This window comes from Pristiophorus japonicus, chromosome 7 (genome assembly GCF_044704955.1).
Source record: "Pristiophorus japonicus isolate sPriJap1 chromosome 7, sPriJap1.hap1, whole genome shotgun sequence".
Taxonomy (NCBI): domain Eukaryota; kingdom Metazoa; phylum Chordata; class Chondrichthyes; family Pristiophoridae; genus Pristiophorus; species Pristiophorus japonicus.
In genome coordinates, this window is record NC_091983.1 from 188,120,789 (window position 1) to 188,264,967 (window position 144,179).

The 144,179-nt window shown below is 44.0% G+C and overlaps 2 protein-coding genes across 4 annotated transcripts in view; both read right to left on the reverse strand.

Annotated features, from left to right (window-relative positions):
- Positions 1 to 12,249: 12,249 nt before the first annotated feature.
- On the reverse strand, positions 12,250 to 104,182 carry popdc1 (popeye domain cAMP effector 1). The gene is made up of 11 exons (XM_070884243.1): positions 103,428 to 104,182; positions 102,639 to 102,747; positions 101,263 to 101,522; positions 91,707 to 91,710; positions 74,305 to 74,560; positions 70,757 to 70,881; positions 45,338 to 45,525; positions 41,227 to 41,335; positions 39,330 to 39,497; positions 25,307 to 25,448; positions 12,250 to 20,908 (listed from the first exon to the last, which is right to left on the reverse strand). The coding sequence occupies exons 1-11, from the start codon at positions 103,913 to 103,915 to the stop codon at positions 20,793 to 20,795; spliced, it is 1,965 nt and encodes a 654-aa protein (XP_070740344.1). The 5' UTR covers positions 103,916 to 104,182; the 3' UTR covers positions 12,250 to 20,792.
- A 16,919-nt stretch (positions 104,183 to 121,101) lies between these two features.
- The window catches only part of LOC139266917 (prolyl endopeptidase-like), a 166,713-nt gene continuing 143,635 nt past the window's right edge, over positions 121,102 to 144,179 (reverse strand). For 2 of the 3 annotated variants that reach the window (XM_070884543.1, XM_070884544.1), the window contains 3 exons: positions 135,808 to 135,939; positions 126,127 to 126,283; positions 121,102 to 122,822 (listed from right to left, as the gene is read on the reverse strand). In XM_070884543.1, coding sequence (XP_070740644.1) covers positions 122,528 to 122,822; positions 126,127 to 126,283; positions 135,808 to 135,939 — 584 coding nt within the window. In that variant the 3' untranslated portion in view covers positions 121,102 to 122,527. Of the gene's footprint in view, positions 122,823 to 125,165; positions 125,337 to 126,126; positions 126,284 to 135,807; positions 135,940 to 144,179 lie in introns of all 3 variants that reach the window. The other variant, XR_011593804.1, reaches the window with a different exon arrangement.

A 144,179-nucleotide genomic window follows, 5' to 3' on the forward strand; every position in this document is an offset into this window, starting at 1 on the left:
TATAGCAGAAACTCAGCATACATGTCAGTTCAAAGCTGACTGAACAAAAGGTTTTCCCAATCACATTCAAAGATACAAAAGTTCATTTTCTGCATAGAATCACTTAACTACATTAGTGGTGGTCATCTTGTCGAAACCTCACATGTCGGTTAATATGTACACCACATATAATTACATTTGCATCAAGAATTTAAAGGTTTTCTTCATTATCCACGATCTTCTGGCCCACTGTAAAGCTGCAAATAAAATGGAGGGAGGCATAACGCTGAGCCCAAGTCAGGTAAGTACTTCAGAAATAGGTGGTTTCCAGCGCAGCGATAATGGGCAATAGCGGGCCTTAAAAAAACTTTTTATTGGAATTTAGTGCTGGGAGTGAATTTTCCGACATTTCTGAGTGTCCAAAGTGGGCGGACGATTTGCAGCAACACCGGCGCTAATGGTCGGCCCAAATTACCTCTGGCACTGATCGGGAGCGGTAACAGGTGGTATCGGGCGGGTATTTTACATTTTTCTCCAAAACAGGTGATAACTGGGCGGTAAATGGGTGATGTACATAAGAACATAAGAATTAGGAACAGGAGTAGGCCATCTAGCCCCTCGAGCCTGCTCCGCCATTCAACAAGATCATGGCTGATCTGGCCGTGGACTCAGCTCCACTTACCCGCCCGCTCCCCGTAACCCTTAACCCTTAGTCCAGAACCAGGGGTCACAGTCTAAGGATAAGGGGTAAGCCATTTAGGACCGAGATGAGGAGAAACTTCTTCACCCAGAGAGTGGTGAACCTGTGGAATTCTCTACCACAGAAAGTTGTTGAGGCCAATTCACTAAATATATTCAAAAAGGAGTTAGATGTAGTCCTTACTACTAGGGGAATCAAGGGGTATGGCGAGAAAGCAGGAATGGGGTACTGAAGTTGCATGTTCAGCCATGAACTTATTGAATGGCGGTGCAGGCTAGAAGGGCCAAATGGCCTACTCCTGCACCTATTTTCTATGTTTCTTTGTTTCTATGTTAATTCCCTTATTGGTTAAAAGAATGTGAGGGGAAATTCTAGCCCTTAGATTTATATAGCGCCTTTCACGACTACCGGACGCCTTAAAGCACTTTACAGCCAATTAAGTACTTTTGGAGTGCAATCTCTGTTCTAATGTGGGAAAGCAAGGGGGGGGGGGAAATCATTTTATTTCTACTAGCGCATTCTTTCAACAGAAATCGATTCTTCTGGGATGAACCGCCATTTGCCTTCTGCAATGGAGGCACCAAGGAAGACCCAGAACAGAACTGAGGCAGGTAAGAGCAGCGGATGAGGCAGAATTCCCAAGGCACCCTGGATCGACCCTCAGTAACACCTACCCCTTCCACCTTCCAGCTGCTGCCAGGAGCCAGAAGCGCAGCCAGACGCCACCCCCGGTCGGAAATTCAGGTTAATTAAACTGAGCAGAAACCCGACTGAATTGGTTCTACCCCAAATTCCAACTTGCCCCATGCCGCAATCCTCTTGAATTGCAATCCCTTGCTGGTGGCTCCTGCATTTATTTGTGCAAAGCATTGTTTTGTTTCCCCGAATTCCATTTGTAAAGCGCCCGCAGGACATGTTTTATTTGTTGTTATTTACATGTGCAAAGAGATAGCATCGTAATGCTATTGTACAGAACACCCAGTGTTTGTGTGGACAATGGATGAGGATAGGGTCGAACTTTGTAATGAATCCCCTCTCACTGCAGGTCAGTTTGACACTGTCCCCTACCAGTACCCTCAGGATAAAAGTAGACGGCGGCAAAAAAAAAACTCTCACCAAAAACAGTTCAGTTCCTCTTAAAAGCTTTAAAATATTTGATGAATATACTGCAGCAATAGAAATTTACAGCACAGAAGGAGGCCATTTGGCCCACAGCGCTGTGCCGGCCCACAAAGAGTTATCCAGCCTAATCCCACTTTCCAGCTCTTGATCCGTAGCCTCGAAGGTTACAGCATTTCAAGTGCATATCCAAGTACTTTTTAAATGCTACATACTTCAAACTGAACTCAGCAGCAGCAGGAGACAAGAAATGTTTTACTTTTAAAAGTAAAATTTTCAGGAAACAGCTAATTAAAAAGGAACCTTCTTCAAATCTGGCATTTGGCAGCTGTGAAAAGATTCTGATATCAAATTCTAAAAGCTAATGTGTGTCTCTTTGTTCTTGTTCAAAAGGGTGGCGGCCACTGTAACACCCATAACCGCACGCTCTGTCATAATTAAATAAAACATTGTGCCCCTGCTATTTTGCCCAGGCAACACAACATCAATCGGAGATCACTGAAACACATCTTCCTTTCTTCAGATCTGCTGACTGCCAGAGTACTTGCATGCTGCCATTAAATGTCTATATCTACATAGAGAAGAAGCTTCAATATTTCAGGATTACACCCATTTCTCTCTTATTCACACGTACTGTGATGTTTATTAACATTTCTCCAATAAAGACGGAGTTTTAGCTGAGTTTCCTAATGCATTGTTGATTACATTTTTGTTTTGACTAATATAATCTGACATGGTTTGCAGGGGAACTCTATGCATCGCATCAATGAAACGGAGAAGAGCAGCAATCTGTGTCAAAATACAATAAAGACAATAAAGTGCAATAAAGTGTCCAAAATATCCAGCTTATATTTCATTGCAATTTAGATCATTTGGTGGTGGGGGCGGGGGTGAAGGAGTGTAAATTGTGGCTTGATCGGTGTTAGAAATAAAAAGCATGCGAAGGAACAGAACACTTTTTCCACCAAGTATCAGCATTGAGCACAAACCTAATCGTCTTCCTGCCTCCACCAGCCCGAGCAAGTAAATCGAGATAAACATTTTGAACTCAGACCGGTGGTTGCTGAGCAACACAACATGCAACCAAGGAAACCGAGGCCGTGTATTCCCTTTGTTGACGACGCAAGGCTCCGGAACTTGCGATAACAACCATCACTCCCTATTGACGAGAAGCCACATCACCACTCATTAAGGGTTATAATGATATCGCCTAGATCACAGAACTTTGGGTTTTTTGTGTGTAGGAATACAGAACATAGGAAACCAATGCGTAAAAGATTTGATGCAATATTGGGCTTAAAAAAAATTAAATGTAATTTAACAATGAAAAATGGGCTTTGAACATAAGCACCCAACAGCTGGTGTTGTAGGAAGAGCTTTTTGATCAACGTAAACACCAAAAGGGGATTAAAAAGACTCAGATTTGAATATCTGTGTTGCAAATGTTATTCAACACAAAAGTGTGACAAGGACCTTTTCATAGTTTTTGTGTTTGAATATGTTCATTGAATGGATTATAATCAAAATCAGTATTATTTCATACGTGCAATTTTTGTGTACACATATTCACACGTATTGAATAATCTTTTATTTGCATCTTTCCTCCCCTCCTGAAAGCATTGACTAATTCTGGGGTACAATTCACCCTCTGGTAACAAATCTAAGTGACTACTTTTTGCACGTGAGATTAGCTAATGCTTGTTGGCAGCCTATGTGATCGTGTTGGCATGATAACCAAGCCTGATGTGTCCTTATTTCCATCCAATAGGTGCTTTTTTCTGCAACAATCACCAGATGTCAGTCAAGAGCAGGAAACTCGGCTTATTTTTCCTCCTCCAAGTCCAAGGGTGTTGAGGTAATTTATAATGTACGGAAGAATGCATAACGCCAGACAGATAGGGAGTCAAATTTGGGACTGCCCTGATCTATAGTAGGGATAATGGGCAGGTACTGTAATTGGCAGGATGTGACTAGTGGTGTCCCACAGGGATCTGTTTTGGGGCCTCAACTATTCACTGTATTTATTAATGACTTAGATGACGGGATAGAGAGCCACATATCCAGGTTTGTCGAAGGCACAAAGATAGGCACCATTGTAATTAGTATAGATGGAAGCATACAATTGCAAAGAGATATTAATAGATTAATTGAATGGGCAAAACTGTGGCAAATGGATTTCAATATAGGCAAGTGTGAGATCATTCACTTTGGACCTAAAAAGGATAGATAAGAGTACTTTCTAAATGGTGGAAAGCTAGAAGCAGTGGAGGTCTAAAGAGACTTAGGGGGCCCTGTACAAAGATCATTAAAATGTCATGGACAAATATAAACGGTAATCAAAAAGACTAACGGAATGCTAGCCTTTATATCTAGCGGACTAGAATACAAGGGAGTAGACGTTATTGAACGGCGGAACAGGCTCGAGGGGCTAAACAGCCTACTCCTGTTCCTTTGTTCCTATATAGTTCAGTTTCCTACTGGACAGTGCATTTAGCAATTGAGTTGTCAGGAGAATTGAAATAAAATTTAGGTGGAGAAAAAAATCTGACTCTGACTGCATCAAAGACACTGCAGGTACTTGCATTTACTGCATCATACCAGCAGAGGGTGCCAGTAGTATGCACAGGTTCTGGAAGTTAATTTAACCATCTTTCCTGATGCCACTACACAGCATTTGAAAATTCAATTCACAATTACCTGTACTATTCTCCCATTCAGACCTTTATTTTTGTCCCTCAATTAAGAACCCATTTTTTTTTTTTACATTATTTGAAAATTCTTAAATGTTAGGACTACATTCTGTTTAATTCACAGATGTTAAGAGGAATTCTACCAACAATAATGATTTAACTTTCCACCTGGCAGGAGCACTCGGATTGGGCTTCCTGAAGCTTTCTCATCTCCTTCCATTGCCTTTCCTTGTCGATAAATAGGGGGATTCAACCAAGTCTAAGAGCAAAAAGCAGCCTAGAGTCCCTACCGACCCAATCCTAATTTTGGTCTGTTGATAACACGAATCGAGGTCAAATCACATCAATTATTTCTGCCACCATCAAAGAGACATCTGGGACTGGAATCTTTCCCTTACCCAGAACAAAACTGGAGCATTTGGAATGTTTTTTTAAAAAACTAAATCAAAAGCTGGCTCAGCTACATTATTGTGAATTGCTGGGCTTGGCTCCCAGCTTTCCAGAAACCTGAAACCCATTCACAGAAGAGGATGACTTTGACATTTCCGAGAACCCATTTCTCACTGATGCTGGCAACAACATCGCAATTCCAGGCTCAGGCAAGGACGCATAGTCAGCCAATATTCACTGCCAAGGCTGACAGAGGATAATGGGGCCAATTTTACTCTCAGTGAGTGGGAGGTAGACACAGTGGCACTGGCACTGGCACCTGCCCACGTCTCAGAGGCTGAACCTGCCCGAGTTTGCAGGTTAACATATTGTAGGTGGGGTGCAGGCAGAAATCCCATCTCCGATTAACAGCTGGCCTATTAGTGGGCAAGACATCGTGCACTGCTGTAGTTCTTAGAAGACCCATAGCAGTTCAAAGGGATGTTGTTTCAGGAGTGCAGGAAGGTCAAGAAGAAGCCATTGTCACCCAGCGCTTGTGGGAGCAGCAGAGCACCCCTGGTTTCTGATGGGGCTGTGAGAATGTCATTAGATCAAGTGCAGCAGGAGAGGGAGGCCCTTTTGCTGTGGATGGTCGCTGTATGCCATGCCAAGTGGATTCGGATTCCTGGCAGGAGGTTGCAGTCTACAGAAGTGGATGTAGGAGCTCAGGTTCCAACTCAAGGTTTGTGCCCAGCTTAGTCTACTCATTCATTGCCTCATCACTGGAACCACGGCAGACAGTGGTGAACACTTCCAGGACAGTCACTCTACAGAAAGCGACGTGTGACCTGGTATCATCGTGTGGAAACTAGTTTCCCTTCTCTTTCTTTAGGTATGGCAAACTGGTGGAAGTACCTCTGAAGCAGCGATGTCACTCACTAATCCTGTAAAACATGACCTCAGGAATAGCCAGCCGCTGGGTTTTGGCACTGAACTGAAGGAGATTGCCCTGGGCGATACACAGAGCACGAGGTAGCAGGAGCAGGTGGAAGTCCCTTAGGAGGAGGGATAACCCGGCTAGAGGGTGAGCTCACATCCACTCTCAGCTGAAGAAGACACAATAGATGTGGAGCTATTGGCCCTGCCCTTAAAAGAGCTTGCCTTTCTGAGCATGAACGATCGCTGCCGTAATTGGCCATGTGCCTTGAAGCTTAGAGCACACAACAGCTCGTGTGGAGGATTCCACAACCCAGGTGTGTGAGTTTCCAACACACTGGATAGAAACTGTAACCCAACATGGAATACATCATAACTCCAGGGCCATGTGCAGTGGAGGCCCCCGCATGATAGAATCCCTAATGCCAAGTCTTTTATTGCAGGTTTCCAGAGTGCCTCTCCAACCTGTGAAGCCTCCTTAAATACCTGTGCTCCCAAGGGATTATGGGATCCCTTGGGACTCCAGGGGATTAGCCCTCTGGTGGCTGTACAGAGTAAATACAAGTCCACATATATAACAACACTCCCCCCCCCCCCACCCCCCCAAAGTCAATAGTGTAACTATTTACAATGTGAGTCGATCTGGGGCCCTTCTTGCCCTGGTTGATCGTCTTGGTGTGAAAGCTGGTGTTGTTGAATCATTTGTTGGGCCCTCGCTGGGCTGCTGTGCAGCTGGCCTTGCTGGGCTGCCTGGTGTGTTGGGCCCTGCAGGGCCGCTGTGGATGATGGGTACAGCTTCGTGGTCAACCGTGGTGCCGGTTGCCACTGTGTGTATGTTGGGGGATCAAAAAAGGTAGGGTCCAAGGTGGTTTGCTCAGGATAGTCCGTGAATCTGAGTTTGATTTGGTCCAAGTGTTTCCGGTGAATGAGTCCATTTGAAAGTTTGACCCAAAATTCCCTGCTCCCCTCTTTGGCCACAACAGTGCCGGGAAGCCACTTGGGACCTTGTCCATAATTTAATACAAATACAGGATCATTGATTTCAATCTCGCGTGACACATTTGCGCTATCATGGTATGCACTTTGTTGAAGCCGCCTGCTCTCTTCCTGTTTCTGTAGATCAGGGTGAACTAACGAGAGCCTTGTCTTAAGTGCGCTTTTCATGAGCAGTTCAGCAGGTGGGATCCCAGTGAGTGAGTGGGGTCTCATGCGGTAGCTAAGCAGGACTCGGGATAGGCGAGTCTGCAGTGAGCCATCAGTTACCCTCTTCGAGCCTTGCTTGATGGTTTGCACTGCTCTCTCTGTCTAACCATTGGACACTGGTTTAAACTTGGCAGATGTGATATGTTAAATCCCGTTACGGCTCATGAATTCTTTGAACTCAGCACTGGTAAAACATGGCACGTTGTCACTCACCAGGACATCGGGTAAGCCATGTGTGGCAAACATGGCCCGCAGGCTTTCAGTAGTGGCAGCGGACGTGCTAGCTGACATTATCTCACATTCAATCCACTTGGAGTATGCATCTACAACCACAAGGAACGTTTTACCCAAGAACGGGCCTGCATAGTCGACGTGTACCTAGAACACGGTTTGGAGGGCAAGACCATTAACTTAGCGGCGCCTCCCTGGGTACATTGTTTAACTGTGAGCATGTATTACACCTGTGAATGCAAGACTCTAAGTCCGCATCGATACCGGGACAGGTGGGAACTGGCTATCACTTTCATCATTACAATGCATAGGTGGGTACTGTGGATGTCATTGTGAAGGTGTCTCTGCTCTTCTTGGGGACCACTACTCGATTGCCCCACAGAAGGCAGTTTGCCTGTGTAGACATTTCATCTTTGCGCCGCTGGAACGGCTTTATCTCTTCCTGCATTTCCACTGGGACACTGGACCAGCTCCCGTGAAGCACACAGCTTTTGACAAGAGATAATAAGGGGTCCTGGCTTGTCCAGGTTTTGATCTGCCGGTTAGTGACAGGTGATTGCTCACTCTCAAATGCTTCCATAACCATGGCGAGATCTGCGGGCCACGCCATTTCCACCCCTGTGGTGGGCAACGGCAGTCTACTGAGAGCATCGGCGCAGTTTTCTGTGCCTGGCCTGTGGCGGATGGCGTAGTTGTATGCAGACAATGTGAGCGCCCATCATTGCGGGCCGATGCATTGGTATTTATCCCTTTACTCTCGGAAAACAGGGATATAAGTGGCTTATGGTCAGTTTCCAATTCGAATTTTAGCCCAAACAGGTAATGATGCATTTTCTTTATCCCATAGACACACATTAATGCTTCTTTTTCAATCATGCTGTAGGCTCTCTCGGCCTTAGACAGACGCCTGGATGCATAAGCAACCGGTTGCAGTTTCCCGAAATCAGTAGCTTGTTGCAATACACACCCGACGCCATATGACGACGCATCACATGCCAGTACCAAACGCTAACATGGATCATACAACACAAGCAATTTGTTTGAGCATAACAATTTTCTCGCTTTTACAAAGGCATTTTCTTGGCCTTTGCCCCAAACCCATTCGCCCCCTTTTCGTAGTAAGACATGTAGTGGTTCTAACAGTGTGCTGTGACCCAGTAAGAAGTTACCAAAGTAGTTCAAGAGTCTCAGAAACAACCGCAGCTCCGTCATGTTCTGTGGCCTAAGTGCGTTCTCGATTGCCTCAGTCTTCGCGTTGGATGGCCTGATGCCGTCTGCCGCAATCCTCCTCCCCAAAAAGTCCACTTCAGGCACCAGGAAAACGCACTTCGAGCGTTTTAACCTGAACCCCACGCGGTTGAGTCGATTAAGAACCTCCTCCAGGTTCTGCAGATGCTCGACTGTATTCTGACCTGTGACCAAGATGTCATCCTGGAAGACCACGGTGTGCGGGACCGACTTCAGTAAACTTTCCATGTTTCTCTGGAATATCGCCACCGTTGATCGGATTCCAAACGAGCATCTGTTATAAACAAAAAGACCTTTGTGTGTGTTGATGCAGGTGAGGGCCTTCGATGATTCCTCCAGTTCCTGCGTCATGTAGGCTGACGTCAGATCCAGCTTCATGAATGTCTTTTCTCCCGCCAGCGTTGCAAAGAGGTCGTTGGCCTTTGGTAGTGAATATTGGTTCTGCAGGGAGAAACGATTGATAGTTGCTTTGTAATTGCCATAGATTCTGACGGTGCCGTCTCCCTTGAGGACTGGGACAATAGGACTGGCCCACTCGCTGAACTCGATCGGTGAAATGATACCCTCTCTTTGCAGCCGTGGTCGAGCTCGATCTCTACCCTTTCTCTCATCATGTACGATACTGCTCTCGTCTTGTGATGGATGGTTCACACCCCCGGAATTAGGTGGATCTGCACTTTTGCTCCTTGGAATTACCTGATGCATGGTTCGAACAGCGAAGGAAATTTGTTTAAGACCTAGGCACACGAAGTATCGTCAGCGGGCGATAGTGCTCGGACGTCGTCCCAGTTCCTGCGTATCTTTCCCAGCCAGCTCCTGCCGAGCAGCGTGGGACCATTGCCCGGTACCACCCTGAGTGGTAGCTTGTGCACCGCTCCATCATAGGAGACCTTTACGGTAGCACTGCTGATTACAGGAATCAGTTCTTTCGTGTAAGTTCTTAGCTTCATGCGAACGGGAGTTAAGACTGGCCTTGAGGCCTTGTTGCACCACAACCTTTCGAAAGTCTTTTTGCCCATGATGGACTGGCTCGCACCTGTGTCCAGCTCCATTGACACCGGGACTCCATTTAGTTCAACATTCAGCATTATCTGGGGACAATTTGTGGTGAATGTGTGCACTCCATATACCTCTGCCTCCTCGATCTGAGGCTCTGGTTCATCATGATCCTCCGTGGATCTGTCCTCCTCTGCAACATGATGGTTTGCAGGTTTAACAGGCTTAGCAGCTCACCTGCACATTTGTTGGAGGTGTCCCATTGTTCCACAGCCTTTGCAAACGTACTCTTTGAATCGGCATGAATGGAAATGATGATCACCCCCGCAGCGCCAACAAGGTGTTAATGGCCTTGCATTCATCACCCTTGATGGTGGACTCTGAGTCGTCTGCGGGTGTGCAGCTGCAGGCATGTGTGACCTGCCCTGTACGTTACAATTCGAAAACAACATCACTTTGTTCACAGTACTTGTAGCAGCACTTGTGTGCTGAGAGATTTGCTTTGTCTTGTCACTGGTGGCAATGAACGCCTAGGCTATCGCTATGGCTTACTCAAGGTTGGGGTCTCTACAGTCAAAAGTTTGCGAAGTATGGTTTCGTGGCCAATGCCAAGCACAAAAAAGTCTCTGAGCATGTGCTCCAAATGTCCTTCAAATTTGCAATGTCCTGCAAGGTGTCTTAGCTCGGCGACATAACTCACCACTTCCTGGCCTTTAGACCTTTTGTAGGTTTAGAACTGGTACCTCGCCATCAGAACGCTTTCCTTCAGGTTCAAATGCTCTCGGACCAGTGTGCACAAATCATCGTATAATTTCTCCGTGGGTTTCGCTGAAGTGACCAGATTCTTCATGAGGCCATAAGTTGGTGCCCCACAGACGGTGAGGAGGATCGCCCTCCGTTTGGCAGCGCTCTCTTCCCCATCGAGCTCGTTGGCCACGAAGTATTGGTCAAGTCGCTCCGCAAAAGTTTCCCAATCATCTTCCTCTGAAAATTTCTCCAGCATGCCCACTGTTCTCTGCATCTATGGGTTCGCTATCTGTATCTCATCGGCAGTTGTTGTGTATTGAGAAAGAGTCAGACTGAACACTGTGAGCTCAAAGTAAAGTGTGACCGTAGTCTTTTATTGCAAGTCTCCAGAGTGCCTCTCCAGGCTGTGAAGCCTCCTTAAATACCTGTGTTCCCAAGGGATTATGGGATCCCTTGGGAGTCCAGGGGATGAGCCCTCTGGTGGCTGTACAGAGTAAATACAAGTCCACATATATAACATTACCAACTCTAATTCTCCTGGGGCAGGATTAGCAATCACATTGAAACAATCATTGATAGGAACGATCATGGGGTATGCTCATCCACGTCAATGGATGTGTTGACACAAAGTCCGGCAGCAAAGACAGACGTGGACTGAGCATGGATGATGTTGCTGCCTTTCTGGAATGCAACACATTTGCACCATCTAATGACTGCAGGTTTGTCAGAAAGCATACAGACACAAGCTGCCCCCACAGCTGCCGAAATGGGGCCATCTCAGCCTCCTGCGCACACAGGTCATTTCAACAGCTTTGGACAGACATTCAGCAGCCACCACTTCCCATGCTGCAGCTACTGGAGGAGCACGCAGAGGCACTAGATGAGGCAGTAGAGCATGTTAGGTGCACTTGGGCGTCATGCACTAACAAGGAATGGACTTGCATTTATATAGCGCCTTTCATAACTCAGCATGTTCCAAAGCACTTCACAGCCAATTCTCCCAGTCATGTTCAATTCCCAGAGGAAGCCCTATCTGGAAGCAACTTCTTTCAGCACAAGATGTTAAATGACAAAACAGTATCGCAAAACCAGCCAGACCACTCCCTGTAGAGTACTGAAACTTCAGCCAAGTGTAGGAAACCTACAAAAACATGTTCAATTGCACCAGCAGCCAGAAGAAATAATTCAGCAACTAACCTGCAAGTACTGGCGCTGCTCCGGGAGGTTTAATGTTGTGTTCAGCGATGTGAGGTTAAGCAAGGCATTGGCTGAGTGTGGAGTTCCAAACTGGCAGCAGCAGCTTCCAGCATTGCACACTGAATCGTGCCATGATCTACCTGGTCACCGCACAAACACCTTTGCCTAGATGAGGTTCGCCGCATTTCCCGTCCGAAATGTGCACACGGGCGCATCTTGAAAACCATTTTGAAACCTCAGGTGGAAGCGCACACGGCCCAATTTAACCCCCTAAGAGTTTTAACAGGTTATCCTGTGCCGTGAATGTGTTCAGATGTGAGTTTACACTGTGATTCTCCAAAGAACAATGATCTTAACTCTACCATTCCATCAATGAGGAAAGAAGACAAACACACGCAAATAATCTAATTACACAGCGATATTATCAGAGGCCCAAGAACAGATCCTCACCTGTTGTGACACAGGAAAGAAAAATAGTAAATTATGCAAAGTTCCAATTGAACAGGAGAAAGAGGGACACGAATAAAAGACATTAGAGAAGGCAATTCACTCGTTCCCCAAAATGCTTTTTAAGTTGTGCCATTCATGGTTAAAGCATTTTATGCCATATTGAAATGGTATCACTGAAAGCCAAGTAAAGAGTTGAGGTTAAGCCATCAGTTATTTTAATAAATACAACTGTGGTTGAAACCGGATTGGAGGATGACAGCCACTGGCTCTTGACTTCTCGGTGTGTTATTTTCAAAAGGCACAACTATTTATCTCAGATGTAAACTCCACCTTTTGAATTATATAGTAAAAATTATCGAAGAAAATGTGAAAGCGAAGCGATGTAATAGTGTGTTTATTGTGAAAAATGTGAACAATACAAAGGTTTGAAATTCGAAATCAATGAATTCATCAGTTTTTTTTCATTCTGATTTTATACGTAAGAGAAAAATGTATGCAAACATTAGCCTACAGAAATTTAATGTATTAAAAACAGGTTAAATGGCAGTCAAAGGAATTGTCCATCTTTGTGCGTATCTGTACACTAATAGTCACACAGTTTCATTACAGGGCGAACTATAGGGTGAACTACCATTGTGATGCAAGTGCAGCTCCAGTGGAATCCTCACATTAAATTCAGTTAATAAAACATAAATCTGTAACTGTTACAGTTGTATTAAAGATCTATGTTCATCTCAATTCGCACACAAATATGTTTCTTTGCTCCCCTATGTTTTTGTAGGATACATTAATCTACTCAGTTGATCTAACAGTTTGATTCCCTGGTTGGCTTTTCCTCCTGTTTCTCAGATTTCTCCCCTGACTATTCCTCAATCCAGGCCATTCTTCAGCCAGCTACTGAGAGACACACAAGACCAACCTAGGGCCACTGTCCTTTATTATAGAAAATGTCTGGATTCACGCAATAGCACTTCCCTTCCTACACCCCTCTATCAAGTGATGTTGGGATTGTGAATCTCCTCCAAGGGAAATTATGTTGGGAAATTTATCCTCTTAAAGCGTTGTGCACAACAAATACTCTATCCAACCATGTCATCCTGAATGTCCACTTCAAATTCAATTATATTTATTGTAGGTACTTTTTTTAAGTGAAGAATTCCGTTAGATTTCCCACATATGAAAGTGATTTCCCCTTGCACTTATTAAACCCTACAGGTTTGCCAATCCTGTTAGAGGAACAGCAAATACACATATTGTTAACATTTCCAATAAATATTGTGTTTTATTTCCTCCTTGAGGGACAACATGAATGAGAACAGTGGGTAATGTCTGTTTTAGGCTTTGTCTGAACAGTATTTTAACTCACGGGCCATCATCATTTTTCAATGAACTATGGGAACAAAGTAAGACAAAGATAGTAGTAAGAATACAGGCATCTCCCTTCATAACCTTCAGGATTATGTTGCAATCCATCTGAACACTGTGCCCCTTTAAGTAACATTGTCTAAATTATTTGTGCACCAATTTGAATTACATCCAAAGTTGAGGGAACATCAATGGGATAGAAATTCCGATATCCCTGGCCCGTACGGGAAGGCATCGGAAAAGCCGGTTTTCAGTACGCAATGCACATGCGCTGAAAATCGGCTTTTCCGCTCCGCTTGACAGACCGTAGACATCTCTGGAGCGAGGACAGTTGTACGAGCAAGATTGCGGGATTTACTCATAACTTGCCCGGCAAATGTCCTCAAAAATCTTGCGCCTGAAAAAGCAGGCACATAGCCTACTTTTACAGGTGTAAGAGTTTAAAAATCTATAAACCTATAAAAAACATAATTAAAGTAAAAATTAAAAAAACATATTTATGTTAAAACCCTGCCCACTCATGTAATGTTATTTTAAACCCTAACATTTTTTAAAAATCGACAATTTTTTTCTTTAAAAAACATATCTAACAACTTTAATTTCTATTAGTATATTGTGTGAGGTGTTTTTTTAAATGTTTTATGTAGTGTTTCTGCATTTTGGGGTTTTTCTCATTCATTGTAATAGGAGCTTCATAATAGGAGCTTCGTAACTTACGAAACTCCTATTACAATGAATGAGAAAATACTTACCTGTGATTGGGTGTCCAGGCACACATGACTCCTGCACACGTCCCTACGAGCACGCGCTGCGACGTGCAGGGAGAGGAGGCCTGTGGATCGGGATTTCGAGCGGGCGCAGCAGCTTCAGGTAAGTGCGCATTTTATGTCTATTATTTAGTGCTTTGTCCGCGCGGGAAGTCCTCGAGAGGAATTTCTGCCCCATTATGTCAAAATCTACTTCAATACAGTCACCCTCCAAATACGAACAAAAACGTTCAAAAATCCCTATGGTAAATTTGAAAATATGTTCAATTTGAAAGAAAGGAAAAGAAAGACTTGCATTTATACAGCGCCTTTCATGACCACCGGACATCTTAAGGTATTTTATAGCCAATGAAGTACTTTTGGAGTGTAGTCACTGTTGTAATGTAGGAAACGTGGCAGCCAATTTGTGCACAAACTCCCACAACCAGCAATATGATAATGACCAGATAATCTGTTTTTGTTATGTTGATTGAGGGATAAATATTGGCCAGGACACTGCAGGTAACTCCCCTGCTCTTCTTCGAAATAGTGCCATAGGATCGTTTATGTTCACCTGAGAGCGCAGACGGGGCCTCAGTTTAATGTCTCATCTGGAAGACGGCACCTCCGACAGTGCAGCATACCCTCAGTACTGCACTTGAGTGTCAGCCTAGATTTTTGTGTTCAAGTCCCTGGAATGGGGCTTGAACCTACAACCTTCTAAGTCAGAAGCGAGAGTGCTAGCCACTGAACCACTTGAGAGATAAATTCAAAGCGAGACAACTGAAGGGGAAATATCAGTGAGCAGGAGTAAGTGGATATTTCTCAGATGAGCAAGGTGTTGCTAATGGTGAGCTCAGGGGTTGGCATTGGAACCTCTCCACAAATATACGATTTGAACATGATTATACAAAATTTGAAGAAAATGTCAAATTAGGATGCATGAATACTGGATACTGCAGGAGGATATAGGCAGCTTATAGGATGGGACAGTATGCAAGAAATGCAGCTCACTGTTGCAAAATATTTTTTTCTTACTCATTTTTGTGATGTGGGTGTCTCTGGCAAGTCTGCATTTATTGCCTGTCCCTAGTTACACTGATGCTAGGGCTTCTTCTTCAACTGCTACAGTTTATGCCACGTAGCGGTTTGATACAACTGAGGGGCTTGTTAGACCACTTTAGAGGGCAGTTGCGAGTCAACCATGTTACTGTGGATCTGGAGTCACACATAGGTCAGACCGGGTAAGGACGGCAGATTTCCTTTCCTAAAAGGACATTGGTGAACCAATTGGGGTTTTTACGACAGGTTCATGGTCACTTTTATTTCCAGGTATTTTAAATTGAATTCAAATTCTCAAACTGCCATGCCGACATTTCAGCTTGTGTTCTCTGGATTATGAGTCCAGTAATATAAGTAGTACATTACCATACCCTTGTTAAAGTTATGAAGTTGTACATTTTGAGGAAAAGGACAGTGAATGAGCTGGGGCTGTACATACAGCTTTTTTAAAAAAGGTGATTCAAGGGTGCAAAAAGCCAAACAGAATTCTGAGTTAGGGCACTGTATACAAAAGCAGGAAGGCGATGGTGAATTGGGATAAAACGTTGTTTAGGCTACAGCTGGAGTACACAATGCAGTTTTTGGTGCCCTATTATAGAAGATAGTGAAACCATGAGAAAAGGTCCTTCGGAGATGAGGGGGTTGACTTATGAGGAAAGGTTGAGTAGGTTGGGCCTCTACTCATTGGAATTCAGAAGAATGAGAGGTGATCTTATCGAAATGTATAAGATTATGAGGGGGCTTGACAAGGTGGATGCAAAGAGGATGTTTCCACTGATAGGGGAGACTAGAACTAGAGGGCATAATCTTAGAATAAGGGGCCGCCCATTTAAAACTGAGATGAGGAGAAATTTCTTCTCTGAGAGTTATAAATCTGTGGAATTCGCTGCCTCAGAGAGTTGTGGAAGCTGGGTCATTGAATAAATTTAAGACAGCAATAGACAGTTTCTTAACTGATAAGGGAATAAGGGGTTATGAGAAGCGGGCGGAGAAGATGACCTGCGTCCATGATCGGATCAGCCATGATCGTAATAAATGGCGGAGCAGGCTCGAGGGGCCGTATGGCCTACTCCTGCTCCTATTTCTTACGTTAAAAGAGATTCATTATGATACCCGGTACGAGCAGATAGAGTTATAATAAAGACTTGAAAAGTAGGATTGTATTCACTTCAGCAGAGAAGGTTAAGGAGTGACTAGTTGTGTACTGAGTTTTGAGATGGTTTGAGGGGGGAAAACACTGGAAGATTATTTCTAAAGGTCAGTACCCAGAAGCTATAAATTTACATTTCGTACTGGAAGCATAATGGTGGTTAAAAGAATTTGTGTCACCCAAAGGCTTATTATGGAATATATTACCATAAGTGCCTAATTGAAAACTTCATTTAAGAGAGAATTAAATGAACATAAATAATAAAAATAATGGGTAAAAATACAGAAATGGGAATCGAGTAATTGGTCTGTTGTGGCTCCATCATTGGCCCAGACAGTGGGGCGATTGCCCCCTTCTGTGCTGAAATTTCTATGATGCTATGAAAAGATCATAGTCCAGGAAGGGGGAAAGAAAAGGATAATTACAGGATACTTTGCCTTTACAACTGATTTGATTATCCACACTCCATATAAGTCTCAATCTGGATTTTCTCCTCAGTTCTTTAATGGCACCATCAGCAGAAAAGGTGGAGTTCACAAAATGACAACAGGGTAGGAGGGCGGAATCTTTTCCTGTAAAGTGAATTTAATTTGTGTTTAACTTTGGTCCCAAATTGACACCTCCTGTTGTCAGTTATATTCCTAATATTAATACACAGTACACAGTCAACTAAAGACTACATCAAGGTAGCAAGCCGCTATAGAATTTTAAAAAAAAATACAGAACCTCTGACTTCACTTGTTTTGGGGTGAACTAAGAGGTGAGAGGTGGTAGAATCTGTAAAGAAAGTTAGAGCAGAACGCTTTCCTGGACATAATGAATTTCTCAACAAGTTGAGTTATTTTATTACCCGCCGAATTCTTGTAAATTCAATAAAAGAAAAGTGACTTGAAGAGGATATCCAAAAGCTCTGAAAGTTTTGTGGCAGATTCAAGAAGAGTGAAAGAGAGAGGTGGTGAAGGGTCATTTGACATCATGAAAGAGAATTTTTGAGAAATTTGTGGAAATACAGTCCATATCTGCAGCGATAAGAGGTTGCGACATTTCAGGTGTGTACCCTTCATCACATACAATGAAAGATATACACCCAAAACATCATAACCTGTACAGATACTAACCAATCTGCCAGGTCATTCCAGAAATTGTACCTTTCCTTTTTATTCTTGTAAACTTGTTTAAGACCACTATCATTGCTGAGCATGGATGGGAAAATCTTTTTTTGGTGTGCTGATAGTTTCCATTGAATATTGGCTACATCAATACTTTTATGCAGAAAGCAGGGTGGCTGGAACATACTCAAGTAATCCGAGAGACCACTGGCTGAGTAAAGAAAGGAAGGATATTGATGTGTGGTTGGATGTAGCTAATCTTTACAGCTCAATCCTACACAATGTGACTAAGATTGCATTGAGGTGCTTCCGTGTACTAAAACACGTTGAGCAGGTAAAATGAACATTTTGAGATGAGCTTGCCTCTGAAAAAGCACATGGTAGAATGATAAAAGCTTAAAGTGAGGTTGTCAAGTGGAGGTACTGTCTCACCATTGTCACCTGTGGCAGCAAACTGTGATGAGATGGTGAACACAGATAGGTGTGGAAACTGACAATGTTGAGAATGCTCATGGATGACCTGACAGAATTATCGAAGGAAACATTAGAAAGGTTGAAGAGTTCATGAAGTGGACAATGATGACGTTCAAGCTGAGGAAAAGCAGATATTTGTTATTGACAAAAGGGGTCATGAAGCATGGTGGGAGGGAATGCATCCCTATAGTACCTAGAGCCTGTAAACGGTCTGGGAAGATAGTATGAAATACAAGTGACAAAGATAAAAGAAAGCTGCTAAAAAGCACAATGGGCTGATGATTTGAGGCTCACAGATAAGAAAGGTTTACGACAAAAATACAAAGTATGGTGCTATCAGTTTTGCTCGATTGTTGCGGTCACTAACCTTCTATGAAGTGGGATTATCATAGGTTGAGAAGAGAGGAAAAATCAAATCAGTAGTTGAGCCGCAACACATGGGAAGAGTGTGGCAGATATCCTTCACATCATTGGTAGAGAACTTAAGTAACAATGTACGCCTGGCAACATGATGAGCTACCAGACCCTGTTATACTTACAAGTCTGGTTGCATTAGAAAGTGTAAAGCTGAGGGCGGGGGGGGCAGACATATAGATCTAGAAAGTAAAATTCAGAGAGGAAGTGAGAAGAGAAAAACAGAGGATTGGTTATAGGCCAAAATAGATAGTGGGTGATGTAAATCTAAGGCATGTTAGGGCCTGGATACCATCCTCCCCCTCCGCTATGTTTTAGTGGTCTGTGCATAATGTTCAAAGTCTGACCAGGGTACTGCATAGGATCTTCAGCCTGACCTCTGGGGATTTAAATGTAGCTAGCATCCTATTTGGTTTGTTTATTTTCATCTCTCAGCTTAGACATTCTGACAAATCAACTACCCAAGGCCTCTTTCATCTTTGGCAAATTCTATTCCACCAATCGACTACACATACCTATTTTTATTTTCCAATATATGCATTATCTTATAGTTGTCCACATTGAATTTCATGTGTCGTTCATCAGCCCTGGTGCAAATCCTGTCAAGCTGTTTGTAAGATTTTAGCTGCCCCCTCTAACACTGCACTAGCTTGGCGTCATCTGCAAATTTAACTAACTTATATTGAGACTGCAATTGCAGATCTTTATGTGTACGAGAAATAAGGGTCCCAGCAAATATCCCTGCTCCACAAAATACACATCCCATTGCATTGTAGCTCCCTTTACATCTATGCTCTGCTTCCTCCCCTTTAATCAATTACTGAACCACATCCCTGATTCAGCTTTGATATCCATCGGGTCTTCAATGTGCTACTTTATTGAAAACTTTTTGTAAAGCAAAATACGGTATTGCTTTCGCCTGTTAACTTTGGATGGACCCGCTTCAAAAAAGTCAATAGGTTGGGTTAGGCAAGATTTACCTCTTCTAAAACCATATTGCCTGCATTATTAGATTGCTTTCTTATAGATACTCTTCCATATTACCTCGGATCTGCAGCACATAAATAGGCTATTCAGCCCAATGCTGGAGTTTATGCTCCATTCGAGCCTCCTCCGATCTTTCCTCATCTTAGTCTATCGACACAACCCTCTATTCCTTTCTCCCTCAAATACGTATTTAGCTTCCCCTTAAATGCATCTATACTATTAGTCATTGAAAGTTGGCATGCAGGTGCAGCAGGCGGTGAAGAAGGCAAATGGCATGTTGGCCTTCATAGCTAGGAGATTTGAGTATAGCAGCAGGGAGGTCTTACTGCAATTGTACAGGGCCTTGGTGAGGCCTCACCTGGAATATTGTGTTCAGTTTTGGTCTCCTAATCTGAAGAAGGACGTTCTTGCTATAGAGGGAGTGCAGCAAACGTTCACCAGACTGATTCCAGGGATGGCTGGACTGACATATGAGGAGAGACTGGATCAACTGGGCCTTTATACACTGGAGTTTAGAAGAATGAGAGGGGATCTCGTAGAAACGTATAAGATTCTGACGGGACGGGACAGGTTAGATGCGGGAAGAAGGTTCCCGATGTTGGGGAAGTCCAGAACCAGGGGACACAGTCTTAGGCTAAGGGATAGGCCATTTAGGACTGAGATGAGGAGAAACTTCTTCACGCAGAGAGTTGTTAACCTGTGGACTTCCATGCCGCAGAGAGTTGTTGATGCCTGTTCATTGGATATATTCAAGAGGGAGTTAGATATGGCCCTTACGGCTAAAGGGATCAAGGGGTATGGAGAGAAAGCAGGAAAGGGGTACTGAGGTGAATAATCAGCCATGATCTTATTGAATGGTGGTGCAGGCTCGAGGAGCCAAATGGCCTACTCCTGCACCTATTTTCTATGTTTCTATGTTAAACCACTCTCTGTGGTAGCGAGTTCCACATTCTCAACACACTCTGGGTAAAGAAGTTTCTTCTGAATTCCCCATTTGATTTCTTGCCTTCTAATTATTTATTCTGTTAGTTTTAGAATTATTGAGATCAGGTTAATGGATCTGTAGTTGCCAGGAGTAGCTGAATCCTAACAAATAACTTTCAACTTGACTTGGGTAAGAGCACGGGCATGTAACCAAATCTTTGTTAAAATATCTCCCTGGGTTCTTTAATTGAGAACTAACAACTCTCCCACTGGCCTTCATCCATTAATTCCAATCATTAACCTTATTATGCAACGTAAGTGAGACTGAACTAATCTGCTTTAATAAGATTACATATTTTGAACAAAAATGTGAATGGTGGAAAAAAATATCAGATGGTGCTTCAATTAAATGGTTGATGTGTTCATGTGCAATTAGTTATCCATAAAGGCTCAAGCTTGAGTGCAGTGTTTCAAACTTCATAGTCAATAACAAAGTTAGGAAAAGAACAGAAAAATGACGGGGTGATTAAGCAAATGGACACACACCAAATCCTGGACCTTCGTGTATTTTACACAGTTGCCACAGCTGGCAGTGTATTGGTGGTTCAGTGGTTCAAAGCAACAGAGTTGTAAGATGCTTGTACTCCCCAGCAGACAAGAGCTCTTCTCTGCTAGGAACATTCCATTTTGTTTTGCTCAGGACCAGTTGGGAGCCGTATGGGCAACTGGTGAAGGCGGCTCAAAGACGTCATCCTCAATAGTCTCCTCAATGGGTCTCATTTTTCCTGAAGTCTTAGTAAATGGGGACCTCTCTGTTGTATTTAAAAGAAAACAAAACAAAAATAAAAATCTCTGCAATCAAATGTTCTCATCCAAGTTAATTGGCAATAATGCGCACAGATTATTATTATTTTTTTACAAACTTAATTAGCCTCCTCTTGGGATAGAGGCTCCAACAAAATGGAAACTAATGGCCCATAATTTGATGTTCAAAATAATAGTGAGACTAATGGTGCTCACTGTTATTTACGTGCAAATGCTACAGCAACTTCAGGCGAGGGCAGATGCGCAGTTAAATGCAGAAATCCAAAAATTGCTGTCTGTACTAAATTGGATGGCTCTTTCACAAAGAGCTGGCGCAGGCATGGCGGGCTGAATGACCTCCTTCTGTGCTGTAAGATTCTACGAAATGTGCCGCTCCTCCTTTAGCTTTGCAAAAATGGCTTCTCGCTATCTGGCTCACCACTGAAATGCATTGAACAGTATGAAGTTGCTGTATTTGCGCGGTAGATACAAACTAAACTCACTACAGAACGTGAAGGCCAAGTACATTTTTTATGACATAAGTGTTAATTGCTGCCAATCAACCTCTCTGGCACTGAAAATTAACTATTACAAGTGTGGAGTCTCAGTCCTTCAGGTTTTGATTGTTCTTGGAGATTTAAAAAAATGTCAAATTCCAATTTTTAAAAAAACTTTTCCTTTCAGTATCTTTTTTTCTTCCTTTCTTAATCCAATCTTTCTTTCCCTCTCTTTCTATACCTGATTTGACATTGAATTCAGCCACTCTAATTTACGCTTCATTGGTTCAGACTTTGCGTTGTTTATTTCACAATCCTTCAATCTGATTGGTTAAGAACATAAGGAGATACCCTGTTGATTGCCCTGTTCACTCACGTCCCAGATGCCTTGTTTTCCTTATTGTGATGTTATCAGCTCGCACTTTCAGCAACTTGTCATGCAAAAAAACTTAAAAACCTAAATGTGTACGGGCAAGTCTTGGCCCAATGTATCCCTACTTGAATTCATCCCTATTTATATTTCAAAAGTTGAGCAATAATAAATGAGAAAATGTTAATTTACATGGCTGTGTATATTTGCATTCATTCTAGCAAAGGGCTAACTTGCTATTTAGATTCTGCATAGCTTCTCAATTACATATTTTCCTTGTTTTGGGAAAATAAAAGCCACTCAATTACTCTGTCATTAGCATAATATTTGATTACAATCATTACATCAAACAGCATAAAAGTTAATTTATTGAGCAAATCCGAAGAAATTATTCTCAATATTAAAACTCCTTTAGGCAAATAAATCTGACAAAATGTTGTATTAAAAAAATAAGAATTTTCTGCAAATTAAAATGGAGTGTAACAGAAATAAACAGTATTATAATTATAATTGTGAAAATCGATGATAAAATGTGTTTATCCCCTCCTTAGAAACGGTTAGTTGCCCAGCTCCATAGGCCTACTTGAAAGCTTAAGGCATCTTTGTAGATAAAAATTTTCTATCTATCCATCCATCGATGTCAATCATTGAAAATCTACTTATGATCAGTTGCCTAAATGGAGCTGGACTTATCTGATTGAAAACATAAGAATAAATTACTTCTCAAAGATACTAGCTATCGCGCAGTTGACCTGAAATCTTGGGGAACAAAGAAAAAGTCTTGCATTAGTAAGCCTTGTTTTATTCAAATGTACGTGGTTAATACCAGCCAATATTAAAGTATTGCAGTAAGTTTTAACACTGGTGCAACAGCATTTGTGCAGTGAAGGGATACACTAACTGTAGTTACATGCACAACCTTCAACTGCTAGAGATGAGCAAACATTTGTGTTTTGAAAATGATCCAAACTGAAGAGATAACATGGGAACAAAATCTACAAATTTAAATCAATCTGAAGTTGAAAGGGCCACTAGCAAAGATTTGGTGATAGAAAATTCAATGCGATTCATTACCACCTTAAGAAACGTATCTCATTGTACACAGAGGGTCCCATTTTGCCAGCTGTTTCCCAGTCTATCATGTGCAATACTATCATGACAGTTGTGTGCATGTGTAAATAGTCAGATAGTATTTATGCCTCATTGGGGGGGCTTCCTGTGTTTGTTGTTGGAAGGAACAACAAACCATCCATGATCTTATTGAATGGCGGGGCAAGCTCAAGGGGCCAAATGGCCGACTCCTGCTCCTATTTCTTATGTTCTAATGAACAGAAAGATGCGGGCATCTTTTTCGTGCTTAAAAAATAAACACTATTTCAGATCATCACAATTTCAGATATCAAATGCGCATTTTCAAAACAATTTGGATGCTCATCGCTAATTACACAACAAACATCCCTGATTAATAATTACAACAGACTGACAACTCTTAAGGTCACACAAGAAGGTTTTTCCAAGCTCATGCAAAAATGCGTTTTTTTAAAACCTACATATATTTGTCACTGCTACTGTAACATTGTGGGATTTTCTCCCTTCACCCCTTCTCTACTGAAGGCCGAGAGAGCAATGGCAACATCTGCATTGAAATCACTCAGACCAACGATCAACGTGGCTACGGCTTAGTACCGCATGGTACAGAACATTTATCGTCTGAGCCATGAGCATTACAGTGTTGGTTATTCTGCCTATTTCGCTGCAGTACAGAATTTTGTAATTTAGACATTCGTATAAAAACATTAAATCAGAGAATAGCAAGGGAATGGTTACACATTCTCCAAACAGGTAGATATACATAATACCAAATTTACCACTTCTTCAAAAGGTAAAGTACAACAGTCTAGTCAAGAATTGAAAGAAAAAGAAACTGATCACAAAGTAGGCAGATTTGAGTGACAAGCAACCACTGAAATCTGGCTAGAAACAATAGGCTGCCTTAACACTTGCGGGAGATTAGGATTTGGCATCGTCCTCTGTTGAAGGGAAAATACAGAAAAGCAACCAATAACTCAAATAAGTTTACACTCAATTCCGCTGCATGGCCGCCGCAAAACAGAGGTAACAGCCCTGAATTTCAGCCCCAGTAAGTTCTATTATCCAGTGCATTAACAACAATATTATTCTGTTCTTTAAGTAGTGCCATGGGATCTTTTATGTCCTCCCCAAAAAGACACCAATTCTGACAATGCAGCACTCCATCAGTACTGCACTGAAATGACTAGATTATGTGCCCAAGTCCTGGAGCAGTGCTTCAACTCACAACCTTTTGGTACAATGCCTTCCATGGGCATTCTATTAGCATGAGTCATGACAACATCTTTGATAAATGAATTTTCCCTCCAAGACCTAGTGATTTAATCAAGGTTTCTCTGTAATTAGAACAATTCACATTGTGGGTTTATAATAATGCAGAGACCTTTTGTTCCAGTACCTGGGACTATGTAGTTAGTCACAATTGGACCGAGCATGAACAAAGTGCAGCAGTTGACTCCACTCAGACAAATTAGAGCAGTCTTGCAGGTTAGTTCCTTTTTACAAAATGAGAACAACATAAAGTGTTAACTTCAAGCACAAAAAATCCACAGACACACACAAGGGAGCACACAGCTACTATAACAACCTTGAATTTGTACAGATGGCCACGGAATTAGGTCAGAAGACAGAACCAACTGAGGGGCCATGTCAAAAAGGATGAATCTGCTTTGAAAGTTTTAAAATCAGGTTTCACTTTTTTGAGGAACAAAAAGAGCGAATGTTTATTTGTTGTTGTACTACTTCAGGCTGGAAATGTAGAAAAATATTCTTTAGCTTTGCTCGATTTACCTTAAGGGACAGGGAAAAAACTTTTCAGAACCTTTCCTCAGAAGATTTCATGGGTGGTTTAGATTCTGTGATACAGATTATTCTATATGATCTGTGGAAGGAATGGGTTTGATGGACTGAAAAGTATTTTAACACTCTAAACTTTCTTATATTCTTAAAAATGCAAGTGGCCAAAGTGGTTTGTTGGTCGGGCATCATGGTCAGTTTGAAGTGCATGTGGCTAGGGCCTGCAATAACTCATAACTGGATGCAGGATATAATTATTTGGGAAGCACGGAGTACCAGGTTGATGACTGGTGTCAAAGGGGAAATAGAATATGAGCTGGACTCTGTGTAGAGCATGTGTCATGAGTGGCACGCATTAGATGTCAGCTTTAGGGACTGCAGTGTACGTTACATTCCTTTTATAGATCATATTAAGGTATCAATAAGGATTTTAGGACATGTTAGCAGCAAAGGTGGTGGAGGAAGGGTTCTGAAAGCTCTGTTTGATGATTATGAGTCGGTTTGGTCTGAATGAAACAAACCTCCTGGTTAAGCCTGATTCATACTTTGGGCAACAGTTAATTTGACTGTGTGCGATCGTATGCTGAAAATCATCACAATTTCTTATTACGTGCAAGAAAGGTGAAGAAAAGTGCCATTTATTTGGTGCTCACGGATTGACGAAGCAGTAGAACCTCCATGTAGAAAATGAGAGAGCCCATCTTCTGTATCGCTTGTACTGGCCATACTGTTTCTCACTTTCATCATTGAAAGTTGGGAACATAGACTTGGCTGTCGCTCAAACTTTTTGGCGGTCTGTAACGGAAAGGATACTGGATTTTCAGATAAAAGATAAACAGAACAACATTATTTCTCACTACGGTTTACTTACTATTGAATACCTGGACGATAATCTATTTATGGCACCTTACTCACCCCTCACATTTCTGGGACAGTCTTGTGATTATGGATTTTGGCCTATGCCTCGAAAATGAAGAGAGGTACATTTCCAGCTGCCACACAAGACCACTCAAGACAATATTTTCAACTTTGAACTGGAAGGGTTGGGCACCCTGCTCTATATATTTTTAGATTGTGGGGCAACTGAAATAATAGAAAAAGTTATTTTCCTTCCTCCAAAATTACCTCCAGTTAAGAGAATCTACTCCCCTCAACACCTCTCCAACCCCCACTCCAATATTGGGCGATTCAAGCTTAATACTAGATCCCTGGGGCAAGGTTAGATTGTTCCTTTATGTTCTTATGATTGCCAGAACCATTCTTGGAAACTGGAAGTCGTACACAGATCCAACTGCAGATACATGGTACAGGAGGGCAACTCAGGTGGCCTTTCGGTCGAGGGTAAATATCTGAGATAACTCGCTATTAAAAGGTTCTGGGCTACAAGGCAACAGTTTAACAAAAGACCCCTCTTCAACAGAAACTTTTGGGCTGCTCAGCTCCTCCCCATTTCGCAGACCTGCAATAGTTGGGTCCCTGCTGACTCGGTTCTGCTCCTGGTCAAGAAAAAATTCAAAATACAACAGGCCCCAATTATCGATTCCAGTTCAAACATAGATGTTAGATTCCACCCTTAAGTGGTGTACTTCCCACTCTATTTATTTACCTTTTTCCATTGTTGAACACTGTATACAAGTTTTTATGTTGTTTGTGTAGACCCGTTTGTTTTTATTAATGTTTGATTGGGACTTATTGATAATAGATACATTGTCTACAAAGTCTTCCCTATGTTTAGCTCCCTGTTTTGTTGGAAAAAAATTAGTTGTAGTGTACATCAAGTCTGCACTGGATACTGGCACCAAGTCAGCCTCACTTGGATCCATCTCCTGCTAAATTATTATTGGACAACATAATAGGGAAACAATCACAAGGTGCTAAAATATCTTACAGCTATTCTCAGGGATACAAAATTCAAGTGAAGCATATTAATAGCACTAGCAACATGTACTGTGACCTACATATGGTGTGCTTTACAATAAGGGAACTAACCTTCCAGGGGGGTCAGTAGACTCGTCTGTAACTAGAAAGTCCAATTTAAATCTCAAAGTGTGGATTGAAGCATTCCTTTAAAATAACATGTGGGGAGAAGAGGGTGGGGAAGATGAGGGGTCCAAAACACATAATATCCAGTGAATAAAACATGTTAAACCAGTAACTGTGTGTTAACAAAACTGTAGAAGGTGCATACTTTATCTGAAATATCCACCCGGAATTTCCTCGGAGTTGCGACCACTCTCTCGCCATAACTTCGCCCAAAGTATGGCAGTAACATGGAAACAGAGCTTCCGCTGCACTTCTGAGGAAATTCCGGGTCACAACTTCTGAAATAAACTCACTATTGATTCATAACAGGATGCACAAAAATAATACTTGCAGTTTAAAAAAAAAAAATCATGTTGCAGTATTAGAATAGTTATTCTTTATCCTCAGCCTCTACATTCTCATGGTCTTTAAACACTCGCTTCATTCAGTAATCTACTGACTGGGACCTAGTGCTTGCTGGCTCTCTGCCTCCCATTCACCCCCAGTGGGGTACAGTTCTACCCGTGTCATCAGCTCTCCAGTGGCCATTCTCCATGTGTGAACCTGGATCGTGAATGACAGCAGGCTATTCCACTACAAGGGAATCAAAGCCAAGTCCGATCCTGTCCTTACCCATTGTTGTTTACACACACACACACACACTTTCCAGCAAGAGTTGGCAAATAGTGCTTACCAATGGGAATCTTTATCAATTTTTCCACTCTCAAGCCCAGGAACTCGGACCAGTTACAGTACTCTGCTGCCCTGGATGACACCAAGTAATTTAACACAGACCAGGGATCAAAAAATTGGGACTGTCTGGTCTGTATGGCTTAGTAATGGCAATACAATACTGTGGAGGTGGGTGAACACAGGGATTAAAAAATACATACTTTTCCCTCCCCTTCAATTTTATGTAAGGTTCTTAGCCTTTGTAGCTTTTCTATCAATCTTTGGGCTGGAAAACACATACTACATAATACAGGGTTATTAACTTTGCTTCATAAAGGTTTAGGACTTGTATTTCCATGACTCTGATCGGACTGCTACAGAATCAACAGCAATTTAACTGAATCCAAACACTGTTTCTTTGCTGGGTCTTATCAACTAGCTGCAGAATGAAGGATGCAGCAAGGAAATTAATTTGATCATTGAAGACTTGCTTGTTAAGATTGCAGGGGCTAATGCAAATAATAAATGATAATCTGGGCAGTAGTGGATAATGAAGTACTGCCTGCAATGCTCTAATATTTCCCATTACATTCGGCTAATTACATTTCAACAAAAACAAAGCCTTGTCAGAATAACTTAATCACCATTCATTACTGAGATACAGATCCAACCATCATAACATTTAGCGGAGTCTTACTTCCTTCACAAATCGTATCTCTGCACTGTAAAATAATACACCGACATCCTCCTCATCAATCGTGACAGGATTCTGTAATTATGCCACAGTGTCTTAGAATCATAGAAATTTAGGGCACGGAAGGAGACCATTTCAGCCCATCATTTCCACGCCGGCTGACCTAGAGCTATCCAGCCTAATCCCATTTTCCAGCCCTTAGTCCGTAGCCCTGTAGGATATGGCACTTTAAGTGCACATCCAAATATTTGTTAAATGTGGTGAGGGTTCCTGCCTCTTCCACCCTTGCAGGCACTGAGTTCCACACCCCCACCACCCTCTGGGTGAAGAAATTTCCCTTCATATCTCCTCTATACCACCCCCCAAATACTTTAAATTTATGTCGAATGGTTGTTGATCCCTTTGCCAAGGGAAACAGGTCCTTCCTAGACACTCTATCCAGGCCACTCATAAATTTATACACCTCAATCAGGTCTCCCCCAAGCCTCCTCTGTCCCAAATAAAACAGACCCAGCATCTCCAACCTTTCCTCATAGTCAAAATTCTCCAGTCCAGGCAACATTCTTGTAAATCTCCTCTGCACCCTTTCCAGTGCAATCATATCTTCCTTGTAATGTTGTGAACAGAACTGCACGCAGTACTCCAGCTGCAAACTAACCAGTGTTTTGTAAAGTTCAAGCATAACCTCCTTGCTCTTGTATTCCATGCCTCGACTAATAAAGATAAGTATTCCATGTGCCTTCTTAACCACCTTATCTACCTGGCCTGCTACCTTCAGGGATCTGTGGAACTTGCCTTGTTAGACCTCCCGAAATGCATTACCTCACACTTATCCGGATTGAATTCCATTTGCCATTGTTCTGCCCATCTGACCAGTGCATTGATATCTTCCTGCAGACCGCAGCTTTCTTCTGCATTATCAACCACACAGCCTATTTTAGTATCATCTGCAAACTTCTTAATCATACCCCCAACATTTAAGTCCAAGTCATTGATATATACCACAAAAAGCAGGGGACCCAGCACTGAGCCCTGCGGAACCCCACTGGATATAGCCTTCCAGTCACAAAAACACCCATCAACCATTACCCTTTGCTTCCTGCCTCTGAGCCAATTTTGGATCCAACTCGCCACTTTGCCCTGGATCCCATGGGTTTTTACTTTCGTGACCAGTTTGCCATTTGGGACCTTATCAAAAGCTTTGCTAAAATGCATATACACTACATCATATGCACTGCCCTCATCGACCTGCCAGGTTAAAATTCAATCAATTTAGTCAGACACGACCTTCCCTTGACAAATCCATGCTGACTGTCCTTGATTAATCCATGTCTTTCCAAATGAAGATTTATCCTATCCCTCAAGATTTTTTCCAGTAATTTTCCCACCACTGAGGTTAGGCTGACTGGCCTGTAATTACTCGGTCTATCCCTGTCTTCCTTTTTAAACAAAAGTACAACTTTAGTGGTCCTCCAGTCCTCTGGCTCCACGCCTGTAGCCAGAGAGGATTGGAAAATGATGGTCAGAGCCTCTACTATTTCCTTTTTTGCTTCTCTTAACAGCCTGGGATACATTTTATACATTTATCCACTTTCAAAGCTGCTACGCCCCTTAATACTTTTTCTCTCACTATGTTTATCTCGTCTAATTTTACAACTTGCCCTCCTTCATTGCAAAGTCTGCATTGCCCCTCTCTTTTGTGAAAACAGATACAAAGTATTTATTAAGAATCCTATCCATATCTTCCGCCTCCACACAGATTTCCTTTATGGTCTCTAAAGGGCCCCACTCTTACTCTAGTTATAAGAACATAAAAAATAGGTGCAGGAATAGGCCACTGGGCCCCTCGAGCCTGCTCCGCCATTTAATAAGATCATGGCTGATCTGATCATGGACTCAGCTCCAGTTCCCTGCCCGGTCTCATGTTTTATTCCTGTTATGTCCGAGGATGCTCTGATAATGACTCCACGAGGCAATGTGTTGTACTTGAACTGTAGTGACCTTAGTCCTTTATTGAGTGAGGATCACATCTGGTGGCCTGCCTTTTATACTAGGCCAGGCACACCTGTACAGCTAACCTACAAGTCTCCCATTGCAGTGCCCTCTGGTGGCACACCGTGTGATAGTACAAACAGTACCCATGTAAGATACATGACATCACTCTCCCCCAAGTCTTTAGTGCAAATCGCCTCTGCATTGACTGTGCTCTGGGCTTAGCTCTATCTGACTGACCCTTGGCGGGTCGTTTCAATCTTGGGTGAGTGGTTGGTATTTCATTGGCAGTAGAGTGCTGGTGGTGCTGTTTGTGTGTGTCCCTGACCACTCCATTATCTCCCCCCCCCCCCCCCACACCCTCCACATATAGATTATGCCGGAGGCTCATTGCATTCATATACATTCAAGTCCAGAAAAACAAGTTTGCATTACATTTGTGGTTCAGTTGTGAGACAAGTACATTAGACTGGTGAGATACATTATCGATACGTACCGGGGATCGGTAACCAGTGCGTAAGGACAAGCTAGTTCCAGAACTGCTGGATGGTGTCCAGACAGTCTGGTGGTGGCGCGGAGCCCAGTGCTGGCAGTGGGAACCCAGTTGGCTCAAGTTGCCTGCTCCTAGCGTCGGGCAGGTTCATAGATGCCTGTGACCTCCCTGTCCTTCTTTGCACCCTGGAACACTGCTGCTCCCTCAGGAGCTGTCGTCCAGCAGTGCACAGGGAACTGCTGACTCGCTAGCCTGGGCATTGTTTGGTTTGGGATCCTGGCTGGTCCCAGTCCCCTTTGGGAGAACTCTTGCGGGTGACTCTTCGTTCCCGGATATGGGCTTGGTGGCGATGGGGTCTGGGGGCTGCGCCTTAGCACAGTTTGCTCTTTCAGGCTCATGGCGGTTGGTGCCATCGAGTGCCTGAGAGGCGGAGCCAATCGGGGGCACGGTATCGTTACCGGTCCCATTGCCCTCCTGAGATCGCTTGCTCTGCAGCTTGTATGTATTGGCTGCTTGTGGCCAAACTCCATGGTGCATAACTCTGGTCCCAAGGACGCAGGCCACAGTGTTGGGTAGCTCGCTGGACCTGTGTGCTCCCGATGGATGTTTGCCCGCTGCATTGGCTGTGTGCAGTTGAAATCTTACCTCGCACAACGTTTCATTACTTATTGTGAATACCCTGTAGCTCCGATTGCGATCGCGCGACTTTTTCTTGCTCGTTGCATGTACACAACTCTGATCATCAGTTACACATTTTATCTCTAACTCACAATTGTTATTACATCGCTTGAGTGTGTGGAACTGTCCCTTTAAGTGTGATGGGTTGCAGGCCTCCTTTAAGAGAGCCTTGCTTTCTTTACCCCAATCTTCTTCTCCGTTTGGTACCACTTGTTGCTCCATCAGCGCTGCACCTCGTGGTCTGGCCGCCACCATCTTTTTCTTCAGCGCATCACCTCGTGGTTCAGGCGCCATCTTTTCTTTGTTCACGATGTCGACTACGGCGATCCTCTTCTCCCCGGGTTCTGCCACCAAAGCTGAGGAGTCGCCTTTGGATCCGATTTTCTTCCTCCGGAGTCCTGCCACTGGAGCCTGGAAGGTGAGGTCGGGTTGTCTCAGCTGGATCATCTCCATACAGTTGTGCTGGGCGGTCTGTGCCTCGGGTGCTGTGCTGGTCTGCTCTTTGGTGCTGGATCCAACCTCAGGTGAGGGCTTGCTTTGCCTCGGAGCATGGAGGACATCGATCGCTGGAGGGGTGAAGTCTTCCCACTTCCAATGGATCTTCTCCATCCAAGTAGCGTTGGTCCATTACCTGCACTTGCAACAATCCACAGAAGTAACTTGTGCACCGCGCCATCATGGAGTACCTTTACATCCGCACTACCAACGACTGGGAGTTCATCGGTGTAGGTGCGCAGCTTTGCCTGAACCGGGACCAACTCGGGTCGTTCAGTTTGATTGTCCCATAGCCTCTCAAAGGCTGCATGATTTATTACTGACTGGCTCGCCCCCGTGTCCACTTCCATGAAGACTGGAACGCCATCTATCTCGACTTCCATCCTCAATGGACAACATCCGGAGGTGCAGGTAAACATGCTGTATACCTCATCGTGGGGCTGAGCTGCCTCTCTGCCTATCATTTCATAATTCGCGCTGGATTCATGGCCATTTGCAGACTTCATCGACACAGTAAGTCATATTTCTCTTACACATTCGTTGGAGGTGGCCCTTTGTGCTGCAGCCTTTACATACATAGTCTTTAAAACGGCACTGGTGAGCCCCGTGATTCCCTCCACAACGCCAGCATGGGGCTACTTGGTTAGCCCCCCTCAGCAGACTCTGAGTTAAGGGACTCAGGGGCCTGTTCTCTCTATCCTGAGAAGGTTCGCGTTCTACTGTCCAGCCTCTAAAAGGCACCACTCTGTGCACAGTACTTGCCGGGTTTGAGTCCTGGGGATGAGTCATCTGCCTAGTGCCGCAGGTCGAGGTCATGAATGCCTGGCTCACTGAGACGACCTTCTGCAGTGTGACTGTGGTATCCGTCTTGGTTGTTGTCTTTTCTGGTGCCATCAAGTTCCTGACAAGGCCATAGACGGTGGGCCCACAACTGGTTAGCAGGATAGCTCTGCGCTTGCCAGCCAGTGTGGCCGGGTTGTCTCCTGCCAGGTCGTTTGCTGTGAAGAAATGGTCGAGTCTCTCCACAAAGGCATCCCAATCATCACCATGGGCGAACTGCTGCAACGTACCAAGGGTAGCCGTTTTCGCGTGAAAGTCTGTAATCTCATCGCCAACTGTTATGTCCTAGGATGCTCTGATAATGACTCCACGAGGCAATGTGTTGTACTTGAACTGTAATGACCGTAGTCCTTTATTTGATAATTCCAGCGTGAGGATCACACCTGGTGGCCTGCCTTTTATACTAGACCAAGCACACCTGTACAGGTAACCTACGAGTCTCCCACTGCTGTGCCCTCTAGTGGCACACCTTGTGAGAGTACAAACAGTAGCCACGTGGGATACATGACAATTCCGTTATTGCTCAAAAATTTGTCTACTGGGGCAGAGAATTGTGTAGATTTACAACCCTCTGAGAGAAGAAATTCCTCATCTCAGTTTTAAATGGGCGGCCCCTTATTCTGAGACTATGTCCCCTAGTTTTAGTTTTCCCTATGAGTGGAAATATCTTCTCTGCATTCGCCTTGTCGAGCCCCCTCATTATCTTATGTTTCGATAAGATCACCTCTCATTCTTCTGAACTCCAATGTGTATAGACCCAACCTACTCAACCTATCTTCATAAGTCAACCCCCTCATCTCTGGAATCAACCTAGTGAACCTTCTCTGAACAGTCTCCAATGCAAGTATATCTTTCCTTAAATACGGAGACCAAAACTGTACACAGTACTCTAGGTGTTGCCTCACCAATACAGTTGTAGCAGGATTTATCTGCTTTTATACCCTATCCCCCTTGCAATAAAGGTTAACATTCCATTTGTCTTCCCGATTACTTGCTGTACCTGCATACTAATTTTTTGTGTTTCATGCACAAGGATCCCCAGGTCCCTCTGTACTGCAGCACTTTGCAGTATTTCTCCATTTAAATTATAATTTACTTTTCTATTTTTTCTGCCAAAGTGGATAACCTCATATTTTCCCACATTATATTCCATCTGCCAAATTTTTGCCAACTCATTTAGCCTGTCTATATCCCTTTGCAGATTTTTTGGGATCTCCTCACAATTTGCTTTCCCACCCATCTTTGCATCATCAGCAAACTTGGCTACATTACACTCGGTCCCTTCATCCAAGTCATTAATATAGATTGTAAATAGTTGAGGACCCAGCACCAATCCCTGCGGCACCTCACTAGTCACTGTTTGCCAACCAGAAATGCCCCATTTATCCCGACTCTCTGTTTTCTGTTAGCCAATCCTCTATCCATGCTAATATATTATCTCCAACCCCTTGTGCAGTAACCTTTTATGTGGCACCTTATCGAATGCCTTCTGGAAATCCAAATACACTACATCCACTGGTTCCTCCTTACCCACCCTGCTCGTTACATCCTCAAAAACTCCAGCAAATTTGTCAAACATGAGTTCCCTTCTATAAAACCATGCTGGCTCTGCTTGACTGAATGATGCTTTTCCAAATGACCTGCTACTGCTACCTTAATAATGGTCTCCAGCATTTTCCCAACGACAGATGTTAGGCTAACTGGTCTATAGTTTCCTGCTTTTTGTCTGCCTCCTTTTTTAAATAGGGGCGTTACATTTGGGAGTTGCCAATCCGCTGGGACCGCCCCAGAATCCAGGGAATTTTGGTAGATTACAACCAATGTATCCATTATCTCGGCAGCCACTTCTTTTAAGACCCTAGGATGTAAGCCATCAGGTCCAGGGGACTTGTCCGCCTTTAGTCCCATTATTTTACCGAGTACTACTTCATGAGGAGAAACTTCTTCACCCAGAGAGTGGTGAACCTGTGGAATTCTCTACCACAGAAAGTAGTTGAGGCCAATTCACTAAATATATTCAAAAGGGAGTTAGATGAAGTCCTTACTACTCGGGGGATCAAGGGTTATGGCGAGAAAGCAGGAAGGGGGTACTGAAGTTTCATGTTCAGCTATGAACTCATTGAATGGCGGTGCAGGCTAGAAGGGCTGAATGGCCTGCTCCTGCACCTATTTTCTATGTTTCTATGTTTCTATTAGTGATAGTGATTGTATTAAGTTCCTCCCTTCCTATAGTCCCTTGATTATCCACCATTGGGATGTTTTTAGTGTCTTCTACCATAAAGACCGATAGAAAATATTTGTTCAATGTCTCTGCCATTTCCCTCTTCTCCCTTATTAATTCCCCAGTCTCATCTTCTAGGGGACCAACATTTACTTTAGCCACTCTTTTCCTTTTTATGTACCTGTAGAAACTCTTACTATCTGTTTTTATATTTCTTGCTTGTTTACTTTTATATCAGTTATCAGATTTTTGGTCGTTCTTTGCTGGCTTTTAAAGGTTTCCCAATCCTCTGGCCTCCCACTAGTCTTGGCCTCATTGTATGCCCTTGTTTTCAATTTGATACCATCCCTTATTTCCTTAGTTAGCCATGGAGGTTATCCCTTCTCTTACAGTCTTTCCTTCTCATTGGGGTATATTTTTGTTGCGAGTTATGAAATAGCTCCTTAAATGTCTGCCACTGCTCATCAACCGTCCCATACTTTAATCTATTTTTCCAGTCCACTTTAGCCAACTCTGCCCTCATACCTTTGTAGTCTCCTTTATTTAAGTTTAGGACATTGGTTTGTGATCCAACTTTCTCACCCTCCAACTGAATTTAAAATTCAACCATGTTATGCTCACTCATTCCTAGAGGTACCTTTACTGTGAGATCATTTATTAATCCTGTCTCATTACACAATATCAGATCTAAGATAGCCTGCTTTCTGGTTGACTCCACAGCATACTGTTCAAGGAACTCTATGAACTCTTTCTCAAGGCTACCCTGGCGTATTTGCTTTGTCCAATCAATATGAATGTTAAAATCGCCCTTGATTATTGCTGTTCCTTTATTACAAGCCTCCATTATTTCTTGATTTATGCTCTGTCCAACAATGTAGCTATTGTTATGGGGCCTATAGACTACTCCCACCAGCGACTTTTTCCCCTTATTATTCTTTATCTCCACCCAAACTGATTCAACATCTTGATCTTTTGAGCCAATATAGTTTCTCACTAACGCACTGATCTCATCCTTTATTAACAGAGATACCCCACCTCCTTTTCCTTTCTGTCTGTCCTTCTGAATTGTCAAATACTCCTGAATATTTAGTTCCCAGTCCTGGTCACCTTGCAACCACGTCTCTGTAAGGCTATCAGATCATACCCATTTGAATCTATCTGTGCTGTCAATTCATCTATTTTGTTAGGAATGCTACGTACATTCAGATAAAGAGCTTTGAAATTTGTTTTTTTACCATTTTTTTCCTGCTTTGACCCCACTTTCTGAATCACTTTTATGTTTATACATTCTGTCCCTTCCTGGCACGCTCCGGTTTTTATTTCCCCCCAGTGCTACCCTGATCCACTGCCTTCTCCTTATTCTTTGACTTTTTACATTTATGCTCACCTGAATCCGCCCCCCGCCCCACACTAATTATCCTCTTGCTTTTAATGTATTTATAAAACATCTTTGGGCTTTCCCTGATTTTACTTGCCAACATTCTTTCATGCTCCCTACTTGCTTTCCTGATATATTTTTAAATTTCACCCCTGCACTTATACTTCTCTGGAGTTTCTGCAGTATTGAGTTCTCGTAATCTGTCATAAGCTTCCCCTTTTTTCTTTATCTTACCCTGCATATCCCTTGACATCCAGGGGGCTCTAGATTTGTTAGCACCACACTTTTTTTTTTTAAAAGGGAACATACTTGCTCTGTACCCTCAGGATCTCCTCCTTGAATGCCTCCCACTGTTCTACCTTCAAGTAGGTAGTTTCCAGTCCACTTTAGCTAAATTACATCTCAGCTTAGTAAAATTAGCTTTTCCCCAATTGAGAACTTTCATTCCTGGTCTATCTCTGTCCTTTTCCATAACTACCCTAAATCTTATTGAATTATGATCACTAGCACCAAAATGCTCTCCCACTGATACCCCTTCCACCTGCCCCTCTTCATTCCCCAAAACCAAGTCCAGCACCGCCCCCTCCCTTGTTGGGCTTGTTACATACTGGCTAAAGAAGTTCTCCTGAATACATTTTAGGAATTCCGCACCCTCTGTACCATTCACACTACCCTTTTCCCCAGTTAATATTAGGGTAGTTGAAATCCCCCACTATTACAGCTCTATAGTTTTGGCACTGCTCAGCAATTTGCCTACATATTTGTTCTTCTATCTCCCTCTCACTGCTTGGAGTCTATAGTACATGGCCCAGCAGTGTGATCGCCCCTTTTTTGTTCTTTAATTCAACCTATATGGCCTCATTTGATGACCCCTCTAATATATCATCCCTTCTCACAGCTGTAATTGTTTCTTTCATCAATACTACCCCCCCCCCTCCTTTTTTACCCTCTCTATCCTGTCTGAAGACCCTGTAACCAGGAATGTTGAGCTATCATACCTGCCCTTCTTTCAGCCATGTGTCAGTAATGGCTATAATATTGTACTCCTAAATGTCAATCTGTGCTCTCAGCTCATCTGCCTTATTTCCTATACTCCTTGCATTGAAGTATATAACATTTAGTATTGCCAAACTTCCCTGTTGTCTATTTTCCAGCCCTTGTTTCCTCTGTCTTCCGAATTCATTTTCTACTTCTACTTCTCTGCTGCCCAATTCTAGCTTTGCTTCTCTCCCCACTGAATCTATTCTCCAGTTCCCATCCCCCGACAAGCTAGTTTAAACCCTCCCCAACAGCAATCGCAAAACCCCCCACGAGGATACTGCTCCTGGCTTTGTTGAGATGCAGATGTACAGGTCCCACCTCCCCCAGAAACGGTCCCAGTGACTCAGGAATCAAAAGCCCTCCCACCTGCACCATCTCTCTAGCCACACATTCATCTTCTCTATCCTCCTATTTCTGTACTCATTAGTACGTGGCACTGGCAGTAATCCAAAGAGGTCCAGCTTTTTAATCTCTCTCCTAGCTCCTGTCTTCTGTGTCAATTCAGTGCTACTTGTAACTGAAATAGCATAGAGGTATGCAAGGCTAAACAGGTCCTCTTGTTGTTCACCTAACATCCTTAAACCTTTTTTTAAGGCTGATGTGTTACCTGAATCCTTCAAATTAAGGATTTATTTAGTGCCTTTCACGACCACTGGACGTCTCAAAGTGCTTTACAGCCAATTCAGTCCTTTTGGAGTGTAGTCCCTGTTGTAATGTGGGAATTAATTACAGCCTTATTACCCACTCACCAAATTCATAGTTGTCACTGGAAATCTTTTTCCTAAACGTGCTGTACATGTGAAATGCACGGGTGACATGATGTCACCAAATACCCAACAGTGTGCATCATGTTCGCGTGTGCAAAGCAGCTAAAGACCACGATAAGCAACTACAAATATGTGACTCAACAGCAACTGTACACGGTAGCTAATTGAACATAATGTAATATTAATGCCAAACAAATTAACCAGAAACATTTCAATTTGCCAATAATTTTCTTTGCAGGATTAATTGCCTGCTAAAATGTTCAGTCAGTCTCACTAATGAATGGCCTTTGAAAGTTGTGTTCTATCAGTTTACAGTCCCTCAGAATTGTACCCAGTCTGTTGTGATTTTCTTAAGTCTGTCCTCTCAGTTTGCAGTGTATACATGGGTTAGTCAAACATTAAAGCTTTAAATGCAACCACTTTCCTGACCAAGCATAACTGCACAGAAACTCATCACCCGCACTGAATTTTGAGAGTTGTGATGTGTTTGCATTCAATGTTGCTGGGGTGAAAGCATCCATTTTGTGATTTATCTTTCTAACACATTTCATATACATGCACGTGAAATGCGTTGTTAGAAGATAACAAGTGAAAATATACTGCAGGTACACTTCAACAAAAGGGCTATTCATAAACCTGGGTTAGGTTAATAGAGCTCCTGAATTAGTTCATGAACCACTCATACAGTCAACCCATACAGTCCACTGGGTCCCACGTTTGGTCCCTGGCTTATGCGGAGTTCTCAGCCAGGAAAGTAGTTAGAGTGTTACAATAACCCGAGTTAGGGAGGGGAAAAAAATAATTAGCTAGGATTCCTATTCCCAACTGCTGTCTGTAGACATGTGCTAGAATGTGTGGACATTGGGTGAGAACAGGACCTTGCAATAGTGCAGTAGATTAGGCTGCTACCACTTAATATTTAGGCTCGCACATTAAGAATAGGTGAGATACCAGACAGGATCTGGCACCCATGGGTCCATCAGCAAGCAAGGTTTGCTACTCGAGAGGCAAAAAATTTAGAAACCAAAAACATAAAAACCTGGGTTAGTGAAAAGGTTAAAAACTACCACACAATAAAACCCACCACATTTTTCTTTTTGTCACATCACAACCTGTTCATTATATGTTCTATATATTATACATAGTTTCTTTTATGTACTTAAGACTTAATAATGACTCATTATGTGCACCACTATGGGAGATCAATTAATGTCATTATATTAGATATTTTTAAATGTCTGTTCTTAAAAAGGAACTTTTTATTCTCAAGTTACATTTTACATGCAAAATATTTTAGAACTCGCCAACTTTAATGCGTCATCAAATTTCCACCTCTCAGGAAATGTATATATTAAACTTCAAGCGTACAAGTCTAATACCTACTTTGTCACTTATCGTTGGGTCATTCAAAGAATACAGCTTGTTTGTGATATCTTTGCCTATCAGATACTTAAACACTTCATGAAGAAACGATTCAGTCTCCAGGAAGAAAGTCAACCTCTCTCGAGACCAGCACAAAAGCTTGCAATTATCTTCAGCCACAATAGTTACCTGAAGAGAGAGTACATCAGTGTAAGGAATCATAACGGTTCATGACACTGCAAAGAGTAAAAACTACCTTGATCTCAAACGAAAATGCTAATGGCATAATAAGCACACATGGGTTCAGTCCCAGTGGTTGGCAATAATTGAATCCACCATACATGAGGCATCATGGGTTACCCCTCCGCTAATGATCGTTTAATGCATAGGTCTTCGACTGGAGGTGTGAGAGGAAATCCCAGGGGGCACACGAGGTGATTTCTGTTCTTCTAAAACTATGGGGATGCCATGTGACCCGACCAGCATCTTGAAAATTCTACATTTTACTCTACCGTGGAGAGGCCGAGCTATGAGTTTTTTAACTCATTTTTCTCCACAGTTACTGATCTCACTTGTTCTGCTGTGGGAGGAGTCAGGTGGAGGCCAGATTCACCCCCATAGGAACAAAGGAAAAATCAAACCGTAAATCACCACAAGCTGCTCTCCCTCTCCAACTGGCATCCGATTTCATAGCAATGGAGTTCTGGGATCCGGTTACTTGGTTGCAACATTCAAAAAATATCTTTTGAAGACAATCTGACAGATGTCTGCAAAGGATGGGAGCAATAATTTTGCCTAAACACTTAAAATTAGGAATTGTAATTTAACTTCAAAATTTCAAGACTAAACTATATAGATTCAAGTTATGTTAGAGAAAAAATCTATTTTGTAACCACAGAAGAACTGGGTTAAGCATCCATATGTTTATATTACTTAAAGGGTGGCGAAAACAGCAAAAGTCACCTTTAAAACGGATGCATATTTCACCACATAAAATTAAAGCAGTTTAGTAATGAAGAACAAAGCAAGATCATATAAAACTACACACATTTTAAGCATGGAAACAAAGTTGTTAATCCTGGGTGTCCCGAACATTCAAAATTTTAAATCGAGTAAAATGATTTTGAGCATGCATAAATAGAACTAGGACACATCTCTCTCTTTCCAGTGTTCTCGAAATATACTACAAATTATGAAGTCAGTCAAACACTGAATGCATTACAGCTTCACTGGTCCCCAGAGAGCTAGAAAATAATCCTATAACTCGACAGACATGCTGGTTTAATGCTGCAGGTTGATTATCCACTCATTGTGGGTGGGCCAGTGGAAGCAAAGAATGGTACAATCCATCTCACCTGGGATTTCAGGACTGAGTGGGAGCCATGTGACTCCACGCAGGGAAGGGAAAAAAGGCTGCTTCTAGGTAGTCACTGGTCAACAGCAGAGTTAGACCGACAGAGGGCTTGGATCGTATGTCGCTCCCTTGATTAAGGGTTGGGTGTAGGAGCGAGAGAGAGAAAAGGGCGGGGGTGGGGAGGGAAGAGAGACATTTTAAAATATTTTTTAGAACATGTATTCGGGAAATCATAGATGTAGGTGACAGCTAGTCACTGGAATTACTAACATCTTGTATTCTTGTAACGGGTAGCTTTATTCGAGAAAACAAAGACTAAAGGGAAAATAGGAAAAATAAGTGGTTACAAAGCATGCATAACTCCCTAGTATAGTACGCACATACCCAAAGCATGTTGGCACTGTGCTTTAGAGGTCCTTAAACACTTTAATGTCAAGCTCCAATTCTCCATTCCTCAGCACTGACTCACTCTTATTGCACTCATGATTTTATACACACAATAGTTTCACATGCACCGTCTGTGTACACTCCCAAACTGGTAAAATGTACTCCTATTAGCTCTACCTGAAATTTTTCTCCTTTGTTCATCTGAGTTGATCGGAATTCAGGAGAGTCGATGAAAGCAGTGGGGTAAATGTTGTGCAAGAAGTGCCCACGATAAGAGACTTTCATCCTGTCGAGTAAAAAAAATGACTGTAGGTACGTTACACAAGAACAATCGATACCGGAGTGTAATCACATCATAGTTCAGATAAATGATCTCAGTCCTGAAATTATATTTCTGTCTGTCAGTCACTCTGAGGAAGCTCTTATTTATAATGTATCAGGAGAATTATTTTGGTAAAAATGGCCCTCAGACCTATTCGCTGGACTACATGTACTGTTAGGAAAAAAAATAGCAGGACTATGCCATGCCACACCGAACTGGCCATTAGAAGATACGAGAACAGCCTGGTGCTGACACTTATTCAGAATTCCCCTTCCCTATGGAGAGCCCCACAGTGATTTGGCTAAGATCAGGGACTCATTGTAGTGGGGAATCACAGGCATGAATGTACATGCCAATATTCACTGGGGCCCTGCATTAGTGATCAAAGATGTAGGAACAGGAGGAGGCCATTTGGCACCTTGAGCTTGTTCCACCATTCAGTTAGATCTTGGCTGATCTGTACCTCACCTCCATTAACTCCATGGGACTGAAATTCACTCCCGCCAGAAATGGGTTGCAACTACTGTTTTTCTTGTGATTTGGCCACCGCAATGGATGTGGCGGCCCATCTTGCAAAATTCAGCTCTTTGTCGTTTTTTTTCCCCGAGTGGGGCGGAAGTCAGTCATAATGAGGGCAGAAGTGGGGGCTGGAATGGATTGTCTGTCATAAGAGGGGCGGAGTTGGGAGAGGGCGGAGTATCCGTCGCTGTCAGTCATCAGCGCCGGGTTGGTGACATCATCGCACTGGCGCGTCAACAGGTCTCTCCCCTTCAGTTAAAGGGAAGAGCCACTGCGAGCTCTGCAGCTTTTTAAGTTAGGTCCACTGCACCACCAGGGAGGGTTTCGGCCGGGTCAGCGGCCTAGCACCCAAGAGTGGGTGACAGGCTGCCTGTTGGTGGACCGGCCAAACTCAGGGGCATAATTGTCGGGCCGTACCTGGCAGTCAGTTGACAAAACAAAAAAAGATGGCGACCGCGGCAGTGCACACTCCCTGCTAATGGAGGCCGCACCGCCATTTTACCTACAGTGCAAACACAGTGCACCGACAGAAAAAACCGTCGGGGGCACCGAGCGGCGTCTGGAAGGTCTTCCAAGGTGAATTTTGCTTGCGGGGCAGGACATCAGCGGTGCGTGATTTGATGACAGTTCGGCAGCAGCAGGGCGGAAGTGGGGACCGCCAGAAAAACCACCGGGGAGAAATTTTGTGAGCGGCAGCTATTCGACTACAAATCGGTGACCATTCGACACCGCCGCATAGCTGCCGCTTTCTGGTGGTAACAGACCTTACTGGGAGGCTGAATTTTGGCCTCTATATCCATTGATACGCTTACTTAACAAAATTTGGCGATCTCAGTTTGCAAAATTTCAATTACCCCAGGCTTTTTGGTGGGGGGGGGGGGGCAGGGGGCAGTGGTGGTGGGGGATATTTCCAGTTTTCTACTAACCTATGAAAAAGTGCTTTCTGATTTCACTCCTAAATGGCCTAGCTCTAATTTTATGACGACTCCATGTTCTGGAATCACCCACCAGAGGAAATCGTTTCTCTGCACATACCACATCAAATTTCTTTATCATTTTAAAGACCTCAATTAGACCATCCCCCAACCTTCTGAAAGCAAGGGAGTACAAACTAGGTTTATGCAAACTGTCCTCATAATGTAAACTTTTCAGGCCCGTCATCATTCTGATGAATCTGCACTGTATCCCCTCCAAGGCCAATATCACTGTCCTGAGGTTGGATACCCAAATCTGGACACTACTCCAGATGGCATCTGAACATGTCTCAAACAACCAGCATTCAGAAGCAACCAATGAACTGCTTGGTCTTTTGAAAATACAGTTCTATGTTTTATGTAACTGAAGCATCACTTCTTCACTTTTGTATTCCAACACCCTTGTGATAAAGGCCAACATTCCATTAGATTTGTTGACTACTTTTTCAGTACCTGTGCACGAGCTTTTAGTGATCTGTGCAGATGAACACCCAAACTCCTTTGCTCCTCCACAACTCCTTGTGTTTCATCATTTAGAAAATATTCCGATTTTTCTTTTTGGCATACAAAGTGGATGGCCTCACACATCCCCACATTGAACTTAATCTGCCATAGTTCTGCCCATTCCTTTGTGTGCCCTTATAGCTGAAGGTGCATGGTCTGACAGGGAGGGGCAAAACTTATCAGGTGTAGTATATAAGATTTACAGTTATAAGTTAGCCCTCTGACAAGCTGTGAATATTTCACCAGCATTAAACTTCATATTTCATCCCATTACTCCTTAGGTAGACAGTGGCGGTGATGTAGTTCAGACTTTCCATATTTCTGCTACGATGGAGATGAGCATGGTGCATTCAGTGGAGATGCATGTGAGGGGTATTCACCACTTCGGACATTGTTGCCTCTGGGTGCATCTCTGAGATGGCATGAGAAATGGAAGTAAAATATTTCACATGGTGCAGTGCGGAATTTATCAACCAGCTGCTGAAAGGTCCCAATCTGATCCTTGCGGAGGCGTAGCTATTATTTATAATTTTTTTGGCTTTATACCAGCTCCTCACTTTACATGTCCCACATTACAACAGTGAATACACTCCAAAAGTACTTAATTACCTGTAAAGCGCTTTGAGATATCCGGTGGTCAGAAAGGCTCTATAAAAATACAAATCTTTTTTTGGGGCAAAAAGCAAGTGGCAGAAGCGATTAAGGGGAAAACTACTGAAAACACACTTAAGAATGAGAGAAATGGACAGTATTTCTCATATATAATAGGGAACTATATTTTCAAAGGAACAACCAGTTCATTTGTTGCTGCTAATTTGGGACAAGATCTGTACAAAGTGACTCTATGAAGCACTATGGGACATTTTCTACAGTACAAGTACTTTTTTTAAATCAAGTTATTGCAGCACTTGCTATACTACATACATTTTGAAGTGGATAGCCTGAACAGTTTTTAAATTTTGCAGCATAAACTGAATAAATTAGAATGATTCAAAAACTGCACTAGATGAAAAACAATTAGTAGGTTGAGACACAGAGTAAAATGTCAGTTTGGTTCAGTCAATAGCACTCTTGCCCATCAGTCAGAAGGTTCAAGCCCCACTCCAATAATTTGAGAGCATAATCAAGGCTGACACTTCAGTACAGTACTAAAGGATTGCTGCACTATTGAAGATGCTGTCTTCTGGATGAGATGTTCAACTGTCTCTGTGTTCAGTTGGATGTAAAAGATCTCACTACTTGATGAAGAGCAGGCAGTTCATCTCATGTCCTGGTCAATAGTTCCCCCTTAACCAACACCACCAAACAGATTATCTGGTCATTCTATGCTTTTGCAGGATCTTGCTGCACACACATTGGCTGCAGCTTTTGTCTACACAGTTCAGAGAAGGTTCACTAGGTTGATTCCGGAGATGAGGGAGTTGACTTATGAAGATGGGTTGAGTAGGTTGGGCCTATACACAGTGGAGTTCAGAGGGATGAGAGGTGATCTTATCGAAATATATAAGATAATGAGGGGTCTTGACAAGGTGGATGCAGAGAGGATATTTCCACTCATAGGGGAAACTAAAACTAGGGGACATAATCTCAGAATAAGGGGCCGACAATTTAAAATAAGATGAGGAGGAATTTCTTCTCTGAGAGGCTTGTAAATCTGTGGAATTCTCTGCCCCAGAGAACTGTGGTGGCTGGGTCATTGAATATATTTAAGGCAGATTTTTGAGCGATAAGGGAATAAAGGATTATGGAGAGCGGGCAGGGAAGTGGAGCTGAGTCCATGATCAGATCAGCCAAATGGTCTACTCCAGCTCCTATTTTTTATGTCCTTATGTTCTAACAGTGACTGTACTTCAAAAAATAATTCATTGGATGTAAAGTGCTACAAGATGTCCTGAGGATATCATAGGGCACTGAATAAATTCAAGTTGCTTTTTTTAAATACAGAAACAAGAATTTGTTATTGACTTACTTTCCCTTTAGTAGGACACTAAGTCGATCGTCAACAGATGTTTTATCTTCTGCAGCATAAGTCTGATCCTTTTTAAGAGTCATAATGCTGCAGAACTGTCCAGTCAGTCTTTGGAACAAATCTGGAGGGACATGAAGTGGCTCAAACATTCTCCTGTAAAGAACCTTCAGCTCCTTATCAAGCTTAATCTGTAATGTAATAATAGGTTAGGGTCAATGCAATTTACTGATTTCAGTACAGCACATGGGCAAGTCTAGATATATGTACACAACTAAAAAATTCAAACTTTTCTATTTAACAGTTACTCTTTTGGTATATTTATGCTCAAAGTGATGGATGATTGTATTGGGCAATATAAATCTTTTCCTTCTTTAGAACTAAAGTCAAGAAGAGGCACTTGCTGTAAAAGCCTAGAAAAAGTATTTGTTTTTAAATGGGAAGACGTGTGATGAGCTTTTTAAATCTTGCTATCAAAAGGCTCTCAGGGTTATAGCCCCCATGATCCCGGAAAGTATTAGTGGCTGTATTGAAGTTGTTATCGCTTTTACAAATCTAGCTGGTATAATATTGATGTAAATTATCCCAGAGGACCAGATTTGGCTTCTTTGGGATAAATCACGAACAGTGATATAAAGGTAAGGGGCTCCTAAAGGGGGCTCTTAATGCTTTGAAAATTGTAGAAGTTATTTCCACCTCCACAATTATGGTCCAAATAGGAAGTGAATACTTCTTCCAGGAAAGTTGAAGATCGGCAGGAATAAATTTGGTCTCGGACTTGTATCTTATTGGCTATATGTGCAATGGTTTAGTTGACAAGCAGATTATGAATTAATAACCAGATTAGATTGGTATTGCTTAAAGTATTGATAAGTATTGTGTCTGTAAGCACTCTAGTAATGACTCCACGAGGTAAGGTATTGTACTTGAACTGTTGTGACCTTAGCCCATTTATTGCAGCTCCTGAATGAGGGTACAGTATGGTTAGCTCCCTTTTATACTTGGTTACCTGCAGTGTACAGGTGACCCCCTAGGTCTCCACCAGTTGCACCCTCTGGTGGTACAGGCATAGTGTATTCAGTGTGAAGATACATTCAGTGGTCTTATGTAACTGTACATTGAGTGTACAGGGTATATACATATTTTATACATACATAACATCACTCCCCCCTCATTCTTGTGCCACTGGTCTTTGCACTGTGTGCTCTGGCCTTAGACTTAAGTGCCCAAAGCCTTGTCTGTGCTTTGGCATGGCTCTCTCCCTGTAGACCCCCAAGTCCTTATTGCCACAGCAGTGGACGGTTGGAGGTTGCAATGGGGGTTGAGTGGGTTCTGGGTGTGATCCATGTGCGTCCATGGCTACATACATCCATTTCCCCCCCCCCCCCATACATAGACCATGTGTGTGGCTCAACACCTGCATGTGCATACATGTACAGAGAAAAAAAAGGAAATAGGATTAGTTACATCACTGTTTGGGTCTTGCAGAAGTGGAATAAGTACATTTTACAGGTAAGGTACATACGTGGTATCACAGTTTTGCCCCTGGGGTGTAGGTGCAGTTGGGTGATGACGCTAGTTCCAGAGTAACCAGACTGTGTCCAGGTTGTCTGATGGCGGCGCTGTGCCCCCTGCCAGCTGGGTGGGCCCGGATCGCTCACCTGGCTGAATCTCAGGGGTTTGCCGTTGCCTAGTGGAGGGCAAAGCCACAGGAACGTGTGGACTCCCGGTCCTCCTTTGAGGGCTGCAGTGTCTCCCTGCTGCCCTTCAGCGGTAGTGGGAGCCTGGTCATCCCAGGTCCCGTTGGGAGGGCTGGAGGGTGCTAGCCTCTTGCTCCCGGTACTGGCCCTGGTGACCAGAGAGGTAGGGCCGATCTGGGGCAGGGTGCCAGTAGTGGTGCCTTTGCTATCTGCTGATCGCTGGCCCTGCAGTGGGTATGCTCTCTCTGTGTGTGGCCACACTCCCTGAGGCATCACCTTGGTCCCGGAGGCGCAATCTCGCAGTTGGGTTGAGCGGTCTGTGTTGTCGCCACGCAGTAGAGTTGGACGGTTGGATTTTCAGGTGCTGCGATGGATCCAAATTTGGGGCCGCATAGGACAGCGATCGCCGGGCCTTGGAGGTTTTCCCAGCTCCAACAGATTTGGATTTGTTTCATTCATCTTCTTCCTGGCAATGTTGGACCATCTCCAGCAACGATCCACAAAGGTAACTTGTGCATCGCGCCGCCGTGGGACACCTGGACATCCACGCTGCCAACGACTGGGATGGTGTAGTTTGCGTAAGTGAGCAGCTTCACTTGGATCAGGATAATTTTAGGTCGTTTGATTGGATTGTCCCAGAGTTTCTCAAAGGTCGCCAGATTCATCAGCGATTGGCTCGCCTCTGTGTCGACCTCCATCGAGACTGGAACACCGTTGATTTCAACTTCCATTCTCAATGGGGAACTCTCAGTGGAGCAGGGGCTGAGCTGCCTCACGGATTCTCTCTTCAACGTCGCTGGAGCCCAGATGATCGGCCAACTCTTCAGTGACTCGGTGAGTAAAATTTCTCTTGCACATTCGCTGGAGATGGCCTTTCGCATTACAGCCTTTGCAAGTATAGTCTTTGTAGCGGCACTGGTGGGGCTTGTGATTCCCTCCACAGCGTCAGCATGGGGCTGGCCGTTTGGCCCCATGTGGCGGATTCAGGGTTGTAGGATTCGGGGTAGCAGCCTCGCGTCTAAAAGGCGCCAGTCAGTTCACGGTACTTGCCGGCTTACGGGTGAGTCATCATCCGCTTGGAATCACAGGCTGAGGCCATGAACCCCTGGCTGACATTAATTGCCTTCTGCAGGGTGACCGTGATGTCCGCAGAAAGCAGCCTGCGGAGGAGGCCCTCGTGGTTGATTCCAATAACTAAGATGTCTCTCAGTGCTTCTGTGAGGTGGTCGCCAAAATCACACGGTGCAGCCAATCTGAGGTCTGCAGCATATTTTGCGATTTCTTGGCCTTTGGGCTGCCGGTGTGTGAGAAACAAAGAAACATAGAAAATAGGTGCAGGAGTAGGCCATTTAGCCCTTCGAGCCTGCACCACCATTCAATAAGATCATGACTGATCATTCACCTCAGTACCCGTTTCCTGCTTTCTCTCCATACCCCTTGATCCCTTTAGCCATAAGGGCCATATCTAACTCCCTCTTGAATATATCCAATGAACTGGCATCAACAACTCTCTGCGGTAGGGAATTTGACAGGTTAACAACTCTCGGAGTGAAGAAGTTTCTCCTCATCTCAGTCCTAAATGGCTTACCCCTTATCCTTAGACTATGTCCCCTGGATCTGGACTTCCCCAACATCGGGAACATTTTTCCTGCATCTAACCTGTCCAGTCCCGTCAGAATTTTATATGTTTCTATGAGATCCCCTCTCATCCTTCTAAACTTCAGTGAATACAGGCCCAGTCGATCCAGTTTCTTCTCATAGGTCAGTCCTGCCATCCTGGGAATCAGCCTCAATATCAAGAACGTCCTTCCTCAGATTAGGGACCAAAACTGAACACAATATTCCAGGTGAAGCCTCAATAAGGCCCTGTACAACTGCAGTAAGACCTCCCTGCTCCTATACTCAAATCTCCTAGCTATGAAGGCCAACATACCATTTGCCTTCTTCACCGCCTGCTGTACCTGCATGCCAACTTTCAAATGACTGATGTACCATGACACCCAGGTGTCGTTGCACCTCCCCTTTTCCTAATCTGCCACCACACAGATAATATTCTGCCTTCGTGTTTTTGCCACCAAAGTAGATAACCTCACATTTATCCACATTATACTGCATCTGCCACGCGTTTGCCCACTCACCTAACCTGTCCAAGTCACCCTGTAGCTTTTTAGCGTCCTCCTCACAGCTCACACCGCCACCCAGTTTAGAGTCATCTGCAAACTTGGAGATATTACACTCAATTCCCTCATCCAAATCATTATTGTATATTGTAAATAGCTGGGGTCCCAGCACTGAGTCCTGCGGCACCCCACTAGTCACTGTCTGCCATTTTGAAAAGGACCTGTTTATCCCGACTCTCTGCTCCCTGTCTGCCAACCAGTTCTCTTTAATAAATCCATGCTGATTTGGACCGATCCTGTCACTGCTTTCCAAATGTGCTGCTATTTCATCTTTAATAATTGATTCCAACATTTTCCCCACTACCGATGTCAGGTTAAACGGTCTATAATTACCCGTTTTCTCTCTTCCTCTTTTCTTAAAAAGTGGTGTTACATTAGCTACCCTGCAGTCCATAGGAACCGATCCAGAGTCGATAGACTGTTGGAAAATGATCACCAATGCATCCACTATGTACTCTGGGATACAGACTATCAGGCCCCGGGGATTTATCGGCCCTCAATCCCATCAATTTCCCTAACACAATTTCCTGCCTAATAAGTATTTCCTTCAGTTCCTTCTTCTCACTAGATCCTCGGTCCCCTAGTATTTCCGGAAGGGTATTTGTGTCTTCCTTCGTGAAAACAGAACCAAAGCATTTGTTTAACTGGTCCGCCATTTCTTTGTTCCCCATTATAAATTCACCTGAATCTGACTGCAAGGGACCTACATTTGTTTTCACTAATCTTTTTCGCTTCACATATCTATAGAAGCTTTTGCAGTCAGTTTTTATGTTCCCAGCAAGCTTCCTCTCATACTCTTTTTCCCCATCTAATTAAACCCTTTGTCTTCCTCTGCTGTATTACAAAATTCTCCAAGTCCTCAGGTTTGCTGCTTTTTCTGTCCAATTTACATGCCTTAATTTCCCTTGTTAACCACGGAGGATGCGCTCTTTAGGTTTGAGCTGTTCCTGTATCAATGTTACGAGCTCCGCATATGTTTTGGTTGTTGTCTTCTCTGGGGCTAGCAAGTCCCTGACGAGGCCATAGACGGTGGATCCACAACTGCTGAGCAGGATAGCTCTGCGCTCATCAGCCAGCGAGGTCGGTGTGTCTCCAGCCAGGTCGTTCGCAATGAAGAAGTGTTCGAGCCTTTCCACAAAGGCCTGCCAAATTTCCCCATCGGCGAATTGTTGAAAGTTGCCAAGGTTAGCCATTTTTCGCGTGGTAATTCATAATCTCGTCGCCAGTTATTGTGTCTGTAAGCACTCTAGTAATGACTCCACGAGGTAAGGTATTGTACTTGAACTGTGGTGACCGTAGTCCATTTATTGCAGCTCCTGAATGATGGCACAGTATGGTGAGCTCCCTTTTATACCTAGTAACCTGCAGTATACAGATGACCCCTAGGTCTCCACCAGTTGCACCCTCTGGCGGTACAGGCATAGTGTATACAGTGTGAAGATACATTCAGTGTCTTATGTAACTGTACATTAAGTGTACAGAGTATATACTTATTTTATACATACACAACAATAAGTGTGTCCCTAATTTACTTTAATTGAATGAATGATACGAAGGGCCACAGTTCATTGTGCTGGAAGCCACCAAGGTTGGAAACGGGAAAAGAGATGGGGGTAAATAAGGATACAGTGTTTACATGAAACCAATCTTTAAAACCCTCAAGATTGTAGGAAGAATGGATGACAGAGAAATTACAAGTTCCACAACTTAGAAATCCTGGGGAATATTTTTTTTTAATTTGTTCATGGGATGTGGGCGTCACTTGCAAGGCCAGCATTTATTGCCCATCTCCAATTCCCCTTGAGAAGGTGGTGGCGAGACGTCTTCTTGAGCTGCTGCAGTCCGTGTGGCGAAAGTACTCCCACTGTACTGTTGTGTCCCTCAAGGACCTATCCTTGGCACCCTCTTATTTCTCATCTATATACTGCCCCTTGGCGATATCATCCGAAAACACAAGAGTCAGTTCCAAATGTACGCAGACGACACCCAGCTCTACCTTGCCACCACTAGTCAGATTTCTTGTCTGACATCCAGTACTGGAAGAGCAGAAATTTTCTCCAATTAAATATTGGGAAGACCGAAGCCATTATCTTTGGTCCCTGCCACAAACTGCGTTCCCTAACCACTGACTCCATGCTTCTCCCTAGCATTCATCTGAGGGTGAACAAGACTGTTCGTAACCTAGGTATCATATTTGACCCTGAAATGAGTTTTCAGCCACATATCTGCGGCATAACTAAAACTGCCTTTTTCCACCTTCGTAACATTGCCCGCCTCCGCCCCTGCCTCAGCTCTTCTGCTGCTGAAACCCTCATCCATGCCTTTGTTACCTCTAGACTTGACTACTCCAACTCACTCCTGGCTGGCCTTCCACATTCTACATTATGTAAACTTTTCCAACGCACACCAAGACACGATCACCCATCACCCCTGTGCTTTCTGACCTACATTGGCTCCCGGTTAAACGACGCCTCAATTTCAAAATTCTCATCCTTGTTTACAAATCAGTCCACGTCCCTATCTCTGTAATCTTTTTCAGCCTCACAATCCTACAAGATGTCTGCGCTCCTCAAATTCTGCCCTCTTGAACATCCCTCATTATAACTGTTCAACCATCGGTGGACGTGCCTTCAGCTTTTTGGGCCCTAAGCTCTGGAACTCCCTCCCTAAACCTCCCGCCTCTCTTTCCTCCTTTAAGACACTCGTTAAAACCTACCTCTTTAAACAAGCTTTTGATCATCTGCCTTAATTTCTTCTGTGGCTCGGTGTCAAATTTATCTGTTTATCTGTAACAGGCGCTATATAAATAAAAGTTGTTATCATTATTAGGGATGAGAGTTTCACGATTTTGACCCAGTGACAATGAAGGTACGGTGATATATTTCCAAGTCATCATGGTGTGTAACTTGTAGAGAACTTGCAGGTGCTGGTGTTCCCATGTGCCTGCTGCCCTTCTCCTTCTAGGAGGTAGAGGTAACGGGTTTGGGAGGTGCAATGAAGAAACCGTGGCAAGTTGCAGTAGTGCATCTTGTAGATCGAACACACTGCAGCCACGGAATGCCAGTGGTGGAAGGAGTGATTGTTTAAGGTGGTGGATGGGGTGCCAATCAAGCGGGCTGCTTTGTCCTGGATGGTGTTAAGCTTCTTGAGTGTTGCTGGAGCTGCACTCATCCAGGCAAGTGGAGAGTATTCCATCACACTCCTGACTTGTGCCTTGTAGATGGTGGAAAGATTTTGGGGAGTCAGGATGTGAGACACTCACTGCAGAATACCTAGCCTCGGACCTGCTCTTGTTGCCACAGTATTTCTGTGCCTTGTTCAGTTCCTGATCAATGGTGACCCCCAAGATGTTGATGGTGGGTTATTCGGCGATGGTAATGCCATTGAATGGCAAGGGACGGTGGTTGGACTCTCGCTTGTTGGAGATGGTCATTGCCTGGCACTTGTGCGGCACACATGTTATTTGCCACTTATCAGCCCAAGCCTGAATGTCGTCCAGATCTTGCTGCATGTGGACATGAAGTGCTTCATTATCTGAGGAGTTGCGAATGGCACTGAACACTGTGCAGTATCAGCAAACATCCCCACTTCTGACTTTATGCTGGAGGGAAGGTCATTGATGAAGCTGCTGAAGATGGCTGGGCTTAGGTCATTGAGATTAGTACACGATGCAAAGCGTCTTCATTTCAATAGTAGGAACGGAGGAGGAGCAAGAGTGTGCAGGACGATGTATTTGGAGCCTGGAAGGAATAATGACCATAATAGTAGCTACAAAATGGAAGAGAGACAAGAAAGGGTGTGACAGGGAGTGAATGAATACGAGAAGTGACATTTTTTTGTATATCCTGTCTCTCAATTTTGAGATTGGTATTAAAGCAATTCCACGGATAGGTCAATAAAAGAAGACAGTTGATAAATGAAGAAGGGCTAAAAATGAAGTCACTGAAGATCAGGAATGGTGGACATTTGCCAATTTTCCAAGGGATGTAAAGAGAATTGAAAGAAACAAGTGGCAGTAATTTCTAGTGGGTTCTCCAATCTCCACCCATAATTTCAGTAGAAACTCCAGATAAACGGCATAAACAGCCAATTACATTGTTTCTCCAGCATTTCCACCAGTCTTCTATAAGATCAGAGAACACCACCCCCGGCCCCAATCTCCCATGGAAATTCTACCCCCAAATTTTCGATGCCCAAGTGAAGGGGAAAGAAAAATCAAGTAATGATGTGGCCACTGCACTGCATTGAACTGGAGGTGCAAGTATTAAGGGTATGATATCAAAAGAAAGTTACTGTAGAGTGGAATCATCATAAACAAGTGGATAGAGTTTCTGACGAGTGGATGAAGTCGCTGATCATAAGAACATAAGAATTAGGAACAGGAGTAGACCATCTAGCCCCCCGAGCCTGCTCCGCCATTCAAAAAGATCATGGCTGATCTGGCCGTGGACTCAGCTCCACTTACCCGCCCTCTCCCCATAACCCTTAATTCCCTTATTGGTTAAACATCCACCTATCTGTGATTTGAATACATTCAATGAGCTAGCCTCAACTGCTTCCTTGGTCAGAGATTTCCACAGATTCACAACCCTCTGGGAGAAGAAATTCCTTTTCAACTCGGTTTTAAATTGGCTCCCCCATATTTTGAGGCTGTGCCCCCTAGCTCTAGTCTCCCCGACCAGTGGAAACAAGCTCTCTGCCTCTATCTTGTCTATCCCTTTCATTATTTTAAATATTTCTATAAGATCACCCCTCATCCTTTTGAACTCCAACGAGTAAAGACCCAGTCTACTCAATCTATCATCATAAGGTAACCCCCTCATCTCCGGAATCAGCTCTGTACCCCCTCCAAAGCTAGTATATCCTTCCTTAAGTAAGGTGACCAAAACTGCACGCAGTACTCCAGGTGCGGCCTCACCAATAACCTGTATAGTTGCAGCAGGACCTCCCTGCTTTTGTACTCCATCCCTCTCGCAATGAAGGCCAACATTCCATTCACCTTCCTGATTACCTGCTGCACCTGCTAACTAACTTTTTGGGATTCATGCACAAGGAACCCCAGGTCCCTCTGCACCGCAGCATGTTGTCATTTCTCCCCATTCAAATAATATTCCCTTTTACTGTTTTTTTTTCCCCCAAGGTGGATGACCTCACATTTTCCGACATTGTATTCCATCTGCCAAACCTTAGCCCATTCGCTTAACCTATCTAAATCTCTTTGCAGCGTCTCTGTGTCCTCGACACAACCCGCTTTCCCACTAATCTTTGTGTCATCTGCAAATTTTGTTACACTACACTCTGTCCCCTCTTCCAGGTCATCTATGTATATTGTAAACAGTTGTGGTCCCAGCACCGATCCCTGTGGCACACCACTAACCACCGATTTCCAACCCGAAAAGGACCCATTTATCCCGACTCTCTGCTTTCTGTTAGCCAGCCAATTCTCGATCCATGCTAATACATTTCCTCGGACTCCGCGTACCTTTATCTTCTGCAGTAACCTTTTGTGTGGCACCTTATCGAATGCCTTTTGGAAATCTAAATACACCACATCCATCGGTACACCTCTATTCACCATGCTCGTTATATCCTCAAAGAATTCCAGTAAATTAGTTAAACATGATTTCCCCTTCATGAATCCATGTTGCGTCTGCTTGATTGCACTATTCCTATCTAGATGTTCCGCTATTTCTTCCTTAATGATAGCTTCAAGCATTTTCCCCACTACAGATGTTAAACTAACCGGCCTATAGTTACCTGCCTTTTGTCTGCCCCCCTTTTTTAAATAAAGGCGTTACATTAGCTGCTTTCCAATCCGATGGTATCCCCAGAGTCCAGAGAATTTTGGTAGATTAAAACGAATGAATCTGCTATAACTTCCGCCATCTCTTTTAATACCCTGGGATGCATTTCATCAGGACCAGGGGACTTGTCTACCTTGAGTCACATTGGCCTGTCCAGCACTACCCCCTAATGATAGTGATTGTCTCAAGGTCCTCCCTTCCCACATTCCCGTGACCAGCAATTTTTGGCATGGTTTTGTGTCTTCCACTGTGAAGACCGAAGCAAAATAATTGTTTAAGGTCTCAGCCATTTCCACATTTCCAATTATTACATCCCCCTTCTCATCTAAGGGACCAACATTTACTTTAGTCACTCTCTTCTGTTTTATATATCGGTAAAAGCTTTAACTATCTATTTTATGTTCTGCGCAAGTTTACTTTCGTAATCTATCTTGTCTTTCTTTATTGCTTTCTTAGTCATTCTTTGTTGTCGTTTAAAATTTTCCCAATCTTCTAGTTTCGCACTAACCTTGGCCACCTTATACGCATTGGTTTTTAATTTGATACTCTCCTTTATTTCCTTGGTTATCCACTGCTGGTTATCCCTTCTCTTACCGCCCTTCTTTTTCACTGGAATATATTTTTGTTGAGCACTATGAAAGAGCTCCTTAAAAGTCCTCCACTGTTCCTCAATTGTGCCACCGTTTAGTCTGTGTTCCCAGTCTACTTTAGCCAACTCTGCCCTCATCCCACTGTAGTCCCCTTTGTTTAAGCATAGTACGCTCATTTGAGACACTACTTCCTCACCCTCAATCTGTATTACAAATTCAACCATACTGTGATCACTTATTCCGAGAGGATCTTTTACGAGGAGATCGTTTATTATTCCTGACTCATTACACAATACCAGATCTAAGATAGCTTGCTCCCATGTAGGTTCTGTAATATACTGTTCTAAGAAACAATCCCGTATGCATTCTATGAATTCCTCCTCCAGGGTACCTCGTGCGATTTGATTTGACCAATCGATATGTAGATTAAAATCCCCCATGATTACTGCCGTTCCTTTTTCACATGCCTCCATTATTCCCTTGATTATTGTCCGCCCCACCGTGAAGTTATTATTTGGGGGCCTATAAACCACGCCCACCAGTGACTTTTTCCCCTTACTATCTCTAATCGCCACCCACAATGATTCAACCATTTGTTCATTAGAGCCAATATCATCTCTCACAACTGCCCTGATATCATCCTTTATTAACAGAGCTACCCCACCTCCTTTCCCTTCTTGTCTATCCTTCCGAATTGTCAGATACCCCTGTATGTTTAATTCCCAGTCTTGGCCACCCTGCAACCACGTTTCTGTAATGGCCACCAAATCATACCTATTTGTAATGATTTGTGCCGTCAACTCATTTACTTTATTTCGAATGCTGCGTGCGTTTAGGTAGAGTGTTTTAATACTAGTTTTTAAACCAAATGATTTCTAAATATGAAGGAATTAACTGGAAAAGATGACGCGATTTGGGGAAACATAGAAAATAGGTGCAGGAGTAGGCCATTCGGCCATTCGAGCCTGCACCACCATTCAATATGATCATGGCTGATCATGCAACTTCAGAATCCCATTCCTGCTTTACCTCCATACCCCTTGATCCCTTTAGCTCTAAGGGCCACATCGAACTCCCTTTTGAATATATCTAGCGAACTGGCCTGAACAACTTTCTGAATGAAGAAGTTTCTCCTTATCTCGGTCCTAAATGGCTTACCCCTTATCCTTGGACTGTGACCCCTGGTTCTGGACTTCCACAACATCGGGAACATTCTTCCTGCATCTAACCTGTCCAGTCTCGTCAGAATTTTATATGTTTCTGCGAGATCCCCTCTCATTCTTTTAAATTCCAGTGAATATAAGCCTAGTCGATCCAGTCTTTCTTCAGATGTCAGTCCTGCCATCCTGGGAATCAGTCTGGTGAACCTGCGCTGCACTCACTCAATAGCAAGAATCTTCTTCCTCAGATTAGGAGACCAAAACTGTACACAATATTCAAGGTGTGGCCTCACCAAGGCCCTGTACAACTGCAGTAAGACCTCCCTGCTCCTATACTCAAATGCTCTCGCTATGAAGGCCAACATGCCATTTGCCTTCTTCACCGCCTGCTGTACCTGCATGCCAACTTTCAATGACTGATGTACCATGACACTCTGGTTTCATTGCACCTCCCCTTTTCCTAATCTGCTGCCATTCAGATAATATTCTGCCTTCGTGTTTTTGCCACCAAAGTGGATAACCTCACATTTATCAACATTATACTGCATCTGCCATGCATTTGCCCACTCACCTAACCTGTCCAAGTCACCCTACAGCCTCTTAGCATTGTAGGGGAGGACGAAAATCCCCTCATTTTACCCAGAAGGAAAAGGGCTGTGGGATCAGTCTGTGCTGTGAATTGAAACCGATAACAGTTTGACCTTGGCAGAGCAGTGATTGGACGGGGGAGGACACCGGGGGGGGGGGGGGGGGGGGGACCAATGGTGAGACAGAGTCAGCCCGAAGCATGGGGCTTTCAAGCCAATGGGAGAGCACTTGCTCGAAAACTGGGACTGTCTCACAGCCATTATCGGACTATTGTCTTCCCCATGTTTACACTATGGAAGGAAATGGCTACAGGAGGCCAACCCAATTAACACCTACTCAAACCTTGAGTAGGTTAGGAAAACTGAATTGAAGGATAATTATGCAGACATTTCGAAACCAGGGAACCCAAAACAACCCAAGGGCCTATACAATGGCTACAGGAAGCCAATGCAATCAACACCTACTCAAACCTTGAGTAGGTTAATATCAGTGGAAAAACCCGCAATAATCTAAAGCTGCTGCATTTTTCAAAATCACAAAGTCCACCAATGAGAAGAATCGACTTCAGCAGGAGAGGCGGACTGGATCTGGCTATAAAAAAAGGGTTTCTGACGTAGGAGGGGGGGGGGGGGGGGGGCGGAGAAGGGAGTGGATTTTCCCTGCCCTCGTCATCCAACAACCACAACCAGCAAGATTCTCGACACTGAAGGAAAACCAGTGTCCGAAGACACCGAAGATAGAAGAAACAAACCACCAGACTGCAGAAGGCATAGTAGTGAGTATAACCTCTGGTCCCCGCAACTCCCAACTCAGTTAGGCCAGGAAAGGTGGGAGGTTGGGCATTGTACTGCTAAACTTGTGTAAAGATTTTCATTGTGTCCGTTTAGTGGGATTTAGGGGGATTGTTTTGTTGGTGTATTGCTGTTTGTTGAGATACACCTTGTCAAATAAATTGGAAGCCTAAAGTTCCTCTTGGAATCACCTTGTCTCAGTTTTATTGTATTACATCTCCTGATCGTGAGTCTTATGTCAGAACCGTGTAAGGGAAGCTAGGAGCGCCTCGAAAACGATCAACTGTGTGTCACAGGCTAGGGAAGAAGGGGTTAGGAGTGTTTGACACTCATAGGTGCCTCACAGGCTAGGCATAAGCTGTGGGGACGCACGAGTCTCCAAACCCCCCTTCATAAGCTGTGGACACAGTCTCTCCAGGGGTGCTCTTGCAGCACTCAGGGTACCTCACAGGCCAGGCATAAGCTGTGAGGGCAGAAGCCCAGAGAGAGACACCCAAGGCACAACAACACTCCCTGAGAAAACCCCTTACAGCATCCTCCTCACAGCTCACACTGCCACCCAGCTTAGTGTCATCTGCAAACTTGGAGATATTACATTCAATTCCTTCATCTAAATCATTAATGTATGCTGTAAATAGCTGGGGTCCCAGCACTGAACCTCACGGTACCACACTAGCCACTGCCTGCCATTGTGAAAAGGACTCGTTGCTTCCTGTCTGCCAACCAGTTCTCTATCCATGTCAATACATTACCCCCAATACCATGTGCTTTAATTTTGCACACTAATCTCTTGTGTGGGACGTTGTCAAAAGCCTTTTGAAAGTCCAAATAGACTACATCCACTGGTTCTCCCTTGTCCACTTTACTAATTACATCCTCAAAAAATTCGAGCAGATTTGTCAAGCATGATTTCCCTTTCATAAATTCATGCTGACTTGGACCAATCCTGTCACTGCTTTCCAAATACGCTGCTATTACATCTTTAATAATTGATTCCAACATTTTTCCCACTACCGAATCACAGAGTTAATGAAAAAGAGGTAGAGGAGGTCTCAATTACAGCACAAATAAAGTAATTTGAGAGGAAACCAGATAGCCATGAACCCATCTTTGGTGGGAGGCCATATCATCGCGATCTGCTTAGAAATATATTTAATACAGACAGAAACTGGTTTGTGCATACACTGGCTTTTCATCTATCTGACCTGGGTCCAAATCCAGCCCAGCTTGATGAGATGATAGTGTTGTGTTCCGAACACAGATGAGACTGCACACAGGGAGGGTAAAGTAACAGTGACCTTAGTCTTTATTAAGACACTCCAGAGTGAGTAACAGGCCTTGGGGGCTGGCTTATATACAGTGCTCCCAAGGGATGCAGGGATCCCTTGGGACTTCAGGGGATGCGCTCCCTGGTGGCAGAACATGGGAGTGCATGCTTTACAGATACATATCACTCCCCGCCCAAAGTCAAAGTGAAAACTATTTACAAGGTGAGGCGGTTGGGAGCCTTTCTTTCCTTGGTGGACCGCCTCGGTACAAATGTCTGTTCTGGTATGTTGGCTTTGCCCTCGCTGGGCTGGTGTGTTGGTAGCCCTGCAGGGCTGCTGGGTGAGCCTGGCCTTGCTGGGCTGTTGAGCGTGATGGGTTCAATTTCCTGGTCCGGCGTGGTATCGTTGATCCTTTGGGTGTGTGTTGTGGGCTCGAAAAAGGTGGTGTCTGCTGTGGGTTGTTCAGGGCAGTCTGTGAACCGCAGCCTCATTTGGTCCAGGTGCTTTCTGCAAATTTGTCCATTGTCTAGTTTGACGACAAACACCCTATTCCCTTCTTTAGCTATCACCATGCCCTCGATCCACTTGGGACCATGTCCATAGTTTAACATACACAGGGTCATTCAGGTCAATTTCCCGTTACACAGTGGCGCGGCCATCGTTTACATTTTGTTGCTGCCGCCTGCTCTCTATCTGATCATGCAGGTTGGGGTGAACCAGCGAGAGTCTGGTTTTAAGTGTCCTTTTCATGAGTAGCTCAGCCGGGGGCACCCCTGTGAGCGAGTGGGGTCTCGTGCGGTAGCTGAGCAGTACTCGGGACAGGCGGGCTTGGAGAGAGCCTTCTGTGACTCGTTTGAGGCTCTGTTTGATTGTTTGTACTGCCCGCTCTGCCTGCCCATTGTAGACTGGTTTAAACGGGGCCGAGGTGACATGTTCGATCCCATTGCGGGACATGAATTCTTTAAATTCGGCACTGGTGAAACATGGCCAGTTGTCACTGACCAGTATATCAGGCAGGCCATGGGTGGCAAACATGGCCCTCAAGATTTTAATGGTGACGGTGGCCGTGCTTCCCGACATTATTTCACATTCAATCCATTTTGAAAAAGCATCCACCACCACCAGGAACATTTTACCGAGAAACGGGCCCGCATAGTCGACATGGATCCTCGACCATGGTCTGGAGGGCCAGGACCACAAACTTAGTGGTGCCTCTCTGGGCACGTTGCTCAACTGAGCACATACGCTGCATTGCCGTGCACAGGACTCTAAGTCAGAGTCGATACCGGGCCACCACACGTGGGATCTGGCTATCGCTTTCATCATTACTATAACCGGGTGTGTGCTGTGGAGATCCGAGATGAACGTCTCCCTGTCCTTTTTGGGTAGCACTACGTGGTTACCCCACAACAGGCAGTCTCTGCCTGAATGGACAGCTCGTCCTTTCGCCGCTGGAACGGCTTGATTAGCTCTTGCATTTCAACAGGGATGCTGGCCCAGCTCCCATGCAGTACACAGTTTTTTACTAGGGACAGCAGAGGATCTTGGCTGGTCCAAGTCCTAAACTGGCGGGCCGTGACAGATGATTTATCATTTTCAAACGCTTCCATGACCATCAACAAGTCTGCAGGCTGCGCCACCATCAACAAGTTTGCAGGCTGCGCCATTTCCACCCCCGTGGTGGGCAATGGTAGCCGACTGAGAGCATCCGCACAGTTCTCGGTGCCTGGCCTGTGGCGGATGGTATAGTTATACGCTGATAGCGCGAGTGCCCACCTTTGTATGTGGGCTGAGGCATTAGTATTTATCCCCTTGTTTTCAGCGAACAGGGATATGAGGGGCTTGTGATCGGTTTCCAGCTCAAATTTGAGGCCAAACAGGTACTGATGCATTTTCTTTACCCCGAACACACACGCTAATGCCTCTTTCTCAATCATGCTGTAGGCCCTCTCGGCCTTAGACAAGCTCCTGGCAGCATAGGCGACAGGTTGCAACTTCCCCGCAATATTAGCTTGTTGTAATACACACCCGACTCCGTACGACGATGCGTCACATGCTAGCACAAGTCTTTTGCACGGGTTATACAATACAAGCAGCTTGTTGGAGCATAAAATGTTTTTGGCTTTCTCAAAAGCAATTACTTGTTTTTTTCCCGATACCCAGTTCTGACCTTTACGCAATGACACATGTAGGGGCTCTAAGAGGGTGCTTAACCCCAGTAGGAAGTTACCAAAATAGTTCAGGAGTCCCAAGAACGACCGCAGCTCCATGACGTTCTGTGGCCTGGGCGCGTTCCTGATAGCCTCTGTCTTGGCGTCTGTGGGCCGAATGCCATCCGCCACGATCTTTCTCCCCAAAGCTCCACTTCTGATGCCATGAAGACGCATTTCGACCTCTTCAGCCGCAGCCCTACGCGATCCAGTCGCTGGAGGATCTCCTCCAGGTTTTGTAGGTGCTCGACGGTGTCCCGATACGTGACCAATATGTCGTCCTGAAAGACCACCGTGTGTGGTACCGACTTGAGTAGGCTCTCCATGTTTCTCTGAAAGATCGCTGCAGCCGACCGAATTCGCAGAAATAGCAGCGAACCCGGAGACTGGGAGAAATTTAGAACTCAGCAGAGGAGGACAAAGGGTTTGATTAGGGCAGGGAAAATGGAGTACGAGAAGAAGCTTGCAGGGAACATTAAGACGGATTGCAAAAGTTTCTCTCGATATGTAAAGAGAAAAAGGTTAGTAAAGACAAATGTAGGTCCCCTGCAGTCAGAATCAGGGGAAGTCATAACAGGAAACAAAGAAATGGCGGACCAATTGAACAAGTACTTTGGTTTGGTATTCACTAAGGAGGACACTAACAAAATTCCGGATATAAGAAGGGTCAGAGGGTCTAGTAAGGAGGAGGAACTGAGGGAAATCCTTATTAGTCGGGAAATTGTGTTGGGGAAATTGATGGGATTGAAGGCCGATAAATCTCCAGGGCCTAATGGACTGCATCCCAGAGTACTTAAGGAGGTGGCCTTGGAAATAGCGGATGCATTGACAGTCATTTTCCAACATTCCATTGACTCTGGATCAGTTCCTATCGAGTGGAGGGTAGCCAATGTAACCCCACTTTTTAAAAAAGGAGGGAGAGAAAACAGGGAATTATAGACCGGTCAGCCTGACATCGGTAGTGGGTAAGATGATGGAATCAATTATTAAGGATGTCATAGCAGCGCATTTGGAAAGAGGTGACATGATAAGTCCAAGTCAGCATGGATTTGTGAAAGGGAAATCATGCTTGACAAATCTTCTGGAATTTTTTGAGGATGTTTCCAGTAGAGTGGACAAGGGAGAACCAGTTGATGTGGTATATTTGGACTTTCAGAAGGCTTTCGACAAGGTTCCACACAAGAGATTAATGTGCAAGGTTAAAGCACATGGGATTGGGGGTAGTGTGCTGACATGGATTGAGAAATGGTTGTCAGACAGGAAGCAAAGAGTAGGAGTAAATGGGTACTTTTCAGAATGGCAGGCGGTGACTAGTGGGGTACCGCAAGGTTCTATGCTGGGGCCCCAGCTGTTTACACTGTATATTAATGATTTAGACGAGGGGATTAAATGTAGTATCTCCAAATTTGCGGATGACACTAAGTTAGGTGACAGTGTGAGCTGCGAGGAGGATGCTATGAGGCTGCAGAGCGACTTGGATAGGTTAGGTGAGTGGGCAAATGCATGGCAGATGAAGTATAATGTGGATAAATGTGAGGTTGTCCACTTTGGTGGTAAAAACAGAGAGACAGACTATTATCTGAATGGTGACAGATTAGGAAAAGGGGAGGTGCAATGAGATCTGGGTGTCATGGTACATCAGTCATTGAAAGTTGGCATGCAGGTACAGCAGGCGGTTAAGAAAGCAAATGTCATGTTGGCCTTCATAGCGAGGGGATTTGAATACAGGGGCAGGGAGGTGTTGCTCCAGTTGTACAGGGCCTTGGTGAGGCCACACCTGGAGTATTGTGTACAGTTTTGGTTTCCTAACCTGAGGAAGGACATTCTTGTTATTGAGGGAGTGCAGCGAAGGTTCACCAGACTGATTCCCGGGATGGCGGGACTGACCTATCAAGAAAGACTGGATCAACTGGGCTTGTATTCACTAGAGTTCAGAAGAATGAGAGGGGACCTTATAGAAACATTTAAAATTCTGATGGGTTTAGTCAGGTTAGATGCAGGAAGAATGTTCACAATGTTGGGGAAGTCCAGAACCAGGGGTCACAGTCGAAGGATAAGGGGTAAGCCATTTAGGACCGAGATGAGGAGAAACTTCTTCACCCAGAGAGTGGTGAACCTGTGAAATTCTCTACCACAGAAAGTTGTTGAGGCCAATTCACTAAATATATTCAAAAAGGAGTTAGATGTAGTCCTTACTACTAAGGGGATCAAGGTGTATGACAAGAAAGCAGGAATGGGGTACTGAAGTTGCATGTTCAGCCATGAACTCATTGAATGGCGGTGCAGGCTAGAAGGGCCGAATGGCCTACTCTTGCAACTATTTTCTATGTTTCTATAATTCCAAATGGGCATCTGTTGTAGATGAACAGTCCCTTATGCGCGTTGATGCAGGTGAGGCCCTTCGAAGACTCCTCCAGCTCCTGCATCATGTAGGCCGAAGTCAGGTCGAGCTTGGTGAACATCGTGCCTCCTGCCAGCGATGCAAATAGGTCGTCTGCCTTCGGTAGTGAGTATTGGTCCTGTAGCGAGAAACGATTAATAGTTACTTTATAATCGCCGCTAATCATGAACGTGCCATCGCTTTTGAGTACTGGAACAATCGGGCTGGCCCACTCGCTGAATTCCACTGGGGAGATGATGTCCTCGCATTGCAGCCTGTCCAGCTCGATTTCCACTCTCTTCCTCATCATGTGAGGTACCGCTCGCGCCTTGTAGTGAATGGGTCATGCCTCTGGGACCAAGTGGATCCGCACCTTCGCCCTGGAAAAGTTTCCAATGCCTGGCTCAAAAAGGGAAGGAAATTTGTTAAGAACCTGGGTAAATGAGGCCTCATTGACATGTGATAGCGCTCGGATGTCATCCCAGTTCCAGCGGATTTTGCCCAGCCAGCTCCTTCCAAGCAGTGTGGGGCCATCGCCCAGGACAATCCAGAGTCTCAGTTTGTGCACCGTGCCCTCGTAGGTGACCTTGACCATGGCGCTGCCTAGGACAGTGATAAGCTCTTTGGTGTACATAGAAACATAGAATATAGGTGCAGGAGTAGGCCATTCGGCCCTTCAAGCCTGCACCACCATTCAATGAGTTCATGGCTGAACATGCAACATAAGTGGACATTTTGTCGAAAATGTGTGCACCCCGTGTACTTCAGCATCTGCCTCCTCTCTCTGAGGCTCGAAATTGCTTTGGTCCACCATGGACCGATCTTCCTCTGCCATGTGGTGGTTAGTAGGTTTTGCAGAGCTTGTAGCTCGTCTGCAAGCTCGTTGGAGGTGCCCCATTGTTCCACAGCTCTTGCAAACATACTCTTTGAAGCGACATGAATAGGCTGAATGGAAGGCTCCACAACGCCAACAAGTTGTGAATTGCCTTGCATTCATCCTTTGTTGCGGACTCTGAGTCATCTAGGTCACCTGAGGCCTGCTGGCAGTTGCAGACTCGTTTCTGCCCTGTACATTTCTGCTCGCAAACACAGTTCCAGTTAATTTATGAACATTGCTAGCACTTGTGTGCTGAGAGATTTCTTTGGCGTCATCACTGGTGGACATAAATGCCTGTGCTATCGCAATGGCCTTACTGAGGGTCGGTGTCTCTGCAGTCAAAAGTTTTTGTAGGATGGTCTCATGGCCAATGCCCAGTACAAAAAAGTCTCTGAGCATTTGCTCCAGGTAGCCATCAAACTCACATTGTCCTGCAGGTCGCCTTAGCTCGGCGACGTAGCTCACCACTTCCTGACCTTCAGATCGCTGGTACGTATAGAACTGATACCTCGCCATCAGCACGCTCTCCCTCGGGTTAAGATGCTCCCGAACCAGTGTACACAGCTCTTCATGCGACTTATCTGTGGATTTCACCGGAGCCAGAAGATTCTTCATGAGCCTGTAGGTCAGTGCCCCGCAGACCATGAGGAGGACCGCTCTCCTTTTTGCAGCGCTTCCTTCTCCGTCCAGCTCATTGGCTACAAAATACTGGTCTAGCCGTTCAACATAGGCTTCCCAGTCCTCACCCTCCGAGAACTTCTCCAGGATGCCCACAGTTTGCTGCATCTTTGCGTTGGATTCGTATACTCGTCGCCAGTTGTTGAGTTCCTAACACAGATGAGACTGCACACAGGGAGGTTAAAGCAACAGTGACCTCAGTCTTTATTGAGACATTCCAGAGTGAGTAACAGGCCTTAGGGGCCGGCTTATATATAGTGCTCCCAAGGGATGCTGGGATCCCTTGGGACTTCAGGGGATGCGCTCTCTGGTGGCAGAACATGGGAGTGAATGCTTTACAGATACACAACAGATCGCTTCCTCTGTCTGCTAGCAAGGACCTATGTATATGGTCCACGTCTCTGAGCCATACAGGAGGGTGGGTATCATTACAACCCTGTAGTCCATAAGCTTGGTGCCAGATTTGAGGGCCTGATCTTCGAACACTCTCCTCCTCAGGCGGCCGAACACTGGAGGCGGTGTTGAACTTCGTCGTCGATGTCTGCCCTTGCTGATAATAGGCTCCCGAGGTATCGACGACGAGGTTCAACACCGCCTCCAATGCAGCTTAAACTATAAGTCAATATAATGACAGTTTTTAATTTATTCAGGTAACATGATAACCCAGAATGTGATTTATGATCAAAAATTCTTACAAAATATATTTTTTTGTACATTAAGCTTACTGAAAAGTATAGTTGGTACATGATAATGCCAAATAGTTTAGTAGTTGGCAGTGGTTCTAGTAATTTTAGCATCGTGAATTTTGCCAACATTTAGCTGGAGATCTTGAAAATCAGATAAGCAGTTGTAAAGAGTTGCAACAGCATCCACCCCACTACCTCCCCCTCTGCCACCTCTAAACTTATCTTTATTATGAAGCCCACCGCCTGCTTCTTGAAGCCCCTTTTCTCCCAATTCCTGAATATCCAGTTCCTCAGTCCTATACTCTGTTCCTTTGACACTAGCATACATTTATTTCCAGATTCACAAACTCCACCTTCAGCAATCCATCTTTAGCAATCATGCTACAGCCCTCAGGAACTCTTGACTCTCTATGGAGGCTGAATGATAGAGCTGATTTATTGGTATACAAATGAAACTCCACTTATGTTTCCAGAGGATGTCACTGGGGATTAGTGTGTAAATAATGAAAAGCACATGGTCAAAGATGGAACCGGGTTACACAAGAAGTGACCATGCACCCATGACATAAGAAGCCATTGGAGACGATGTAGTGTCCATGATGTGATGGGTAGAATTGAAACCATAAGTGAGCTGTGTCATGAATGTGATTTTGTTGGTCGTTTTCTTTGGTGCCCATGCACTCTCTTCTGGGTAGCTCTGGGTTTCATTCTGGATCGTGTCCGCTTCATCATTTACATGCTATCCCTTTGGGACATCATCCAGAAACATAACTTTCACATGTGTATTGGCACCTGCGGAAGAGCCTGGTCTCCAGTTGTCTTGCACCCCCTTGCCACTGGACCAAGACCTTGCTCCGTCAAGCCAGTGTGGTGGCTGGTGTGCAACGGCCACCCCAAGTTAAAAGAATTCACGCACAGGCATCTTCCATCGTTTAAAATGAGTTCACCAGTCACCAGAGTACTCATTTTAAGTGTGGAAGCAAGTCATCCTCGACCCCGAGGGACTGCCTATGATGATGTGAAATGGGTTCAGGCAGTCTCAATCCAGTGGGCTTATAGCACACAGTCAATTCGCTAACGACTGACAACGTTACCCAGGCAAGCCCAAGGACAGTTGATGAGAGAAATGGAAAAATGCCACACTAATGCTCTCCTGATGCTGTAACTGAGCCACTGTAACTGTGGTATACCTGACCTGGGAGTGCTTAATGCTGTCATTGAATGCCTGAAGTGGAAAGCATTGCATTACGCAGCATGAGCATCCCTACATCGATGAGCTTAAAAAAAAGTGGATCTGATGCCAGATCCCAATTAAGACTTTAGTGATATCTAAGGCAATGACAGATGTTTCATTCAACTGTTCAAGAACAGAGAGTTACGGAGATGCATTACATAAACACCATGATGACCAGTGGAATGATTATGCTGGAACTTTCAAAGTGAAGAATAATTTGACAGTAACAGTAGCTTTCAACAGTTTAGAAAGTACCGATGTAAAGCAGCAGAGCCATATTTAGAAGGGCGAGTGGAGCAACGTTGTTATTGGACAAAAGTGAACAAGAATTTCCTTTAATAAAACGCATTTAGCAGTTCTAATAGTGGATTTACAGAAATTACAAGCAGAAGATAATGTTGGCTTGAGATGCCTCAGACTGATCAAGACAGGTAAAAAAGGCAACATTTTTAAAGAGCCAACAGAACAGGCATGAACCAAGATATAGAGGAGAGAGAGAAATAAAAGCTGCAATGCAAACTGGAATGATGTATTTGCTTGACTGCCACAGATGTCGCTAACTGGTGAAAATTATTTTATAAATTACAGAAGTAAATAGCTGTATTTTTATTTTAAAAAGGCATTTTTTCCAAAAATGGACAACAAGAAATCTCCTCCCAACCCTCCAGCCCAAAGTGACTACCCTCCCCTGAAGTATAGCATCTGGCCATTCAGCATGATCAAGATGACAAGCACGAGCACAGAATTTCACCACATGGAGAATCAAGCTTGTTTCTTGTCATTCTATATCACAAATTCGTTAGAAAAAGGTGTAGTGCCAGAGGACTGGCGGATAGCGAACGTAATAACTATATTTAAGAAGGGGGATAGAACATGTCCAAGGAATTATGGACCAGTCAGCTTAACATCGGTGGTGGGAAAAATAATGGAATCCCTGCTGAAGGAGAAAATAGGAAAACATCTAGAAGCTAATAATGAATATAATAATGAATAGTCAGCATGGATTTCAAAAGGGGAAAGTCTTGCTTGACCAACCTCATTGAATGTTTTGAAGAGGTAACAGAGAGAGTAGACAATGGCAATGCAGATGATGTCATTTATCTAGATTTTCAAAAGGCCTTCGATAAGGTACCCCATAATAGACTGCTGAATAAGGTCAGAGAATGTGGAGTCAGGGGACAAGTAGCAGAATGAATAACTAACTGGCTCCAACACAGAAAGCAGAGAGTGGGGTAAAGGGTAGCTATTCACATTGGCAGAAAGTGGGTAGTGGTGTTCCACAAGGATCAGTGCTGGGACCACTGTGGTTCACAACTTACATTAACGGTTTAGACTTTGGAATCAAAAACATAATTTCTAAATTTGTGAATTACACCGAGTCAAAACTGAGGAGGACTACAACAAATTACAGTAGAACATTAATAAACTTGCAGAATAGGCATATAATTGGAAAATTATGTTCAACACAGATAAATGTGAGGTATTACATTTTGGTAGGAAGAATAGGAGATCAGATTTTACATGGAGGGTGTAAGTCTAGCTGGGTTAGAGGAACAAAGGGATCTGGGAATACAGATACACAAATCACTAAAAGTTGTGACACAGGTTCGCAAGGCCATAAAAAAAGCAAACCAAGCACTAGGGTTTATTTGTAGAGGTATAGAAGCAAAAAGATGGGAAGTTATGCCAAACCTGTATCGTACCTTGGTTAGACCACACTTAAAATTCTGCATAGAGTTCTGGTCCCTATATTATAAAAAGGATATAGAGGCACTGGAGAGGGTGCAGAGAAGATTTACAAGGAGGGTGTACGTATCTCGCAAGGATGAACAGGCTGGGTCTCTTTTCTCTTGGTAAAATTAGGCTGAGGGGTGACCTAAAAGAAGTCTTTAAAATTATGAAAGGTTTTGATAGAGTGGATAGAGAGAGAATGTTTCCACTTGTGGGGACGAGCATAACTAGAGGTCATCAATATATGATAGTCACCAAGAAATCCAATAGGGAATGCTGAAGAAAATTCTTTATCCAAAGCGTGGTGAGAATGTGGATCTCGCTACCACAGGGAGTGGTTGAAGCAAATAGTATAGATGCATGTAAGGGGAGGGAGAAGGGGCTAGAGGGTTATGCTGATAGATTTAAATGATAAAAGACGGGAGGAGGCTCGAGTGGAGCATAAACGCCAACATGGACTGATTGGACCGATTGGCCTGTTTCTGTGCCACATATCCTATGTACTGGAGCTTCACCCTACTGCAGTTCTTTTTGATGATTCTAACAACATAGGAACAGGAGTAGGCCATTTAGCTCCTCGAGCCTGTTCCGCCATTCAGTGAGATAATGGCTGATCTGTGACCTAACTCTATATACCCGCCTTTGCTCTATATCCCTTAAGTTAACAAAAGTCTATCAATCTCAGATTTAAAATTAACAATTGATCTAGCATCAATAGCCATTTGCAGAAGAGAGTTCCAAACTCCGACCACCCTTTGTGTGTAGAAATATTTCCTAATTTCACTCCTGAAAGGTCTGGCTCTACTTTTTAGCCTATGGCCCCAGTCCTAGAATCCCCAACCAGCGGAAATAGTTTCTCTCTATCTGTTCCCCTTAATATCTTGATTCCACTTCAAGGAAGCAGATATCTGTATTAACAAGAGCCCTGGGCATTGAGTGAGCTGCAGTATTATCTTAAAGTCAAGATTAATTAGCTGAAAAATCTTCCCGTTAGCATATTTGGAACCATAAGAATAGTTTTCTAAGAGGAAGTCTTGCCATTAATACTCCTCCCTTTAAAAAAAACTTTAAAAGATTATTTTTAAATCGAAACAATTTCTCTCCATAAATGCAGCTTAAAAATTTGGTTTAATTTCTTCCACCCATTAGGGAACAATCCAAACCCATGAGGCAGCTGTTCACGTATCGTCATATTTCTCAGCCAAAAGAGAGCTGTTCCTCTGATGTGTCACGTCTACCGATGGGTAGTTATTGGTTGTTGTACTGGATGCTGGTTCCACCCAGTGCTCTGATGCAATTTAAGAAGTTCAGTACCGGGCAAAGAATTTACACTTAAACGATCAGAAGTAAACAGCCAAGGAATGTAATTTTCACTGCTGGCACACTGGTTAACGTATTCATGTGACATTCCTTTTGGCACTCTTTTAATGCAGTTGCTAACCTGTTCATATCCTAAAATAGCACAAAACGGGATCCTGGGTGAATGCATTAACCAGCGCTTTAACAGAGGAAATTAAACCCCAGAAAGAGTGATTCTATACTTACAGGCCTCCTTTTGTACACCAGATAGAGAAAATGCATCATGTTGAGAGTAAGAAACAGAGAGTTCCAGATCAATATGTCTAAAGCACATCGATAAAGCACTGCCCACACAATGAAGAGTGCACAACCTGTGAATGGAAAAATCAAATCTAGTCAACCTAAAATTCCCCGTCACAGAAACATAGTCTTTAGAGGTGCAAAGTACAAGAAAAATATCTAAATTTGAGTAAAAATATTGAAAATGCATAGCTTTCAATTACTATAGAGGACGTAATTATACAAATTCTTAATGCACCTATTATCTCTGCTATTTTAACGGAGATAGTAACCCAGTTAAAATAAATGATAAGATCACCAGCAGTCATTTTCAGGCTATACAGAATAATAGATAACTGGCAGTGAGTTAGAAGAAAGTAATTCAATCAAGCAGTTCTTCTCACATCACAAACAATCAGAACACTAGAGCTTTAATTACCACCTTAAACTTGTTGCTGTACATTTGCAATTGTTTTAATATACATGATTTTCAATCTCACTAGAAATACCAAAAAGGAGAAATAGAAACATAGAAAATAGGTGCAGGAGTAGGCCATTCGGCCCTTCGAGCCTGCACCGCCATTCAATGAGTTCATGGCTGAACATGCAACTTCAGTACCCCTTTCCTGCTTTCTCGCCATACCCCTTGATCCCCCTAGTAGTAAGGACTTCATCCAACTCCTTTTTGAATATATTTAGTGAAATCTTCAGATACTGCTTGATGATATCATTACACATCAACCAGAACACTTCTTGTTACATTGAGCCAACCCAAATAAATAGTTATGTGGCAGGTTGAGCTCTGATGAAAAGTTAATTGACCTGGAACGTTCGAGAGCAATCTTAACTTAACTTGCCAGGTGGGAAATCCACTGGATCAGGTAGAACGCCTGTTTTACACTCCACCCAATATTTCTCTCTATCGATTTCAATGAAAAACGGGCAGGGTGTAGAAGCAGCGATGCACCCGATCCCATCAGTTTCCCGATGGGCAGGTTAGGTTAAAATGATCCACGTTCTCCACAGATGCTGCCTGATCAGCTGAATGTCGCCAACATTTTCTGTTTTTATTTGAATTATATGGCGGATTGAACTCATGAGATATGGTACGACAGCTGAAAAAGTAATAAAAGTGACCATGACAAAGAAATTGCAAACCCATTACTTAACTGGTGCTACATTATACCAATTTAAAAAAATCAGAATGTAACAAGATAGCGGCAATTTAGAAAGAAGGTGTGGCAGACGCATGTGGTAATGTGATCAGTATTTTCACAATTGAAAGCTTTCAACACTAGCCTTGGTGTATTCTTTTTCTACAACCTGAGATACCATTGTGAAAAAACTGTGATTTTTGATTATGAAATATAGAAGTATGAGAAATATTGGCCAGTGCACATGTGTAGTAAACTACAGTATATAATTGAGTCCACTCACAGTTACTCCAGGTGAAGGGTATAGCCCCAAAATTGCTGGCCGGTCACGCATCATCAGAAGTGTGCATTTTAAAACTCCAGCACTCCACCCCCCCCCCCCCCCCACCCCAACCCCACCCCCCCCCACCCCACCCCCCACCCCCCCCCACCCCAACCCTGTCTGAAGTCCCAGGGTCAGCAAATTTATATATTTTGGTTGGTTGCTCATGCCATTTTGGCACAACTGGGAGCACCTATTTCAGTGAGAGGAATTTAACTGCAGCACTTTGCCGGATCGTAGCGGGGTGGCCCAGCCAAATGATGCTCACACGAGAAAGGCTTTCAATTTGCCACCTCAAGAAACAGTCACATGCAAAATCCCACCATAAAGATTGCTAGGCCCCATTTACACCAGGAGCTTAGTCCGGGCACACATTGTGTACCTGCATGAAGCAGGTGCACAGATCACTGGGCCACATGAAGCAGCATTTAGGATGTCCAATGTCATCCCATCAGCCCTGCCTCTTCCACTATCTACACCACAAGAGGAGATGAGGGGAAATACACCCTGCCCACATACAGTGCTAATTTTAATCAGGGCAAAAATGGAAGGAAACGTGGCAGAAACAGGTTCCACTCCATAATTTCACTAATCCACCCCAAGATTTCTTGATTTTCACACTATTAAAAACCGCAGGAATTACTGACCCCACAGTTTTAACAGCTAAAACATCTCATTAAATTTCTATAGAAGCCATAGTCCGCATTCATAGAAGTTTAACATTACTAAATATAGAGGTGAGTCTGGGAGTGAAAATTCAAATAAATGCTACCTTCAATAGTTTTCGACTTGCTTTGAAAGCTGTCCTGTGATACAAAAGTTCCATTTGCTGACACTTAATCACCTGAATCATGCCACGGAGAAGACAAACTTCCATACCAGGTAGCAGTAACTGCTGAGAAAATGGCCAACCAGGTTTGATACGAGCATGCAACATGACAAGTATTAAAATCGCAGCGTATAACATTATATAGTTTCTGTTAAATTCTGCGTTATTCCACCTTCCTTCAGCCATCGGCTTTGTCTGGTCTCCCATGTCATTTGCCCCGTCCCACGTCTGGCTTTCCATTGACCCCTGTGGTCTCCATTCCTCACATATCCTTCTAATCTGCCTTTTCGAGACCCCGACATCCCTAGCACAATCTTCGAATTCTCAGCATGCCAATATCTGAAATAGCAGCTTTGCCACTGTACATTGTATCCACTGACACACTGTACTCAATGCCACAGGATCGCCACCAGGCTTTGTAAATGCATCTGATGAAGCTAAATTTGAGGCATGCCTTTCCCCACACCCAAAGCTGTTGATTTTCAGAATAGATGACTGACTATGTCCAGAGAATCCAAGTGCATTCTGTGGTATCATTAATTTAGAAGGAAGTCGATGACGAGATGGAGACAAGGAGAATCCACTCAGCTCATCTTCATTATTGATTATTTAGTTTGACATCGTGAGCCGCCCCGACCTGTGTGAGAACACCACCGCAGGTCAGGGCTAATAGAGCTGGAGCGCCAGGCCCTGGAATATCGTGGCGGAGGAGCGGCGAATGAGGGTACGGGGCCCAGAAGAGCCGAGGGCCCAGGGGCAGCACGGACCTGCCCACACTGCGATATGTGTGCGCACTAGGTCCGTGCAGCACAGCAGGTCTCCAGTCGTCCTGGTTAATCCTTGCCACAGGGTTAAAAGCCTAGCTCTGTCAAGCCCGTGTGGTGGCTGATGTGCAACGGTCACCACACGTTAAAAAAAATCCACGCACAGGCATCTTCCACCCCCTCGACTGGAGTTCAGGACTGGAACATCGGGTCCTTCATTGAAACATCTGTGAACTCTCGTGGGAGAAGTCATCCTCGTTCGAGGGACCGCCTATGATGATGATAATGATTATTACAGAGTCGGCACACAACCCCTTTGGATTTAGGGCACATTGTTACTACCCAAGAGTCCTGCTATGAATTGCTGTATCACACTATGCATTCTCAGCAGCAGGTTGACCCAGATCTTTTCCCTCTCCCCTACTCTTCACACACACACTACTTACCTATGCTTATTATACCACGGAGAAGTATCATGTGGACCTTAACGGTGGTGGGAATGAGCAGCCCGACAGCGAAACAGAGGTTGGCGATGTGAAAGATCAAATGGTGGATTTCCTTCCAGTTGTCGCAGCTGTCGGTCTGGTTGGAGAGTGAGTCCATCCCATTACTGAAACCATAGTCCAAAGTGCTAGAGGAGGTGTTCACCAAAAGCAAGCTGAACGTCCAGGGGTTATCGGGTGTAACATTCATTCTGCAAAGCTTAAAAAACATTGAAAAGAAATATATCAACATTGATATTGTTCTCCTTAAAGCAGAGAAGGTGGAGAGGAGATTTGATAGAGGTGTTCAAAATCATGAGGGTCGAGGCAGAGTAGAGAGAAACTGTTCCCATTGGCAGAAGGGTCGAGAACCATAGATTTAAAGTAATTGATCGGAGGTTTAGTGGGACATAGATGTAAAGTAATTGGGAGGGAGGGTTAGAGGGGAATTGAGGAGAATTTTTTTCACCCAGACGGTGGTGGGGGTCTGCAAGTCACTGCCTGAAAGCGTGGTAGAGGCAGAAACCCTCACCACATTTAAAAAGTACTTGGAAATGAACTTGAAGTGCCGTAACCTACAAGGCTATGGACCAAGAGCTGGAAAGTGGGATTAGGTTGGATAGCTTTGTCGGCTGGAACGGACACGATGGGCCGAAATGGCCTTCTTCGTGCTGTAAGCTTCTATGAATCCATGAACCAGAGGACACAGATTTAAGATGATTGGCAGAAGAACCAAAGGCGACATGAGGAAAACTTTTTTTATGCAGCGAGTGATTAGGATCTGGAATTCACTGCCTGGGTGGTGGAGGCAGACTCAATTGTGACTTTCAAAAGGGAATGGATAAGTATCTTAAGGGAAAAAAATTGCAAAGCTAAGAGGAAAGGGTGGGGGAGTGGGACTAGCTGAAGTGCTCTTGCGGAGAGCCGGCACGGGCTCGATGGGACAAATGGCCTCCTTCTGTGTTGTAACAATTCTATGATTCAATGGTGTGCCAGGACTGGTGACCACAGTGCAGAGCTCGAGGAGGGGCTGCCAATTTTTGCAGCAAACCTTTTAATACATTTTCAACACACAAAAAAGGGTTACGGTTCTAAAAGCTACTACTGGAAATTAGGTTTTAAAAAAAGAGGTGGAAAGCATTCAAGTTGCAAACGCATGCAACTTTACAACGCGTTCAAATAAGCGACTGTTGCAAATGGTCACTTTTAAATTGCAGGTTTGCAATCTCTGTGTCGGGTAATCGAGGCGGGCTTTGCGGATCCACATTGAGCGAGGGTGGTTTGTGCTGACCGGGGCAGAGGGAGAGGGATCCCAGTCCCCCCCTGGTAAAGGCCAGTCGGTGACAGTCCAGCCTCCGCATGTTGTCCATGTTTCCTCCCTCATTCCTCACATCGGCACCGCCCCAAACACCGATTGATCGCGACTAATCGGATACTAATCGCTACAATCCTCACCCGTATCGTGGGTTAGAACAGCCCCCACCCCCACACACACAAACACCTCAAAATCAACGCAGATTTCCCCCTCTCCCCTCTGCCTGGGCGCGGTGCCCTCGCAACTTTCCTTCCAAATGTATCCGCCGGGATCCGTGCTGGGAATTCTCCGAATAACTAATACACGGGGAGGGGCGCTTAGGGGGAGAAACTTGACTAAAAAATACACACATACCTGGCAGCAGCCCCCGACACTTGGAAAGTTTCGGGAGAATCAAACAAATCCGCCCGCAAGCAGCGGCTTCGCTACCAAATTGCAGAGGGCACGGGAGGGAGACTGGTGAACAAATACCTCTAGTGCGCGACACTGAGCATTGACTAAAATGGACATGAGCGCTGCAGGAGGCAGGCAATGGAGCCAGCGCTGATTGACAGGCACTGCCGCTCGCGCGCACTGGAGCCAGCGCTGATTGACAGGCACTGCCGCTCGCGCGCACTGGAACCAGCGCTGATTGACAGGCACTGCCGCACGGTCACACTGGAACCAGCGCTGATTGACAGGCACTGCCGCACCGTCACACTGGAACCAGCGCTGATTGACAGGCACTGCCGCTCGCGCACACTGGAGCCAGTGACAGGCACTGCCACTCGCGCACACTGGAGCCACGCTGATTGACAGGCACTGCCACTCGCGCACACTGGAACCAGCGCTGATTGACAGGCACTGCCGCTCGCGCACACTAGAGCCAGTGACAGACACTGCCGCTCGCGCACACTAGAGCCACGCTGATTGACAACACTGCCGCTCGCACACACTGGACCCAGCGCAGATTGGGAGGCACTGCCGCACGGTCACACTGGAGCCAGCGCTGATTGACAGGCGCCCCCCAGCGCCACTACCACATGCTCACTGGCGCGGTGCAAGCAGCAGCGGCGACACTCTCACTGCACCGGCCAGCAAAACACCTGGCTCAGTACAGGTAGGGCAGTCATAGAAGATAGAATCATAGAAATTTATGGCACAGAAGGAGTTCATTAGGCCCATCGTGTCTCTGCCAGCCCGCAAAAGAGTTATCCAGCCTAATCCCATATTTGGTCTGTAGCCTTGATTTAAGTTTCGGTAAAAGTTTATTTGAAAATGTGTGGGTTCCAGTGCCCGTGCCAAAAGGGGGCACGTGATTTAATGTTCTGCTTTAAAATAGTTGTAGGTTCCCGCACTTCAAGTACGTTTTAAATGTGATGAGGGTTTCTGCCTGTAGCACCCATTCAGTCAAATATTAACCAACTTCAAAATAAATGTAGCTGTGGGTTATGTACAGCTGGGAAGTTGTGTTAAACACTGTGAAATATGAAAAACCTTCTCCTCAATTCCCCTCTAATCCTTAGAACATAAGAACATAAGAAATAGGAGCAGGAGTAGACCACCTGGCCCTCAAGCCTGCTCCGCCATTTAATAAGATCATGGCTGATCTGATCATGGACTCAGCTTCACTTCCCTGCCCGCTCCCCATAACCCTTTATTCCCTTATCGCTCAAAAATCTGTCTATCTCCGCCTTAAATATATTCAATGACCCAGCCTCCACAGCTCTCTGGAGCAGAGAATTCCATAGATTTACAACCCTCTGAGAGAAGAAATTCCTCCTCATCTCAGTTTTAAATGGAAGGCCCCTTATTCTGAGACTATGTCCCCTAGTTTTAGTTTCCCCAATGAGTGGAAATATCCTCTCTGCATCCACCTTGTCGAGCCCCCTCATTATCTTATATGTTTCGATAAGATCAGCTCTCATTCTTCTGAACTGAAATGTGTATAGGCTCAACCTATCTTCATAAGTCAACCCCCTCATTTCCGGAATCAACCTAGTTAACCTTCTCTGAACAGCCTCCAATACAAGTATATCCTTCCTTAAATATGGAGACCAAAACTGTACACAGTACGCCAGGTCTGGCCTCACCTATGCCCTGAACAGTTATAACAGGATTTCTCTACTTTTATACTCTATTCCCCTTGCAATAAAGGCCAACATTCCAATTGCCTTCCTATTACTTGCTGTACCTGCATACTAACTTTTTGTGTTTCATGCACAAGGATCCCCAGGTCTCTCTGTGCTGCAGCACTTCACAATTTTTCTCCATTTAAATTATAATTTGCTTTTCTATTTTTTTCTGCCAAAGTGGATAACCTCACATTTTCCCATATTATACTCCATCTGCCAAATTTTTGCCCACTCACTTAGCCTGTCTGTATCCCTTTGCAGATTTTTAGTGTTCTCCTCACAATTTGCTTTCCCTCCCATCTTTGTATTATCAGCAAACTTGGCTACATTACACTCGGTCCCTTCATCCAAGTCATTAATATAGATTGTAAATAGTTGAGGCCCCATCACCAATCCCTGCAGCACCCCACTAGAATCATAGAATCATAGAAGTTTACAGCACAGAAAGAGGCCATTTCAGCCCATCGTGTCCATACCTCATCCCACTTTTCAGCTCTAGGTCCATAACCCTGCAGGTTACGGCACTTCAGGTACACAACCAGGTACTTTTTAAATGTGATGAGGGTTTCTGCCTCTACCACCCTTTTAGGCAGTGAGTTCCACACCCCCACAACCCTCTGCGTGAAGAAATTTCCCCTCAAAATCCCCTCTAAACCATCTACCAATTTCTTTAAATTTATGCCCCCTTGTTGTTGACCCCTCTGCTAAGGGAAATAGGCCCTTTCTATCCACTATATCTAGGCCCCTCATAATTTTATAAACCTCAATGAGGTCTCCCCTCAGCCTCCTCTGTTCCAATGAAAACAAATCGAGCCTATCCAATCTGTCCTCATCGCTAAGATTCTCCACGCCCGGCAACATCCTCGTAAATCTCCTCTGTACCCTCTCCAGTGCAATCACGTTCTTCCTGTAATGCGGTGACCAAAACTACATTCAGTACTCCAGCTGTGGCCTAACCAGTGTTTTATACACTTCAAGCATAACCTCCCTGCTCTTGTATTCTATGCCTCAACTAATAAAGGCAAGCACGTCGTATGCCTTTTTAACCACCTTATCTACCTGGCCTGCTACTTTCAGGGATCTGTGGACATGCACTCCAAGGTCCCTTTGTTCCTCTGCTCTTCTCAGCATCCTACCATTTAATGTGTATTCCCTTTCCTTGTTAGCCCTCCCAAAATGCATTACCTCACACTTCTCTGGATTAAATTCCATTTGCCACTGTTCTGCCCACCTGACCAGTTGATTGATATCTTCCTGCAGTCCACAGCTTTCTTCTTCATTATCAACCACACAGCCGATTTTATTTTCATCTGCAAACTTCTTAATCATACCCCCTATATTCAAGCCTAGATCATTGATGTATATCACAAAAAGCAAGGGACCGAGTACTGAGCCCTGCAGAACCCCACTGGAAACATCCTTCCAGTCGCAAAAAAACTAGTTACTGTTACTGTTACTGTTTGCCAACCGGAAAATTACCCATTTATCCTGACTCTGTTTTCTGTTAGTTAGCCAATCCTCTATCCATGCTAATATATTACCCCCAACCCCATGAACTTTTATCTTGTGCAGCAACCTTTTATGTGGCACTTTATCGAATGCCTTCTGGAAATCCAAATACACCACATCCGCTGGTTCCCCTTTATCCACCCTGCTCGTTACATCCTCAAAAAACTCCAGCAAATTTGTCAAACATGATTTTCCTTTCATAATGCCATGCTAACTCTGCTTGATTGAATTATGCTTTTCCAAATGTCCCGCTACTGCTTCTTTAATAATGGACTCCAGCATTTTCCCAACAACAGATGTAAGGCTAACTGGTCTATAGTTTCCTGCTTTTTGTCTGCCTCCTTCTAACTATTACTGTAAATCTATGACCCCTAGATATTGCCCTCTCCGCTATTTGCAGGGCATATTTCCACTTTTTTATTTTGTTGTGGGGGAGTGGGGAGGGGCGGATGGGAGCAACCATACTAAGAATATCCAGGGCCCCTTTTAAATATTGACCTTTCCTTCATATTATAATTAGAAGGTTCATGTGTTTTCCATAATGTTGTTTAAAAGGTATGATTCACCATTTTTAACAGCAGATATCAAACAAGAAGCATTTAACCAATCATTTTAATTCAATGCCTGAAGACTTTTTTTGTAGAATGGGCAGGTAGGTGTTGGAGTTTAGTCATGTTGTAAATCATAAAAAATTCAGTCATGGGGCTTGACAACTCCAATTTTCGGTCTCTGTGGCATCCTTAATGGGGCAAAAATTCCGTATGGACCCTGCGAGGCCCCGCAAAAGCCGGTTTTCAGCATGCAAAGTCAAACTGAAAACTATTTACAAGGTGAGGCGGTCAGGAGCCTTTCTTTCCCTGGTGGACTGCCTCGGTACAAATGTCTGTTCTGGTGTGTTGGCTGTGCCCTCGCTGGGCTGGCATGTTGTTGGCCCTGCAGGGCTGCTAGATGAGCCTGGCCTTGCTGGGCTGTTGAGCGTGATGGGTTCGATTTCCTGGTCCGGCGTGGTGTCGTTGATCCTTTGGGTGTGTGTTGTGGGCTCGAAAAAGGTGGTGTCTGCTGTGGGTTGTTCAGGGCACTCTGTGAACAGCAGCCTCATTTGGTTCAGGTGCTTTCTGCAAATTTGTCTATTGTCTAGCTGGACTAAAAACACCCAATTCCCTTCTTTAGCTATCACCGTGCCCGCGATCCACTTGCGACCATGTCCATAGTTTAGCACATTCACAGGGTCATTCAGATCAATTTCCCGTGACACAGTGGCGCAACCATCGTTTACATTTTGTTGCTGCCGCCTGCTCTCTACCTGATCTCTACCATACCGTCACTTTTGAGTACTGGAACAATCGGGCTGGCCCACTTGCTGAATTCCACTGGGGAGATGATGCCCTCGTGTTGCAGCCTGTCCAGCTCGATTTCCATTCTCTCCCTCATCATGTGAGGTACCGCTTGCCCCTTGTGGTGAATGGGTCGTGCCTCTGGGACCAAGTGGATCCGCAACTTCACCCCGGAAAAGTTTCTAATGCCTGGCTCAAAAAGGGAAGGAAATTTGTTAAGAACCTGGGTACATGAAGCCTCATCGACATATGATAGCGCTTGGATGTCATCCCAGTTCCAGCGGATTTTGCCCAGCCAGCTCCTTCCAAGCAGTGTGGGGCCATCACCCGGGACAATCTAGAGTGGCAGTTGGTGCACCGTGCCCTCGTAGGTGACCTTCACCATGGCGCTGCCCAGGACAGTGATAAGCTCTTTGGTGTACGCTCTCAGTTTCGTGTGGATGGGGCTCAGGGCTGGTCTGAGTGCCTTGTTGCACCACAGTTTCTCAAACATCTTTTTACTCATGATGGATTGGCTAGCGCCAGTGTCCAGTTCCATGGCTACGGGTAAGCCATTCAATTTTATGTTTAGCATTGTAGGTGGACATTTCATCAAAAATGTGTGCACCCCGTGTACTTCAGCATCTGCCTCCTCTCTCTGAGGCTCGAAATTGCTTTGATCCACCATGGACCGATCTTCCTCTGCCACGTGGTGGTTAGCAGGTTTTGCAGAGCTTGCAGCTCGTTTGCAAGCTCGATGGAGGTGCCCCATTGTTGCACAGCTTTTGCAAACATACCCATTGAAGCGGCATGAATAGGCTGAATGGAAGGCTCCACAACGCCAACAGGGTGTGAATTGCCTTGCATTCATCCTTTGTTGTGGACTCTGAGTCATCTGGGTCACCTGAGGCCTGCTGGCAGTTGCAGACTTGTGGGTGCTGCCCTGTACATTTCTGCTCGCAAACACAGTTCCAGTTAATTTATGAACATTGCTAGCACTTGTGTGCTGAGAGATTTGTTTGGTGTTATCACTGGTGGACATAAACCTCTGTGCTATCGCAATAGCCTTACTGAGGGTCGGTGTCTCTATCGTCAAAAGTTTTCGTAGGATGGTCTCGTGGCCAATGCCCAGTACAGAAAAGTCTCTGAGCATTTGCTCCAGGTAGTCATCAAACTCACATTGTTCTGCAAGTCGCCTTAGCTCGGCGATGTAGCTCACCACTTCCTGACCTTCAGATCGCTGGCACATGTAGAACCGATACCTCGCCATCAACACGCTCGCCCTCCGGCTAAGATGCTCCCGAACCAGTGTACACAGCTCCTCATACGACTTATCTGTGGGTTTCACTGGAGCCAGAAGATTCTTCATGAGGCTGTAGGTCGGTGCCCCGCAGTCTGTGAGGAGGACCGCCCTCCTTTTTGCAGTGCTTCCTTCTCCGTCCAGCTCGTTGGCTACAAAGTACTGGTCTAGCCGTTCGACATAGGCTTCCCAGTCCTCACCCTCCGAGAACTTCTCCAGGATGCCCACAGTTTGCTGCATCTTTACGTTGGATTCGTATTCTCGGTGCCAGTTATTGTGTTCCTAACACAGATAAGGCTGCACACAGGGAGGTTAAAGTAACAGTGACCTCAGTCTTTAATAAGACACTCCAGAGTGAGGAACAGGCCTTCGGGGCCGGCTTATATACAATGTTCCCAAGGGATGCTGGGATCCCTTGGGACTTCAGGGGATGAGCTCCCTGGTGGCGGAACGTGGGAGTGCATGCTTTACAAATACACAACAATATTCATGAACTGTAATGGATTCAGTGATCCACATGGAAAATCTTTGCAGAGATCTTGCTGTCTGCATTATTCCTACATATAGTGAAATCACTAGATGTACTAGATCAGAATGAAGCTAATCAGATTTATTATAACCAGACTCATATACAGCAGGAGTGCTATCCCAGCACGATACTGTGCGCTTGTTAAGTATTTGTTTGCACTAGATTCGATATCTCCTTACATCAAGTTTGCTCATATGTGGCTTTGATTTCATTAGCCACAGGGACATATGGTAACATTTATTGAAACCTGGTTTGGGTTGCCTTGATCAAATATCCATCTGCTTCAAACAAACATTATTTCTTTGCACCACCCGCTCTACAAATAAACAGGACCTGCTTGTAGATGAAACAGCCAGTGACTGAGAGAGGCACACGTCCAGTGACTGAGAGAGGCACACGTCCAGTGATCAATGTAACAGGTAGCGAAATGGAGCTGGAGCCGAGCCTGCACCAACCTGCTCTAAAAACAGAGACAAGAAACTCTTTACACCTACATTTATAATTGGATTTAGGCACAACCTTCCAGTATTTATTATCACATATTCCACAGTTTTAGTAATGACTGGGCAAGTCCCAATAAAGTCCGTTGTTAAAATGCTGTTTAATTTAAATGGTTCAAAACAAGATCAACATAACAACTAATTTAAATTCAGTGAACACTTATGCGGAACATGACCGGTACTTGAACAAGTTTGTGTTTTTAGCAAGTGAGCAAATATTAGCGCTGCTCAATATTATTTTTATTATAAAATAAAAACAGAAAATGCTAGGAGCACTCTACATCTGTGGAGAGAGAAACAGAGTTAATGTTTCAGGTCAAAGATATTGAGATAATTTCAGATTTCGGCATTCACATTATTTTTCTTTTCTTTTTATTGTAATGGTGATTGTTATGAGTAGATTTCATTCAGTTTACACAGGATTTTCAATTTAATTACAATATGCACTATGGTTCGATAAGAGGTTTTTAAAAATGATATCCATTAGAGATGTTTTATACCTACTTCCATTTGCAATTATATGGCCAAATTAGATTAATGCAGAACAATCCTGCAGCAAGACACATCAGTTAGCCACAGGGTTTTAAGCATATTCTTATTATACATGATATGGTGTCTAATTGTGTGGTCTTATTGCATTTTAAACATTCCATTTTTAAATCAAATATTAATAATGTGCTGTATTACCTGAAAACTTACAATTATGAATGAGACATGAATTTGTAAGTAACTCTATTGGAATATAAAACCAGTATTTACCAATTTCAAGGTTTCTGATTTATGAAAGATATTAAAAACATCTTATACAACACTAGTTACAGAATTATTTTTTTAAAAAGAGGGATAAAAAGGCTAAAAAGTAAAAACCCCAAAGACAAAAAGGAGACAACTCTCTCAGAAAATCATCTTTTTATTATGTCTTCTCTGAGCACAAGAGAGAAGTCACCCAAGATAGAGGAGCAGCACTCTAGTCTTGGATCAACTTGGGCTTTAGAAGGGTTAAAGAGTTATAATGAAGGATAAATTGCAGCGGTAACAATCGCGAGGCGCGAGACTTTGTGCCAGGCGCAAAAGTCTCGCCTCTCATGAGAAATTGGCATGACCGACCCGAAAGGAAGTGGAGTGCAAAACAATAGGAGGGCAATAGCGGGGCGAACATGTCGCTGGTGGGGCACAGCGCTACGCACTGGGCCGCATAGCGCAGCCGTGTAGGAGGGGCTCTTCCCTTAATTAAAGGGAAGGGCCCAAGTTGCAAACTCTGCAGTAATGAAAGGGGCCTCCCTGGACCACTGGGGAGCCACGTTGCTGTGCCAACAGCAGAGAGCTGGGCTGACAGATCGCGGCATGGACCCCGCATTGAAAGTGCCAATAAGCATGACAAAGTTGGAGGGATTTTTTTTTTAAAAAAAGGCCCACACCTCCCCTTGAACTATCACTCCACGATTGGCCTGCTGCCCAGTTCACGTCCCCTGAAGTTGCCGCTGGCATCGCCCGGCGCAGTTTCAGGTGTTGATACCCAATTTACAGTCCAGGGCACTGCGCATGGTGATGACATCTTCATCGTCGGCGCAGAGAAACAGGGCACTATGGGTTACTGTCACCACTAAACCCCCGCCGAATTTACCAGGAGTCGTTAGCGGCAACCCGCCCAGGCGTAAAAGGGAAGCGCAAAAGACCCGAATTTCTAGGCCATTGAAGGGAAAAGAGTTGGTTCGCATGGAAGAGGAAACTGATAGTTTTGGAGACAGCTTTAAAAATGGAGGAATTGTGGGAATTCCATTTGAAGTCAGAGGAGATATTGCGGGCGATGCTTTGTTGCCGACCCTTGGATGTCCAGGGCCTACCTGATGCAATTTTCAGACCGGCCTCCAAATAACTGCCCAACTGGCTCACCTAAAACCGGTGAGATGCTGCTTACATAGGAAGATTGGGGTTCTACATTGGTTGTAGGAACCCATTTGCAATTTTCAGGTACAAATGGGCACAGTGTGCACTACGGATACTGCGCCCATTTGTAGCAGGCGGTGAGCAGCCTAACCAGGGGTCCTTAAAAGGACTACTGGAAGCTGCTCCAGAAATGGCCCGGACATGCTTGGTTATAATTTTTGTGAGGCCAGGAGGAGCAGGAATGTTTCTCCCGGCCCCACAAAAATACTGCAGGCAACTCCCAGTGCACCCCTCCCTCTCCCTCCCCTTTTACGGCTGAGTGCTCACCCATGGAGCCGCTGGGTTTGCTGACCCTCCCCTGCTGTGGCCAGCTACCCGCTGGAACTCATTGAGTGTTCAGCACTTTGATCAAATTGGGCTGCTGGGATTTTTAATGGTGCTTTAGGGATTCAATTGTACAACTCAACTATTCTGTCAAAACTATAAATGAGTGGTTAGTTTATACATTCCTATATCTATGTACTTAATCTTTGTCTCGTACTATTTGTAAGGCTGAGAATATACAGAAAGATACACAAATTAGAGCTAGATATTGGGTGTTTACCTGGGGAGCGGGAATGAGGGTTAGCCCCACTGGGGGTTGGGGGTTGAGGTTGGGTGGGAACATGGTGGTAGGCATCACTTAATACAATCCAATTGAAATCAGGTGGGAGAGTGGAGGAAAAATCACCACTTTGCCTTTCCCTGAGCTTATTGCACCTTTTGAAATTTATAGCACAAAAGAAAGCTATAATTGATGTGTAATTAATATTCTGTCTATTTTATTAAATCAGATGCACAGACACACACAGTCTCCCTATTTACAAAGCATACACAGCCTCTTAGTTTAATAAAATATTCAATATAATTTTGTTCTGAATAAATATTTTGAACTTTGTCCTCTAGCTTTTCTTCAAGTAATTTTGAAAAGCTTTTGAGCAGAAACTACGACAACATTCCATCACTACAGCTGCCTGAATGGTACTGATACATCATGGGAAATTGGGTACACTGCCCAAGATCAGACTGAACACTCCAAACTCAGCTCACATTTATAGCTCTGGATAAAAATATCAAATCGAAGCCCAGGCTTTTGGGAGAGATTGAGACTTTCAAGTAAAATCTTCAATGAAGGCATTAAAAAACACAAATGACAATTCAATTGAGAAATATAATTATTTTATCGTGAAATATGTAATTCATTGATTTTAAAAAATAGTTTAAAACTTTATTTAGGGCATTTGAAATTTCAGTTACTGAGAAAAATTGGCCAAAAAAAAATCAGAAATAACTTGAATGATTTGTGGGTAACAGATGGCCAGATTGCACAACAATAGTTTGCAAAGGCAAAATTCATTCTAAATAAGGACATAAGAATTTTTAATGGGAAAAAGTATTATAAAACATGAGAATAGGAAGTCAAGTTGTGTAAACAGGAAGTGTGTGCTGGCATAAGATTTTTAAAATATATTATGTATTGTATATTATTGATGTATACAATCAGCAGATTGTTAAGGATCAGATTAATCACCTAATGGACAATGTGGTGCATATGAACATGGGAAATCAGGAAATAGTTAAAACTAAATGAGTTCTTCACTTCAGTCTTCAGAACTAAAGATAGTTGACAAGATCAGGACCTGTTCCAACTGCCTTTGGAATGTATAAAGGATGTGAAGGTTAATAATGCATGTATTGTAAGCAAAACCAAAACACTAAAGTCTATAGAACACCTGGTATCAAAATAGCACATCCTAAAGTCCTTAAGGAATTGAATGATGAACTACATGAGACTTGGTTACTATTTCCATAAATTCAGGTGTACCTGATGTAAAGTCCTGTCCCCTCAGTACAGATTCACACGAGGCATGTAGTGAAGTCAAGGTCACTCTGGACCTGCACCTTTATTTCACAGCTCTGGAATGCTGCACTTGCCTGAGACCTATCTTTATATACCTGTCTCTTGCAAGTGCACCCCTGGTGGTAAGGTATGCTGGTGGTTACAGGTCATATCTTATTACAGTCATGTATAGCATGTTAGGATACAGTTATATATAATAATGTAAGATACATGACATCACCCTCCCCCAAGGTCTTATTGTCTTTATAGGTTCAGTCTCTCAGGTGGTCTACGCTCTCGCATGGAGCGTCTGAGTTGTGGTTCAGTTGTTTGCCTTGGTGTCTGTTTTTCTTTGGGTGTGGTTGCTGGTATCTCGCCTGGGCTGTCTGTTTCGATTTGTGTGATTGTTGTTGACTCGCCTGGGCTGTCTGTTGGGATTGCCCTTTCCTCAGGTTGTTCCCTCTGTCTGTCCACCAGGTGTGGTGCGAGTTCCACATTGTAGTCTGCCTCTGGTTCCGCAGTGTTGTTGGTAAATCTGCTTTTGACTTGGTCTACATGCCTCCGGCAGGTTTTGCCATTGTTCATTTTTACCACCAGTAGCCTGTTTCCTTCCTTGCCCATTACTGTCCCTGCAAGCCATTTGGGACCCCTGCCATAGTTTAGTACAAACACTTTGTCCCCTATCTCATTCCATCTCCCCCTCGAATTTCTGTCATGGTACTCAGTCAGCTTACGGCGCTTTGCCTCAACGATTTCGTGCATGTCTGGGAGGATTAATGAAAGCCTTGTTTTTAAAGTCCTTTTCATCAACAGTTGCGCGGGGGGATCCCAGTCAGTGAGTGCGGACGAGATCTGTATGCCAGCAGCAGTTGCGACAGGCGACCTTGCAGCGTGGGACCTTGGATTTTAAGCATGCCTTGTTTAATGATTTGCACTGCTCTCTCCGCCTGGCCGTTGGAGGCCGGCTTGAACGGTGCCGACTTGATGTGATTTATGCCGTGGTCAATTATAAAGTCTTGGAATTCTGCGCTGGTGAAGCACGGATCTTTGTCACTGACCAATATGTCAGGGATTCCGCGCGTTGCAAACATGGTTGCGAGGCTCTCCACAGTGGTGGAGGTTGTGCTCGAGTTTAAAATGGTGCATTCGATCCACTTTGAAAATGCATCTACAACTACGAGGAACATTTTGCCCATGAATGGGCCCGCATAGTCTACGTGCACCCGCGACCACGGTTTGGTAGGCCAGGGCCAGGGGCTCAGTGGAACCTCCCTGGGGGGATTGCTGAGTTGGGCACAAATGGTGCACCTTCGGACGCAGAGCTCCAAGTCCACGTCAATACCAGGCCACCAGATGTGGGATCTGGCTATGGCCTTCATGAGAACGATCCCCGGCTGCTCGCGGTGGAGCTCCTTTACAAATGCCTCTCTGCCTCGCAGAGGCATGACTACTCGGCTGCCCCACATCAGGCAGTCTGCTTGTAGTGATAGCTCATGCATGCGCCTGTGAAAGGGTTTTAATTCCTCGGAGCAGGCATCGCGAGCCTCTGCCCAGTCACCGGTTAGGACACATCTTTTTACTAAGGATAACGTGGGGTCGCTGGCCGTCCAGGCTCTGATTTGGCGAGCCGTCATGGGCGAACCTGTGGACTCAAAGGCATTGATTGCCATGACTATCTCACAGTCCTGTTCGTCAGACCCTTCCGTGGTCGCCAGGAGTAGCCTGCTGAGCGTGTCGGCACAGTTGTCTGTGCCTGGTCTGTGCTTTATTGTGTAGTCGTAGGACGCCAGCATGAGTGCCCACTGTTGAATTCGCGCCGAGGCGTTGGCGTTTATTGCCTTGCTCTCGGATAGGAGGGACGTGAGGGGCTTGTGGTCGGTTTCTAACGCGAACTTGACCCCGAAAAGGTATTGGTGCATCTTTTTGACACCATACACGCACACGAGCGCCTCCTTCTCTACCATTCCGTATCCGTGCTCCGCCCGCGAAAGTGACCTGGAAGCATAAGCTATGGGTTGTAATTTGCCCGCACTATTGACATGTTGCAAAATGCACCCGACCCCATATGCTGACGCATCGCATGTGAGAACTAGCTTTTTACCTGGGTCAAAGGAAGTCAAAACATTGTTGGAACACAGAAGGTTGTGTGCCTTATTGAAGGCGCGTTCCTGGGCGTCCTCCCAAAACCAATCGCACCCCTTCCTGAGTAGCACGTGGAGAGGCTCCAGCAGCGTGCTTAAGTTCTGCATAAAGTTCCCAAAGTAATTGAGTAGCCCGAGAAAGACGCACAGTTCTGAGACATTCCGGGGCCTGGGTGCCAGGCGAATTGCTTCTGTTTTGGACTCTGTTGGGCGGATTCCATCAGCGTCAATCCTTCTGCCCAAAAATTCAACCTCAGGTGCGAGAAACAGGCACTTGGATTTCTTGACTCGTAGGCCTACCCGATCCAACCGCTTTAGTACTTCCTCCAAATTATGGAGATGGGAGTCGATGTCCCTGCCCGTGATAAGTATGTCGTCTTGAAATACAACCATCCCCGAGATGGACTTGAGCAGACTCTCCATGTTGCGCTGGAATATGGCAGCTGCCGACCTGATGCCGAATGGGCATCGATTGTACATGAAAAGGCCTCGATATGTGTTGATGGTGGTGAGTAGCTTGGATTCCTCGGTCATTTCTTGCGTCATACACGCAGATGTGAGGTCTAATTTTGAGAAAAGTTTACCTCCAGCCAATGTGGCAAATAAGTCCTCCGCTCTGGGCAGCAGGTACTGGTCCTGTAGGGAGACTCTGTTTATGGTAGATTTGTAGTCCCCAGATTCGTACGGATCCATCAGGCTTCATGACTGGGACAATGGGACTTGCCCAGTCGCTAAATTCCACAGGTGATATAATGCCTTCCCGCAGAAACCTGTCTAGTTCGTGTTCAATCTTTTCCCTCATCACATAGGGTACAGCTCTGGCCTTGTGATGGACCGGTCTAGCATCCTGTGTGATGTAGATTTTGACTTTGGCCCCTTTGAAAGTGCCCACACCTGGCTGAAAGAGATGTTCAAATCACTTTATAACTGTTGAGCAGGAGGTCCGTTCCTCTAATGACATGGCATGGACATCATCCCATTTCCAGTTTAGTTTTGCCAGCCAGCTTCTCCCCAGCGGTGCTGGGGGGTCTCCGGGGACAATCCACAGGGGAAGTCGGTTCACTGTCCCTTTGTGTGTGACAGAGAGCATGGCGCTGCCGAGGACTGATACGATTTCTTTGGTATAGGTCCTTAGTGTGGTGTCGACTCTTGTGAGTTTTGGTCTGTCTCTTTTATGCGGCCACAGTTGTTCAAATTGTTGAGCGCCCATGAGAGATTGACTTGCTCCCGTATCCAGCTCCATGTTGACAGATATCCCGTTGAGTAGGACCCTCATCATTATAGGAGGCATCCTGTTGTAGGAGCAGCGGCCATTTATCGTGTTGACCCACTGTACACCGGTGTTCCGGGTACTGTCCCCACCATCTTCTGGTCCGCTTTCCGACCCATCCGATTCGTATACCAGCCGAGCTGCCATTTTTTTGCACATGCGGGCCAAATGCCCTGTATATTCACAATTTCTGCAAACAGCCTGCTGAAATCGACATCCCCTTGCCGAGTGCCCACCCCCACACCTCCAGCACAGACCTGTTCCATTGTTCAAAGAGTTTCCAAAGAATGAGCTGCGTCTGGCTGATCTCTCTTGAGCTTCTCTCAGTTTGTAGTTGATTGCTCGCATTGTGGGTTAATGAGGTGTGAATGGCCGTTCCTGTGGCCCTTGATGGCTTCTGCCTGCTGTCGAGAGCCTGTTCTCCCGGTTTTATCTGTGTGTGGGGGTAGCCGCTTGTTTAGTGCTATGAACTTCTTGTTCCAATATTTCGTTAGTTGTCATACCTGCATTGTAAATCAACCTCGTTTCTTCTTCCCCTACCAAGAATGTCTGTGCAACCAGTGCTGCTGCCTCTAAGGTCAGGTTCTTGGTCTCTATGAGTTTTCGGAATATGTCTGCATGGCCTGTTCCTTCAATGAAAAAGTCTCTCAGCATTTCTCTCCTCAGTTCATCGGAGAACTTACATAAACTAGCCAACCTCCGAAGTTCCACCACGAAGTCGGGGTATGCTCTGGCCTGTAGTTGTAGAACCTGTGTCTGGCCATGTGTAGGCTGCTCGCTGGCTTCAGGTGGTCTCTTACCAGTGTGCTCAATTCTTCAAACGACTTGCTTGCTGGTTTCTCGGGTGCCAACAGATCCTTCATTAAAGCGTATGTTTTCAAGCCACAGCTGGTCAAGAGATGGGCTCTTCTCTTGTCTGCCTTATCGTCGCCTAACCAGTCTTTGGTTACAAAGCTTTGCTGGAGCCTTTCTATAAAGTCCTCCCAATTGTCTCCCGCATTGTACTTTTCATCTGATCCGTTGTTCGCCATTCTGTGGATTCTGTAATCCCGTAACCCGTCGCCACTATAAAGTCCTGTCCCCTCAGTACAGATTCACACGAGGCATGTAGTGAAGTCAAGGTCACTCTGGACCTGCACCTTTATTTCACAGCTCTGGAACACTGCACTTGCCTGAGACCTGTCTTTATATACCTATCTCTTGCAAGTGCACCCTTGGTGGTAAGGTATGCTGGTGGTTACAGGTCATATATTATTACAGTCATGTGTAGCATGTTAGGATACAGTTATATATAATAATGTAAGATACATGACACCTGAGGACTGGAAAGCTGTTCATCTAGTCCCACTACTGAATTGGGCAAATGTAGATCAATTAGTCTGACATCTGTTGTTGGGGAAATTCTGGAGGGTCTTTTACGAGATTACATCAATGTTCAACTAAGGAGTATTGATGTCACAAGGGGGACTCAGCATTGTTTGTAGATGCAGAAGATTGTGCCTCACAAATCTACTGAAATTGTTCGAAAACGTGACTAAGTTAGAGAATAAGAGATATCCAGTGGATATAAAATGCTGGGACTTTCAGAAGGCATTTGATATGGTTCTACCTGCCTAAAAATAGCACACAGAGGAATATAATGTCAACACATTAAACATTCGTACTTGAACTTTGCTAAATGGAAAATACATCCAGACACTTTTTAAATGGAATTTTAACGGAACCAAATGTGGTCAATTTAAGCTGAGCCCCCCCCCCCCCCACCGCACCCCCCTCGTGACATCAATACTCTTTAGATGAGCATTGATGTAATTTCGTAAAAAACCCTCCAGAATTTCCCTAACAATGGATATCAGACTGATTGATCTACAATTGCCCAATTCAGTAATTGTTCTTCGGAAGACATTAAGTCTGCCTGTGTGTGGGTGTTTGTATGTGTATAAGAAGATAAGAAATAGGAGCATACGGCCCCTCGAGCCTGCTCCGCCATTTAATACGATCATGGCTGATCTGATCGTGGACTCAGGTCTACTTCCCTGCTCACTCCCCATAACCCCTTATTCCCTTATCATTCAAGAAATTGTCTATTTTTGTCTTAAATTTATTCAATGTCCCAGCTTCCACAGCTCTCTGAGGCAGCGAATTCCACAGATTTACAACCCTCTGAGAGAAGAAATTTCTCCTCATCTCAGTTTTAAATGGGTGGCCCCTTATTCTAAGATTATGCCCCTAGTTCTAGTCTCCCCTATCAGTGAAAACATCCTCTCTGCATCCACCTTGTCAAGCCCCCTCATAATCTTATATGTTTCGATAAGATCACCTCTCATTCTTCTGAATTCCAATGAGTAAGAGGCCCAACCTACTCAACCTTTCCTCATAAGTCAACCCCCTCAGCTTTGGAATCAACCTAGTGAACCTTCTCTGAACTGCATCCAAAGCAAGTATATCTTTTCCCTAAATATGGAAACCAAAACTGCACGCAGTATTCCAGGTGTGGCTTCACCAATACCCTGTATAACTGTAGCAAGACTTCCCTGCTTTTATAAGCCATCCCCTTTGCAATAAAGGCCAAGATTCCATTGGCCTTCCTGATCACTTGCTGTACCTGCATACTATCCTTTTATGTTTTATGCATAAGTACCCCCAGGTCCCACTGTACTGCAGCACTTTGCAATCCTTCTCCATTTAAATAATAACTTGCTCTTTGATTTTTTTCTGCCAAAGTGCATGACCTCACATGTTCCAACATTATACTCCATCTGCAAATTTTTGCCCAGTCACTTAGCCTGCCTATGTCCTTTTGCAAATTTTTTGTGTCTTCCTCACACATTGCTTTTCCTCCCAGCTTTGTATCGTCGGCAAACTTGGCTACTTGTATGTGTGATTGGAGCAACTATTCATAGGACAACAGAAATTCTCTTCTAATTGGCCCAATGATTTTTGAAAATATAATTAAATTATGGATCTTTTGAAGGCAATGATTATTTTATATTATATTAATAGAAAGTGCTGGAAATCTCAGCTGGTCAGGCAGCATCTGTAGAGGAAGCAGAGTTAATGATTCAGGTCGATGACCCTTTGTCAGAATCCACAGTATTTTGCTTTTGTTTTATATTATATTACTGGTTTATATTTTAATTTGTAGAATCCAGGCAGACAAAAGTTAGAAGATATGAGCTTGAAGACACAGTTGTCTTCTTCATGCTTGGGTCATCACAGATCTGGTACTTTGATTTAGTCAGGTACAGAATGGTGTTTCCAGCACTAGTCTGATTATGAGTGGGCAAATGCGTGGCAGATGAAGTATAATGTGGATAAATGTGAGGTTATCCACTTTGGTGGTAAAAACAGAGAGACAGACTATTATCTGAATGGTGACAGATTAAGAAAAGGGAAGGTGCAACGAGACCTGGGTGTCATGGTACATCAGTCATTGAAGGTTGGCATGCAGGTACAGCAGGCGGTTAAGAAAGCAAATGGCATGTTGGCCTTCATAGCGAGGGGATTTGAGTACAGGGGCAGGGAGGTGTTGCTACAGTTGTACAGGGCCTTGGTGAGGCCACACCTGGAGTATTGTGTACAGTTTTGGTCTCCTAACTTGAGGAAGGACATTCTTGCTATTGACGGAGTGCAGCGAAGATTCACCAGACTGATTCCCGGGATGGTGGGACTGACCTATCAAGAAAGACTGGATCAACTGGGCTTGTATTCACTGGAGTTCAGAAGAGTGAGAGGGGACCACATAGAAACGTTTAAAATTCTGACGGGTTTGGACAGGTTGGATGCAGGAAGAATGTTCCCAATGTTGGGGAAGTCCAAAATCAGGGGTCACAGTCTAAGGATAAGGGGTAAGCCATTTAGGACCGAGATAAGGAGAAACTTCTTCACCCAGAGAGTGGTGAACCTGTAGAATTCTCTACCACAGAAAGTAGTTGAGGCCAATTCACTAAATATATTCAAAAGGGAGTTAGATGAGGTCCTTACTACTCGGGGGATCAAGGGGTATGGCGTGAAAGCAGGAAGGGGGTACTGAAGTTTCATGAACTCATTGAATGGCGGTGCAGGCTAGAAGGGCTGAATGGCCTGCTCCTGCACCTATTTTCTATGTTTCTATGTTTCTATTCCTTCTCAAGGCATTAATTAAGTGTACAAGGCTTGGATGATATGTAAACCATAAGTCAATTAACTAGTGCCACGTTTGAAAAGCTCCATTGTGCCTTTGAAGCTAGCTCAATAGACATTTCTGTGTTTAGAGGCCTCTTTAGTTTGAGAAATACAAGAAGACAATGACTTACACATAAGAATTAGGAACAGGAGTAGGCCATCTAGCCCCTCGAGCCTGCTCCGCCATTCAAAAAGATCATGGCTGATCTGGCCATGGACTCAGCTCCACTTACCCGCCCGCTCCCCATAACCCTTAATTCCCTTATTGGTTAAAAATCTATCTATCTGTGATTTGAATATATTCAATGAGCTAGCCTCAACTGCTTCCTTGGGCAGAGAATTCCACAGATTCACAACCCTCTGGGAGAAGAAATTCCTTCTCAACTTGGTTTTAAATTGTCTCCCCTGTATTTTGAGGCTGTGCCCCCTAGTTCAAGTCTCCCCGACCAGTGGAAACAACCTCTCTGCCTCTATCTTGTCTATCCCTTTCATTATTTTAAATGTTTCTATAAGATCACCCCTCATCCTTCTGAACTCCAACGAGTAAAGACCCAGTCTACTCAATCTATCATCATAACGTAACCCCCTCTTCTCCGGAATCAGCATAGTGAATCGTCTCTGTACCCCCTCCAAGACTAGTATATCCTTCCTTAAGTAAAGTGACCAAAACTGCACGCAGTACTCCAGGTGCGGCCTCACCAATACCCTGTACAGTTGCAGCAGGACCTCCCTGCTTTTGTACTCCATCCCTCTTGCAATGAAGGCCAACATTCCATTTGCCTTCCTGATTACCTGCTGCACCTGCAAACTAACTTTTTGGGATTCATGCACAAGGACCCCCAGGTCCCTCTGCACCGCCGCATGTTGTAATTTCTCCCCATTCAAATAATATTCCCTTTTACTGTTTTTTTTTCCAAGGTGGATGACCTCATATTTTCTGACATTGTATTCCATCTGCCAAACCTTAGCCCATTCACTTAACCTATCTAACTCTCTTTGCAGCCTCTCTGTGTCCTCTACACAACCCGCTTTCCCACTAATCTTTGTGTCATCTGCAAATTTTGTTACACTACACTCTGTCCCCTCTTCCAGGTCATCTATGTATATTGTAAACAGTTGTGGTCCCAGCACCGATCCCTGTGGCACACCACTAACCACCGATTTCCAACCCGAAAAGGACCCATTTATCCCGACTCTCTGCTTTCTGTTAGCCAGCCAATTCTCTATCCATGCTAATACATTTCCTCTGACTCTGCATACCTTTATCTTCTGCAGTAACCTTTTGTGTGGCACCTTATCGAATGCCTTTTGGAAATCTAAATACCACCACATCCATCGGTACACCTCTATCCACCATGCTCGTTATATCCTCAAAGAATTCCAGTAAATGAGTTAAACATGATTTCCCCTTCATGAATCCATGTTGCGTCTGCTTGATTGCACTATTCCTATCTAGATGTCCCACTATTTCTTCCTTAATGATAGCTTCAAGCATTTTCGCCACTACAGATGTTAAACTAACTGGCCTATAGTTACCTGCCTTTTGTTTGCCCCCTTTTTTAAACAGAGGCGTTACATTAGCTGCTTTCCAATCCGCTGGTGCCTCCCCAGAGTCCAGAGAATTTTGGTAGATTATAACAAATGCATCTGCTATAACTTCTGCCATCTCTTTTAATACCCTGGAATACCCTTGTTCTTTAGTTCACTCAGATGGACTGTATTCCCAGGTCACTGTAACAAGTGAGCACCAAGGCATTTACTTTATTCTTCAAAAGCCTCAAATTAATGATAAGAATCTCAAAATGATTTGTTCTGATTCAGTTGAAAATATTTCTTAAAGTTATATACTATATAGCTGAGTTATATACTGCTGATTTCATCTGTTGAATTCACTTGCTTTCCATATAATACATGATTCATTGTTTTGCCTGAATTATGTTGTCTGTCAGTGTGGTAATTTTCCACCGATCAAGAGTGTAGATTGGGTAATCTATATTACATGCCATATAACCCAGTGATAAGAGGAGCCGAAATTGCCCTCCGACCGAAAGGGGACGCACTCACCAATTTTGAAGATTTTTCTCGGGCGGAGAGTAGAGCAAGATTCAGCTCTTTGTAATTTTTTTTCTGGGCAGTGAAGTCAGGTTATGATGGGGCGGAAGTGCGTGGGGAACAGAGCAGAAGTCGGTATGTGTCATCAGTGTGCACTGATGCCATCAAAGTGACGCAGACGTCCCGCTTTGTGCTGACATGTAGAAACATCCTTCCCCTTCAGTTAAAGGGGAGGGCCACTGCGAGCTCTGCAGCCACTTTAGTGGCGCCCACTGGGCCACCAGGGAGGGTTTCGGTCGGGCCAGTGGTCCAGCACCCAAGAAGGGATTCCAGGCTGCCTGTTGGCCGAACCCATGGTCACCATTGTCGGGCTGACCTCGGAGTCAGCCAACATTTAAAATAAAATGGCCGGCCCAGCCACAGGCAGCTTCACACAGGGGAAAGCAGTCGGGGGCACCGAGCGGCCACCGCTCCACTCCCGTGGGGCAATTTCCAACGCGGGGCGGCAAGAGGGTCACTGCCAGTCGGTGATGGAGTGACAACACCGGCGGGGCAGGAATGTCCACCGCCCATCAAAAAATTGAGGGCAATGTCGCGATTGTTGGTGACTCTGTGTGCTTCTGAGTGCTTTCCGCACCATCACTGCCTCTTTGAGGTGAGAATGGCTCTTTAAAAAGGGGGTAATTTTGGCCCCTAGATTGTTTCCACTAGCTCATGCACCACAAATATAAAATGTTTCAGTTCGTAAAAAATGTCAACCTGGTATGAAAGCTACCTTTTAAAGAGAACACAAGTATAGAGTGTGGAGAAGTGGCCCAAATTGTTCCATTCAGTAACCACTACTGCAGTATAGAGCCCTAGTTCTGGAGGCAATTGCATAGTGTAGTGCTTAGCATTTTCACCTCTGCAAGTTGTGGTTGAATCCAGCTCAAACTAACGGGATGAACATCTGCTCTCTGTTGACTTTAAGGCTTCTATGTAAAATATGTTTGGTAAATCTCGACCCAGTTCACAATGAACATGGACTCGCAGAACTAATTGGTAACAACCTATTGTAGGAAATGGAATGGTTACACTACTGTAGTGGAGAATATTCTTTTGATGTTGAGGCTAAAACCAGTTTGCGGAAGCCGAGAGGAGGGACATTTACTCTGCAGCTAGCTGTGCTATACCTGACCCTGGGGTGCTTGATACTGACACTGAGTACCTAAAATGGGAAAATGTTCACTTGCCCAGCACAAACATTCCTCACCTTGAAGAGCATAAAAACTCACCACAAAAAATCTTCGAGCTCCAATTTCAAGGTCAGCACTTTTCAAGAAAGATTATTGTACCTTGATTAGACTAGAAAGCAACCAGACCACAGATTCATGCAATTTGATACAAAACACTTATTTCACCCACTGATACATATAGCCTTTACATCATTTCAATAACATGTTGAATTTGAGTATGATTGATAAACTATACTTCACAGTTACTTAGCTCTAATTGTAGGCCAAATACCCAAAGTAAAGTCCAGTGAAGACTAATTGTCCCCCATTTGAGCAGATACATTATGCATTCATCACTGTCCATTTCTCGTCAGCAAAATAAAGTTCACAATTTTTCTTCTATGAAAGGTCTGTTTTACTATAGAGCATCAAAGACACATTCGGGCATAAATTTACAGGCGTAAAATGGCCACAATTATAGCAGGATAGAGGACAGTGGTCAATCTGCATGGGATTTCGAGCCACTGCTAAACTGTTCAGGGCTTTTAGTTAGGTGGCTCTAATGGCCAACTAAAATGAGTGCAGACATAATTTCAATACTGGAATGAGGCTTCTGAGCATATTTCCGATCTGAATCCTTAAATTTGGTTAGACCAATCAGAGCTGGTGATGCTGATATTTCTGAGTATTGAGCAGCCTAAGGAGGTAGCTCAATAAAAGACACCCAAAATTTGAGAAAATTTAATTTTTTTGTGGAATTGGAAGGAGCAGGAGTGCTGCTCCTGGCTTCACAAAACTGCTGTTGGCCCATGCTTGCTTCCCCCTGATGGCCTCTCCTCCGCACCTGCCCCTGTGGGCCTTGGTGCCAGCTGCTAATAGATGGGCCCTGACCAGTGGACTACATTGGCCTGCCTGATTGGTGGCTGCAGCTCACCAGAATTATTATGATGAGGTCTGAGGACCAATTTAGGACAGTCCTCAGGCCTCTCTGTTCCAGCACACCATTGTTGTATGCCACTGGGATTAAACTCAGTTTTGACTGTTGTCCAATTTATACCCTATTAAATGCCTATGAATCTACATATTGGGTGTGTGAGAACACTAGCTGACAGATTGAGGATTAGTGTGTTTAAACAAAGAATTAGAGAATTAATTCAGATGGCATCAGAGATTATTTGATCCATTTAATTTGCCCTGTGTTATTTCTCACTATGTCACTGGAATCACAGCACCAATATGTTATCCCGGCTGTTAGTCCTTCACACCCAACAGCATTTTTGTTGACCCTTTCTTCTCTGGCCTCAAGTGGAACTCCTACATTCCTCCACTGCTAAAAAGCAAAATCTAGGTTGGCTCTTTTCTCTACAACAACTGATAATTCTCCACGAGGCCCAAGTTCAACCAGGGCATCAATACTGCTCCCATATCTGGGGAAGTTCTCCTACTGCCTCTCTCATACACCCGGATACAAGAAAAGGTTGGATAGGTAAGTCCTCACTCACCTCTAGTTTTCATCATCTCTCCATTGTAACATAAGGAGCAGGAATAGGCCATTTGGCCCCTCGAGCCTGCTCCCCCATTCAAGAAGATCATGGCCGATCTGATCATGGTCTCAACCCCACTTTCCTGCCTGCTCCCCATAATCCTTGACTTCTCTGTTATTCAAAAATCTGTCTATCTCTACCTTAAATATATTCAATGACTCAGCCTCCACAGCTCTCTGGGACAGAGAGTTCCAAAGATTCACAACCCTCTGGGAGAAGAAATTCCTCCTCTCCATTTTAAATGGGTGACCCCTTATTCTGAAACTATGCCCCCATTAACCTTTCTTGTTTTGATTTTATTGGCACTATGATGCTCAGTGACCCTCTGAACTTTCAGCTGTTGTTCCCCCTCAGCTGAAATATATCATCCTCCATGGTCCCCTACATAATCACTGCACTGAAGCCAAGACTGGTGGCACATTCACTATTCTGCCTCATTCTTTCCCAGGGCCTTAAAACTGTGGATCCCCTTACTTCCCTCAGTCTTTTCCTTATACTGACAGTTTTAAAACATGAAATTCGCCACCTCAATAGCCATTTCCTGATTTACAACCACTATCAAGTTTGATCCTTAACCTTGGTTTCTCAATTTTGAAAAAAAGCCCATGGGCAAGATGACTTGATCTATCCCTGGAGTTTTAAAACATCAGTACTGTGTCTGAACTCCAGAGATCTGCCTTAAAGCCTATATTGCTCTTTGGATACGACTGTTACTGTGCTTCCAAAAAAACTATTCCTTATGCTTCAGGAAAGTAGAACGTTTAATTTAATGGATATGTGTTTAGGTAACTGGGAGATGGATGGTTGATGGGTCTTTGCTGCAGCTCTAGCAAATTCTCCTGAAGGGAGGATGATTATAGTTCAGCAAATTCTCGGGACCGAATTAATTATTGTTATTTGATAATGTATCCAGTCTACCGGCAAACATTTATAATCATATACTGGCATTCCCGGGGATTGATCGTAATCCAAATATCTTTGACGCAGTCTTTATTGAACATAAATCAGCTGGAAAGTGCCAATTACATCGATTACTTTGAACTTCCATGTCAGTGACTACCATTAATGTATTGTATTACAAGCAACCCAGATATGCTTCCTTTGTAGTTCAGAGTAAATGTTATTATTGATAGCAACTAAAGAAGTAATTTCTCCTTTTAAAGGAAACTGCACTGTTGTGTTTATAAGCATTCAGTGCAAATGCAGAACATGTCCTCGCTTAATCATTTGGTTTCCCCGGTCGATAAACCACAGTGTAGAGTTAGAAAATAAATTACAGCCGCATTTTCAGATTAAAAAAAAAATCCACTTTCGTTATTGATGAGGGAAGAGTAGATAGAAACACAATGCCGTGCACTTCACTACTCTGCTACTGCCCACGGAGGCAGCCCGTTCAACATTCATTCCGCAATGTCGGTCCTGTCCTGGAAAGTACAGCGAACTGTCGGGGTTTTATTGTGAGTGTCCTGGAACTCTATGCAACCTCGCCCCAATCTTAATCGGGTAAATTCATTGTGTTGAAGGCACGCAGGTAAACACAGCCCCTCAGAAAAGAGGCATCAGTGCGAGAATCAGAATCCAGCAGCAGCCATTCAAAGCGCAGTGTGTTTTATCCCAGCGGGTTCTGGGGATCACGGCGGGATCAGGCGGGGCGTGTGTGACATTCAGAAATAAATGGGTCGATGGCAGCTGTGCAAAAGAATTCGGAAGCACTATAATTCCCCATTTCGAAACCTCTTTCCTTGAGGCATATTGCACCGATATAGAATAAAAGACAGTCGAGAATTGAGCTCAAATACTGTATAAATTTATAGGGAGGTGCATTCTTTTTTCAAATTTTAGTAAATCATTACAGGATTCTGCCATTTGCATCTCTCTGCCGGGTAAGTGCAGACCCCATTTCCTACTTACAACCCAAGAGGGGTAATATAAAGCAGGAGGCTGTTTTTTTGCCCCCTTTGCATGTTCTAAAAGGTCGGGTTGGACGGGCACAAGGAGGGGTCGCCACAAACAAACTATACAGCAGCACTGAAGCGGCAGTCACTCGGAGGGCACTGCTGTGTTCCGCATCGCCCCCACATCCATCGGGAACACTTCAATCACAGGCCTCCCCCTCACTGAGGCTGCCTGCCCCCGGACCAGGTCCCGCCGCCCGACGGTCTCTGCGCTTGGTTCGGCCAAGGTGGCTCACAACCGAAGTTGCCGGGGGCTTCTTTCTGACAGCTCGCCAACAGGCACGGCCAAGTGATAGAAGCTCGGCAGCCTGATATCATAACGGAATCCGTTGCTGATGCAGACTTTGTCGTTCAGCGAGTGCAGTTTGTCGGCAATATCTTTCCCAATTAAGACGGAGAAAAGTCTGGAAATGCGGCGGTGCTGGGCGAATAGCAGGTAGAGCTTCTTTCTCCTCCAGGCCGCAAAACGACAGCCCGTCTCGGCTGTTAGAGTCACCTAGATAGGGGGGAATAACAGCGATATGTAAGGATATCAGTTGCTATCCCGAGAGCTTGCAACAACTGGTCATACAATGTTATCATTATAAAACCGTCCTCCAATCATCTAAAATAAAAATATATTCATCAGAGCGAATAGTCCAGATTTAAATAGCCATCCAATAACCATTAGAAAAGCAAAATCGTCCTGCAAACTAGTGCTTTCAAAGCCAGAAAGCAGGCTCTGTTACTGTTATATTCACCCGTAACCCGCGACAAGGTGTGGGCTGCACCTAAACAGATTAGGCCAGTTAACAGCTTCACAGTAACATTAATGTTAAACTGTGTACAGCAGCGACTGAGGCTAGAATCGATAGATAGACTGAAGTTGAGCCTTAATTCAGCATTTTTTTGAATCCTTTGGGACTAAACAAGGCGGAGGAGGTGGAGGAGGAATTCACCTCTGAGCGTTGGGACATAGCAAATATGTTCAAGATTTCCTCTAATGAAATCGTAAAATGGTGAGTTCGGGATTTTACGTGAAAATATTCTAATACATTTGCCACGTCACTAAATATAGCGTGCAGAGGAGTGCAAGGGTTCAAAGAACGAGTCCTCAATCCTTCAGAAGGTATGAAATGCGGACCAAGTTATCGGGTCCGTACAAAGGACCAACTAATTCATTTTACTGAACTCCTTTGTGGGTCTCAACCATAAAACAGGCTGGGAACGCGTGTGCCTCAGGTCATTGACAATTAAACATAATCCTAAAATAGAATCTAATATATGCCAGTGCAAATTATATCCCAACATTACTTGCTTGAAACAGACGCGTCCTTTGGTAGAAACCATGTAATCCGGTTCCGTCCTAACAGAATTGTGCTCTGGTAGGAGATGCCCATCAACTTGCATTGAATGTATACACGGACAGAGAGGGAAGGGACTCGTCATGTTGGCGGGGTGTGTTTAAGAATTGGTAGACGGTTTTAAGTACAAAGATTAAGATAAAGCGTTTTAACATAAGATCAAAAGTAGCTGGCTTTGTGCTCACGGACCTGCTGTTCCCCTGACCCTAAAAGATTGCTAATAGAAAGTTACTCTTGAACTCTCGCTAAACGTGTGCTGCTCATTTTACCTGGAAGATCCCATCCTCTGACGGCCTGAGTGAGTCCCATTCAGGAGAATCCAGAAACTGATATGGATAAATGTAATGTAAAAACTCCCCATCCACCGTCACCCGAATCCTGCCAACAAATGAGGGAGATTATGTGACACCGGCAGACACCAGTACGGAAGCAAAACATTGCGGATGCTAAACATCTGAAATAAAAACAGAAAACGCTGGAAATACTCGGCAGGTCAGGCAGCATCTGTGGAGAGCGAAACAGAGAGTTAACGATTCAGTTCTGACGAAAGGTCATCGACCTGAAATGTTAACTCTGTTCCTCTCTCCACAGATGCTGCATTTTCTGTTTGATGTGATACCTAGTGCAGTACAGCCTCTGGGCATCAGTGCACAGATCACGATATAGATACACCTCTTACATCTTACAGGAATGAAATAGTTACGAATGCATATTCAATCCGCTAACAGCCAGTCCGTTACCTAATATCTTTAGGAGGCGCGTCCTGAGGTTTATCAGAAATGTATTTATTTGAGATGCATTCGCTTTTAAAAATGAAATTCAAACGAAAAAGAAGCGCAAATTTACACTTATGATGGAACTGAACTTTAATCCTCATCGGATCACAATTCCCAATAATCACATGCATCCCGTCCGATCTAGCCGGGTTGTTTTCTTTCAATGTACCCGTGGCAAGTTGAAGATCGCGGCACCAACGTTATGTAGCACACTGTAACTACTCGTTTTAAAGCACATACACACACACACACACACGGAATAAGCCGGCCAGTGTTACGAACCTCCCGGACAAGAGGAGAGAAAGCCTTTCGATTGGGGTCTTGCCCTCCATGGCGTAGCAGTGATCCTTCTCCAGAGAGACCACACTGCAACAGGTGACGATCGTCTTGTAGACGGGCAGAGGGATCTCCAGCGGCTGGAAGAGAGTGGTGTACAGGTTCTGGAGATCCTCCTGGAAGGAGACACTCCGGAGCTGGTAGGCGACGTGGATGATCTGCAGGGCGGAGATGGTCACCAGAGCGAAGTTCCAGGAGAAGATATCGGCGGCGCACACGTCGGTCCACGCCCAGATGGAAGTGCAGAGGAAACCACAGCACAAGAAGAGGTTGATGTACAGGAGCCCCACCAGCCCGCTGCCGCCCATGTAGCCCAGAATAAAGAAGATGTTGGCCAAGTGGTAGACGGAGCCCTCCACGCTCTGCTTCCAGCCGCTGCACGCTTGGTGACCGTACAGCAGCGTCTCCCACAAAGTTGTGTTATCGCTTTCCATCCTGGAGCGATCGCTCACTCACATCTGATCTGCCTGCGAAAGTCGGCTGCAAGCGAGAGTCGGAAATAGCAACAGGACGCGGTCCGGGGAGGCGGCTGGGGCGGGAAGGGCTGCCCCGCTTCCTGTATTTAAAAAAACAAGGTCCATCGTTTCCCGGCTAAGGACAAACACTTTCTGCCTTTTCTTTCATTTAAAAACTAAATTGAGGCCTCTGAGGGCGACGAAGTGAAAGCCAAGCCCTGGGGCGCGGCCACATGCACCCATGTATTAAGGATGTAACATGTGCCACAGTCATTTATTGCTGCCACCAGGTTTATATCGGGTCCTAGTGACCATCGCTCCATTTGTGAACACGGAACCAGTCCGGATAGATTGAAAGCCGCCAATTACTTGGGTCCCTGGAGCACTCCCATCTGCTTTCGCCCAGTACTACTCCTTGTTGTAGAGAAAGCAAATAGGATTAAATAGTGAAACAGATCCAGGAGACATCAGCATTGTTAACAATTTTGAGAGGTTTTGCTAAGGTAAGGCTGATTCCCATTGGACAGATAGTTGGTAACTAAAGGCATTAAAATCATCCTCAAAAGAATGAAGGTTAGCTTTTTTTAAGTTGAGGTTGTCCGACAAGGAAAAACCTTCCAGTAACAGTAGTCGAAGCAGAATCCATGAAAACTTTTTTAAAAAGCTAAATATTTGAACAAAAATGAAAGGATATGGGGAAAGGATAGGGTTTAGAATTTACAGTATCGCCTTTATTACATTGTACTTGGTATTCTGGAAGCTTTATACAAGAAAGGTTTGTTTTTGAAAAAATAAATTGCTTAAGGAATGGTTAGGGTTAAAACCATCCTAGCGAGACTTAGCAGCAGCCATCACTCACTTTATATATAGCGAGATATATGAACCACCCTGTTACTGTATTAAAAATAGTTACAAATAAGTATCTCACGTTACTGCTGTTTCAGCTGCAGGCAACGCGAAAATGGAATCCACCCAGGTTATCAAGCGACACGCAGCGGCCCCAAACTCCCGGCACGATCACAGCTCAGGGGTGAGACATGGAGTGGACTGCACAGTCGACTCTTCAAATCGTCGCTTTTACAGACTTTTTTTTGCGGGATGGGTGGGGTGGGGTGGGGTGGGGGGAAAGAGGAGATACTGGCTGAGAAATCAAAATGTTCAAGCAGTCGAGAAACACAGCAAACAAACTGGCATCTGAGCAAACGTATCTGCCAATGTGTGCATAGCAAGATCCCACATGCAGCAGATGAGCTAAAGGAGCCGTTATTCTTTGTGGTATTGATCAAAGAATAAATGTTGGCCAGGACACTGGCCTGCTCTTCTTTCAAGAGTGTCTTGGGATTTTTGACATCCTCCTAAAGGGAGAAAAAAGGCCTGTGTTTAACATCCCATCGAAAAGACTGCACCTCCAACATTAGGCATGCCCTCAATCTCATCATCATCATCATCATAGGCAGTCCCTCAGAATCGAGGAAGACTTGCTTCACTCTTAGAATGAGTCCTTAGGTGGCTGAACAGTCCAATACGAGAGCCACAGTCCCTGCCACATCTTGATGACTGGGGGGGCAATGCTGTGCGGTGAGGACAGACTGGCGGAGGACGTTTGTCTTACGGATGTTTAGCGTAAGGCCTATGCTTTTGTACGCCTCAGTAAAGACATCGACTACATCCTGGATTTCAGCCTCTGTATGTGCGCATACGCAGGCATTGTCTGCATACTGTAGCTCGATGACAGAAGTTGGGGTGGTCTTGAACCTGGCCTGGAGACGGCGAAAGTTGAACAGGTTCCCACTGGTTCTGTAGTTTAATTCCACTCCAGCGGGAACTCCAAGGAGTTCCACTCCCTCAATCTAGCAGTACCGTGTCAGGCTATGTTATGGATCCAAGCTTGAACTCACAGCCTTCTGAGACAGAGGTAAGAGTGATACCAGTGAGCCAGGCAGCATCTAATGCTAAGACATAGTTATCTGCTCTAAGTGCAATTTTGGTAAACTTTTGGAACCATTTGGAACAGCAGGTTGTCTTAGAAGAATCTAATTTAAAAAAAACATGCCACAATGACCAGTCATAACATCCAAAGCAATTGAACAGTCATGTTGATCCTTTCTGATGGAAAATGAAGGTTTGAGTCTCCCTTTGCATTGTCAAGAGCAAATATTGATGTTAAGCGAGACTATATCCAGGAAAGTTTGAAATAGAATACTGTCACTTTGTGGTCTTTTATAGTCTTTTTGGGGATTTCCCTAAATTTATTTGAAATCCCCACTGCCTTCAGGAAGCTGGTACATCCTGGATGGTAGTCCAAATAAGTCAATGATCTAAATCTGTAAAGATATGCAGGTGATGAAGTTTTAGGGAAGCCCTTCTACAGATGTGCACTTCATGAAACCTGATCCTTTGTATTTGTTTACCCCTTGAATGTAAATCCTGAGGCATTTACAACACTGAGTGAACAGCCCACAGAAATAATCATCCTGTGGCAAACCAGCCTCTTACCCAGACTGCCTGATAACTTGTGGACTTTTTTTTTTTAATCGAGGAACTTGTTCTAGGATTAAAATGATTCTCCCTGACCTTTGGAGACCAACATTTGTGAATAAAGTCCATTCTGTCCCTAATAGCTTTACTGCATAAACCCACACAAGAACATTGACCTGTCAACTGAATGGGTCCTGGAACTAGAACTTAGAAACATAGAAAATAGGTGCAGGAGCAGGGCATTCGGCCCTTCGAGCCTGCACCACCATTCAATATGATCATGGCTGATCATTCACCTCGATACCCCTTTCCTGCTTTCTCACCATACCCCTTGATCCCTTTAGCTGTAAGGGCCATATCTAACTCCCTCTTGAATATATCCAATGAACTGGCATCAATAATTCTCTGCAGTAGGGAATTCCACAGGTTAACAACTCTCTGAGTGCAGAAGTTTCTCCTCATCTCAGTCCTAAATGGCTTACCCCTTATCCTTAGACTGTGTCCTCTGGTTCTGGACTTCCCCAACATCGGGAACATTCCTTCCTGCATCTAACCTGTCCAGTCCCGTCAGAATTTTATATGTTTCTATGAGATCCCCTCTCATCCTTCTAAACTCCAGTGAATACAGGCAAAGTTGATCCAGTCTCTCCCCATATGTCAGTCCTGCCATTCCGGGAATCAGTCTGGTGAACCTTCGCTGCACTCCCTCAATAGCAAGAGCATCCTTCCTCAGAGTAGGAGACCAAAACTCAACACAATATTCCAACTGCATTAAGACCTCCCTGCTCCTATACTCAAATCCCTTAGCTATGAAGAACAACATACCATTTGCCTTCTTCACCGTCTGCTGTACCTGCATGCCAACTTTCAATGACTGATGTATTATGACACCCAGGTCTCGTTGCACCTCCCCCTTTCTTAATCTGCCACCATTCAGATAATATTCTGCCTTCGTGTTTTTGCCACCAAAGTGGATAACCTCACATTTATCCACATTATACTGCATCGGCCATGCATTTGCCCACTCACCTAACCTGTCCAAGTCACCCTGCAGCCTCTTAACGTCCTCCTCACAGCTCACACCGCCACCCAGCTTAGTGTCATCTGCAAATTTTACACTCAATTCCTTCATTTAAATCATTAATGTATATTGTAAAGAGCTGGGGTCCCAGCATTGAACCCTGCAGCATCCCACTAGTCACTGCCTGCCATTCTGAAAAGGACCCATTAATCTCTGCTTCCTGTCTGCCAACCAGTTCTCTATCCACGTCAGTACATTACCCCCAATACCATGTGCTTTAATTTTGCACACCAATTTCTTGTGTGGGACCTTGTCAAAAGCCTTTTGAAAGTCCAAATACACCACATCTACTGATTCTCCCTTGTCCACTCTACTAGTTACATCCTCAAAAAATTCCAGAAGATTTGTCAAGCATGATTTCCCTTTCAAAAATCCATGCTGACTTGGACCGATCCTATCACTGCTTTCCAAATGCACTGCTATGTCATCATTAATAATTGATTCCAACATTATCCCCACTACTGATGTCAGACTAACCGGTCTATAATTATCCGTTTTCTCTCCGTCCTTTTTTTAAAAAGTGGTGTTACATTAGCTACCCTCCAGTTCATAGGAACTGATCCAGAGTCGATAGACTGTTGGAAAATGATCACCAATGCATCCACTATTTCTATGGGCACTTCCTTAAGTACTCTGGGATGCAGACCATCAGGCCCCGGGGATTTATCGGCCTTCAATCCCATTAATTTCCCTAACACAATTTCCCGCCTAATAAGGATTTCCTTCAGTTCCTCCTTCTCACTAGACCCTCGGTCCCCTAGTGTTTCTGGAAGGTTATTTGTGTCTTCCTTCGTGAAGACAGAATCAAAGTATTTGTTCAACTGGTCTGTCATTTCTTTGTTCCCTATTATAAATTCACCTGATTCTGACTGCAAAGGACCTACATTTGTCTTCACTAATCTTTTTCTCTTCACATATCTATAGAAGCTTTTGCAGTTCGTCTTTATGTTCCCGACAAGCTTCCTCTCATACTCTATTTTCCCCCTCCTAATTAAATCCTTTGTCCACCTCTACTGAATTCTAAATTTCTCCCAGGCCTCAGGTTTGCTGCTTTTTCTGGCCAAATTATATGCCTCTTCCTTGGATTTAACGCTATCCTTAATTTCCCTTGTTAGCCACGGTTGAGCCACCTTCCCCGTTTTATTTTTACTCCAGACAGGGATGTACAATTGTTGAAGTTCATCCATGTGATCTTTAAATGTTTGCCATTGCCTACCCACCGTCAACCTTTTAATTATAATTTTCCAGTCTATTCTAGCCAATGCACCTCTCATGCCATCAAAGTTTCCTTTCCTTAAGTTCAGGGCTCTAGTCTCTGAATTAACTGTGTCACTCTCCATCTTAATAAAGAATTCTACCATATTATGGTCACTCTTCCCCAAGAGGCCTTGCACAACAAGATTGCTAATTAGTCCTTTCTCATTACATATCACCCAATCTGGGATGGTCAGCTCTCTAGTTGGTTCCTCGACATATTGGTTTAGAAAAACATCCCTCATACACTTCAGGAAATCCTCCTCCACCGTATTGCTACCAGTTTGGTTAGCCCACTCTATATGTAGATTAAAGTCGTCCATGATAACTGCTATACCTTTATTGCACGCATCCCTAATTTCTTGTTTGATGCTGTCCCCAATCTCACTACTACTGTTTGGTGGTCTGTACACAACTCCCACTAGCGTTTTCTGCCCTTTGGTATTCCGCACCTCCACCCATTCAGATTCCACACCATCCAAGCTAATGTCCTTCCTTTCTATTGCGTCAATTTCCTCTTTAAACAGCAATGCTATCCCACCTTCTTTTCCTTTCGGGTCTATCCTTCCTCAATGTTGAATACCCCTAGATGTTGAGTTCCCAGCCTTAGTCACCCTGGAGCCATGTCTCCGTGACACCAATCATATCATATTCATTAATTGCTGCCTGTGCAGTTAATTCATCCACCTTATTATGAATACTCCTCGCATTGAGGCACAGAGCCTTCGGGCTTGTCTTTTTAACACCCTTTTACCCTTTAAAATTTTGCTGTAATGTGGCCCTTTTTGATTTTTGCCATAGGTTTCTCTGCCCTCCACTTTTACTTTTCTTTTTTAATTTTGCTTCTGCCCCCATTCTACATCCCTCTGTCTCCCTGAATAGGTTCCCATCCCCCTGCCATATTAGTCTCACCCTTCCCCAACAGCACTAGCAAACACTCCCCCTAGGACATTGGTTCTGGTCCTGCCCAGGTGCAGACCGTCCGGTTTGTACTGGTCCCACCTCCCCCAGAACCGGTTCCAATGTCCCAGGAATTTGAATCCCTCCCTTCTGCACCAATCCTCAAGCCACGTATTCATCTGAGCTATCCTGCGATTCCTACTATGACTAGCACGTGGCACTGGGATTACTACCTTTGAAGTCCTACTTTTTAAATTTAACTCCTAGCTTTTAAGGTTTAGTGAATGGATAATACAGCTTCATTTGAGACGTTATGACTAAGTGTAAATGGTAATCCAGCAGCACTCTCCCTAACCCAGGTATCTGTGGTGATACTCCTCCTTTGGTCCATGAACGGTTATGAACAGCTTTCCACCTAACTTTCTAAAATTCAAGGAGAGAGTAGGATTGTAGGAGTTATTGCAAGGCTCAGGACTGGTGCTGCAGCCCAGGGAATATTTACCTATTAAGAACATAAGATCATAAGAAATAGGAGCAGGAGGCGGCCATGTGGCACCTCGAGCCTGCTCTGCCATTCAATAAAATCATGGTTGATCTGATCTTTGCCTCAACTCCACTTCCCCGCCCACTCCCCATAACCCTTGACTCCCTTATCATTCAAAAATCTGTCTATTTCCACCTTAAATATATTCAATGAACCAGCCGCCACAGCTCTCTGGGGCAGACAATTCCAAAGATTCACGAACCTCAGAGAAGAAATTTTAAGTGGCCGACCCCTCATTCTGAAATTATGCACCCTACTTCTAGATTCCCCCATGAGGGGAAACATCCTCTCTGCATCTACCCTGTCAAGCCCCCTCAGAATCTTATACATTTCAGTAAGATCACCTCTCATTCTTCTAAACCCCAATGAGCACAGGCCCAAACCTGCTAAACCTTTTTTCATAAGACAACCCCTTCATCTCATGAATCATCCTCATGAACCTTCTCTGAACTGCCTCCAATGCAAGAATATCCCTACTTAAATAAGGAGACTAAAACTGTATGCAGTACTCCAGGTGTGGTCTCACTAATGCCCTGTACAGTTGTAGCAGGACTTCTCTACTTTTATACTCTATACTCTATCCCCCTTGCAATAAAGACCAACATTCCATTTGCCTTCCTAATTATTTGCTGCACCTGCATACTAACTTTTTGTGTTTCATACACAAGGACCCCCAGATCTCTCTGTACCTCAGCTTTTGTAATCTCTCCCCATTTAAATAACAATTTGCGTTTTTATTTTTTCTACCAAAGTGGATAACCTCACATTTTTCCACATTATACTCCATCTGCCAAATTGTTGCCCATTCACTTAGCTGATATATAATCATTTTGCGGATTCTTTGTGTCCTCCACACAACTTGCTTTCCCACCTATCTTTGCATCATCAGCAAATTTGGCTCCATAACACTCAGTCCCTTCATCCAAATCATTAATATAGATTGTAAATATTTGAGGCTCCAGCACTGATCCCTCTGGTACCCCCTAGTTACAGTTTACAAACCTGAAAATGACCCATTTATCCCGACTCTGTTTTCTGTTAGTTAGCCAATCCTCTATCAATGCCTCCAACCACGTGAGCTCTTATCTTGTGCAGTAACCTTTTATGTGGCACCTTATCAAATACCTTCTGGAAATCCAAACAGATGACATCTACTGGTTCCCCTTTATCCACCCTGCTCATTACATCCTCAAAGAACTCCAGCAAATTTGTCAAACATGATTTCCCTTTCATAAAACCATGCTGAGTCTGCTTGACTGTATTATGATTTTCTAAATGTGCTACTACTTCCTTAATAATGGACTCCAGCATTTCTCCAACGACAGATGTTAGGCTAACTAGTCTATAGATTCTTGCTTTCTGTCTCCCTCCTTTCTTAAATAGGGGCGTTACATTTGCGTTTTTTCAATCTGTTGGAACCTCTCCAGAATCCAGGGACTTTTGGTAGATTACAACCAATGCATTCTCTATCTCTGCAGCCACTTTTAAAACCCTAGGATGCAGGCCATCAGGTCCAGGGGATTTGTCCACCTTTAGTCCCATTAGTTTGCCTAGTACTTTTTCCTCCAGTAATAGTGATTGTTTTAATTTCTCCCCTCCCAATAGTCCCTTGATTGTCAATTAATGGGATGTTTTTAGTGTCTTCTACCGTCAAGACAGATATAAAATATTTGTTCAATGTCTCTACCATTTCTGTTTCCCGTTATTAATTCCCCAGTCTCATCCTCTAAGGAACCAACATTTACTTTAGCTACTTACTTCCTTTTAAATACCTGTAGAAGCTCTTACTGTCTGTTTTTATATTTCTTGCTAGTTTACTCTCAGAAACGATCTTCTCTCTCTTTATTTTTTTTTAGTCACTGGTTGGTTTCTAAAAAATTCCCAATCCTCTGGCCTTCCTTTATTCTTTGCAACATTGTATGCCTGTGTTTTGAATTTGATACCATCCTTTATGTCATGTATCCTACATGGTTACTGCTTGTACTATTACAAGATGTGCCACCAGAGGGCACTGCAGTGGGAGACCTGTAGGTTACCTGTACAGATATGCCTGGTCTAGTATAAAAGGCAGGCCACCATGTGTGATCCTCACTCTGGAGTTACATTAAATGGACTAAGATTACTACAGTTCAAGCACAACACATTGTCTCATGGAGTCATTATTAGAGCATCTGAAGACATAACAATTGGCGACGAGATTACGGACTTTCACGCGAAAATGGCTAACTTTGGTATGTTGCAGCAGTTCGGCGATGGTGATGATTGGGAAGCCTTTGTGGAGAGGCTCGACCATTTCTTCACAGCAAACGACCTGGCAGGCGACAATCCGGCCACACTGGCTGATAAGCGCAGAGCTATCCTGCTAACCAGTTGTGGGCCCACTTCTACGGCCTCGTCAGGGACTTTCTGGCACCAGCAAAGACAACGACCAAGACATTCGAGGAACTTGTAATGCTGATCCAAGAACAACTCAAGCCCAAAGAGAGCATCCGCACAGCCACACTCCGGTTTTATACACACCAACGGCTCGAAGGCCAGGAGATCGCGAAATATGCTGCAGACCTCAGGAGGCTGGCAGCACCATGTGATTTCAGCGACCACCTCACCGATGCGTGGCAGGATATCTTTGTCACCGGAATCGGCCATGACGGCCTTCTTCATAAGCTACTATCTGTGGATACCAGTCACACTGCAGAAGGCCATTTCTCTGAGCCAGGCATTCATTCATGACTGCGACCTGCGGCTCTAGGCAGATGACTCATCCCCAGGACTCAAACCTGGCAAGTACTGTGCACAGAGTGGCATCTTTTAGAGGCTGGACTGTAGAACGTGAACTTTTTCAGGGAAGAGAGAACAGGCCCCCGAGTCCCTTAACTCAGAGTCCGCTGAGGAGGACTAATCGAGTAGCACCATGCTGGCATGGCGGAGGGAATCACAGGGCTCACCAGCGCCGCTTTAAAGACTATGTATGTAAAGGCTGCAGCACAAAGGGCCACCTCCAGTGAATGTGTAAAAGAAATATGACTCACTGTGTTGATGAAGAGTCTGCAGATGGCCATGAATCCAGCGCGAATTATGAAGCGATAGTCAGAGAGGTTGCTCAGCCCCACGATGAGGTATATAGCATGTTTACCTGCACCACCAAATGTTCTCTGTTGAGGATGGAAGTCGAGATAAATGGCGTTCCAGTCTTCATGGACGTAGACACGGGGGCGAGCCAGTCAGTGAAGAATCAAGTAGCCTTTGAGAGGCTATGGGTCAATCAAGCTCAACGACCCAAGTTGGTCCCGGTTCAAGCAAAGCTGCACACCTACACCAATGAACCTATCCCAGTCGTTGGTAGTGCAGATGTAAAGGTACTCCATGATGGTGCAGTGTACAAGTTACCCCTGTGGATTGTTGTAGCTGATGGACCAACGCTACTCGGAAGAAGATCCATTGGAGCTGGGAAGATTTCATCTCTCCAGCGATTGATGTCCCCTGCACTCAGAGGCAAAGCAAAACTCCACTTGAGGTTGGTTCTGGCACCAGAGAGCAGGCCAGCACAACACCAGAGGCACAGACCGCCCAGCACGACTGCGTAGAGATGATCCAGCTGAGACGACCCGAACGCATCTTCCAGGCTCCAGTGGCCAACTTCCCAGCTTTGGTGACAGAACCCTGGGAGAAGAGGATTACAGCAGTCGACATTGTGGATGGAAGAAAGATGGCGCCCAAACCACAAGGTGAGGCGCTGAAGAAAAAGATGGCGGCAGCCAGACCACGAGGTGCAGCGCTGATGGAGCAACACGTGGCACCAAGTGAAGAGGAGGATTGGGGTAAAGATAGCGAGGCTTTCTTGTGGAGGCCCACAACTCACCACACTTAAAGGGACAGTTCCACACTCTCAATCAATGTAACAGCAACTGTGAGTTAGTTAATTGATGATCAGAGTTGTGTACATGCAACTAGCAAGGAAAAGTCGCGCGATCGCGATCGGAACTACAGGTTATTTACAATAAGTAATGAAACGTTGTGCGATGTAGGATTTCAACTGCATACAGTTAATGCAGCGGGCAAACACCCATCGGGAGCACACAGGTCCAGCGAGCTACCCAATGCTGTATCCTGTGTCCCTGGGACCAAAGTGATGCACCACAGAGTGTGGCCACAAGCAGCTAATATATACAAGCTGCAGAGCAAGCGGTTTCAGGAGGGCAATGGCACCGGTATCGATACCCTGCTCCCGATCTGCTCCAACTCTCAGGCACCAACCGCTACAAGCCTGAAAGAGCAAACTGCGCTAAAGCACAGCCCCCAGATGCTATTGCCACCAAGGCTACACCCGGGAACGTAGGGTCACCCACAATGGTTCTCCCAAATGGGACTGGAACCAGCCAGGATCCCAAACCAAATAATGCCCATGCCAGCGAGTCAGCAGTTCCCTGTGCACTGCTAGACGACTGCTCCTCAGGGAACAGTAGCAACCCGGGGCGTAAGGAGAGGACAGGGAGGTCACAGGCATCTGTGAACCTGCCCGACGCTAGAAACAACGGCAAAAGCCCTGAGAGCAGGCAACTAGAGCCAACCGGGTTCCCACTGCCAGCACTGAGCACCGCGCCGCCACCAGACTACTTGGACACCATCCAGCAGTTCTGGCACTAGTTTGCCCTCACGCACTGGTGCTGACCCCAGCACTGACTCCAAGTATGTACCTCACCATTCAAATGTACTTACCTCACCACGGTACCACGAATGCATTACTGTAAATGCAAATTTTTTGGGGACTTGAATGTATATGAATGCAATGAGCCAATGGTATGTTGGGGGGGGGGGGGGAACGAAAGAGAATGGAGTGGTCATGGATGCACAAACAGAAACCACCAGCAACTCTACTGCCAACAAAACACCACCTACTCACCCAAGATGGAAACAACCCTCCAAGGGTCAATCAGATAGAGCTAAGCCCAGAGCAAATGCAAAGACGATTTGCACTAAGGACTTGGGGGAGAGTGATGTCATGTATCCTACATGGTTACTGCTTGTACTATTAAAAGGTGTGCCACCAGAGGGCACTGCAGTGGGAGACCTGTAGGTTACCTGTACAGGTGTGCCAGGCCTAGCATAAAAGGCAAGCCACCATGTGTGATCCTCACTCTGGAGTTACATTAAATGGACCAAGGTCACTACAGTTCAAGCACAACACATTGTCTTGTGGAGTCATCATCAACATCTCAAATGTTTGCCACTGCTCATCTATCGTCTTACCCTTTAATCGATTTTTCCAGTCCACTTTAGCCAACTCTGCCTTCATACCTTTGTAATTGCCTTTATTTAAGTTCAGAACATTAGTTTGAGACCTCGCTTTGTCACACTCAAACTGAATTTGAAATTCTACCATGCTATGATCATTCTTCCCAAGAGGATCCTTTACTATGAGATCATTCATTAATCCAGTCTCATTATACATTACCAGATCTAAAATAGTCTGCTCCCTGGCTGGTTCCACAATATATTGTTACAAGAAACCATCCTGGATATACTCTATGAACTCTTCCTCAAAGCTACCATTGACAATTTGATTAGTCCAATCAATCTGAAGATTAAAATCATTCATGATTATTTCCATACTTTTCTTACAAGCCTCCATTATTCTTGATTTTTACTCTGTCCTACAGTGTAGCTACTGTTAGGGGCCGATAGACTTACTCCCCACCAGTGACATCTTTCCCTTATTATTTTTATCTCCACCCAAACTGATTCTACGTCTTAGTCTTCTGAGCCAATATCATTTCTCACTATTGCACTGATCTCATCCTTTATTAACAGAGCTATCCCACCTCCCATATTTTATTGTCTTTGGATGTTTAAACCCAGAGGTGGAATTTTTTTTATACATGGAAAGTGTGGAACCTTGTTGATGCAAATAATTTTTTGGCTTGTAGAAGAGTTAGGAATGAATTCCTTGACTCACGGGAGGAAAATCATTCCCAAATACAAACAGACTTGAACTGGATTATCTGCAGTGAGAAATTTGCTCAGTAGTTGGTCAATCACATCTGGAGAGCACTCTGCAAGAAATACCTCTGTCCCCATGAGGAACAGAGGCTTAGAAATTCCAATATGCCAGAAACCTGTCGGTGTCACCTCGGGCCAAAATTAATAGCCGTCTCAATTCATAGTGCAGGCGGCATGGTATATTGGTGCTGCCTGCTGATTTAAATTAGCGCAGCGCTAAACGTACCATGCAACCCTCTTTTTCCGCCGCTATTCTCAGCCAGTGGCATCCCAGAAGAACAGCATGTCTTAAAAGCAGTGTCGCTCCCTTAAAAGGGAACTGCCTTCTAAAATGAAATTTAAAAAAAAGGCAGTCTGCAATAATTCCTAAATGGCAGTCTTCTGCTCTTAAAGTTGAATTGCCTTCCACACCTAAAAAAAAATGGTAAAACTGCTTCAGCACCAACACAAATAACTCAGCAAACCAAGGAAGGGGCACCCAGGGTCTCGCATGCAGCACTGTAGCTTTGTGAAGGGGGCCAACACTGCAAGAGGTCCTCTACCCACAGGGGCCAGGAGGCCCTCCAGAAAGAAGGATGTGGTACTAGACCACTGAAGCCGTCACTGCTAGCAGTGTTCCCCCCATCACCTGGCTCCAGTGCCCAAAGAAGCATCATGATCCCAGATCAGTGGCCAATGTCAGTGAACGCATCTTCAAAAGCCATCTCCTACCAACTGCACCACTAGCCTGGCACATTGCTCATTGGGTATGGGAGTGCCGTACACTCACCTACCAACAATCTGTACCAAACACGAGGCACACCTCCCATTCCTAGCTTCACCTCACCCCCTTGCTGGAGATAGTACTGGCCATTCGTGGCAGCGGCATGGCTGAACCCTTGGCCAGTAGTGGGGCTGAAAGGATACAAGACGCTGGTATCCTCATACGCTATCCTCCTTCTCACTTCTTCCTCATCCCACAATATTTTTTGATTTACAAGGTGCGCAAGGTGTAAGCATGCACCTTTTGCTTTCCCAACCTCCCCTCACCACAACTCTACCCTGGTGCCTTCCTCATTTCCCACACCCAAAAAATGCAGCCTGCCCAGCCAGTGGCTGACCAAGAAGAGGGAGAGGAGAGTGATGAAGAAACGCACTTAATTTGACACTCCCAGCTCCTTGAGGCGATTCTGCAAGGCCATTTGCAGTGTCCCCCACTGAGTCAGCAGTCTTCCACCAGCTATGCTTCAGGCACTGTATAACATCACTAGGATAGGCAAAGGCACATACAAACCAGTCACTTAAGTAATACACAAGGGTGATGTGTTGATTTCTTGATGTTATAATGGATGGATAGATGTATAAAGTTGGATTGGAAAGTTGGCTTTGTGGTTTCTTTTATTTCAGCATTGTGGCCACGAGAATACTGCGCTAGTCATTAGCAGAGGGAAGGGAAGGTGTGGGACAAATGTTGAAAGGGGAATGGGGGTTGTGGTCACTGGTACTGCAGGTGGATGATTCCATCCCGGATATCCCGACAGAAAGGGACGGTCTGGGTTGCTTCCTTCTGCTTCTTCCTTTGCCGCATCTTCCTCTTATCGCAGCGAGCAGATGCTGGAAATCTGAAATAAAAGCAGAAAAAGCAGCATCTCAACCAGAGACCAGAACTCTATTTCTCTCTCCACGGATTCTGCCTGACCTGCTGAGTATTTCAAGAATGTTGTGTCTTTTTAAGAGGCCTTCCTTTAATATCTGAAGCATTGCAAACGTCCAGCAGCACTCACTACACACTTTTAACATCTATTGCATCAAACCACTACTTCAATAAAATATTTGTAAAAAGTCCAAAAGCTTAAAATTAAACTTACCTGAAAGATGTGTGTGTCCCTTTAAGAAGCACTGACAGCGTCTCTGTAGGTCTGTTGCACGCAGGCTTTTCTGAGGGTTCTTAGGACTGGCCCAGTGTTAAAGTCAGCAAAGAGATCGATGTTTGCAGATGTGGTGTCAGGTCAGCATGCGATGTCACACTCTGCTGGCTTGTATTTCTAGGGCCAGCGGTGCTGATAGCAGGGCTATGGCCATTACTAAAATGGCAGCTGCCAAGGTCCGCTCCGGAGGTGGGTGGAAGTGAGGCGGACGGCATTTTTTTCACAGAAACGGGCTTTAACGGAGAGCGGCAAGTCCGTGAATTTCTAGGCCAGAGTTCTTACCTTGGAGTAGGACCTATTACACTAGATCTAGAAAACCACAGAAAATCCTGTTAGGCGTTGGTTTTGGGGACTGTAAAACTATGGCACACTATACAGTGCAAGATAGATTTGACGCAACCTGTCTCTTGGATCCTGAGTTGCAGTCCATCATAGGAGTATAGAAAAAGATCAAGGTCTATCTACCATCTTAGTAGTTGCTTGATACAATAATGGAGTTGTTGACTTATGATGGCAAATAAATAGTCTACAACAGACATGAGTTGAGAAAATTCCCCCAGTGGTAGAAAGCTTTGGGAACCATACGTCTAAAGTCACCCATTTCTCCCAAGCATGCTCCACTTACCATACGTCATGTCTCAAATTACTCAAATTGTATACCAAAAAATTATTTCCTGAAAGAACTCTAATTTGCATTTGAATTAATCAATACTATCTGCTTTCACTGTCTCCCCAAGGGGCCTGTTCCATAGATATGTGAAAGAGCAGCAAAATGGGATCAGAGTAGAAGTTGCAGTTGAAGAGCTAATACCAACTCAAGAACTAGCAGCAGCACAGATGCAATGGGCTGAATGCTAGGACATCAGAGAGGTGTGGAGCTCAAAGCAGAGCCCCTTCCTGTGAAGCAGTTTTTGGATTTGTACATATAAAATATTGACAATTAATTGGCTAAATTATCTCTGACCCAAAGGTCCACCTGGAATGTCTAAGTTACTTCAAAGTAAATCTCAAAAGACTTTGAAACCAGAAGATATCGAAAGATATTTGTACTTTTGCTTCCCTAACCAAGGCCCAGGTTTGACTGATCCCTACCTAGTTTTTGAGACACAAGTACAAGGAGGAAATGGACTATGCATCCCATCAATTTTTTTGAGCTAGAAGCAATGGACTGCTCAGGAGTTTGCATGCTCTTTTCACAGCTCAACATAATGGTGTTAGGCCAAAGAGTTGGTTCTAAGGTCAACGCCCATCAACTTAATTCAAAGGTCCCTTGGCCTATTATAAGAACATAAGAATTAGGAACAGGAGTAGGCCATCTAGCCCCTCGAACCTGCTCCGCCATTCAATAAGATCATGGCTGATCTGGCTGTGGACTCAGCTCCACTTATCTGCCCGCTCCCCATAACCCTTAATTCCCTTATTGGTCAAAAATCTATCTATCTGTGACTTGAATACATTCAATGAGCTAGCCTCAACTGCTTCCTTGGGCAGAGAATTCCAGAGATTCACAACCCTCTGGGAGAAGAAATTCCTTCTCAACTCGGTTTTAAATTGGCTTCCCCGTATTTTGAGGCTGTGCCCCCTAGTTCTAGTCTCCCCGACCAGTGGAAACAACCTCTCTGCCTCGATCTTGTCTATCCCTTTCATTATTTTAAATGTTTCTATAAGATCACCCCTCATCCTTCTGAACTCCAACGAGTAAAGACCCAGACTACTCAATTATGTTTGGTGAGATAGTCTTTTGGAATAGCCAGACCCTCAAAGACAAGTATAACAAAAAAGCCATGTTGTGTTTCAGAGCAAACAAGCTGGGTATCTAAACAATAGACACAATACAAAATTATATAAAAATGATTACAGCTTCATTGGCTTGGATATTTACTGAGGTGGGTTACGTAGGCAGGGGACGAAGTTTCGGATGGGAAACCCCAATGTATGGGATTCCCCGTACACCGTCTAGTTTTAGCTCCACAGCGTGCGTCCTTTGGCCCCAACAGGTCCCCGGCCGGAAGTCAGCTGGATTGACAGCCTTGGTTTCTAGTCTGGTGGGGAGCACTTGGAGCAGGCCACAGAACAAGGGGGCCTTTGTATAGGTTGGAGGGGGTTGCATAGGGGGGCTGGGGGAGCACTCCTGCTCCTTCTGGCCCACAAGCAGTGCTGTAAAGGAACTTACCTTCTCCGTGAAGCTGCCCTCGCCTTGCTTCAGCTGCCGGGTTTCCCGAGGCTTGGGAAACTTGACCGCTCACTAAAATAAATTACAGGCCGTCAGCCTCTAACATATTTAAAATGCCAACTCTATTCATGGTAGCACGGTTGGCTGATCACCCCTTGTCCACCCTCTGTAAAACCCAGAAGTCAGAGGGTTGAAAGCCAGCTTCCTGACCCACTCGGAATTTTTCCCAATTTAATCCCCCCACCCAATCCCACGTGCTCACTCATGTTAAAATAGCGCCCATTGATGCAGTTAAGATATAAAGGTTAATCTGAAACTGGCAATGGAGGAAAAAGTAGTAAATGGCATCTGGGGAAAGGCATTTTAGTATTGGATGTCGCGTGGAGATGGTATCATGGCCCCGGTGACAGGTTAAAAAGCACTCAGGCACCTTGCTCCCCATTGCTATTTGGTGCTTCTTGCTAGAACATGCATGTGATAACATCAAGAGAGATCAGTAGCAGCCTAGAGAGTGATGCCCACATAATCTAGGGTCACAAACAAAAAATGAGCACCTGGGCAATGTACAAGACTACCATCACATGATGAACTATACATCAGCAAGAGTTGTTGGGGGGGGGGGGGGGGGGCGAGGAGAAGAGAGAGAGAAATAGATGAAATGACTGTCCCAGAAACCGTTAATAAAAATATATGCTCAGTTTTTGCAGTTCTATGCATTGTTGAGCTGGGTTTACTCCTAGTTGAGTATAGAGGAAGTGGAATGCAGAATACTAAAAAAAAAATTCCTCGTAGAATAGGAAATAAATTCAGAAAAGCAGAAAGGTATGGCAAATTGCTTTTTATTTTTTCAGGTACTGAAACAGTGATGCATTAATTCAGCATAAGGTGGTGTGAACCTGAATGATTAGTTCAGAGTTAATATTTGAGGTAAAAATTACTGAACAGTGTAACAGTCAAATCCAATTGAAATACACTGAAATCACATGGTAAAATCTGGCTATCTGAACTAAGCTTTAAACGGTATCAGATTTTGCGGTACATACTTTAGAGCTTAAGGCAAGAAAAATAATTCATAAACCTATGCTCTATTTCTTTACACACTTTAAAAAAAAATTCAAAATCAGTATTAGTTTAACTTAATTCTACTGGGTCACAGCATATGATTTACCAAATACTCCCGATACCACTAGGATAAAATCTCAAACCTCTTTCTCTCCTACCACATGGTGAAATTGCACATTACTGGGAAAAACAGAAGGAACTGTGGAAAATTCAATGTGTGCTGTACTGGGCTTTCTTTAACATACAACACACAAAAGACTAAGAACGCAGAAATATTTGAATTTCCAAGATTAGATCACGGAGATACAAATTTATATTATTTACTGTGTACCTGACCCTTCATGCTTTTGAATGGCTCTAAACAGTTCCATATGCATGGAAACCGATGTATTTTGATCTAGCAGGATGGACTATTATGTAAAGCCAAAATTTAACTGTCAATAGCTATGGAAGGCTATCATTTATATTTGGAAAATAGAAGAAACCTCAACGTCAGGATTATTCATTTTATTTAGTATGTCTTAATAATAATGAAAATAATTGTTAATAGTTCTAATTGAAGTATCCGCAGAGGTGAGTGACCGGTGATCGAAAGGAAAGGGGAATGGCAAAAAAAGTCTGAATTTTGCTGAATCCTAAGTAAGCTTCCACTCCATATTAAATGTCAGGACACTATCTTGTTTCCATGCCTTCCAGAATTGCAGAAAACATTCATGTTTAAATGGACAATCACTGCATCTATTCATTTGAAAATCTTCTATTTGTATATTTAAATCCAGCTCTATTAGCTTGAGTTTTTTTGCAAGTACAAAAAGTCCAATAATTTAAAAGAATCTCACATAACAGTCAATTATGACAATATTCCAACTGAATTAAAAACACACAAACACAAAATGGACCTCATTGTAACAATGAGATATTCTGTTTATGGGAGTAAATAACCACTGGAATATTAGTGTCATTTATTTCTCAAAATGCTGCACATAGCTGCTAAATGTTAACTACTATTTCTTAAGTCACTTATTTTGTAGGACTAGTTACTCTATTGAGTTCTGAAAATACCACTCAGTCCCACAGAACATATCATTTTATTATGATAGTATTTACATTTAATACTGGAACTGTGTTCTAAATTTGTTTACATATTTTGACACTACTGCCCCAACAATTGCGCGCGCAGGTAACAATGCTTATTTCAATCGACCCACTCAAGAAGCAATGTTTCCGCAATGAAGGCATACATATCAGAGACCTCCTGAATTACTTTAGCTGTTGGTTTTCCTGCACCATGTCCAGCCTTGGTATCAACATAGATGAACAATGGGTTAATCTGATTTGGACTCCGGCCAACAACATGCTGTAGAGTAGCTATGAATTTCAGAGAGTGGAGAGGAACTACACGATCATCATGGTCTGCTGTCATCAGCAACATTGCTGGATACTGAATACCATCACCTTCTGGCAGCTTAATATTATGAAGTGGAGAGTATCTTAAAAAAAAATGAAAATATAGCCATCAATACTTTAATTGAGTATCACAGATACACACTACCATGATCTTAAATATGAAATTGAACTCTTTAAAACTCCCAAAAATCAGTCAAGTTCAGAATTCAGGTTTACAATTAGGTTGAGATATCCAATTTAAGCACTATTCAATAATCTAGAATTTAAGACTCCTGTGACAAAATAGATATTTGCAGAGAATTTATATATGATATGAAAATTACTCTATAAACATCAAATAGTATTCATTGAATTAGTTGCAACTTAGTCATGACTTCAATGGCACGTGTCTGACCATGTCACTGATATAATTCCCCACCTTTTTATACAAATTGAAAATAAACCCCAAATATATTTTGAATAAATAAAAATCATCACAGGTGGTGCAATTTACTGGCACTTTCACTACATTAATAAATGAGAGCAAATCTATCTTTGGAACAAGAAAACCATCCCAGTTTTGATGTATGGAACCTACACTCCACTTTTTTGGGAGTTTAAGAGGTTAAGTTGTTTTTACATTATTCCCATATGCCATAAATAACCATATTGCATCCTGAATATTTAACTGAATTGGCCAAATTGGTGTACATAGATTATTTAGAGCAGTTCTGTTAGGATTTATCTTTTTATTTTCATTTAACACCAATTTATACATTTTAATACATTATACTCGGTCAAGATTTTTTGTAGAAAACTGAAGAAATCTGCAGAAATTTTCTGTTTAAGAGCGAATTTAAATATTTAGACATTTACCATAAACAACCTTTACTTCATATTTCCAACAGTTTTAATTAAAAAATGGTGACAAAACCCCAAATAGATTTATAATCCTCTGAACATTTCAAGCATTATTTTCCTAGTTTTCTCAGCATATAATGCATAAATTAGAAGAACCATTTAAAATCTGATGCAACTATTCAGAAGCTTTTCCAAGTTTTCACATTAAAATTGGATAGCTGTTTTTATTTATTTCAGTATTTAAAGCTTTACGCTCAACATCTCGTATCCCTGATGGCCTCATGCTAAAATCTCACTATTAATATCAAAACAGTGACACTATCATAATCCTAAACTTAAGTTTTATCAGCAAAATTATGACTTGCATAACTGTGATGTTAATTTTCTCAGTCTAGAACCCCGACTATACAAAAACCGAATAAAAGAACTATTTGGATGCATGACTGAGAAACAAGTGTATGTAAAGAGACCTCAGAGGGGAAATTAAACTCACGGGCCACTAGGAGTTGAAACTCAGTGGGGCACCTAGGCCGCCTCATTGACACCCAAGGCCCAACTAATGCAGGTCTGTAAATGCGCATAAGGCTACTTTACTATGCAAATTGAAGTCCCACACTGGTTATAGGATCCTGAGGTACAATTCAGGTACAAATGGACAGAATTTGCACTGCACAAACAGTCTACTTGTACCAAGCTTTAAAAGGGACTGCTGGAGGCTGGTCAAATATGGCCACAAAATTTGTTCAAAGTTATATTTCTGTTGAACCAGGAGCAGGAGTGCACCTGCTGGTTTCACAAAAATACTGCGGGATGCTGCCAACTTGGGCTTGCACCCCTTGTCTGAATTCATCAGGCCCCGACCGATGCATCGGGATGCCTGTTTGGTTTACAGCTTGCTGCTTTCATTCAAATGATGCCCGATACAGAGTTTGGCTTGGACCTCAGGCCGGCATGGTCCCACACACAGAGCAATTGCTCAGCAACTTTAAGTGCAAGCCAAATTTCTTCCCTCTTGTGTATTAATTTGTCAATCTGATCCAGTTAGGGCAATTATGTAGCTTGGACAAATTAACACGTGGTTTGACAGATGGTGCACAAGGGAGAGTTTCAGACTTCTACGGCACTGGGATAAATTCTGGGGCAGGGAAAGCTCATTTAAGGGGGGGATGAGTTTCACCCAAGCCGAATCTATACCAATGCCCAGAAAAGAAAAAGGTAAATACAGTAATGGGGAAGGATGTTATCTAGTGAGTGCCATGGAGCATACTGTTCATTGCTGATATATTTAAATAGTATTGGGGATGGAACATTGTAAAGATGGTGTATTTTGATTTTTGTCTGCAGCAATAATGAATCCTAGTCTTAAATTCTTACTTCTTTGTTTATTTCAAAATATCGGTGATTGACCTTCAGATCAGTTATGACTCTCTCAGCTTGCATGTGGCCCATTCTGATTATGCATCTCTTCATTCTCAGAGATGTATTTGCTTTCTATGGGGGAGACTTTCGCCTTCAACTTTGGCGGTTTTCTCAGCGGTACAGCTGTTTTTGGAAGAGAAACCGCCCAGCGAAAGTTTCCCCCTTACTTTTTAAATGGAGCTGCCCACATCTCAAAACGACCGCAGGGGAGCGAACTGCCGACATGCACAGTCGAGAAAAGTGCCAGGACGGAAGTTTGGCCTCAACGGAAGCCCGTCCAGATCGCCAAGGAAACCTCCCACGGGAAGCAGCCTGAAACAGGGCAGTAGGTGAGTACTCTGCAAAGAAAGGTAAGTTAAAGGTTTTTTATGTTATTTTTTAAATTGTAAAATGGTGATTACCTTTAAAACTATCTTGGGAATGTTTAACTTTTATTTTTTTTTTAGGTGAAAAAATATTTTTTGCGATTCCCCCCCCCCCCCCCCCGCCGCAACTACAGCCTTGGACTAAATATTAAAAACTTACTGTCCATTCAGGCAAGAACCACCCGTTCGCTAGTTTCAGCTGTAACTGGCCAGAAACTGCAGAGAATCTTGGTGCAAGAACCATTTTTTCACTGGGCGGGATTACTTACCTCATTAATGGAAATTTGCACCGGCGTTAACTGCTGAAGCTTAGTGGTCTTTTCTGAGAGGCAATCAGGCATGAGAACTCTGGGGAAAGTCTAGCCCTATGTGTTTTAAAATGGACTGAAAAAGAGTTGTTTCCCTTCTGTTTCCTCACAATCCTTTCTGGAGTATTTCTCATAGTCCCGAAGTTTGCTCTTAGTGATCTCCCGTGGAGATCTTTCAGTAAGCTATTTGTCTGCTGAAAGAGAACTGGTCCTGTTCTCACTGAAGGATCACACATCTGCATTTGCAGCAAGAGATGTTGGAATAGTGCAGCGGGGAGCCTGGCCCATTTTCCCTATCCAAATTCAGCACAACCACGGTCAACTGTTGTGTCCCTACCACTGTGACAATCAGCTAACAGACTCGGGATTGGACTTGGGAAGTTACTGGTCTGTATGACTCACTCACAGAATAAGCCATCAGAGCACCCTTCGGAAAGTTTACATACACAACTTACTTGATTAGGTACTCAAATTGCTCCTTGCATTCTGAAGAACCAAAGTCAGTGGTCCAGGCATGTCCAATGGTAAACTTGTGGAACTTGAGCATATCCATGACTCCTACCTGCGCTACAGCACAACCAAAGAGGTCAGGTTGCTGGTTCACACAAGCCGCTGTAAAATGAGCGAACAAGAATGGTCAAAATTAACTTACAGAAGTTTGACACACACACACAGAAAGGTACTAATGAACTTGTTACACACAATTAATTATGCATTAATGGTCTAAAGCATGTCTGCAGATAACTCTTCATTGGGAATAGAATTAAATGCCAAAAACAATACAATTGAAAATCGAATATGCTTCATGCACAATTAATTAAGTTTTTATGATGATTCATTCCTTCAACACTTGGTTACCATTACAAATTTATTTTGTGAATCATGTTATTGAATGTATCATTTCTTGACATGCCAATAAGATTCCAATATAAAAAATAGAAAGAATTACAAAGCTTAGTGTCTGTTATTTCTTGATAAAGCAAAAATGTATGTATAAATATTTGAAGGGGGAAAAAATTGCAGAGATACGGGGAAAGAGCGGGGGAGTGGGACTAACTGGATTGTTCTTCGAAAGAGTTGGCGCAGACGCGATGGGCTGAATGGCCGCCTGTGCTGTACTATTCTATGATTCTATATATTTGGGTCTAAAAATTTAATTTTTCTCCCTTAGGATCAATCTAGATGTAATATGAACCTTTTTCTTTGAAAATGATAATCTTAAGAGTATATTTTTGTGCTCATCTAAGGTAGAATGCTAGAAGGGAATGTAAGAAGGAACACCCACTTAATTTTGGCAGAGACTATCAGAAAGAAGCATATCAAGCTCAGATATAGCACAGCCAATAGCTAGGTAAAGCTCCCTCTACTCATCCCAATGGAGAGAGCGATTTCCTCTGTGCTAGGCATAGAAAATCGTAAATCTATCTGTATCCATCAATTTGTTGAAATTATATGGGTTGTGCGCTCATTCAAAACTACGCAAACATTTCTAATGGGATTTCTTATGAAAGAAAGCCCACCTGTAACGCTCACTTGTTACATTTCCCAGTAAGTAGTGCTCTAATAGGATGTCCACTGTCAGTCTTATGACTTACCTGTTGCAGCTCTCCATTAACACCATGGAGTGCTGTATGATCTATTCCTTACAAATCATTCAAAATGCTTTCCTTAGTAATTGAAATTTCTAAAGTTGAAAATAAGGGTTTTTAAAAAGACAACATTATTAAATGTATCTATTTAATTTTGTGTCTTTTAATGCATTCATTAAAGTTTTAACTTGAAGACCTCAGCCTCTCCCAAAACTGGGCTTGAACTTGATATTTTTGCCAAGAGCTATGACTCAGTTAGCTGAATCCAAATTGTATAGTCTGAGCATATATGTATCTACCCAGTTTCCAAGAAAACAGAGTCCCAGTCCAGTTATCACCATAAAACAACACTGAAAGCTGAACTGTAGATGACAAATGAAGCTTTTCATGTTACAGGTATTACATTTTAAAGATGGTCACGATCACTGCATCTTTGAGATCTCCCGGCATGCTCTCCTCCCTCCAGATGAGAGAGATGAGGTCATATATTTGCACCAACAGTGCCTCTCCGCCATACTTCAGGAAATGCCTCAGCGGGAATGCCATCTGCTCCGTAGCTTTGTTGTTTTTAAGCTGTCCTGGCTTTTTCTACCTCATGCAGTGTTGGAGTTTTGCTGAGGTGGTGGCGGGTGGCATGCTGCGGGATGGAGTCGGGTCAAAGGCAGAGTCTAGATTGAGGAGATCTTCGAAATGCTCCTTCCAGCGGGCCCCGACTGCCTCGGTGTCCTTGAGTATTACCCCATTCTTGGCCGGCAGTGGGTCTTGGTTGCTTGGACCATAGGTGGCCTTGACTGCGATGAAGAATCCTCACAAATCATGGCTGTCGGCCAGCTGCTGCATCTCCTGTGCTTTCTCCATCCACCACCTGTTCTTTAGGTCTCGGGTTTTTTGTTGGACCTCAGCCGTGAGTCTGTAATGCTGCTCCCGAGTTGGGTTGTTGTTTAAGGCTCAGAAATGCCTTGTGCTGTCGATCAATTAGCTCTTGGATTTCCTGATCATTGTTATCGAACCAGTCCTGATGCTTCCTGGTTGAGTGACCGAACGTCTTTTTGCAGGCACTGGTTATGGAGGCCTGGAGGGCGGACCAAGCGTTGTGGGCATTCTGCATCTCAGCGTCATCAAGGCACGCCAGGTTAGCTGTGAGGCGCTGACTGTATAGGGCTCTCTTAGCTGGGTCCTTAAGTGCCCCGGCATCGACTTTTTTGCGGCACTGCTTCTGCTGCTCCCTCCGCTTTGGGGCTATGTTGATGTCAATGATGGATCGGATTAGGTGGTGGTCCGTCCAGCAGTCGTCAGCTCCTGTCATGGCGCGGGTGATGCGCACATCCTTGCGATCCCTGGCTCGGACGATGACCTAGTTGTGCAGGTGCGAGTGTTTTGAGCGAGGGTGTTGCCACGATGCCTTATTTGTCCCTCTGGCAGAACAAGGTGCTGGTGGACCATTTCCCATACCCTCAGGAGCCTCTTAACAAGAGCAAGCATTGAAGACGAGATTCAACACCGCCTCCAGTGCAGCCTTCGGCCGCCTCAGGAAAAGTGTTTGAAGACCAAACCCTCAAAACTGCTACCAAGCTCATGGTCTACAGGGCTGTAGTAATACTTGCCCTCCTTCATGGCTCAGACATGAACCATGTACAGCAGATATCTCAAGTCGCTGGAGAGATACCACCAACGATGTCTCCGCAAGATCCTACAAATCCCCTGGGAGGACAGACACACCAACATCGGCGTCCTCGGCCAGGCCAACTTCCCCAGCATTGAAGCACTGACCACACTTGATCAACTCCGCTGGGCGGGCCACATTGTTTGCCTGACAAGACTCCCAAAGCCAGTGCTCTACTCTGAACTCCTTCACGGCAAACGAGCCAAAGGTGGGCAGAGGAAACGTTACAAGGACACCCTCAAAGCCTCCCTGATAAAGTGCAACATCCCCACTGACACCAGTCAGTCCCTGGCCAAAAACTGCCCTAAAATGGAGGAAGTGCATCCAGGATGGCGCTAGGCACCTCGAGTCTCATCGCCGAGAGCGTGCAGAAATCAAGCGCAGGCAGCGGAAAGAGCATGTGGCAAACCAGTCCCACGCACTCCTTTCCCTCAACGACTAACTGCCCCACCTGTGACAGAGTCGGTGGTTCTCGTATTGGACTGTCCAGCCACCTAAGAACTCATTTTAAGAGTGGAAGCAAGTCCTCCTCGATTCCGAGGGACTGTCTATGATGATTACATTTTAGACATTATTGACTTCCTTTCTAGATAATTAATTCACCGACAGCTTACCTTCTTTGGTTGCATCTTTTGCCCATCCCTAGTTGCCCTGATGTGGTGGTGGGCTTTTTCTTCTCGATTGCAGACCTAAATGGCAGCCTTCCAACTACCAACTCGGGTCACTAGGGATAGCAATAGATGTGGCCTTGCCAGCACTACCTACATTCATGAACAAATGCAAAAAGACAATAGAATTTCTGATGCAATTCAAACGGTTGTATTCAAACGCATACAACCAAACACATCACTATGGTAATTGGAGGTGTGATATAACTCTGGAGGTGTGAATGTCCAGGCAGTTGTGTGTGCTGCTTTCATAGGCAAAAGACCTGAAGTCAGTTCTTGAACTTACAATATTTGGTCTGTCTAAAAACTCCATTTGTAAAAAAAAATACAGGAACTCTTCATGATATGGCACGACAGAGTTTTGCTTCTGTACACAAAGCATGTGTGAGTGTTAACCAGGTTCCTGTTTATTCATCCAGGTGCAGCTTAACTTTTTCCATCAGTCACTCTTTATATATTTAGATCGTAGGATGATCAAATGCACCTACCAATAATCCTCTTCAATGTATTGCTGTAGCAATCAGTGGTAGGTGCTAAAATTTAATTTGCACTTATACTTGTGGCTTTTGCAATTTTGTCAATAGCACCGATGACGAACATACATTGGTGATTATCAGGTTTTAATTTCATGGCTTTTTTAAAAACTGATTATTACACAAATTTGAGGAAACATTAATTTCAAAAATTAGGTACTGCAAATGTGGTGCAATAATAAATCAAATCACTAACTAATACACAGCAAAGTCAAACTCAGAGTTGTAGTCTGCTTACACTGTAGGTCTTCAAAATGGGTTTGTTAAGGGAATCCCAGGGGTCAGAGATCAGATTTCTCTCCATCCGTCAAAAGTATTTGCATATTTCTATATTGAGCTAACATGCTATTTTCATTTGTGGTATAATAACAAAAAATAGCTTCTGCAGTGATAGCTCAGTTTTCCATGGGTACCTGACATTATTAGGAAGATTGCACTGTGGGATACATTCATATTTGCAGTGCCCGCTACAGAGAAATTCAAAAAATGTTGGGTTCAACAACGGTTCTGTTTAAAAATAAATATGGGAAATAGAAAACCTGTAAAACATTTGTAGGAGTGATTTTATTCTATGTTTTATCAGGAGCCTCAGTGAATACATTGACTATATCCTGGAGTTCAGCCTCTGAATGTGCGCAGACAGTGTCGTCCACATACTGTAGCTCAACGAGAAGTTGGGGTGATCTTGGACCTGGCCTTGAGACGGCGTAGGGTAAACAGCTTCCCACTGGTTCTGTAGTTTAGTTCCACTCCAGTGGGGAGCTTGTCGATTGTGAGGTGGAGCATGGCGGCGAGGAAGATCGAGGCATATGAAAGCATGGGCCTTACGCTTAACATCCGTAAGACAAAGGTCCTCCACCAGCCTGTCACCGCCGCTCAGCACTGCCCTCCAATCATCAAGATCCATGACGCAGCACTGGACAACGTGGACCATTTCCCATATCTCGGGAGCCTCTTAACAAAGGCAGGCATTGATGCGGAGATTCAACATCGCCTCCAGTGCGCCAGTGCAGCCTTTGGCCGTCTGAGGAAAAGTGTGCTTGAAGACCAGGCCCTCAAATCTACCACCAAGCTCATGGTCTACAGGGCTGTAGTAATACCCGCCCTCCTGTATGGATCTGAGGCATGGACGATGTACAGAATGCACCTCAAGTTGCTGGAGATATATCACCAACGATGTCTCTGCAAGATCCTGCAAACCCCCTGGGAGGACAGGTGCACCAACATCAGTGTCCTCGACCAGGCTAACATCCCCAGTATTGAAGCACTGACCACACTCGATCAGCTTCGCTGGGCAGGCCACATAGTTCACATGCCAGATACGAGACTCCCTAAGCAAATGCTTTATGCGGAGCTCCTTCATGGTAAACGAGCCAAAGGTGGACAGCGGAAACGTTATAAGGACACCCTCAAAGCCTCCCTGGTAAAGTGCGACATCACCACCGACATCTGGGAGACCCTGGCCGAAGACTGCCCGAGGTGCAGAAAGTACATCAGGGAGGGCGCTGAGCTCTTTGAGTCTCAACGCAAAGAGCGTGAAGAGGCCAAGCACAAGCAGCGGAAGGAGCGTGTGGCAAACCAGCCCCACCGACCCCTTCCCTCGACGAATGTCTGTCCCACCTGTAACAGGGTTTGTGGCTCTTGTATCAGACAGTTTAGCCATCAGAGAACTCACTTTGGGAGTAGAAGCAAGTCTTCCTCGATTCCGAGGGACTGCTTATGACGTTATCAGGAGCACAAATGCATTTTTCTACTGTGAGGGAGTTGTGATGTGGTAGATGAAGAGCTGAAAAGTTTCATAAAACACGTGACAACAATTAGAACAAAATATTGTTCTGGTTGAAGCGTTAGAATGCTCGTTTCCACCACACCAGTTAGGAGGCCAGATTAACTGGGACCTCCATTATCTGGCACAATAGGGTAATACCTCCTTAGAAAATGAAAATTGGTGGATAATCTTTGGTTTTACATATAGGTACGGTAATGGTAGACAAATAATGTATAAACACAAATTTCATTTAATCTGGCTGCAAGCTTGACTTATGACAGACAAGAAATCAGTGTTAGTGACTATGCAATGAGGCAACATTGTTGCAAGGCTCTGGCCTGTGAAAAGTCTGGTACATAATTGGAAAAGTGGATAATATTAAGGTCCAATTATGGTTATTCAGTAACTATGTTATTGCATTGCTCTACATGGGCGCAAACAATATATTGCAAATAGATTAATTTAAAATAGATGGAAAAATAGATTAAAGCGTGGGATGTTTGATGAGCAGTGGCAGACATTTAAGGAGATATTTCATAACAAAAAAAAATATCCTAATGAGAAGGAAAGACGAAGAGAAGGGATAACCTCCGTGGCTAACTAAGGAAATAAGGGATGGTATCAAATTGAAAACAAGGACATAAAGTGACCAAGACTAGTGGGAGGGCAGAGGATTGGGAAACTTTTAAAAGCCAGCAAAGAACGACTAAAAAAATAATAGAGTGGGAAGATAGATTATGAAAATAAACTAGCACGAAATATAAAAACAGATAGTAAGAGTTTCTACAGGTAAATAAAAAGGAAGAGTGGCGAAAGTAAATGTTGGACCCCTAGAGGATGAGGAGTTAATAATAGGGAACAAGGAAATGGCAGAGACTTTGAACAAATATTTTATACCAGTCTTCATGGTAGAAGACACTAAAAACATCCCAATAGTGAATAATCAAGGAGCTATCGGGTGGGAGGAACTTAATACAATCACTATCACTAAAGTAGTAGGACTTAGTAAAATAATGGAACTAAAGGTGGACAAGTCCCCTGGACCTGATGGCTTGCATCCTAGGGTCCTAAAAAGTGGCTGCAGAAATAGTGGATGCATTGGTTGTAATCTACCAAAATTCCCTGGATTCTGGGGAGGCCCCAGCAGATTGGAAAACCGCAAATGGATCACCCCTATTTAGAAAGCAGGAAACTATAGACCGGTTAGCCCAACATCTGTCGTTGGGAAAATGCTGGAGTCCGTAATCAAGGAAGCAGTAGGACATTTGGAAAAGCATAATTCAATCAAGCAGAGTCAGCATAATTTTATGAAAGGGAAATCGTGTTTGACAAATTTGCTGGAGTTCTTTGAGGATTCAACGAGCAGGGTGGATAAGGGGGAACCAGTGGACGTGGTGTATTTGGATTTCCAGAAGGCATTCGATAAGGTGCCACATAAAAGGTTACTGCAAAAGACAAAAGTTCACAGGGTTGGGGGTAATATATTAGCATGGATAGAGGATTTGCTAATTAACAGAAAACAGAGAGTCGGGATAAATGGGTCATGTTCCGATTGGCAAACAGTAATTAGTGGGGTGCCGCAGGGACTGGTGCTAGGGTCTCAACTATTTACAATCTCTATTGGATGAAGGGACCGAGTGTAATGTAGCCAAGTTTGCTGATGATATAAAAATGGGTGGGAAAGCAAATTGTGAGGAGGACACAAAATCTGCAAAGGGATATAGACAGGCTTAGTGAATGGGCAAAAATTTGGCAGAGAGTGTACAAAGTGGGAAAATGTGAGGTTATCCACTTTGGCAGAAAAAATAGAAAAGCAAATTCGAATTTAAATGGAGAAAAATTGCAAAGTGCTGCAGTACAGAGGGACCTGGGGGTCCTTGTGCATGAAACACAAAAAGTTAGTATGCAAGTACAGCAAGCAATCAGGAAGGCCAATGAAATGTTGGCCTTTATTGCAAGGGGGATGGAGTATAAAAGCAGAGAAGTCCTGCTACAACTGTACAGGGTATTGGTGAGGCCACACCTGGAATACTGCGTACAGTTTTGGTCTCCGTATTTAAGGATCGTCATCACAAGCGGTCCCTCGAATGAGGATGACTTGCTTCCACAACAAAAGGGATGAGTTCAAAGATGTTTCAATGAAGGACCGATATTCCAGTCCTGAACTCCAATTGAAGGGGTGGAAGATGCCTGTGTGTGGGTTTTTTTTAACGTGTGGTGACCGTTGCACATCAGCTACCACACGGGCTTGACAGAGCTAGGACTTTATCCAGTGGCAAGGGTTAACCAGGATGACTGGAGACCTGCTCTGCTGCATGGACTTGGTACACACACATATTGCAGCGTGGGTTGGCCCATGCTGCCCCTGGGCACTCTGCTCTTCTGGCCCCCTTACACTCATTTGCCGCATCTCCACCACAATATCTCTCCGCTCCTCTGCCACAAAACATTCGCTGGACCTCAATGCCAGCTGACAAAGATCTATCCAGCCTAATCCCACTTTCCAGCTCTTGGACCATAGCCTTGTAGTTTACAGCATTTCAAATGCATATCCAAGTACTTTTTAAAATGTGGTGAGGGTTTGTGCCTCTACCACTCTTTCAGGCAGCGAAAAAAATTCCTCTCATATCCCCCCTAAAGAAAAAAAAAGAGCATACCACTACAACTTTCAGCGCGAGCCGTTCCAAGTTTGCGACAATTTCGAGGTGGGCGACTGGGTGACATGATCAAAACCCAGGTCGTTGTTTAGAGCGGGCAGGAACATTGGTGGGGCCCAAGTACAGAGGAGGAGCGGGAAGGTCAGGGCAGATGCGCGGCGAGTGATCGTGGCGGAGGTTCGGCGAATGTTTGGTGCGGAGATGCAGTGAGAGATCTTGACGGAGGTTCAGTGAAGGAAGGATATACTTGCATTGGAGGCTGTTCAGAGGTTGATTCCGGAGATGAGGGGTTGATTTATGAAGATCGGTTGAGTAGGTTGGGCCTATACTCATTGGAGTTCAGAAGAATGAGAGGTGATCTTATCGAAACATATAAGATAATGAGGGGGCTCGACAAGGTGGATGCAGAGAGGATATTTCCACTCATAGGGGAAACTAAAACTAGGGGGCATAGTCTCAGAATAAAGCGCTGCCCATTTAAAACCGAGATGAGGAGGAATTTCTTCTCTGAGGGTTGTAAATCTGTGGAATTCTCTGCACCAGAGAGCTGTGGAGGCTGGGTCATTGAATATATTTAAGGCAGAGATAGACAGATTTTTGAGCGATAAGGGAATAAAGGATTATGGGGAGCAGGCAGGGAAGTGGAGCTGAGTCCATGATCAGGTCAGCCATGATCTTATTAAATGGTGGAACAGGCTTGAGGTGTCAAATGGCCTGCTCAGATTTCTTATATGTTTTTAAAAGGTGTCTTCAAGTACAAATTAATTAGAAATCATTATTAAAACCATGGAGTAACACATTTTAAAAAGAAACTTACAGTAAAATCATACCAGAATTACATGGGTTAAAGACAAAAAGAGAAATGGCTGAAAACATTCAGCAAGTCAGGCAGCATCTGTCAAGAGAACACAAGTTGATGTTTTAGAGGTGAAACTCTTCCTCGAAGAGAAGGTTAAAGATAAAGCTGGTTTTCATGCACTTTAACTGCAACACATCAGTGATGGTTCAAATTATTGGAGAAAAAAGATCTTAACTCAATCATTTTATGTATACCCTGATGAATTTGAGTTTGCGTAGTCATAAATCATACCCATATAGGTTGTAAGAAACAGACAAAAAGCAAAAAGTCAAGTTCACTACTGCCACTGTTCATCAATCTCTCCTCATGAAATCCCTGCAATGTGTGTTAAGGTAGCATATTAACCCATTGCCAATGTACATGATGATGAACTGATACACACAAAATATGTCAACATACCCACTAACAGACCACCATTAGAGCCTCCATTAATGGTCAGTTTCTTTGAAGTAGTGTAGCCCTTCTTGATGAGAATTTTAGCAGCATGTTGAAAGTCATCAAAACAATTTTGCTTGTTTTCCAGCATACCTCCTACAAGTTAAAATACCATAATTGATTTGGAGGTCAGTTTCCAGTGCTTCAGTTAATATTATTTCTGTACTAAATTAACAAATAATCCATTTACATCTAAATACATATATATCTTCCTGTTACCTTACAGAAGGATTGAAATTACAGACAAAGTATGTAACATGATATTGTTCCAATATGCTTTGATAGTTTTAGAAAACTGAAATGCATTGCATTAGAATCACCCTTCCTAAAATGATAAATGAAGTCACACCGTACAATCATATTCTTGATAAAAATTTAACAAAAATAATTCTTATCCTGTAATCAAACCTCTAAATGTGATGAAGACATGCAATTAGCTGTTACTGGCAGAATTCTGAAGCATCTTGGCCCTTCCGCGGGAGGGGCAGCAAAATAGGCCGAAATCCTGATATTTCACATCCTGGCCTTACACTGGAATTTGTAGAATGGCTTGTTGGGAGGGACCCAGTGTAGTGTTGGTGGTATGCTTGAATGTACTGGCTGGTCAAAGGGCAGACCTGGGGGTCCAGGCTGGGATTGTGGCTTGGACTGCCAAAGGAAAAAAAAAAAGTGATGATGGGGGCAGCTTAAAGATCTTTCTGGGGCCTGGGGAGGACCAAGTACCCCCCCAGCTGCCTACCAGTCTTTCGGATGAGACGTTAAACCAAGCACCGTCTGCCCTCTCAGATCCCATGGCACTATTTCAAAGAACAGCAGGGGAGTTCCCTCCGGTGTCCTGGTTAATATTTGTCTCTAAAACATAACTAAAAGCAGATCATCAGCTGTTTGTGGGACTTTGCTGTGTGCAAATTGGCTGCCGCGTTTCCCATATAACAATTGTGACTATACTTCAACAAAAGTAGCTCAATGAGGTAAAGCGCTTTGGGACGTCTTGAGGTTGTGAAAGATGCAGTATAAATGCAAGTTCCATCTTTTACTTTAGCACTAGATCTTTTGCTTTCTTAACTGCTCAGTCCAGCTATGAAAAGGGATGACCTTTTACACCAGGATTTCTTATTTCCCTGAATGGCGAAGGGACACTCTTGGCTAGCTCTGTGGTTGCACAGCTGGCTGTAAGAGTTAATAAATCTTGCATGCCTCTAAAATGCTTCACTAACAGGGATATCAGGAAGTGGTTCCAGCTGTTGGCCATTATAAAGGCCTGGCAGTTTTTGAAACTGGAGTTGGCTACCATTACACACCAAATGTAAGAGGCAAAATAAATGTAATTAAGAACTATAAACTGAAAAATGCTACAACTTCTGAGACCTGAAGGTAATAATGACAACAAAGGGTCCCTTTCTGATGGTAACTAGACAAAAATGACTATCCTGGGGAAGATAGCTCTGTAAAGTTTTGGAAAGGAAACATACAGGACAAAGAAAAAAAACTGCATGTACTGGAACAGCGAAGTAAAAATTTTAAAAAAAATCAGTAAATATACCCAAAATGTGAACATCCTCTTTTCAAACACTGACAAACTTATTGCGTTTTCCAGTATCTTCTGTGTTTATTTAAAATGACTGGTTGTTGTGCTGACATCACTTTAGCAATGCTAAACTCATATCAGAAGGACTGCGTTCTTGTGTTTTTCTCCCCATCCAAAAAATGTATAATTTCTGTAGAGTGTAGAGGTTTCTGTTCTGATGCAGCACCGAACCATACAGGCCAGATAGATCCAAGGTTTGATCAATGGCTTGTACTAAGCAAACTAATCTCAAGACACTGATAGGCTCTGCAATTAACCTTAGCTCCTCTGATTATAGTCAGTCAAGGTGCCTACGTTTGCTGCCCTCTCTGTCAATCCAATGGCGTCACGATCAAAAAGCTACAGTACTGCATCAGACATTTCTTTACAAACCAAGTTCAGTAGGTATCATGGGTAAACAAGTGTGGGTTCGAAACTTGCTAAAGGGAAGAAGGTAGACAATAATGGGGGTGGTAGAGTGGTAGCCAATGTAACCCCACTTTTTAAAAAAGGAGGGAGAGAGAAAACAGGGAATTATAGACCGGTCAGCCTGACATCGGTAGTGGGTAAAATGATGGAATCAATTATTAAGGATGTCATAGCAGTGCATTTGGAAAGAGGTGACATGATAGGTCCAAGTCAGCATGGATTTGTGAAAGGGAAATCATGCTTGACAAATCTTCTGGAATTTTTTGAGGATGTTTCCAGTAGAGTGGATAAGGGAGAACCAGTTGATGTGGTATATTTGGACTTTCAGAAGACGTTCGACAAGGTCCCACACAAGAGATTGATGTGCAAAGTTAGAGCACATGGGATTGGGGGTAGTGTACTGACATGGATTGAGAACTGGTTGTCAGACAGGAAGCAAAGAGTAGGAGTAAATGGGTACTTTTCAGAATGGCAGGCAGTGACTAGTGGGGTACCGCAAGGTTCTGTGCTGGGGCCCCAGCTGTTTACACTGTACATTAATGATTTAGATGAGGGGATTAAATGTAGTATCTCCAAATTTGCGGATGACACTAAGTTGGGTGGTAGTGTGAGCTGCGAGGAGGATGCTGTGAGGCTGCAGAGCGACTTGGATAGGTTAGGTGAGTGGGCAAATGCATGGCAGATGAAGTATAATGTGGATAAATGTGAGGTTATCCACTTTGGTGGTAAAAACAGAGAGACAGACTATTATCTGAATGGTGACAGATTAGGAAAAGGGGAGGTGCAAAGAGACCTGGGTGTCATGGTACATCAGTCATTGAAGGTTGGCATGCAGGTGCAGCAGGCGGTTAAGAAAGCAAATGGCATGTTGGCCTTCATAGCAAGGGGATTTGAGTACAGGGGCAGGGAGGTGTTGCTACAGTTGTACAGGGCATTGGTGAGGCCACACCTGGAGTATTGTGTACAGTTTTGGTCTCCTAACCTGAGGAAGGACATTCTTGCTATTGAGGGAGTGCAGCGAAGGTTCACCAGACTGATTCCCGGGATGGCGGGACTGACCTATCAAGAAAGACTGGATCAACTGGGCTTGTATTCACTGGAGTTCAGAAGAATGAGAGGGGACCTCATAGAAACGTTTAAAATTCTGACGGGGTTAGACAGGTTAGATGCAGGAAGAATGTTCCCAATGTTGGGGAAGTCCAGAACCAGAGGTCACAGTCTAAGGATAAGGGGTAAGCCATTTAGGACCGAGATGCGGAGGAACTTCTTCACCCAGAGAGTTGTGAACCTGTGGAATTCTCTACCACAGAAAGTTGTTGAGGCCAATTCACTAAATATATTCAAAAAGGAGTTAGATGAGGTCCTTACTACTAGGGGGATCAAGGGGTATGGCGAGAAAGCAGGAATGGGATACTGAAGTTGAATGTTCAGCCATGAACTCATTGAATGGCGGTGCAGGCTAGAAGGGCCGAATGGCCTACTCCTGCACCTATTTTCTATGTTTCTATGTATGCCCAAGGGTCTATACTGGAATCCCTCCGGTTCCTGTTGGAGAAAATGGCTTGCACTTGCAGTCCCAATACAAGGCAGGTAAAGTCACATGCACCAAGCTGGGAGGAGGTGGCGTTGGTTGTGAGGGGGTCAGGGGGTGGTGTGGGTTAGGCAGCTAACTTTATAAAATGAAATCGCAAACTAGAACGAACAATTTACTCAGTCCCATTACCCTGCTCTTCCCCCACACCATTTAAAAGTTTTCTTGTCGAATACCTACCATCCCTCTTAACAGCTGTTGTGGATTTTACTTTCATCCCGGTTTCTGGTAGGGCAATTCATGTCTCAACAACTTTCTGTGTAAGAAAACAATTCTTCTAACCACTCCCATCATTCTTTTGGTGATCTTTAATTTGTACACACTATTTATCAACTCAACAACCACTAGAATTAGTTATCCCAATTTACCTAATCAGAACTCAATTTTGAACAACTCTATCAGGCTCTTCTTAATCTTTATTCTAGTTTAAAAAAAAGTTTCTCCAGCCTCTCCTTATAACTAAAGTTCTTCATCCCAGCACCATCTTAATTCCTCTCCAAAATGCATCACTTTACATTTCTCTATTAAATTTTATCCAATATCGATCTGTCCAATTTACTAACCTGTCTATGTTCTGATGAAGTCACTTTCTTCACAATAACCCACACTTCCAATGTGTGCGGAAATTTTGATATTGTATATAGAGGGCACAAGTCCAGATAATTTACATACATATATTGAGAAAAGCAATTGTCCCAATAATGATCCCTGAGGATCATCACTGTTTACCACTACCCAGTCTGACAAACATCACCACTTTTTTTCTGGGTCTTTAACCAAAATAATGCAGTTGTTGGGAAACGTTTGATAGATTGTCTGATGTAGACCAATGTTAACAGCTGGGTGTTCTGGGAGACACAATGCTTTATCACCTTTTTGGTCTCTATTTCTTTAATTCATGCATTTGGAAGGCAGATTGCCTGTTAATAATTCGTTCAAAATGTTGCCTAATGTGCAATATCAATAAAATTACTCAAACTATTACAGTTTCAACTCAAAGTGTTAATAAAATTCAAACAGGAATTTTATTTTAAAAAGCAGCCCTAAATTAGCGTGACCACACTACATCATAATGAGGGATAAGGCAGTCCTACAGTGAAATGTTTCATGTCAGATTTGTGCTTGTAATAAATAATGTAACCATAATCATGCATCAGTATAATTTGTAAAAGGGATTAAACCCTACTTCCAATTTGACGTTTGATGACTTATCTTAGCAAAAAACAAAACCACGCAATACATGTCTTGCTTACTCAAATGAGATCTAGCCAATTACTAGCTTTAATTAATGTTTTGCTCATTTTAATTTATTTTGTTAGAGCTGTGCTTAATTACAAAGGAACAATGCAGAGTAGCAGCAATTACCACGTTACATTTACTGCCAGGTTACCGTTGACAAAGTATGTCAACATTACTGCACTACAGGATAATGCAGCAGCTGTCATCTTCGTACAGTATCATGTTTATGTACCCAGACTTTTCCACTTCTTGACTTCTGCTTTGACTTGCTTCTTTCCTGACTTAACACAGAAATGGCCCAGTCCCTGCCCCACCGAGTGCAGTGGTCATATACTAATCCGCATGCAGCAGCCAAACTCCTGCTGGACCCAAGGTGCCCACCTGGCTCTAAATGCAGAAGTGTTCGCTAAATGGAACACAGCATGCTGGTCAGGAATGGAATCTAGAGGTGATAATGGATAAGTATATGGAACCAACACAAGGTTTAGCTGCAGTAAAAAGAGGCTAATTAAGGTGAATTAAGGTACTGGTTTGCAGTTCTGGTCAACTGATCATAGGAAGGAAATTACTGCTGTGGTGGGCTAGAGGTAAGCAACAAAGATCGTCCGGGAAAAATTAAGGGAGCTGGAATTGTTTTCTTTAGGAGAGATTTCAAGGTTCCCAGTTTAACTTTTCAAGATTGTGAGGGGAATTGGCAAAATTATCCATGCAAATTGGTACAAAAAACTAGGGACACTCATTAAAAATAAGGAAAAAGGAAGTCAGTACTTTTTCCACCCAATGAGTAAGAGTTTTGGAATAAGATACTCGTCTTTGGACATTGAAACAGATAGTATAAATAGGTTCAAGAGACAATTACTTAAGTTTATGGAAAGAGAAGGGAGTGAAGCAGATGGTGAGAAGGTAAGTGGGATGGATTTTTGGAAAAGAGATTGGCTTTTTATAATTTTGTTCCTGGGATGTGGACATCACTGTCATGGCCAGCATTTATTGTCCATCACTAATTGCCCTTGAGGTGGTGATGGTGAGCAGTCTTCTTGAATCATTGCAGTTTGCGCGGTATTCCCAGAGTGCTTTTAGGGAGGGAGTTCTAGGATTTTGACAATCAAGCGGGCTGTTTTGTCCTGGATGGTGTTGAGCTTCTTGAGAGTTGGAGCTGCACTCATCCAGGTAAGTGGAGAATATTTCATCACACTGCTGACTTGTGCCTTGTAGACAGTGGAAAGGCTTCATTCACGCGATGTGGGCGTCGCTGGCAAGGCCAGCATTTATTGCCCATCTCTAATTGCCCTTGAGAAGGTGGTGGCGAGCCGCATTCTTGAACTGCTGCAGTCTGTGTGGTGAAGGTGCTCCCACAGTAATGACTTTGTCGTAGCAGCTTTTGATACAACGGAGTGGCTTGCGACACCATTTCAGAGGGGCAGTTAAGAGTCAACCACATTGCTGTGGGTCTGGAGTCACATGTAGGCCAGACTGGATAAGGACGGCAGATTTCCTTCCCTAAAAGGACATTAGTGAACCAGATGGGTTTTTACAACAATCCGGTAGTTTCATGGTCCCCATTCCCGAGACTAGCTTTTTAATTCCAAATGTATTTAATTAACTGAATTTACATTCCCTGGCTGCCGTGGTGGGATGTGAACTAACATTTCCGGATCATTAGTCCAGGCCTCTGGATTACTGATCCCGTAACACTTACTGTACCCCTAAATGTCGGGAGGTGAGACACTCGCCACAGAATACCTAGGGCCTCTGACCTGCCTTTACAGCCACAGTATTTATGTGGCTGGTCCAGTTAGGTTTCTGGACAATGGTGACCCCCAGGATGTTGATGGTGGGGGATTCGACAATGGTAATGCCACTGAATGTCAAAGGGCAGTGGTTAGACTCTCGCTTGTTGGAGATAGTCATTGCCAGACACATGTTGCTTGTCATTTATCAGCCAAGCCTGAATGTTATCCAGGTCTTGCTGCATGCAGGCACGGACTGTTTCATAATTTGAGGAGTTGAGAATGGAACTGAACACTGTGCAATCATCAGCGAACATCCCCACTTCTGATGTTAATATGGAGGGAAGATAAATTGATAAAGCAGCTAAAGATGGTTGGGCCTAGGATATTGCCCTGAGGAATTCCTGCCGCAATGTCCTTGGGCTAAGAAGATTGATCTCCAACAACCACAACCATCTTCCTGTGTGTCAAGTATGACTCCAGCCAGTGGAGAGTTTTCCCACCGATTCCCATGACTTCAGTTTTACTAGGGCTCCTTGATGTCACACTCAGTCAAACGCTGCCTTGATGTCTAGGGCAGTCACTCTCTCCTCACCTCTGGACTTCAGCTCTTCTGTCCATATTTGGACCAGGGTTGTAATGAGGTCTGGAGTGGTCCTGCCAGAACCCAGACTGAGCATCGTGAGCAGGTTATTGGTGAGTAAGTGCCACTTGATAGCACTGTCGACGACACCTTCCATCACTTTGCTGATGATTGAGAGTAGACTGATGGGGTGGTAATCGGCCGGATTGGATTTGTTCTCCTTTTGTAGACTTATTGGGCTTAATGGCTATTTCCTGCCCCTAAATCAGCAGCTCTTTAACTATTTCTGAACTTCAAAGATCAAATAAAACTCAATTGTTTGAATGATTGCACCAGAATCTGTAAAGTTTGCAGTCTTAAACAACTCAAATATTATTAATTTTGAAAGAAACAATACTAATTTAGGTACAGCTGATTAATATTTGCCAGGGAATTATGAACTATTTGGTCAGAAAAATATCACATACAAGCTAATAATCCTTGCTACATTTAAAGATGACAAGCCCTTTAATTGAACTGCTCAATGATCTCATGGTGCTGAGAAACAAGAAAGTGCACAGCAATTAGAACACAAGTATAGCACAAACATTGATTTTCCATTCGAGCACTGCACACTAAATGGAAATATAATGAGATGGCAGCTCCACAAACTATTATATCAGAAATGCTGCAGGATCATGGGAATTCCTTATAGGTAGAATTACATTAGGAAGGAAGACTTGCATTTATAAAGCACCTTTCATGACCTCAGGCCATCTCAAAGAGCTTTACAGCCAATTAAGTACTTTTTGAAATGCAGTCACTGTTGTAATGTGGGAAAGACACTATTAGAAAATAGTCAGATGGGTAGAAAACTGAGCACTGACACAAATACATTAAAATAAAATGAAGCATATCTGCATGAATACAGGTTTATATATAAATACAATCAAGTGAATGATTTAATGTAAGTATGCAAGAACAGAAGTTTTAACATCAACTTAAAATGGTTCTGGTTCCAGAACAACAGAAATAGACAAGGAATGAAACATGAGAAGTTAGATTGCCTACAAGGTAAGGCATCACCATTCTTTCAAGGGGAGCATTCTTTGACAAGCCAGAGTTAACCTCAAGTTGACAATTGGGATAAATCACAAAAAATTTTGTCCTTTTAAGATACTTCAACATCACTTACATCACAATACCACCTATATCGAG

Bases quoted from the DNA above. Each gene is read 5' to 3' on its own strand.
- popdc1 (XM_070884243.1), bottom strand. From the start codon at position 103,915: ATGGAAAGCGATAACACAACTTTGTGGGAGACGCTGCTGTACGGTCAC. The intron at 39,498-41,226 runs GTAGAGCTAATA...CTCTCTCTTCAG, and splicing joins ACAAAGGAGAAAAATTTCAG to GTAACTATTGTGGCTGAAGA. The intron at 20,909-25,306 runs GTGAGCACCAAA...TAAATACAACAG, and splicing joins TTCTACTGCTTCGTCAATCC to AGAGGTCCCCATTTACTAAG.